This window comes from Pempheris klunzingeri, chromosome 19 (assembly GCF_042242105.1).
Source record: "Pempheris klunzingeri isolate RE-2024b chromosome 19, fPemKlu1.hap1, whole genome shotgun sequence".
NCBI lineage: Eukaryota > Metazoa > Chordata > Actinopteri > Acropomatiformes > Pempheridae > Pempheris > Pempheris klunzingeri.
Genome location: NC_092030.1, coordinates 17862897 through 18007075, shown reverse-complemented (window position 1 = coordinate 18007075; position 144179 = coordinate 17862897). Strand labels below are relative to the sequence as shown.

General features: G+C 41.4%; 1 protein-coding gene across 2 annotated transcripts; it reads left to right on the top strand.

The window, feature by feature from the left end:
• The first annotated feature begins 40883 nt into the window (after positions 1–40883).
• col5a1 (procollagen, type V, alpha 1) lies at positions 40884–113003 on the top strand. Of its 2 annotated transcripts, none has more exons than XM_070851121.1 (66): positions 40884–41251; positions 57460–57627; positions 63478–63691; positions 64163–64325; positions 74413–74544; positions 75338–75445; positions 75559–75961; positions 76605–77116; positions 77231–77287; positions 78829–78870; positions 79479–79541; positions 79648–79722; positions 81578–81670; positions 82079–82135; positions 82301–82354; positions 82591–82644; positions 82817–82870; positions 82984–83037; positions 83150–83203; positions 83697–83741; positions 84458–84511; positions 85056–85100; positions 85857–85910; positions 85998–86042; positions 86920–86973; positions 88088–88132; positions 88348–88401; positions 89177–89221; positions 89594–89647; positions 91426–91533; positions 92852–92905; positions 93346–93399; positions 94173–94217; positions 94411–94464; positions 94549–94593; positions 94696–94749; positions 94861–94914; positions 94998–95051; positions 95670–95777; positions 96000–96089; positions 96615–96668; positions 96970–97077; positions 97187–97294; positions 98449–98502; positions 98675–98728; positions 98844–98951; positions 99044–99097; positions 99194–99301; positions 101558–101611; positions 101803–101910; positions 102049–102102; positions 102219–102272; positions 102398–102451; positions 102578–102631; positions 102745–102852; positions 103035–103088; positions 103199–103252; positions 103479–103586; positions 103868–103921; positions 104027–104062; positions 104178–104231; positions 104364–104631; positions 105440–105552; positions 107379–107447; positions 109938–110171; positions 110368–113003. In XM_070851121.1, the coding sequence occupies exons 1-66, from the start codon at positions 41152–41154 to the stop codon at positions 110512–110514; spliced, it is 5997 nt and encodes a 1998-aa protein (XP_070707222.1). In that variant the 5' UTR covers positions 40884–41151; the 3' UTR covers positions 110515–113003. The 2 variants fall into 2 exon arrangements, with proteins under 2 accessions (XP_070707222.1, XP_070707221.1); XM_070851120.1 differs by lacking the exon at positions 107379–107447 and adding an exon at positions 107246–107314.
• The last annotated feature ends 31176 nt before the right edge of the window (positions 113004–144179 follow it).

Below are 144179 nucleotides of genomic sequence, written 5' to 3'. Positions count from 1 at the left end.
TGATTTGCTTATGGTGGCTAATTGTTAGCTAATGACAGATGGGACTGATGTGTAACTGGCATTAATGAAGTCAGTATAACTCCTCTCAACTTGTGCTACTCTTCCACTACTGTGTGGCATGTCAGAGAAACATTTCAGGTTTTTATCACAAAAGTAAGTAAATGTCACAGACATGTGGTCTTCTTGGGCATCCTGTACAAATATTAATATAACCTGTATATAATAAGCAATAGACTAAAATTCTCTTCCCTGTTGGCTAAATGTTTGCCTATTCTGAGACTTCTCTCTCAAAATTTCATCTCATGAAATATCAATTTATTATCTATAAAGACAGGATTATCCTCCATTGTTATGCAGATGACACACTACTTTACACAGCAATAAAACCTGATAATAAGACAGCTTAACATCTCCAGTCCTTTATTTTGGAATCACAACAAAAATGAAAACTTCCTCATTCTTAACACAGGTGAGCTTTTGCAGGCTTGATCTATATTTCATCTCTGACAGTCACAGAATGGCAAAATCCAAAATAAGCAAATTTCTTTCATCTGGGAAGCATTTTCAGAATTACACGTTTTCTCTTCTTTACTGACCTGAAAAGACTGATTCATGTTTTTGCTTCTTCCAGAATCATCCAGCACAATATCTGGCTGAGCAGTCGTCTGTGTCAGAAATGTCAGATCCAGTCAAGACTTATTAGTACTGGAAGATTATTGAGGAGTGCAGGAAACAGGAACATTTCTCTCCTGTCTGAGCCTCAAGAACTATTTCATCAGTGGGCTACAGCAAACATCCACCTTGTCTTCCACCTCATCCACATCATTCAGCAGTATCCCCGTGTCTGTATCTTTTCTCCTGTCTATTAACAAGTCTTGTGGAGTTGTTGGCGGCTTCATAACGTAGCACCTCAAGTATGGGAGATTCACATATGTATGTGTGTGACTGCACATGCAAGCAAGTTTTTTTGTGGACAGGGTAAAAGGCAAAATTGGACATGATAAAAGGTTTAAAATGATGGTTTGCATTCTTTTTTCATTCATCATTAATTCATGCACACTCAGCGCTTTTCTATTTTTTGAACATCGTGTTGCTGACCCCAAAAAAACCAAAAACATCTCTTTGGGTTTGTGAATGAATGTTTAAAGGCACTCTGTGGAATTTTCTCTGCAACACATTAAGTTATATTTAAATTCACTGTTTCCCAGGAAAACACATTGTTTGTATTCTTGAGGTCTAACAGACATGTTGAATGCATCACTTTCCTCATAAAACATTTGCAAAGCTATTTTGTGGATATTTTGGAATGAGTATTGTTTATGTCCAGTTCTATTAGCCAACAGTATGCTTCCCCTTCAAACACTGCCGTGTTTCTTGGCACATTAATGTCGCATCATACTTGTTGCGTGCAAACATTACTCCATAATACTGCTAGTAAAAAAAAATAGATATATACAGTATATAGCTGGTCGCTTTAACTCAACCATTCTTGTTGGATGTGGTGAAAAAATAAAAGCATGTTAATATGTTATCTAATGTACTGTCTCTGGGTTTGTAAAATGATTTTTTATTACCTGAAAGCACACTGGATGATGAGAAGAGAAGGCTATAAAAAGTTAACCCAAATGGTAAAAGCTATTTCCAGCATAGGAGTGTAACTTTTATGAATGCTGCCATTGTAACACTATAATTAAAATGAGTGGTGAATGTGATTCAAGTTGAAATTCATCAACAATATAACTGACCAGAGTGCAATGTGAGTAAAACAAATGTTTGTGATCGAAACAGATTTTTAGAGAAGTACAAAAAAAATATTCCATCAGGTCCTGGCCTATTGGAAAAAGTTAATATGTGAACTATTGATATTGGCCCACATCTCGAAACTGTCAGACCTAAATGGCTGGCTTCTTATTTTACAAATAGTTTTTTTTTTCTTTTTCCCTCTAAAAATACAGACAAGTGTTATTAAATTGAGAAAAACTGGCTACTTGAGAATGTTGGAAAGATTTCAAATGGCCTCTCAATAGTCTATCACTAATATGGAGCTTGCTGTAACTGTGTTTGTGCAAAGGAAGCGTGGTGAAAGTGCCCCAGTGGTTCTACAGCTCATGTTTGATGCAATCACTAGTGTAATTATGTAATTATTTTCTCAGCCTGACTCCATGAGGTTTGAACTTCTAAGGCTGATTTTGGCCAGTGCTTTAATTCACTATTCACTATGTTTGGAAAGCCAGGTGTGAGATTCTCCCTTTTTTCATCTCTTAACCTTTGGACGATAAAGCATTATCATGTCAAAGGGATTCAGAGAATATATCTAAAATCAATTGAATAGCAAAACTTACATTGATTATGAGAATAACAGAGCACCCAAAGGTGCCACACAGATCAGGACAGATTAGCCTCAGCTGGGAGATCCGTCTCACTGCCTTTGTAGTGAAACCACCCAGCAGAGACAAACAGAGAGGGGATTTGGATTTGGGGGAATAAAGCCAAGATTCAGTCTTATTTTTAATCACTACAGAGACTCAAAAGCAATTGTCTGTGGGCTGGTTGGATCATTTGAGTTTTGTGCCCTCACGAGATCTTTTTACAGAAAAAGTGGAGAGTTTCAGATACAGACCAAGACGGGGTTGTTTGTGGGTGGGCTAGGGCCTGAGCTTTACGGCTAAAGTGAAGTAATCTGATTAAAGTGAGCGATTAGCTGCTAAATTGATCTACTCAGCTGCATTAAACAGATTGGGCTAATACAGAAAAGAGTCATGTGCCAACAGTGTTGGCTGAAAATTAGTTAAATGAGTTAATTGTTCTCCCCAAAAGTCTGAAGATGGGAAAGTGGGAGACACACAGGTGGAACTAATGACATTAATGATCACTTTGGGTCATTTGATGTCCTGTGCCAGTGAGTTATCACCCACAACACCAGAGGTCTGGAACTGGAACACCTAAATAAACTGCAGCCATTGTTACTGTTATTTGCTACACCTGTGGCTGACAGGTTAAACTGGCAACCCAGAGAGGTCTATTTATTTGGTTGTCCCGACTCTGTACTACAGACTACTTGTACAGAGCTTGTACCACATATTAATTGTTATAATAAACCTTTTTTTCTGTTGTAATACCACAACATCAAAATACTTTACAGTATAGTACCAACAGGACATTATACAGTATGAGCACACAGTTGCAAGATAAACTGCAACTTTAAAAAGAGACTGACAGTTAGACTTAATCTTCACAAAGAGGAAGCAACATATTTTCCCATAGATTTAATCCCTGGGGCTGCCTCACTACCATCCACAATTTGTTCTTAACATGTTGCAGCTGTGAGTAGCTCCTCCATCTCCCTGTGGACTGCAACATGGGGCACACACTAAAACCTGCAAAGATGGAGTTTTTGGCCACTTGGGGGCGACACAAAACAGTCCAACACAACATTTACTCATTATTTACCATCATCTTTTAAGTTCATATGGCAAATATGCTAGCAAACAGTTGCCTATTTACACATGCATGTGTCTCCCTAAAGAAAGTCCATTAATTGTTTTTTTTAGTTTTCCTCTCCACAAACTCCTGGCAAAATTAGCAAGTAGATGTTCTTCTGTGTTCACTGTGCCAAATATAAGTAAGATAATAACAGTTAGGCCTACCTGTACAGACAGGAATGATCAATCTAGAGTCATTAATGAAAAACATAAAAAATACAGTGTTAAAATAATTTAGTAACAATTTACAAACTGCATTAGTGGAATTATTGCGCATTAGCCTGGATGAACAAGTAGATTAATTCAACACTATCCAGGCTATTTATTTCCTTGCATGACTCTTTTGCATTTGAGTTCTTGCAAGAGTGTGACAAGGTGGTAGGTGAGTTTCTTCCTTCCAGCTGGTGTCTGAGGCCTAAATTCCGGTCCAGCTGGGGTGTGTAGCAGGGTTAGGGATAGCTCATGTTATCCCTCACAAGTCATCCCCCCTTTCATGATCCCCCGGAGGTCTCACACAGGCCTCACGCTGCCGATCGGAGTTTACATGGCCTTTTTTTTTTCTCCTGCAACTTATTTACGCTGCAGTCGTCTAGCAACCACCACAACACTCACCAACTCCTCCTCCTCTTATACTCTTTGTGTCATTGCTTGTTAACCCCCTTTTGAACAAAGATACATCTGCTGAGGACTGATGTACATGTATTTTGGGATGTTCAGATAGCATTGGTAGTCCAGGGGTGTGCAAAAAGGAGGAAATACTCATGTAGACAGACTTTTCCAGGGGATTTAGGGTCAGATGGTGAATAACTCTGGTGGGAGTTCGATGACAAATAGGCTGTGACTCAGAAAAACCTACCAACTCAACTAATCAGAGGGCGATAGCTCTGCTTTAAAGCAATGTAAACTCACAATGGTGTCTGGGAGCTTTATCAACGCTTTCGCTCTTCCGCCTCGCACTCCCTCGTCTGCGACGAATGTTTTCTGGAGAAAAAGAGAAGGATCAGAGTCCAATGCCTCTGGTCTGCCATGACATCATCCCCGCACACATCTGGAACCGTTAGAGTGTGTGTGTGTATATGTGTGCATGTGTGAGTGCATGTGTATGAGAAGGGGGAGCTGCAGAAGAATAGGGGGGCTGGTGACACATCAGCAGTATGGAGAGAAAGGGGGAAGAGTGGAAGAAAGGAGGGGAAAAAGAGACTGTTTATCTGAGGAACATAGACGAAATGAGACATATAACCAGTTTGTGTGTAAACACATTATTTTCTGCGAGAGCAACAATGAATCAGAAACAATGGCCTTTAACGCCAAACACTTGTTCATGGCGTTGCCAAAAAAATGATGATGTTCTTCCCTCAAGGAAATATTTTGAGGTGTTAATAATTTTTAATTCATTTCCAAGTTGATGCAGTTCTGTTTTTCTTTTTAAGATTTACACTCAAGTTACAAGATGTCTTTATGTTGTTGTTTGTTGAAGCTAAAGCACTTTTCCAGTTGTCTATTTACCTGTTTTCTTCTGTTAGCTTCTGGAAATTCTGGGACAGAAAGATTGAAGATTGAGTTTTTTGGGTCTCATTCTCACCACTAGGGGGGGACTCTTTACTTATTGTGTATTCCAGCCGCCAATCTGAAATCATGTAAGTGACAGTCTGTCAAATTATGACAACTGGAGCCTTTTATGACCGTTATAAAGCAGTTAAGGAAAGAGAGAGATAATCTGAGGCTTTTCAGACTTTCTGATTTATGCTGCTCAAGCTGTGTTTAATGACAGTACATTTACTGGATTGTGCAAATCTGTTAGATATCAGCAAATAAAATGGGGGTAACCTAAAGTAGAGTACACACATTTCAACTTCCACTTCACATTCATATAGAACTGTAGAGGTGCGAAATGCTGAAAGAATAAAATACAAGTAAGAGGAGAGAGAAGTTGGTGGTTGAAGGGATGTGGAAAAAGCTGTTTGCCAGATGTTTGTTCCAATACTGCATCATACTCTGGCAAACACAGTTTGAGCCTAACCTCTCATTTAGCATTTTATGATCAACTTCCCCTCTTCCTTGATGCAAATCACTCAAAGTGACTTGAAACTATCAAATTATCAAGAACCCATTATTTCTTATTCTTCACCCTGCTATTGTCTGGCTTTGTGCTCCATCCTCATAACTAACATGGAACAAGGAGAGACAGTTTACAGTAGGGGGAAAAAGAGAGAAAACTAAGTTAATATGAAGGGGGGCAAAGCAACAAGTTGTAGACGGTCGTCCAAATATGACGCAAGAGAACATGAAATGGTCAGAAAAAGAGAGGAGAAAGAGAAAGGAGGGAGGGAGGGCACGTTGGATATACAGTAGTCTCCAGGAGCCCACGTGTACTGTAAGTTCAGGCAATGATGTAGCCGCTCTGTCTCAAAAACTGAGTGTAGCATGACCCACTAATCCAACCACAAGAGTCTGTGATGTTGTTGTCTCCAGCAGGGCCTGTGGAGCACAGCGGACCGCAGCAGAGCGCCGCTCTCCAGAACCCTGATCCTGAACTCTGCTGATTTAGGATGCACTACCACATGAGCCACAGACACAGCCATGCCACATAACCAGTCTATCTGTCTGTCACTCTCTCCTGCTCCCTCCTCCTCCTCCTCCTCCTCCTCCTCCTTTTCTTCGTCTTTCTCCTCCTCCTCCTTCCTGTCTTGTTTGGGGTACCATTGCATGAGATCACTGCTGACTACTGACCATCATGACAAACATGTCTGGGAGCAGAGGTGCGTTTAACTTATGATTCTCCAGGTTTTTCCGTGATCATCATCTGTCCCACTTGGTCATGAATGTCTCCTGGGTGGATGGGGGGGTGGGGGGTGTAGAGGAAAGAGGCTGAAATAGTTTGTGTGTGGGGGGGTGTTGCGGTGAATAAGCCAACTCCCACCCCCATCCAACAGGCAGAGCAAGGCCTCCACCCCCATGGGGTTATCCTTCCTTCAGTCTGGAAAAGTGGAAAAAGGTCTGACTCACAGGGTGATAAATTCCTTTCCTATGTTGAAGGATTCCCCAAGGAAACCATTAGTAGCGTGCTGCCACAGATTGAAATAAATCTTTAAACAAAAAATAATGCTTTAACGAAATAATCAGCAAACGTCAGCTAATGGTGTCTTTGCTTTGCTTTTGGTGCCCAAGAAGTATTGTTTGACTTGGCACTTAAGCACGTGGAATCATGCTATGTTCTGTATCTCCTGTTTTAAGGCTTTTAAGGCTTTCTCATATTTTCCATGTTATTGGATTTTATTCCTGTTGATTTATTACTTTTCAGTCGCATTTGTAGACTTTAAAACACTTGTGTCAAAGCTTGGCTTCTGTAGAGACTTTACATAGCTGTGTCATAGACTTGGGCAGGATTCTTCATGTTGCTTGGCTTCAATTTTGACTGGCACTGATAGCTACACTTTGCATTATTTACGCAGCAAATTAGTTTCTTTTTGTAAATGTCCTTGTTTTTTAGTGAACAAACAAATAATATCTTGAACATGACTGTGCTTTGTCCATCCAAAAAGAAACATGTCCAATAGTGAGCAAGTTATACACACAGCTGTGACCATATAAATCATCTCAGAGAATATCTGCAAAGCAGAGAAGCAAAAATAATTCCCAGCTGCAGTCTTAAGTCAGCCTTTCCTTCATCTATCCTAAAAACATCATGGTAATGAAGACCAACAAGCTGTTTTCAATCAAACAACACAATCCGCACTTTGCCTCTGCCTTTCTGCCTCTTCCTGCTATTTTCCACTCCTCCATTCATATGGGAGGATTGTGAGTTGTAAAGCTGCATTTTGTTTTCGATGGAGGGAGAAAATGTGCAAAGACCGCCTGGTGCTGAAGGTTGAGTAATGCCCAGATTAGGTACCAGGAGAGGGGGGTCTGCTAAGACTCATGAGGTGACGCAATCAGGTTTGGCAGAAGAGACTTTTGGTGTAAAGGTCCGTCACTGCTGCTCGGACCAATAACAGCACCTCTGAACCACAGAGGGGGATTTCTGAAAACTGGGTACTTATACGTTTTATAGTCTTTGTCTGTGGTGATTAAATGTCATCAGATATTCATGAAATCATGCTGCCATATGTAATTTAGGTTTAAGATATAGTTACAACTGATTATAAAAGAGATAAAGTCATTGATATAGCAAAATTTTGAAAGCAATGTCATGGTCAAATGACTTAGGCCATGTTATCAACAGTTTTTGAATTTGAAGATGAGCTAAAACAGCATGTTGATGACTTTAAAGAAGTCATGTAGAGAGAGGGATCTTTGGATCACCATTAAAGCACTGAGAGGTGAGTGGACTTAGCTTCAGAATTTGAAGTCCAACTTCTCCTCCTTGATTATGGCTTCAGTTCTGCCTCTGAAGCCCCTCCCTGCAGAGGAGGCTGTCATGCTGGCTCGTGCTAACCATGGCTAATGAAGAGGCCAGGTATACAATGGTGTGCACAATGTTATGTGACAGCGACATGGGGCACGACCAGTGATTGACATCCAAAATAGCGTTTTTCCAAAGGGATAATTAAATTTCCCTTTAATCGTCCTATTCATTTAATTCAGACAGCTGCTGTCCTCAATTGTATATTCCACCATCATGTCAATAATATTTTATAATTGGTATCACCCGGCCAGATGTTAACCAGCCACAGGTTTTTTTTACCACTCAACATAGAGTGCTTTGGGAGAAAGAAAATAGTGCAACCATTCAAAATTGTAAACTATACTGTGAAATGCACCAAGATAAACCTCAAGTTTTCTAAAGTGAGTGTTCTGTGAAATACTTGAATGAAGACTCTGAATGAAGAAGACAAAGAAGTGCTCATGATGTGATTTGTAAGACTGTGATTGTTTGTCCCAAATACTGCTCTAAGATCAAGTGGGCTCATAAGTGGAGATAATTGAAAAGAAGCTGAAATGCAGTGGAAAGACTTTGTAGCCAGAGTGCATCAGTTCAAATAGATTATTGTATCTTCAGAATTAAAGGGACAATTTGACATTAGACTTAAATTGTAAAGGATAACAGGATCAAGCTTATTATTTTGCAGAATAACTTAATCAGTATCCCTTTATTTGGAATGCTGGAGGAGAGGAAGTGGGGGTTTACTTTAATTTAACAGAGTACCCTATTGAATTTGGCAGGCAGTATGTGAATTAATCTCATGAGTCCATAATTAAACCCCTGCCACTTTTACTTCATGTCAGCTGCACACTGTTATTGGTGATAACAGATGGTGTTGTGTATTCATCAAGTGGACAGTGTGCATGGGCTTCAAAGTCGCTGTCACAAATACGAATGCTCTTTTAGTGATGAGGTTAATTTGGGGATTAAACAAAATTAAAATGTTGTTTGCGGTAAATGGAAGCAGTGTACAATGGAGGATAGACAATCTCTTCGATGCCCTTTGTGCTTGTGCACAGAGTGCGTTTTGGATACGTGTTCCTCAACCACCAACCTAGTGCTCTCTTTGCCATAAAAATGCAGATGGAAACAATTAGCAATTAACAAATGTGTGGAGGGAACAGAATCCTGTAGGCAGCCAAAGTTATATAAAATCACCCATCTCGTATGTTCCAGCAACTTCTGTTTTTCTTTTCTACCCTCCCCCTTCTCCCCAAAACAAATCTGTGGGACCTCTCTCATCTCTGAGATATCTGAACCAATGTTTTGGGCCTTTCAAGGACCACTTTTCTTTGGGCTTTACTGTTGGATTTGATTTCTTTTGAAAATAAACAAGAGCATGGTATACCTACTCTTAAAGGAGAACTACTGTTATAGCTTTCTCATTGTACCTACAATCACAGGTCACTTGTGCAACTTGAAACAGTTTGGGCCGGCAGCTAGATGCATGTCATTCAACTCTTATGTGTTTTTACAGCAAATGATGAAGTGTGTGTTTATTTGAGTGGGTTTATGTCTGAGTGTAGAGTATAAAGATATAAAAAGCAGGGGACAATATTGAGACAAACGGCAGGCTCGCTTTCTTGTGACTGAGATAAAAGGCAGGGGAAGGAACTCAGCACTTTCTCATTACCTGCTGATTTAGGTAAATGCTTGTCATTCACCCCTTCTTTACCCTCAGCCACCACCATTTGACTTGACAGCGTGTACCCCTGACCCCTCACCATCCAGGACCTCAGGCAAAAACAAATGAGCTCACCTTCTTCAACACTTCAATACTCTCAGATTTAGGCCGTGTGTGTAAAGAGAGGTTTAAGTTACCTCAGCTATCAGCTGAGCCATCTGAGCCACACTACACCTCCAATCCTTGACCCTTTGACCCACAAGAAAACGCATCATCTTCAACCGCTCAAACTGCATTTGCCGCTTCAACAGCTCTTCCTCTTGGCTCCTCGGAGTCTGTTAAACTCACTGTACATCGACTCAGATCATCTTGTTCATGTTCTGAGGTGTGTGCGAGTGTTTGTTCTTCATAAACCTCCCTGGGGATGATAAACTCCGTCCAGGTTGATGTATCAATTTCCTGAAACGATGTGTCATGACCACACTGTGTTGCCACATCACAGATTCATGACCAGCTTGTCCTGTCCAAACCTTAATCCAAACCGTTTCAGTTAAATGTAAAATGGACCACAGAACAAGAGGCTGTTTTTTTCCACTCTCCCACAGTATTTGGGGTCTAGATTTCGTGCTTTCACGCGGCAGCTGTTGGATCGTCTCTCATCAGGATTAGTCAGTGTCTGTGCTTGAGTCCATATTAGTGATTACTGCGGGTGATGGACTGTTAAAACCCACAATGACGGAAATGTTTCCTAAAGTACCCTATGACTCACTCCTGTAGCACTTCACTCAAGTCTTGTTGTACAGTATGTCTCCATTCATGCCTCATAGTTGTTCTAATTCTGCAGTCTCTCCAGTTGTGTGAGTGCGGTAGAGAACTACAAGCAGATATCCTACTTCTAATGAAGTAAACAAAGTGGCTGAGCAGACTCGACAGATGTTTAAAGATGTTAACAACGGAGACGGTCAACACTCTCCAGATCTTGTCCAAATGATTGCTCAGCTGTGAGGGGACTTGCGTGCTCGTTTGCGAGCATGTGTTGCTATTTGTGCATGTCTGAGTGACAGAAAAAGGGAAAGAGACGTGTTTTAGAAAGGCCTGCATTCATTCTAATATAATGCACATTCTCCATCTTCGCCTCCATGCTCAGTGTTTCCATTCTGACCACATCTATCTCGTCCACCCCCTCCTCTTTATCCTGTGTCTTGTGTTCTAGCTGGCAGACATAAATCAAGTGTCTGGAATGGAAACACTCACGTTACTGGTGTGCCACATATGTTTATATTTAAAGCCTTTTCCTCTTTTTTTTTTCAACTCTTTCGCATAGAGAGCACCTGAAAAACACAGGAGGGGGAAACCGCTGGAAAGTGTGATTCAACTGAAAATGTCAGCCCACCCCCCCGCCACATCTGAGGCTCCCACTCTAGCTCAGATCAGTGTATTAACAAGGGGAGAGAGAGAGAGAGAGAGAGAGAGAGAGAAAGGGAGGGAGGGAGAGAGAGAGAGAGGTATGGTTCTGCTTGACCCGCGAGGCCGACAGAGGTGGAAAGAATGTGCTGTCCAGCCGGTGAACACGTTAGCACAGATGGGGGAAAAAACTTCCTACAAGCAGCTTTCCCACCGTCCCAAACCCCCTCACCCACCATTTACACATGGAGAGAAGGAGGAAGGGAGATTGGAGGAGGAGTATAACGGACAGGGAGGAGGGGAATGAAAACGCAAACTGCAGAGAGATGGAAAAGGTATTGAATGGCAAAAAAAAAAAAAAAGACGAAAAGGGAGGAAGACGCTGGGTGGGCAGAAAAACTTTAAAAGGTCCATTTTAACCTTGAATTTTAGACAGAAGAAGCACAAAAAGAGACATGACAAACTGGTTTCTGAGAGTGAAATGCAGCAATATGGGACCCAAGACACAAGGAATTGGGTAACACTTTAAAGGAATAAGTCGGCACTTCGGGAAAGACACATATTCATTCCTTGCCAAGAGTTAGATGAGAACATCAACTTTAACATTTTTTTGCCAGAAGAAACTTAGCTTAGCTTAGTTTAAACACCTCCATGACAAATTAACCACCCGTTTGTGCACTGCTTTCATAGCTGATCTATGGACTCCATTGTTCATGTGTAGAATAATTGATTTGTAGTAAATGGATCAAATCAAGTAAAATCACTGATATTGTGCTTTAAATTAAACAAAGGACTTGTTAAAATGTAGAAATATCTGTAAGTAAGTTCTGCAAACAAATCACATTCTTACTACTTGCATACAAACTAGATGTCCTTTAAGATTGTTATTCTAAGGGATAGGCAGATTTATTGCAAAATCAAACTGAAAAATTGCGTAGGTTGGAGGAAGCCCTTTCCATGGAGAACCTCAGGGGCCTCTTCGAGAGGGAAAAGTGTCTGTCTGCCAATACTGTAAAGAATCACTGAGGCTTTAAAGGGTCAGTTCCAAGAATGACTGTTGCCAGAATGACACGTTGAAATTTTTAAACTCTAAACTATCTGCATAACTGGGTACCACTTGTTTAGTGAGAATAGTTTTTTATGATTTGGGTGTGGTGTCTCTTTTAAAAGCGAAGCTAATGCAAAAAGAACAGAAAGCAGACATGTTGAACCAAACACACAGAAACAAACAATCAGAATGCTGAAAAGTTGACAGCCATGATGTTTCCTGTTGTTTCAGTAAACAGCAGGCCCACCCAGCCAGTCTTAGGTGTGTTGTGTGTGTGTGTGTGTCTGCAATTACACACATGTGTAGGTGTCAGGCCTCCTCTGGGGGTCTGTGGCCCTGCTGGAGGCAGTTTATGGAGAACAGGCCCACACCTGTCTGCTGTTTCCAGCCGCTACCAATGGTCAGCCTCCATCTCCCAGAGAGGAGACCCTCTCGAGTTCCACACGGAGCCAACTTCCTGCTGGGGGGGCAAACCTTCATCATGATTTTGGGATGACCTCCCAGGAGGGGTGGCATCCAGCGTATCAGCTAAAAGACCTTTTTGAAACATGGCGTAAATCAGAGGCAGAGAGGAGGACGCCAGGGGGAGAACCAGGGAGGGGTCAGAGGGGCCCAGCCTGCCCAGGATATGGCTCCTTCTGCCTGGGATGACTCAACTGCAAAGCATCTCTTTCCAGGCAAAACATCCACGTCAGCACTCTCCCACAAGCCCATTGGGTCTTTTAATTACAGTCTGGGCTGCCTTTCCTTATCTGCAAGAATCATCTAAGCCAACGCATATCTAGGAATTTTATTTATAATACTTGAGTGTGAAATACTTGAATATGAATATTCCTTTATATTTGTAAAAGAGGTGTATTAATTCTTCTAATGTGACTTTTTCTTGTTGTTGAGTCTGTGTAAAAGCGTTAATCAGAGTTGGCATGGTGAAGATTAGGCATGGGCATTCCTGGAAGTGTTGATAGCTGAGGGACAAGGGCTCTGATGTCTTTAGCAGACTGTGATTTCTGTAAACAGTGCCTTTCAGCCCCCTGACCCACTCAGCCCTGCACCCCATTACCAGCTTCCTGCTCCCCAGTGGGACCCTCTATCATAACTATCCCCCTTTCTTATTGTCCATCTTCTTTTGACCCCCATGGGCATTTCTTTCTGTATCAAGACTTTCAAAAAACACTCTGTAGAGTGGATACATTTAGAAATACCATCATTTTGTAGTTTGGATGAGCAAAACTGAGCTCTTTGAAAACGTTGCCCTATGAATGTCAAACTTCTGTGATCTCTATGATCACTCATTTTGTTTTCCAATATACTCGATCATAAAAAACAGGAGTTATCATCAACGCATCACTGTCATGCAGTCAGACCACTGACAGAGTTTATGAGAGCAGTTTATGATATTTGGAGACAGGGTTTTGCAACACTGCAACTTATTACTCAATGATTTTATCCTTCATAGTAATGGTTGCGAGCTATACAATGTTCACATTATAAAGTAATCTTCCAGGAATGTTGACTTGCTTTTATTTGATTGGCCAGTGCAGTACATTGCCAGATGAAGTCGCATGGCAGTGCAACACAAGTTGAGCCTCCGGTGTTATCTTGCTGGAGCCCGCTGTGTTTTTTTATGCAGGTCTAGCATCAGTATGTGGTAACAGGGTGTGTAATCAGCAGCAGAATTGTTGGCTGGTGTGATACATTGTTGTCTTATGGAGAGAGATGTCACATCTTGTGGCAATGCCTTGCTGCCACATTCAGTGACCTTTTAAAGGACTTTTCAATACACAACTATATTGATGAGAGCTGCTCACAACTATGAGCGTTGGACAAAAAAGACAAAAAAAAAAGGTTTTGCAACTCTTCTTAATCATTGAGTTCTTGCAGAGGAGCATGATTGCCAGTGCCTTCATTTGTGTGACACTGAAATATGTAATTTACATGCAGTCTCTGCTTGGCTCCTTGTTATATTTCATTCTGTTTTCTGGAGCTTTCATGCTAGCTGGCAACATAAGCTTGACAGCTTACCTCTGCTTCCTACCTTGCAGCGGGCACAGCTCATACCAGCGATCATCTGCAGGGGCACCTTACCATTAGCCTTACTTAACATGTAATTATGACCCTCAATCATATTCCAATAATTTCCATGCAGTCATTTAAACACAAAGCAGAAATGTATGTGAAAGAATACATCTGTATGATGTGAATAGCTATATTGAAACACAGGGTTGAAGCAGAAAAGAAAGAGTCTTATCCTGCAGAGACCAAGCAGAGTATTCAGCCATGTTTGTCCAAAACCAGATGATGCTAATAAGAGAGAATTTTGTTCTGCGCCAACCAAAAGAGGAGAAAGAATCAATGCTATTGTTAGAATTTCATTGTGGGCAGTGAATTTGAACAACTTGAAACAATCAGCATGGAGGAAACCTTGTTTGAAAGGACCTCCTCAAATAATCTACATTATTCTGGACATGCAAAATGCAAATTTCCTTTCTTTTGTAGTATAAATAATAGAGTCCCAGTCCATGTATTTCATGAAAAAAGACACTAATGATGTTTTATTGTTTGGCTTTACAGCTTGCTGTAAAAAGGCAGCTGAAGTTGAGGCTCATTAAGTGGTGCTAAAGACCATGTCCTGGAGCTCTGGAGAGAGGAGGGCAAAACATGCCTGCAACAACCCACATCACTCACTGCAAATATGGAGGCAATGTAACCACAAGATGCCTATCACTTTAAGTCAGAGGTAGCCAGTGGGGTAAATTAGGAACAAAACTGTACTACAGATTTTGAACATTTGCTGGATTTTAAGTGAATAAAGTGACAGCAGAAACGACATATGAGCCGAGTGATATAACTTCCAGTTGACTCATTTATTTGATTGAAAAGTTGCTTATGACCACTGTGAGTGGATTGTTAATGGAAAAGAACCAGCTTGCTGAATCATGGAAGAAACTTTATTGCAGGATAATCATACCCCCTCAAGTTAGTTTTCCACTAAGTATAGGATGGTTTCCCAAGAAAACCTCAGTTTTCAAAAGCTTTAAAACGTAAAGTAATATGTACTTTTGTCAGCAATGTAAGGAAAGAGGGACATTTTTCTGCATCAAGGTAATTTCTGTGGGATTGTGGTATTTTAAGTCGAGGCTAAAAACCTGACCCTTGCAGTCCTGCTGTGCTCTGCCTTGACCTGAGGCTTTGCTGGGGCAGGACAAGATAGAGCAGAGACAAGCTTAGGAATCCAAACATCCACCTCAGCTCAGACGTAACGAAGACAGGGGGAGTCTTATGACACATTTTAATGAAATCCATTCTCATAGCTTTTGCAGCAGGAGTGAAAAGACATTCCCATGATTTTTTTGAAGCTGTGGCCTGACCCACCTAGAAAGAAATGTCCTTGGCTGGCCCAGTGCTTCCATAAGTCAACTTTAATTTGATATCACCTGACACCTAAATTGAGTGTCACCTACCAAAAGCTGTGGCTCAAAACAAAACAGGCAGCATCCTGGCCGCACTGACCACAGCTTTAGAACTGTGTCAAAGCCGAGCATCCACAAGAGCATAATTTAGTGTTTCGCTTGCTTCCAGAAGCTAAAAGTAATGAAGCGTCAACCTCACACGGTTGTGGTGTCTCCCTGTCGTTTGCTAAATTTGAAAACTGTCCCTAAATAGATAGAGTGTGGTTATTCCCTCTGATCAAAGACAGAGAATACTTTCAAATCCCAAACATTTGTCTGTTACATTAACTGATAACAGTCAAAGCAAAGTTTTCAGAAAGAGACTCTCATTTAATATTTATTAGGAATTTAACAGCCAAAAAGCCATCATTTGTGATCTGGACTGTGTGGGTGTGGTTTCCTTTCATTTGATTGACAGTTATTGTAATGTAAACAAACAACCCACCAAAGGTCATCCCATTTTGATTCAGATGTTGCTAAATTGGTGTATGGCAGTACGTGACATCCCACCCACCTCAAACCAGTGAGACGAGCAGAGAAAAAAACACAAATACAGCGAATAGATCGCTCAAGCAAATTATGCGTTCATGTAGGAAAGTATCATTCATGGTAAGAGACTAACTGATAAATAAAGTTGGAACCTGAAGTTAGATTACATGTTTTTTTGTATGTTACGGCATAGATGTCTTTGGTTTCATGGTGACTTCTGATGTGAATACACAAATACATAACAAGATAAGCAGTATCAGTACAGGTGTGCAAAGACTTGAAACAATTAGATTCATATTAATACAGTGGCCATTGACATGTCATCAGAGCAGCACTGCACTGTGACAGACATAAAGAGAGAATAGTGTGACACCAAGCTAGATGCTTATAAACACCATATTAAATCATAGCAGTCTAATATGGGAGTGACGTTACACTGTAAGCTGTTACAATGGAGGATGTTCCCGTGGAAACCTGAATAAAGACCCTGAGGCTGCTGTTGGTACTGCATAAAATGTACAAATGGCTGTGCCGAAATAGGCTAGTCAAAATCCTTATCATGAATCAGTTTAGTTATATGTATGTGCACCTAAGAGACAATTTTGAATACAAGAAAATTGGCAAATGCCAAATATTCTCTTAAATTACTCATATGTGCCACTTAAGAACACATCTGTTTGTATGAGTGATTCTTGTATGAGGGCCATTGTCTGCCAACAGCTTGTAAGCTACGATAGTTTATTTACTTTGTCTCTCATTCCCCTGCTGGGGCTTAGCCTGCCGACTGCTGTCAATCAAACTCGCAGCACAATACACAAACAGAATCTCTACAGCAACTGAGAGGAAAGGGAGTATATCTAATATAAATATTGAATGCTCTTTTAATAATGATAATACTGGCAATAAATAAGAAAAATAACTCTGATATTATTATTTTTATTATAACTGACGGTTACTAAATGTGATTTTAAGTCAGTAATAGATTAACCATCACTTTCATTGTGATATTGTTCTTACCCACAATCCCACTCCATAAAAGAGCTCAAAGCTTCCCTCGAGGACCTCCACACACTGCAGCCAGCTATTCATATAATTCATATAATTTGTTTCAGCTCATCGCTGATGTGGGAATTTTTTCCCATTATTACCACATTTAACTTCAATGAGAGGAAGTCTTGAGAAAATAATGTTATACTCTTGTGAAATGCTGCTGTTTACATTCCCCCCATGAATGAGGCCATGTCTGTTGCTTACCCCAGAGACCAGAGTCATCCTCCCTTTTTTAGTGAACACCCACCCAGCCAAAGTATAAACTCATGAGACAGACCTCAAAGAAAATGAGCAGCAATCGAGCTATGTCAGCTAAGTGATCTTTTGGTCTCTGCATCTGGGTCTGACCCATTTGTCTATTCTGATTGCTGATATCTGTTCCCTCCTTGTTTTTCAGTCACAGTGACACCACACTTTACCCTGATTGGTTTAAATCACACTGACAGTAGGACATTGGATCATGGTCACAGTAAATGACAATTCTGTCGTCCAAGACAGAAATGGAAGCAAAACCAACTTTCAGGATGGGTTACAGAGTGACGAGAGGGAGGGAGAATAAGACCAGAGACATTACAAAAGAGAGGTGACAGAAGTGAGGAGAAGAGATCTGGGAGGAAGGGGTCATAAAGTAGGGGAAAAGAGAGGAGGGGAGGGTTGAGAGAAAGAGAATGGAGGGCGGGATTGGAGGAAGGAGAAAAAAGTGACGGAGAGAGAAAACGTGAGAGCTGTGAGAACGTGAGGCAGAAGGAGCAATGAGTGATGCAAAAGGGTGGGATGGAATTTGCTCAAAAGTAAGAGCCAAGGCAAATGCGCAGCTGTCAAGGACTTCTGTTCTCTTTACAAACATCTCTCTGTCTTTGTGCAACTTGTTTCAACAAGGTAATGGTTGAAAATGTCAGAAAGGAAAAGAAAAATGAGAGGGGAGAGCAAACGGAAGCTGAGATTATTGCTTAATACTAAAAGCAAAAGGGACAGGCCAGTTGAAAGTAGAATCAGAGTTTGGTTACAAATGCAGCAAGCTAGAACTGGGGAGGGGGATGTGGCTAATATTGTGCACCAAGTCATAAGTGAAAAGGACAACACAACACAGAGGACACTTGAGGAAAACAGGAAGAAAAAAGGGAAGGAGGAGTAGAAATAATAGTATTTTTTCAGTGCACCATGTATCCCTCACCCTCCCTGTGGACCCAGGGCCTGCGCACATGTCAGCACACCAGTGCGCATATGTTTCTACTATTACATGATAGGCTGTGGAGAAAATATAGGAAAACCGTATCTGTGTGTGCATTGGGAGGGGGCAGGGAGAGAAGGGGGTGGAGTAATACCGACAAAGCTGCCTTTCCAACAATGAGCTCCACCTTCGTCTAGTCTATCTGTATGCCTGAAGTTTTTCCAGTCATGGCTCGGGGGCCCCGCCCTGTCCCACCTCCTCTCTCCCTATTGCTTTTTCTCTTACTGAACAGTGACAGAATAACCTCAGAGAGAGCCAGACACATCAGCAGCATTATCTTCTTTTCTTTTTTTGATCATGACAGCTGTCTTCCACCTGTCCAGACCTAAAAAAAAAATTCAGTTAAAGGAATATTTTCCTCTTTTGACAACATTTAACATTTGAGCATTTAAGTTGGCTTTAGTGGTAATCTTACATGTCACTGTGCTGAAGTCAAACCTGCATGAGGATCACCATTCACACATCATTACACAATGTCAATATGATCTTTGGGTGAGAACAGCATGGTGATGTTATGGCCACTATGTCGTCTGCATGTTAGTCCCATGATGCTGATGTTTGACAGACCACTGTTACAGCAGGAAGGAGAGGGGCTCACCAAGGTGCTGCTGTGATGTCATCCCATGGGGTCATCTATGAGGATGGCTTAACAGTTGTGTTATGGGGGGGTCCTGGTGGTCCAGTGGTCAAAACGCATTCATATCGTGTACTGCAAGCTCAAACTGAAGAGTTTGATTCCAGCCTGGACCTTGCATGTCATTTCACCTCTTTGACCCCAGATCTCCTGTCACATGTCTGCTGTTATGGGACATTAGGGTATGTTGAGAGTATGTAGCTTTTGCTGAACAGTGGGCACTGTGGCTGCAAGTGGTTATTATGGCAAAGTGGTAAAGTGTGGTTTAAGAGTAGAACAAGCAGAAAAAAGTCACAAAGTCAGTGAATCTATTCAGCAATGTTAGTTAAACAAAAATATCCATCTAAAGCTTGCTAACAGTTGCCACTAAAATTTAGTTTAGTTTAGTTTAGCATGTATTCAGAGTTGTGTTTTTGGCCACCTGGTGAACTGAAATCCAGTCACTGCTTGCTGTCCCATGCTAAGCAGGTAGTATACTATATATTGAGTATTTAAAACTGAAAACAGTTGAAACATCAACAACAGTTGATCCTATGAGAGCGATAAGAGACTAAAATTGTAATTGTATGTTTTGGGCTATAAAACCAAAACATTGAGCTGAAAGATGCTAAAATGTATATATGTATGTACAGCTGAAGGGAATTACAGAGATATGTAATAATTGTCTGAGAGTGACTCCTTCCAAATTACATGTAGTCTTTTTATCCATTGTTGATATAGAAACATTGATTAGGAATATTGAGTCTTATCTTATCAGCTAATCCTTATAGTGGGAAAGCACAGCCTTAGCATCCTTTCATGTCTGAATACCCCAGAGGCATAGGAGAAGAAATGCATTGTTATATCCACTCGTGGCTGATTAGCCTGTCAAACAAACCGTGAACTGTGAGTGAATGTATACAAAAGAGAGAAACAAAAAAGACAGAAAGCAAGAGAGAGAGAAACGGAGAAATTCCACAGCTAATGAGTTTATATTGTCACATTTTAGCATTAGTGCTCAAATGTACATATTTATGTGACTGCATAAGCAAAAGAGCATTTGTCTTTGTGTCTGCACTTTGAAAATTCATGGACTATAAACATACCAAGCATTTCTGTGTGTGTTTGTGTGTGTATATTTGGAGGGGTGTGTAGGTAAGTGACAGATGGACAGTAAAAGGAGAGAGGGGTTATATGTGTCCCATGTCAACAGACCTTAAATTTAGCTGGTGCTCTGTATATATAGATAGACCATTGTAAGTAAATCTCAGCTGACCCCTCTTTCTCTCTTTATCTCTCTCTGTTTTTCATCACAGAACCAGTCGGCACAGGTGACACAACTCATACAGTACACAAGGTTTGTCTGATTTGTGATTGTTACCAGGGATGTTATCAGTAAGATGCAAAAGGGTGTGTGGAAAGTGGTGTGTTTGGCTGTACAAAAATGAGAGCAAAGGTGTTTACGGCATTAAGAATATGTGCAATGCAGAGATAAGCAACAGACAAATTTTGTGGATAAACATTTCCTTAGGAGTTGAGCAGAAGTCAGCTGGACTTGTTGAAGGTACTTGAAGACGTTTCGCCTCCCATCCAAGAGGCTTCTTGGATGCCAAGAGTCCAGTTGACTTTTGCTCAACTCCTAAGGAATAACTATGACCTGAATGAAAACAAAACTATACAGTTCCTGTGGTCTCTCAATTATGGGGGTATTAGAAGTTTGTAGAGACGAACCCATACTTCAACCTTCAGTTGAAAAGCATCCCATGTCTCCCTTACACCCTCATCTTTGACTCTTCCATCTATTTGCATTTTTCAAATGCAAAGCTGAACTGTGCAAAATTAGAGTCAGTCTCTCTAAAGAGAAATTTTGTTTCTTCACTTTTCATTTGGGGCTGCCCATAACACCTTATAAATAGCTTCAGTAAAATGATCAGAAATGAAAGGCAGTAGAGGCAGGTGGGCGCAATCACCAACACAGGAAGACGAAAAATGTTGGTGCTCCAGATCAGTGGTGCCACTGGCGCTCTCTGTCATCTGCGTCATCTGCTGGCTTGTGATAATGTGTACAACTCCCAAGTGTCATACCATTGGACATGGATTCCGACAGCACATTTAAGAAATCAAACCGCAGAACACTTCAAAAGAAAACACCAAGCCCCTCTAGCTAAAGCACCAAGAGTTTTTTTTTCCTGTATTGATATATTGTTATAAGAATTAGATTTATGCCGAGAAACCCTTTCACTGAAAACCAGTCAGACAAAAAAGTCTCAAAAGTGTTTGGTTAAGAGGTTGAGATGCCAAACATATGGTTTTTTTATATAAAAACGTTGGACTAGGTGCAACAGAATGAGCCAGTTGGCCATTGCTTTGAAATAATTCCTTTCAGCTCTTACTAACACTATCTTGATGCCTTTATTGATTTTCAGTTACGCTTGCTCTATCTCCTGCTGTTCCCATCTGCCTCAGCAAGAAATTTTGCCTTTGTCAGTCACATAAGTAGAAACAGTGCTAATGGCTATTTCAGGGCTTTTGTACACGTCTTCAAATCAGCACTATTGGAGTGGTGATTGACCAGTTTGTGTTCCCATCAAAAGAAAACCAAATGGTGCCATATCCTGTGGAAGAATTGGGTTGCATTCCTCCACTACTGGTACAGATGGTCACAGAATCAATGCCAGTAAGTGCTGCAGGTTTCTGGCAGTCATGGTGGCTCACAGTCTTATTAGCATGCTTTTCTTTTTGTGGCTCTATGTCTTTTGATGGCTACCTGCCTGTGCTTGGACAATATGGCTGAGAAACACAGTTCACTGAGTTCAAGCTGAGTTAATATTGCATCACCATTGTCCGGAAAAAAATGTCCATATCATCTCACTGGAATTTCATGGTTTATACGAGTCAGTTCATGAAATAAGTGTCACTGAACCACAAAATAATCTATAACCTTTTCTAATAGTGCAACCAGGATCATTACAGCGCTTATAAGATGTAACTGAAGAACCATAATAAATCCTGTCCAACTAGAACAATGAATTCAAACCTATCACATATTACTTGAATGTATCTAACAATGCATTGAACATCCTTTAGTTGTTGAACAAGTACAAAGGGGACTCTGGGGAGGGAAACAGGAAAATACTCAATCCAATCAGTGCAGGGATCGCCACACCAGCATCGCAGGCTACAGTCCCACCCGCCTAAGTGGGAATGATGATTCTTATTTCTCCAGAAACCTTTAATACCATCCAGCCCACAAACTGATGTGTGATGCAGGCGAATGCCAGCGACGCTTTGAAGCGGATGAAGAAACACTTTGTCCTGTTTATCCTTGAAAGCCTCAATTTTGTCTTACTTGAAAATCACTTACAGAGGTTCTGAATCCTGGGAGGGCAGGTGCAGAGTTCTGTCGTGTTGTGTCAGGACACAGACAATAAGAATAATAACAAACTTTCTGTTCCCCTCCTTTTGATTATTATGGCAGCAGAAGTTTCAGATATATTATCTCAAATAGAAGGGGTACTTATTAATGTTATTACGTTAAATAATTACGTGTGTGTGTGCGTGTCCAACTAACTACAAGTTTATTCATCAAACTGCTAATGTGCTTTCCACCTCCCTACAAACTGTAAAGAAAAACACAGCTTCTTCTTAAGTCTTGGCAGTGGACATAACATCGTGGGCTGTACTTTTTAATACACTGAATGACAATTGAGCTTCTTTCTCTCTAAGACACTTATATCTTCCGATGTGCTCAGTTTTTTTTTATGCTGCTCTAATCTGTGTGTGTGCTGCTGAAAATGTTGGTGAGGAAGGTTCCTTTGGTGGGCTGAGCCTGGACCCGATGGATGTAATGGTGGGGAAAAGGATGTCAGCATAACTACGTGCCACATTAGACTCACTGACCTCCCTTCATGCCATACTGTCAATGTAATGAAGCTCATTCGGTTACCAGCTAATTCCACTGAGGTGTGCCAGGGAGCACTTAAGCACTGATTTCTGCCAGAAACGATAGTCAGTCAGTCAGTCAGTCAGTCAGTCAGTCAGTCAGTCAGTCAGTCAGTCTCTAATGAGGAACTAGTGGCTGTGGTCTCTTTTCACTAAATCGCTCGCATTTATCTTTAATTCTCATACACTACACATGTTTTTATACTTCTGTTTGAGTCATCTGTCATTCATTTTGACAGTATTCTACATGGTATTGTATATTAATTCCTTTAACCTGTCTGCAAAAACCCATCTCTCTACTGTGTTCTTGCATTAAATCACTTCGCCTCAGCTGTGGGACAAAACCCTTGAAAGGCGCCGAACTACAACAAAAGTGACCGCAGAAAATGTTAAGTCATCTTGTTTAATTCACTTAGCTCATTATTCCTTCCCCCTTTTTTCTAAAAGTGCAGAAAGAAAGACACACACTTTGCCTGCCACGGCCTTGTAATGAGTTACTGGGTGTACATTTTTCTCTGTGGATAGTATAGCTTAATAACTGTCAGCAGCTCCCAGTGGAGAGGACAAACCTTCATAGTCCCTTCCCTCCCGCCCTCCCCCCTCCATCCCTCTGGCCTCCCTCCCTTCTTGTAATTTACTGAAGATTCTGGAAAGCGCTACCTCACCCTTTCTATAAACCCCCCTTTAAACAGGGCAACACTTTATGTGTGACTTGCTGAAATGTTTCCACCACCACTAAAACTCGATTGTTAAAGACCCTGTTCATTTGTTCAACTGTACAATACTCAGATTTTCTCTGTGCTTTGGTAGAGTCATTACCACTGTCATGTTTTATTTTCAGAGGAAGTGGCTGACTTTGTAGTTACTGGCCTCAAGGGAGACCAGAGAGGAAATCAATTAGAGCATCCAGGTATGAGTCCTGTCTTTGCATCTGATGAAAAGCACAATCTCTGTCTCTCTTTCACACACACATACACACACACACACACACACACACACACACACATCTAACATCTGCTTGGAATGTGGTGGGGGCCAGCACTGCAAAGAGGATGGAAAATGGCGTGAGGGAAGGCAAGGGAGGGAGAAGGGAAGGGGGGACGCGAAGGGGAAAGAGATCAGTGGAAGGAATATGAATGGAAGGGAAAAAGAGGAGAGAACGCAGCGCGATGGGCACAGAGACTATAAATCCGGAGATGATGGTCTAAAAACGGAAGATCTGGAGTAAGCCTCATCAGAGCCCTGCACACATGCCCTGAGAGTGCAGCACGCATCGCTAGCACACACATCAAAGGGCAGAGCTCAGGCAGGCCAGGAACAGTCTAGACACGCTCTTCCCATCACACCATCCAGTCCCCCTCTGTTCATTCTGGCCTCTCTCCATCTCTCCGAAGTTTACTTTTTCCATCTATGTGTCCCCCTTTGGTCTGTGTCACTGCTTTTTGACAACAGTGACTGATCTTAATTATATTTATGTGCACTACTTGTGCTCACAAGCCTGATGTAGTGTAAAGAACCAAGACTCTAAAGCCACGCTAGCAGCTGTGAAGCTGCCTTCAGGCACACCCGTGCTTTCAACTGGATGTAAGCAGGTATGATATTCACCATGTTCACCATCTTAGTTTAGGCTGTTAACATAATGACATTTGCTAATTCGGACTTAACACAGAGGCTGGTGGGAATGTCATTAGTTATGCAGATACTTGATACTTAAATTTCATGGTAGTTCATCCAGTCATTGTGGAGATATTTCACCAAAACCAGAAATGTCAACCTTCTTTCAGGATAAATAAAAACGTTGACCTGTTTGGAGTTGGTGTCCTCTGGGGACCATGAATGTCCATATATGCCAATCATTGCCAATATATCTTTGTACATGTCGACAAGACACTGCCAACTTCAAAGAAGGGCAATTATTACTCTTTGTATTATGAATTTTCAAACCACGAGGGTTAATATTTGTAAAACCTTTTCAGATCATATTTTATGATGCCATCAGTCATTAGGATGCATGCTCTGGAGAATTTCTGTACAAAATTACCGTCCAATAGTTGTTGAGATACTTAATTCTGGACCAAAGTGGTGGACTGACCAGCCAACAGGCCGACGCTGTCATCCCCAAACTAAACTAAAACAGTTAAAAGTGGGAAAACATTGAAACGAGACAAGATATAGAGGGTAGAATTAGAAAATGAACGAGAGAGAAGGAAAAGAGAATGAAATGTACACAGAGCGGATGAGTAGCTCCCAGTGAGTTGTGGGAAATTCCCCCCCCTCCCTCCCCACATCTCCTCCTCTCTCACTCCCTCAACAGTGGTTCCAGTCCTCAGGGAGAACGTCTGAATGGGAGCACTGGACTGAATCAGGGACAGACACTGAGTAGACAGTAGATAGAATCTTCAAGTGAACATCATAGAAATGCATCAGCATGGTTTTGTCTCCATTATGTTCCCATCAGAAGTTCAACGTCTACAGTTTATGTCTCATTTACGGGGTAGATTGTTCAATTCTGAGCCAGGCTTTTTATAGACTGGAGTTGAATTAGAGGAAAATCTTAACAGACATTTTTTGTTCATTCACAGTTTTGTGGTCTGGACGTGTCAGTGTGTCATCAGCCACATGAAACTCCCAGCACACTGGAATTTCTGACGTACTTTACCCCCTTGTACCACTCTTCCTACAGACATGTGGCTGTCTGCATATTTTATTTTATCTGTGCCCGTCTGTGTTTTAGCAAAGATGCCAAAACAGTTTTAAACCATATGGGTTTCCCTACTGAGCATGGGTCATCTTCACCAAATTTTTCCCATTATAACCCCCCAAACTCTTTACCTTCTTCTCTGTCTCCATTTTTTTCCAACTGTGCATTCACGGTGAGACATCTGGATTTCAACTGTGTATCATTACATGCTTACAGCTTCAGCTTTTATGATGTTACGGAGAGAAGTGGCAAGTAGCAGACAGACATGCAAGGAGTGGCGTTACTGTAACAGGCATGTGGGCAAATGGTGCCCTTATGTTTCTTTCATCTAAGCTTTGATTAAAGAAAAAATGTTGATTTTCAAACATACTACAGCAATAGATTCACAACAAGAAGTCACCACAGTATTGAGTCCCCTTTCCAGACATTGTGTTTATCAAGACCAATGAGCGCTTTGGCAGGGGTTGCAGTGTTAAGATTTTCCAGAGGAGTGCTGCCAAACCTCAATGAGATGTTTGTGATGAATCGCGTTAGATGGAAAGTGTATTAAACAGCGCTGAGCAAGGAGATTACCAGTAAAATGATGGAACAGTTGTTTCATGTGTGCATTGTATACACGTGTGCGATTGTGTGTGTGTGTGCTGCCATGCGCAGAGTTGTGGGGATGCTTGTATAAACATGCGTTATCCCCAGAAATCCATAACTCTGTCTATGTAAAGCAGGAGGAGGGGATGTCTGGTGGATTTAAATCAAGTCTGTGTAGTCCAGCTCCTCCTCCTGCCTGCATGCTTCTCCACCTGGGTGTTAATGCTTCTCTTTAATATGCTCAGCCATGCGTACAATAAACATGGGATTTTCTTAACCAGGAGAAAGGAGGACTAAGGTGAGAGGGATTCATCCCTTAGGCTTAAAACACCACAGGGAAATAGTTTGAATGTCTGAGACGGGTGCTCCTGGAATTCAGAAAGACCCATTAACTTCAGCAGTACATAAGAGTGTTACATAGGGTGGGCCTTTTTTGTGTGTGAGTGTGTGTGAGAACATCTGCTGGGCAGATATGAGATGGGATTAAGATGAGAGGGAGGCTAGGGTCCATCAGTCCTTCATCATTCTGACCTTTATACCTTTGGGATGATTTGTTCCTCAAGTTGAACTTCATGATAGAAGAAAAAAGTCCCACATACTGGAGTAAGTTTCAAAGGCAAGAATTTTCTTCTGGTGGGAAAGAGACAAGATGTCTCTAAATGCCTCTTTTCTAAGAGGGGATTGTTTTGTTTCTGTTTGTTTGAATCCAAACCCTCAGACTGCCCTTCTTAGTTAGAGAGGTAACTGAGCCAGTGGCATCATTGCCAGTTAAGGGAAAAAGAAATTGACCACAGGCCGCTTGACTCAGCACATCTCATTATTTCCAGCATTTCCTAAATATCTCACAATGCCTCATACATAGGAGATGTAACTCTGAGTAAAAGGTGAAACTCCCCATTTACACCTGACAGACGCCAATTCATAACAAACCATCTCTTTCATAAAGAGCAGGTCTGGAAAAATTGATGATTCAAGAATTCAAAATTAAGGATTCAAGAATCTTCACATGAGCAAGCATCAGGCAACAATGGCATAAAAAAACTCCCCTTTAACAGGAAGAAACCTCAGAGAGAACCCGACTCAACTTTCTGTCGGGGGCTGTGTTGGGTAAGGGTGGGAGAGGGGCTGGGGGGTGCACAACTCCCAACATCCATGGTAACAATATTAACTATATGAATAATAATTGGAATATGGCTAATAATGAATAGTATGACAATAATGAATATGTGAGTAATAATGGACTTATAATGGATAATGAATAATAATAGTAATAGTAATAGTAACAGTGGGAGACCCACAGCAACATGACTTGTATCTGGGTAAGTTATCTGGATCAGAGAAAAATACTGTTCAAGCCAGTAAATGCATGCAGATCACACTGGAATCAAAATGCAATCAAGTCAGCCAGACCACATTTGGAGGTGTTCAGGCTTGCATTGTGATTAGATCCCAGCCTGTGACTGTATAAATGCAGTCGCTATTCAAGTAGCTCTATGAGGCTTTACTCAGGCACTGTGGTGCTTTGAGCTAAATGATACAGTCATAACATGCTCAAGATGACAATGCTAACATGTTGATGTAGCGTGTTAATGTTTGCCAATTAGCACTAAACACAAAGTACAGCTGAGAGTGACGGGAATGTCATTAGATTTGCAGATATTTGGTCATAAACCCAAGTATCATACTAATCAAATTTGTCTGCTGGTATCTGATCATGGTGCTACATGAAGTGTTAAGATAACCAAAGTTATTACAAATCTTTGTGAAGGGGAAATTAATGTCTTGGCAATCCATCAAGGCAGAGATATTTCCCCCCAAACCACAAATGTAAACCTCATGGTAGCACTACAAAGAAAAAGTCAGGGGATCACCAAAGTTGATAAGATACATCCTCACATCTGTTGTACCAATCCATCAAGCAAATGTTGGGATATTTCACTATGTGGGTGATAGTAATGATGATGGATAATTTGAGTCTGCCTCATAGCACTAGAGGAAAAGTTAGGATCCATCTTCTGGGGACAAAGAATGTCAGTGCCAAATTTCCTAGCAACAGCTGTCAAGAGATTCACTGTAAAAATGCCAACACATATTCTTTGTCTTAGCACTGACATTTCAGATGTTGCAACAAACCAGACCAAATCCTTTAATTCAACAAAACAAGTGAATTCTGGTATCCTCCAAAGTTACCATACATTTGACAGTGATTATGTCTGTGGCACATGTTGACATCAAACTTGATACTGTTTTAATGTCTGTATAAACTTACATTGCAATCCATCCAATAGCCTTTTAGACACTTAAGTACAGACCAAAGTGGGGGACTGACGACTGACATTACCATCCTTGAGCCACTGGCAAAGCTAAAAAGCTTCAGCTTCAGCATTCAAATAACAAATTCAATGTGGCTTCTACCGCAGACCCTTTCCTTTCAATTTTGTATTCATGAGGGATTCTAACTGCTTCGTCTGGCAGGCCACTGAGGAAGAGGATGTCTCAGAACATCCAAAAATCATCAAAGCCATAACAAATCAACAGAAACTGAGATGTGATAAAAAAAATTTGATCCAGATTTTGGGACAACCCCTTCCTACACCCACTGACATCGCTAATGTTTGAACGACACCACTTCAGACGTGTAATGTGGGCATTTTGCTCTGAACTGAGCCACACCCACGAGACACCAGCTGGCCTGCGCTCTATCTCCACTCTTAATTCACTTCTATCGTGGAGTCTCTGATTAGCATATACTGCTGGTTCTTAATTATTACAGCCTGTATGCAATGTTTAATTTATGACATCAGCCCTCCAAAGAGTACAAAAAAAAATTATAACAAGTGTGGGACAGAGAACAGCAGAACCAATGTGAGCCAAGAACAGGGGCTGGATGCCACATGTGGGAGCAAGGTAGTGTATTTGAAGGGTTGGTTTGCTTGCAGAGTTGAGTGTACAGTCAGCCTAGAGGCAAAGAGAAACCCAAGCTGTTTCTCAGCTGAGTCATCGGGGTCATTCAATTACATGCAAGTGATGCAAAACAGCAAGGCACCGGTGGTCACAAAACATATGACATCAACTCTATTGGTTTGACATCTTGACACCAAACAAGATTTGTCAGACAAGAACACAACTTCTTACATAAAAAAAACTGCAACCAAAGCTTCAAATTAGACTATAAAATAGAAGACTTTCTTAGAACAAAGCTCCTGAAGTGGAAAGGAACAAAGCACAAATACGTTATTACTGTATTTGAGTATTGTTTTTTCTGACAACTTTTTCCTTTTACTAGCTACTATTTGAACACAAATAGTACTTTTCACTCCTCTTTTCAAAACAAGCGTGTACCTTTCAATGCATTTGAGGAGAATCGTCAATTCTTTTTTCATTTTGCATCTTTGTGCTTCCCAACATCAAAACCGATTTCCTGGATGGGACGATAACACATAGAAAAGATGACCCATTGGCGTGTCCATTGGTGCATGTCACACTTGGTAGACACAGCAAGACGTAACAGACAGGAGAAGGAGACCCAACCGTGGAGAACAGGTCTAGTGAATGTGGCATCCATTCAGGGAGAAATAGTAGCAACATGGAGGAAAGGGAAACCAGCCAACACTGCCAACGGAGCAGATTCAGAGCAGCAAGACATTCTCCATTTACTTATTTAAGGGAAATGTACTTTTTACTTTTACGCTTTGAGTCCTTTTCATACTCTGTACCTTTTACTTGAGTCAAGAAGTTGGATCAGTACTTTTTGTAACACAAGCGTCTGTCCCACTACTTCAGAGAAGAATGACTGTGATTTTGCCACAGCTAAACAAGCGGAGGAAATCAGCAAATATGAGGAAGTGAAGTGTTTAGAGCTATTCTTTTTACCAGCATATAAGAAAATGTGATCTTTGGCTATAGTCTTCACATTAGGTTCTCAGCTGATGGTAATGATCAGGGAAGATATTTTATTTGTGTTGCTCACTCATTGAAAGTGCTATTGATCTAATAACTTTAGCTTTGTCATTGTTTTTGGGTTAAATTATGGGCAAAAATCAGATTTTCAAAAAGTCCCATCTGTTGAGCAAACATTCTGCTGTGGTTTAGCTTTTTTTGTTTTTTTTTCAGATGTACTTGAAATCCAAAACCAGCAGCTGATTTGCGTTTTCTCCTCATTTTCCTCTTCACTTTGATTGGAAGCACTTTGTGACACAAGTGGCCTTCATTTACTGTAAACAGTTTACAGTGCCGCCCTTCAGCTTTTTATGGAAATGCAGCCACATCAAATTTTGGTGGAAAATTATTTTAACCAAAGTTAAACAAAATGCAAACAATCAAAATCCAAAACACACAATTGTAAGACATAAAATGGTCTGTCACATGATGACATCAAACATGTTTGAGATAGATATTGAAACACAGTGCATTTTGTAGTAACAGTTGCTGTCATTTGGATAACATCAAGTGTTGCTTACAATGTTGAATGCACCATATCATGGAACTCTGACAAGACATAATAAGTTTCAAGTCCCTGCATTGATTTTAATACATTTGTGAAATCAATGGCAGCCATAAAGATAGTTATACTAGTTATATTATGCTTTGGGAAAATGATCGACAGAAATAAAGAGTATAGATAAATAAATTAAGAGTATAAATTGAGGGCAAGCATATTTTGTAAGGTAAGAATATGCAAATAAATTTATGAGGTAACATTTTATCCAACTGTTTTTATTCTGTAAAAGTTTTATGTGCTGAGAACTTTCTCCACAGGGAATACACTCCAGATTCAAGGGAGAGTTATTCCTCCAGAGTGCAAACATGCAGGCCACGGGACCCCTGCCAATGGGGGATTTGCACTCAATTGATAACTGGCAGCTGGTGCGTTCATGACAACATGTCAAGTGTGTAGAGCAGGAGTATCCAAACTCAAATTCTAAAAATGTATTGTAACGGCCCACACATGGAACCTGTGCTGCACTGTGTTGTACTTCTTAGTCTCACTGCTAGGTGGAGTAACGGTCTTGAACGAGGCAGCTTCTCTAGAAAATGAGTAATAGAAGAAGAAATGTACTACAGGTGACCCAAAATGGCGGAATTAAGGAAACGTAAGCGAGCAAGTGAGTGTAGAAAGTTTCAGACGCGGTGTGCGATGAGAGCACAGCTAATAACTAATGACGATCACTTTTGCATTACGGAGGAGCTGCTTGATGTTAGCAGTCTAAAGAGCACCAGGACGGGTGAGGATGTTTTTGAAGCTGTGCCAGATGCAGTTGGCATGATGGGACTTACATGGGACGAGCTGTGTGGAGGTACGATGGATGGGGCTCCAGCTGGGACAGGTGAGCGCAAAGGAATCTACGGTGTCCGCCGAGGCTCATATTCAGTTATCAAGCAGAATTTACCTACATTTGATTGATTCACCTCTAGTGAATTAAAGTTAGCAATAGCCTATAGCTCACTTCTAGTGAGTGGCCCAGCCCTTTGTATGTTTTTCTGTATGTGGCCCTCAGTGAAAAAAGTTTGGGCAGCCCTGGTGTAGAGTGTATGTGTGGTATGGAGATGTGTTTGTGCTCATCAAACGTGTGTGAGAGTGTGACTGAGCGTGTGCATTTGTGCGCGTCCTTGCTTTTATGGTCTAATCTGATGTATTCCTCTCTTGTGAGCAGCTGCTGAACACTTTCACGTGTGCACCAGTATTATGCACTCATGGTAATATTCATATGAGCTAAAGGCCAATGGAAAGTCTCTGTGTCCTAAGCACTCCAATTGTCATCATCAAAACAAACACCAAAAGAAGGGGATGCACTGTATGAGTTTATTTTTCTCTATGTGGGCGCCTTCGTACTCCTACAATGGATAAGCAGCCATCCAAACTGTTCTGTCTGTATGGAAACAGAAAAAAACAGCTTTAGTGTCATTCCTTGTGCCCTCTTCCTTTATTTAATTACAAAGTAAATATTTTGAAATACAGTAAATGCTCTATAATTACATAGTAACTCTAAGAAGAAGCATTTTTTTAATTCAATTTTACTAGACGGTCTGTTGACTCGACTTGGTTGTGATTGACAGGAGGCGGGTCCCAACATAATCACACACAACAAAGCGATTGTGTGGAAACATTATTTTGCAGAGGCAAGACGCACACTGGTGTCACTTCAGTCCACTGATGTGATGTGCTCTTATTCACAAATAAAGTAGGGCCAAAATACTGAGGCCTGGAAAAGGACATACACAATCATTGCTGCGTTATGTTGTGGACAATGAAAACTTTTTCTCATTTTAAAATTTTTTTTTACTTCCCAGAACAAGCAGCCAAATCACCAACCACAGTGCTGTCTGCATCATGTTTTAGTCTACGTGGTCCAATGCAGACTGTGTAGACCCAACCATGACGTGATGGTTGGGGTGACCGGGCTCTCCACGCTGTCCTCATTTTTGAAGGTTGAATGTCTATGATGTTGACAAAAAACATGAGCATGTTTTTAATTTATTGAGTTGGCCAGTTTGGCTAAATTGTCATTTTCATTTAACAACAAGCTCAAATCACTGTGGAATTGCACTTCTACAGGGAGTAAATCCTGCAACTATGTGTTTCCCACACAATGACTGGTGGCTTGTGTGAGAGGCAGCAGGCTCCATAAAAGATGACCCTGACCCTAAGCTGTTGCTTTTGAATGCAGGAACCATTTCTGTGTCCTGAAAGCAGAGAATGTGGAAGGCTTGTGAACTAATGACATATTGGGATGCCATGTTATGTAATGTCTGACAAGTTGCAAGCAGTACTTTGCAGTCAACACATGCCACTGGAGGGAGGCCCTGGCAGGGGTTATAGGTTGATTTTTTTTTATTAACAGTCTACCAGTGATGTATAAAGATGTTAAAATATGTTGGCACTGCTGCAAAATCACTTTCAAAGACAGGTGTTTTTTATTTCTTGTGTATTAATCTCATTACCGTAGTATTTTGAAGAAATCTGACCAAATCCTGTTCAACTTTGGCTCTAAAGTGAACATTTTGTGTTCATTTGCTATCACAGATATCATGTTTATCATAGTCAGCATCTTAGGTTAGCATGTTAGCAGGCTTTTTAATAGTACTAAACACAAAGTGCAGCTGAGGTTGGTGGAATATCATTAGTTTTACAGGTGTTTCATCATCAACCAAAGTATTGGAGAAATTAGAATTTCTAATATGATGATGGCACTAGATGAAAAGTTGGGTGACCAAAGCTATTACAGTTCATCCTGAGTTCATCATTTCACTTTGGACCAAAAATGTCAACTGCATGGTAGTGCTACGGGAAAAAAAATTATGATCCATCCTTCAGGAGACCATAACTGTCTATACAAAATTTAGTGGCAATCAATCAAGAAGCTGATATTCTCTCTCAGTCTGGCCCGAAGTGGTGGACTGACCGACATGCTGCTAGCATGGCTAAAAATAAAATGATAATGTAATCAAGACAGACGATGTTTTATGGGAATGGGAAGGAAACTGAAGTGGACCTAAATGACAATAATGAGGTCTGGTAGAGCCCTTTTTCATTCATGCTGATAGCAAGTGAGCTGTTACTTTGATTTGAGGTGTTTCAGTGCAGTTCTGAGCTCCAGTGCAAGATTACAGGACGTCAAACACTGTATATAGGTGAGCGTCCAGGCTTTAACCTGTCTGAGTGGAATAGAATGGAAAATAGTCTGAAGAAATGGGTGTAATAAAAACTGGTCTACATTTTTCCCATTCTTCATGGTTGCTTTTGGCCTTCTCTAACAGAAATATGCTTATTTCCACTCTTAAAAAGTAAGCATAAGATTTCAATTTTATGAATACTTCATAGTCTGACTGGAGTCAAATAAATGACTTAAGGATTTCATGCAAAATATCCTCATGATCCTCTTGATAAATCAGCATGGTCATGTCAGTTTTACATTTGTTTTAGATACATTCTAGACTATTGCACCTGTAATGAAGTGAATCCCAGTTCAAACCTCAATGGGCAAAGTCTTGTAACTTGTTTGTGCAGTGCCACTCCTCTGACCTTTGCAGTTATGTGACATGCAGCCTTCAGCAGCAAGAGAAGATCATAACAAATGGGTCTTGTTAAAACACATGGGTACGAACTGCCCGCCATAATTACAGTCACCACAACAAACAGGCGACAGGGCGGAGCTGGGCTCACAGGAGACATGGTTAGTTAATTCTTTAGACGACAGGCGACAACTTTGGCACGTTTATTCTTGTTGCTTTGGTTGACAGATTTAACGTGAGGCAGTTTTAGGTCTCTTCACTGGGGAGGGAAACCGGGTATGAACCCTAATCTAAACGGACTATTTCACCTAGAAAAAGAGTTCTGCCTTTAAAATATATTACAATGGATAGTATATACTGGGGAAACCTCTGCAATTCTATGTGAGACTGCTTTCTTTACATTATTAGAACAAGTGTAACATCGTCAGCCAAGAAATAACGCGTTTTGTAGCAGTACATTCATGGCAAGAGACCACCCTCAGCTAATTAACTTCTAGATCAAGGCAAGCGTAATGACTCAGTGTAATTTGCTCAAGTGTTCCCCTCACCCTTCAAAAGAAAACACGTTCTGTCTTCCTGAATGTTCTGGCAACTCTCGTACTTCTTTTGTTCATCAGTCGTTATGAGCTCCACATGTCGGTGCTTAAGGCTTTATCCATGTAGTTAAACAGTATTTGAACTATTTTTACTTTTTACTGCTAAATAAACATTAAACAAAATCTGGTGGGGCCTGACAAAAGAGTCAAGTCACCTGTCATTTTAGACATAATTCTTAGGAAAACTGTAAAATTAACTTGCAAAAACAGCTAATTTGAGGCCAGTTATGCTTTATAGTGACAGCTTGTTGCATTAGTCACCTGTATATGATCATGATGTGAAACACTTGATTTAAAAACCAGTGAAACTGATTCATGTAATTATTTTATGAAATATGTAATATATAAAACTTGAAATAAACATTTCCTCCTACAGTGGAGTCCTTGTTTCAGTGGTATGTTGAGACATGCAAAGTGTACTCAACAGTGTTCACTCTAAGGTCACTCTAGGACTCATACATTTGCACTCCAAAAGCTGTGCCTGTTCAACAAGTGCAACTCCTAACAGAACATGGACGGTGGGTAACATTTTCAGTGGAGGGAAAACCAGTGGCTGTCTGTGGTGTTTTTCTCCGTCCTGTGGAGACAAATGGACACTGAACAAGTGCACTGAAGATACAATACAATATGGGTGCCAGACTATAATTACAAGTCCCTTCTTTATGACCATCAATGTGCCTAATATTTCAAAACAACATTCAAATGAGCCACAGTTTTACAAAAAGAAAATATGCAAAAGGCATTACCTTAACAATGCAAAATAACTGGCTGCATCGGTGAGTTCTCAGAAGCTAACACTTTCGAAGAGCATAAGCAGATGTTACGCATTTCTTGAATAGCAGAAGTTGGATGAAGCTCAGTATTGTTAAAACAGGAAGAAGGTTGCAGCCCTACTGAACTCAACGATGATGGAGAACACAACAGTTTGCCACATGGGTTTATTAACTGAACTTGCTGTAGTTTCTGGAACATTTTGAGGTTTAGAGCAGCAGTTAAGTGTTAGCGCAAGTGACCAGCTAATGCTTGCTCCATTAATGCAGGACATACAGTACAAGAGCATATATGTGTGGCTGTCTCATTGTGTGTTCAGTTAATACTCAGTGATTGGTTCACGCTTGGCATCAATATTTTTGGCCTGTGTCTGCACTAGATGAAATCGCCGCTTGCGAATCTTTTCCAATACAACATGTCGAAGGAGAGATGGGCTGCAGCTGGGAGCATGAGCAGACAAGTGAGACTGACTCATTTAACACCCGTGTGTTTTTCTTCTCTGATGACAGACAAGTATATATAGCACTCTTTAAGATCTTTCTTTTTCTTAGTGAAGTCTCCTAATGCTGCAAACTTTCCCCTCAGTGTGTTTAGGGAGGTTTGCCATGATACAATCTGGCACAGGATGGGGTCACAGATTGAGGAATGGAAAATATGGTGTCCTGCCATGGCGCATCATGCCAAACAGGCTTTAACAATGCATAACAACACCAGTGTGCATCTAACACAAAATGCGTTGGGTTTGTTTTCTGTCACAAGGTTATCCTGCTTTCTTCAAGATTACAAACACATCCTTACCATTTTTCCATAATTTTGCAACAGCTTGACAGTCGTAATAATAGGATAGAGAATGCAACACTGCAAACTGAAAAAAACATCTGCAACCTGACCTGGTGACGTTGCACATTTGTGTTTCAGATGGCTGTCTACATTAATTACCCTTTGATCGTGATTGGAAAATATAAAAATTGTGTCTCACTCGCTCAGACTGTCTTTTCTTTTCTTTTTTTTCTTAAGGAGAAAGTCAGGTCCTGGATTTCCACCTCTCTGATAGTGCACTTGCTTCCTTTCTATTCAGGACTTGCTTGTGTGCCAGAAAGCACATAAAACAGAGAAGGAAACATGCAAACTCACATTGTGTAACTGTATTTCAAATACACCCTCCCGGATTCTTGATCTGCAGCACAACATCCTAATCTGAGTTTGGAACAGCCAGGAGCTGCTCAGTGCCAGGATCCACGATTTATCTGGTCTTCTGGTGTGCTGTATTTGAGTTTCCACCTTCTGGCTCCTTTAGAGTCTATCATTTAAGTGAAACCACAGAATCAACACCATTCTGTAATTCACCTCCATCACAACACTGAAGAGCAATGTTTTCATTCAATCATTGGGTGTTTGGGAAGTGATTGCAAAGATCTAAAAGGCAGGTTTACATATGTGTAATTCAGCTTGTACAGAGTTTACGAGTTCCTGCCAACTGAAATGTTTTGGTTTACAGGGGACTTGAGGAGGAAGAAGACATGCAGATGCAAGCTCCTGTCTGTATATTCTCTTTTTTACAGTCTTGCCCATAAAGATGTCCCTCTAAAATCCTCCATGTATTTTAAGATGCCCCGGACAGATTAAAACCTTGTGTATTTGCAGAAACACAAAAAAATCCATTCAAACTTTTTTTTTTTTCCAAGTTAAAACTTTAAACAGAAAGTTTAAAGTATCATGCCCTTAAGGTTTTGAAACTACAGCTCCCATAATATGGGGACTTTGGGGAATGTAAACAGGAAGTACAGTGTTGCCATGGTGTCAGTAAGTTGCCTTCAACCTGCTAATTGGCACCGTTAAAAGTGAGCCGAATTAGCTATTTGCAGCTCCTGTTTGCAATGAACCCATGGAAATATAGATACTGAATTACTTTTATACTGAAGAAAACATAAAAACGTGATGATTCTCAGACAAATTCTGAAGTTATAAGGAGCATCTTTTATCTTTGATTTCTAAGTGGATTACTGGATGTTTATTTGTGATGGAGATATGATATCTTCAGATAGTTACACTGAATCTAGAAATGTGTCATGTTAGCTGTGCAACAGTCTCAAATGGCACTTACAGGGTGTAAATATTTATTAACAACTAGTCTCTACAAAAAAAACTGATTCATGTGGTGCAACCAGTTTTAGTAATTGTAGTGATTTAGTGATGTGTGTGTGTGATGTGAATCTCCACTCTGTAAACAGCTAAGTTTGAACTAGTGAAGAGCTGGTGCAACCTGCACACAGTGTGTTTATACTGAGATAAATGTCAAGCTGGAAGATTGGAATCTCTCAGCTGGCTTCAGGGAGTACCTTATCATCTGTGGGTGTTGCTTTAACAGTTAAATCAAAATTAAAACGATGGAATGAATTAACGTGAGTTTCCTTATGGCTTTCATATGCAGTGTGACATTTGGTGAGAGCAGACGTGGAGAGCAGGACAAAGAGAAGCAACTGAGGAAACGGCCCTGAACAGAAAACTGGAACACTAAATCACAATTTACATCTCTGCTTCTTGTGTCTCACAGGGACTTATATTGTGAAATAACATGCTATCTGAGGCACATCCACCAGTGGTCCACCTAAAGATAAATCCTCATGTTTTTTGGTCAGAGGACAGTTTAAGGGAGCAAGTGAAGGTCCTGTACAGGAGTAGTTTGAGAGCTTTGAAATTAGTGTGGTGTAGGTATAACACCACCCTAAATACAGGGCTCAAGCCATAATTTGAACTATATATCTGACCACATAACCATTACATGACCATTATAAGTGGCCAGTTTAGAAGGAGTTGTGTATTCTTGGTGTGTTATAAGTGACTCAGAAAAGTAACACACTTAAACCCAAGAAAGTAGAAACATGGGGTAACATGGGTTACCTGAGGTAAACCTGTTGTGAAGGCTGAAGGATAAAGGCTGATATGCTTAGATATACAGCACACATAGTTACAGTCTGCACATTGATGGCAACTGAAAGGGGATTCCAGGTGTGTACTTTCTGCTAAACGTCTCCGTCTGGCAGCAAATGTATTTGAGTGTTACATAGGGGCATTTAGAAATGTGAATGTGGATCGTCTTTTTTACAACAATGTTTATGTTTATGTTATTTTCAGTTGCAGAATGTAACATATAAAAGGTCTTTTGCGTGTTTTAGAGATGGTCTAACTTTCTGACCACTGAGCATCCGCATTCACACTCATCTTTCACACACACCTCACAATGTCACACAGTGTCAGATGTAGCCATAACCACCGTGATGTTTGTTTACTGTGCTTAAAACTAACTTTTACTGGCCAGTTAATGGAAGCCTGCCCCCCACTGTAGCAGCCATATGACAGCTTATAAAACGCAGCTGCCATTTTTGGCCTTTTTTGAGGCGATGGCAGCAAGCGCTCGTGTTTGAATCTCACTGTGGCTCTAAAATAGTCTTTTTTGTATTAAGTATTGCAAGTATTGCAATATTTAAAGCCCAAATTAGATCTTAGTATAGTACAAAAGAGACAATTCGGGTTTAAAACATTGTGCTTCTTGATGGGAGTATTTCACTGTACTGTAGTAAGTTCTTCTGTGGCAGAAATCCCAGTTACCGTTTTTTGATCTGGACAATAAGTTATGAGCGTGTTTTGCATATTTAACCTGATTAATAAAAAAATGCCAGCTGTTTTTATTTAGTGTTGGGTGTTGTTGTGTGTCATGTCTATAATTGCTGGTGTGCTCCAGTTGTCACAGTTACACGTCCTCCTGCCTGGTCTGTACCTGGTAAAGTAAATACTGTTATATTGTTATATTTCAGTAACACTCCACTATAAGGGCTGTGAATTTAAATATTTTTCTATGCCAGTAAGTGCACCCTCTCTCTTCCAAGTTCCCATTAAGTACAGTGCACAACACCAAATTGAAAGTCCACTTACAGTTACAGCCTCAGCAGAGCTTTTGGAGTTTACATTTTGTCCAGAGGCCCAGAAGCCTTACTGCCGGAAGTGCTGCATAGTTTTTGTGCATCAAACTGAATTTTGGTATAGATTAAATTTCTTTAGACTTAAAAAAGATAATGACAAGGGACCCTTTTATAAGATATGGCCAAAGGTCTGGTAATAATACAGGTAATGTGTTCTGTGGCTGTCTGTAACAAACAATAAAACCTTATTGCTTTTTTCTTTTTTTAAAATCATCAACCTGCTCGTGAGGAATCATGGGTAGAATAACTTATTGTGAGGCCCCAGAGCACAAATTGCTGTTGGTTAAGTCATTCAAATCAATTTTAATAATATAGCCCTAACTCACAAATATGCCTCAAAGGGCATCACAACCTGTACAGCATACAGCACCCTCTATCCTTGGACCCTCATGTTATTAAATACTACCATGAGAGCTCAGAATCAGCAAATATATATAGGCATAATAGGAAATGATTACTCAACACAAGGCCACAAGATTAAATAAGATATAGGACATGTCTTCTTCTTTTTTTTTGATATTGTGCATTCTCAAAGTAAATGTCCAAGTGATGAAATACCAAAAAGTGAAACGTGGGTTTTTGGGGGTCCCTGTGGGTCCCACTTTGGTACTTTATAAAGTACATTAACTTAAATAATGAAGGTAAAGTTCATTATTAAGAAGTAAAAGTGAGTAATCCAGCCATGTGTGGGATAGTGGAAGAGTGTAGTGTTCACTATTGTTGTTGAGAATCAACCTGGCTGACTTCATAAAAGAAATCATTTTAAAATAATACTTAATAGGATATTGTTCAATGAATGATAATTTATATAATACATCTTCTCACTCTGAGTGTACATGTTGTTGGTGGTAGTAGTAGTGGTAGTAGTATTATTGGTATTATGTAGTACAGCACCTTACTATGATTGTGCATGTTGTTATATATTTTTATTAGTAGTGGTATTCTTCTTCTTCTTATTATTATTATTATTATAAGACTCTTTTGGAGCTGTGTGTAACAAAAAGCAATTTCCCCCTAGGGATTATTAAAGTAATTCTGATTCTGATTCTGATTCTGATTCTGAACCTGGAAGTTCACAGACAAACGCGGCTCCCACCTGTTGGTTCACATCCAGCTTGCAGAATTACAACTTCACGCAACAAATTCGTGCGTTTTTAAAAGCTTTAGCTCCTGATTAGTCTCAGAGGCGGTTTGCTTTTCCCGCTCTGCAGGGCTCCTGTGCAAATAGCGGACTCCATGTAAAAGAATTCAGAGCGCAAGAATTGTAGGCGTGAAACTTTCCCCTCAACTTTTTCCTCCCACCCACGGCCAATAACAGGGCTGCGTCTCGTGTGTGAACTCCTCTGATTTGCCCGAGTGTCCTGTCGGCGGAGTGAGTGACAGCCTTTGGGGGGGGAGAGACGTTTCTGTGTGTTGCCCCGTTGGACTTGAAGGGGCTTTACGTGACGCCTGGAAGAGGGGGCGACACTTGTGAACGGAGGCGCAGCGCTGCAGGACAGATCAGTAAAAGCTGAGAGGAGAGGAGCCGTGCGGGAGAGACGGGCGCCCATCCGTCAACTAGCTGGAGGAAGGCACACCAACAAACCCTTATGGCTGCTTGAGACATAACGATACACCCCCCCTCCCCCTTTTTTCTCTTTCTCTGGGACTTTTGGCTTTTAGTATTGTCCTGACCAGAAGTTGTTGCAAGTCTAATTAGTTGCTCCAAGTTGAAAAGTGAATCCACTTGCCGTGGACGTCTCTGGCGGTCATGGATACCCATATAAGATGGAAAGTTAAACGGAGGATAAGGGACGCCCAAATCACTTTAGCGGTGATTCTGCTTTTTGTCACATCACAAGCAACTTCAGGTAAGATGCAGCTGTGAGGTTCCGTGGATACGCGTCTTGGAGCTGCGCAAAAGTTTTTCTCTTTTGTTAAAGTGGATCACTGTGATGCCCCCACCACGACCACCACCACCACCACCCCCCTCCTCCTGCTCCTGAACTCATCTGTCATGCCATTAATTGTGCCTTAATGTATTCAGCTTTGCTCTGCCTGAAAACTAAGGGTCAAGGTATCTTAAGGCTGCAGGTTTTCTTTTGGGAAAGTCTCTCATATGGATGTGGCCGCTTCTTGTGTCTGCGATCTGGAGCTGTCTGCAGGGAGGTTGTGCAAAAGTTTTGCCACTGTAAAACATCCAGTAGCTGATTAATATAGATGTAGGCCTAAATAAGTCATAATAATGGCTTGTTGTGTTAAATGCACAAGATAGTAGAAGGTATATTTTACATTATGTCTCTGAATCACAAATAAAACGTGTTATTCAGATGTCCAATTTTGCATTTTGCAGTGTTATTACTATGTTCATATGGGAACCTTTCTGTGGTGCGGTCAAAGAAGGCCTGTCTATTTCTTTTTTTTTTAACTGATGAGAGGGATGAGCATAATTTTCATAAGAGGGAGGGGCTGTCGCTCATCTGAAGTGGTAGGGTGGAGCCGCCTTAAGGGCTTCTACATCAGGAGTCACAGTTTCTGAAGCCAGGGGCCCTTTGCTGAGGCTCAAAAACTCCTCATATTTCATTAAGTGCATTCTAAAAGTTCTCGTCATGCTCGTTAGCAACAGTTTTACAGCTCAGAAGTCTGAAAATATGAATGTAAATGTTTGGTTTGTCACTTACATATCAGCTACATCCAGTCCATATATAGGCTTAAAGAGAGAGGTGATTTTTATTATCATTGGACACTCTTGTGTGGCACTGTTGTATCCCAGAGGTCATGCAGTGCTGTGGCAGTGGGGCTGGGGCAGTGGGGTCTGGCCCCCATGTATTATTAGCATCGTAAGACTGCCTGGCATGGTTGGTGGTCTGCTGTGAGGCTCTGACACAGGACTTTGAGGTGAACAGGTGGCTTCTTCTGTCTGCTTCACGACAGTCAGAAAGTGTCCAAGATTGTGCTGATGGTATGAATGTGATGTCCCAGACGGAGCCAGACGCTTAATCTAAAGCTCAGTCCGTTGTGGAAAATGGGAAATTATTAGGATAAAAAACTGATGCAGCTGAAGTGGTTTTACAAGCTCAAACAGGCTATACTGTTAAACATGTAAAGGAATTACTGCAGCCTGTTTATTTTCCTGTTTATTTTCATGTTGCCTATAAACACTGGTTGTTAACTGAACACAACTTAGGTCACTGTATAACCGTTGGATCCAGATCTGGGTCATTTTTGATGACAGAGGAGGAGTTGGCGTTGAGTTTTGCTGGGCTGTTAAAGAGCATGGGGCTGAATCCATTTTAATGCAGCAGGCTCGATTTAATCAGCTCTTAATAGTGACTCTCAAAGGTGTTGGTACAATTCCTGAAAGTTGACACTCAACGCATGCCGAATGAGAAATACCCGATGACTGAGTGCGAGCAACATGCTGACTACATGCAAAATTTATGTAGACTAATTGTCTTGTTCGTCAAGTTTAAGATTTTTACTTTTTGTCCAGGATTTTACTGATTTCTGTTCACCTAATTATTACATATAGTATTGGATATGATATGATAAAATGTGAATTTTTAGCATGTATCTCCTCCATCTACATAGAACAGCGATTACAGACTATTAGCTAGTTTATCAGCTGTAAAAGATTCGTCTTGACCCAAACCAGATGACCTCATAGCCTCAGGGAGGAGACTGATCTGAAAGCTTGCAGAGGCCTGCCCAGAAACACCATCACTGGTTAATTTGGAGTTGACAACTCCACACACATCATGCTTCCAATAGAAGTACCAATATGGGGTGAAATAGAATAAAGATATCAATTGTATTATTGCTGGTGTGTGCAGAGTAACTCACAACAGTCTGTCGCTGAGACGTGGCTCAAATTTTGGCTTCACTTTCTCTGAAATTCTTGTGCGACTAGCTCGCTAGATTTAGCAATAAGTCTGCCTAGCCTTGTGGAAGACTCCGGTCGTGTGCAATGAGAGAAATAAAACAAGTGAACAACTCTAATAACACAATTGATTGTAATTTATTGAGCTTATTTAATAATTACTTAGTGGATCTGAGTTCAAATCTCTTATGAAATCTTTGATAATGATTTTTAATATGAATTAAGGTTGTCATTTGGCTGATTAGAATGATGTAAGCTCTACAAAACCCTCTTTTAAATGTAAGAATTACCACCACACACCATAAATTCATTAGGAAAATATTTATATGAGGTAATAAATCAGGGTCGTTTTCTCATAGACTTCCATTCATTCGGACTTCAGTTTGCAACCAGCAGAGTTGCCCCCTGCTGGCCAGTAGAAGGAATGCAGGTTTAAGACACTTGTGCATAGGCTTCACTTTTCAGACCCAGAAAACAGGCCCACTTCTTTAATACGGTCTATGGTAGCCCACAATTGCAGACTGTAAAACCAAAACGAATAGCAAAAAGACACTAAATGCTGAGGGAATTTCAGGTCTAGTGATAATTCTGAGGATCCCTTTCACATTATGGTCATTTGTTAGTATAAGATAAAAGTTAGTGTAGCTTTAAGGTTATACCAGTGCACTGAACCTCGAAAAGACAAGTCTGCAGTCACATGTAGTGTAGCTTGTTAAATGGTTAGCCTGTTAGCCTAACAGTAAAGAGAGAAAAGAGTGAGATGTGCCTCCAGGGTATACACTGATTTTTTTTCCTGCACAGTATTAAATTGTTTGAAGTCAACAGAAGCCTGACATCATAGAGCGTCAGTGCACTGGATGTAAGTCAAGCTTTATTAGAGAGAGTGAAGTCATAGTTCACAGTTCTAAAGACAGGTCATCTTGCCTTGGCATTAATGAGGAAGCCTTGCTTTAAATCCATGTGAAAAGTGGTAATAACAGAAGGCCTAGAAGATATGGAGGTTAAGAATGAGAAGAGGGGTCAGAGTTCAAAGGTGAAGGTCGGGACTTTTGGATTGCCACTGCTGTCAGGTTTACAGTTTCACGGCCTGAAGAAAGGAATTCCTGCTGTTGAGCCTCCACTGCTCCTTGATTCAGTAAATTCTCCTCTGACTCCTGGAGGTCAAAGAGAAAGAGCACGTAGTCATACTATATATTTCAGATCAGGGTTTAATGCTTTCTCTGCAACAATTTACAGTTTTTTTTAGACTCTGTACCCCTAAACAATTCCTTGACATCTTGATCTGATTTAGGTAATAAAGATGGTGTGTTCTAGTTCATGTTTTTAGATGTGTATATCACATCCATTCAAATGTAAAAGAACACCTTGGCCTCCTAGTGTGGGACCTCAGTTGTTTTTTCATTTTATGATCAGCATACCCGCTGTAGACCAAATCTAATCTCTTTTCCAAATGGTTTCCTGTGTGTTTCTGCTGAGTTGCTTTTTCTACTTAGTTCCCTCAATCAATGGACTCTTTTCACAAGTCTTAGAAAATTTGTTTTGACTCTTTTTACCATGGTTTGTTATCATTAATTATCCATTTTTTCCCCGGTGGTGTATGTGTGTAACAAACATTCACACAGGACCAGAACCTACTTGTGCAGAGTACTTCAGTCATCAAAAATACTGAAATAACATTCTTTGAATACCTTGTGAAAATGAAAACAAGAGTGGATTTTGGCCAAACCCACTGATGGTAATAGATGACAGTATTGAAAGGACTAGCGGATATGCTAAGGAATCAGGAAGTGTAGCCGCGATGCCAAGAATTATGCTATATATTAGGCAGCGATGTTTGTTTTATCCTTATGTACGTTTTAAAGGGATAAACAGAAGAAGGCCTCACTGTTTCACTGAGTGCCTTCACATCTGGAATCGATAAGTTCCATTGTGCTGTCTGCTAAGCCCTCCAAAAAGCCAGAAAAAATGTCTTCCAGATGTTTTCTTCCCATTCGTGGTGGAACAGGGGACCATGAAAAAAAATACTGTTGCATTTTTCAAAAGAAAATACACCATTCTGCGCTGGTTTTAGTGAAAATTCCTAATCGAATAACATCTGCAGCCTTAGAGCTGAGTTTGTAAAAATAATACCAGTGTGCCTTGCGTTTCAGCCAGGTTTGCACATCCAGGGTCATTAAAAGGTTCTTTTTGTTTAAGTGAGCCAACTTTATGACAGGGTTAAAGGTCGAATACAGCTGGTCCGCAGCTGTTTTTCATTTATAGTCTCTTTATATCTGCAAAACTCCTCTTCTAAAGGAATTCATATGGAGAAATCCATTTTGCCTTTTTGTCACAGTGTGTAAAGTTCTTCATGAGGCCAATTAAAAAAGCAGAATTGAACAAATTGCATAACTTCCGGTTTGCTGTATTTTTAAATTTTACAAGATGTTAACAGCTGGTTGCCCCAAAGGATGCTATAGCACTACGGCCCTTCTTATTTTCTTAATACCATGTATATGATTGAATGAAAGGACATGTATACCACTGTAGACTTATTTTTCATTTAGAGCAGTTTGTTTTGGAGATCTGTCAGAATCAAATTAGCACAGTTTGTTCAAGGTGAGAGGCAGACACAGATGTGCATTAGCATTATCGCCAAGCTACATGGCAGCCAAAAGACACTGACATCACCGTCTCCCATTAGTAGTCCTCTGTCAGGCAGACATGTAACTCTAGTTTTTACACAGGCTGCTTCTTACTCACCTTTAAGTGGCAATCCTGAGGTCATGTCCAACTCAATCAGATAACTGGCGGTGGAAAAAAGTGGCTTCTTGTGTGTGCCTATTGCCATGGCGCAGAGGAAGGAATCTGAGTTAGTTGGACTGTGGAGAGAAGCAGTGACCCTGCAGTTGCATTCTGTAAATGCAGGCTTTGTGGAAAGGACTCTGTAAATCAGCTCTAATGCCTGATAACAACATTGGAGATAAAACAAAATATGCAGGACAAGTTTTTGACCCCGTGTTGGAGTTTAGTAGATCCTTTGTGCAGCACAAGTAGTGCATTATTTGCCATATTCTGGACAATATATTGTCTGTTCCTTTTCCAGACTAATCAAGGGTCAAATAATTGCTGCTCAATGGTGCTCTGTACTAATGACACAGCGTGCTTGATTTGAAGCCAGAAACACATGGTTTTCTATAAAAAGGTGTTGTGACCAAAGCTCGTAAGAAAATACAGGGCAAAGTTGGATCAGTTCAGTTCAAATTATAACTGAAAGGGATGGTGTTTTCTGTACTCCCTGACAGACAAAAGAGAACAAAATGGAGGCAGTGGTGTTTGAAATGTCAACACGAACACATCAGTGATGTTAAGAGTTGGATGTGCTACCTCATGATGTAACTGCCACTCTTGAATTTGATTTTTGACAGTATGCTTTGTTGCACCGTGTAGTGCACGGCAGAGTGAACAGTTAAGTCTGGTCCAGGCTCACAAGAGGAGTGTTCACCTCAGCTGGGAAACAGTGCTTTTCTCTGTAATGGGGTATTATAATCATTGAGCATGGAAAGCAATGTATGACTCATCCTTTCCAACCCCATTCCCCCTTCCCCAGCCCAAGCTTAGCCACAGCCTGGGCAATAGAAACACTGAGTGTAAGCATTTCTTTCCTACTAGGGGAAATACAATGGTTTCTGGTCACTCCAGAAACTTCACTGTCGACACATGCATTCTATTTTTACTTTATTAGGTGATGAAATTAGTGAGAGCTGGAATGGAAAGGCAGCATTAAAGTTAGACAAGTTTTTTGCCCATTCAGCAGTATTTTATAATTAAGCCTTGGGCTTAATTAATTTTTGTTGCAATGAGGGACCAAGCTAGACTCTGACCGCAAACACTGCTATGTACTGAAGCAAACTCAAGCAGATGTGTTGCACAAAGGAAGGAACCTCTCCTAGACATTACATTCATACAGTACTAATTTGCAGCAGTATATTCATTTTGTCAATTATGTTTTCCACCAACGTATTGAGAAAATGTTGTGAATGTATCTGCCAAGTGAACGTATCGGTAAAATGTTCACTGACAGCATATTTTTGTTGAATATATCCGCACGTCTCACAGCACTTGGTCAACTTTAGAGAAACAGTGTGATGTTTGCTACACATTAGCACGAGGCACAGTGTGTTTATTGTGTTAACATATAACAGAAACCACAATTGTTCCCTAACCTTAGCCAAAATGCATTTGTTGTGCAAATCTTACCACATGCAGGACACAGGATGCGAAGTCCTGCACTTTGTACGTACGAAAAAACTCAAAGAAATGTTACCAGAAAACATAATCTAGGCAGTAATTACAATTTCTCATGAAATTGGGTCTGCAGAAAGTTAGTGTATATGACATGGTTGGTTTGTCAACTCTCATCTCATTTTCTCTTGAAAAAGATTTTGTTAAGAATAATAGCTCACTTGACCTGCGACATGGAGACGGAAGCCAGTTTTGATGATTCATAATTGCTGACTCAGGTAAAGAGGCCTACTGTCAGTCAGTCACTGACTTCTGTTCACCCACAGGGTTGAGGTTGCCCAGGTATGACACTGGTTAAAGTGTCAATGGGAGATGAATTGATGGTTGTCTTGGCTGTCACTGCAACTCCGGCAGATTATCTGGCGCTGAGGATGGAAAGCTTTCCTCACCCTAAGGTGCAATTACAGTGTGTGTTATCACTGTCATAAGAACAATGATTGATAACATTTTGGTTTTCCATTTTCGTGTTTTGTCACTCTTTCCACGCTTCACTGAAGCTGTGCCATTTATTTTTTTAACTTTCCCTTTTGACATTGATGGTTGATTGCTTGTGTATTGTACTGCTTTAAATGGATTACTTACATTTCCTTCCTTTGTCTCAAGTTGTCAGTATTCAGTAATGAAACGTGTAGAAAATAGATAGTTTTTAATGCCATGTTATCTACTCTTATTCCAACATACAGGTGGCCATATACTTATCATCTGGTTAAAGCATTTCTTTGCAAATGTTATTGGGCCATTGAGTTCACTGATGAAGTGAGAAAACATTGCATATATGGACTGATTCCCATCATTAGCTAAGAGGCACAGCACCTCAGTGAAGTGAAAATGTGCCACTTAAGTTTGATAGGCCTCACTATTGTGTGTTCGTAGTGGGGAAAAAGGAAAAAGCTTCACAATTGTGCAGGATTTCATATTTATTAGATTCAGTTTCATTGCTTTGTGTCAGTGTGGTGGTGCTGGAATAATGGTTATCTGTGCGGCTAGGAGAGAGGAAATGGTTCTTAAATGTCACTACTGCCGGGCCGTCTTTTATCATTGATTTCTCAGCCATCGAAACTGCATCTGCTGTGGGAGAGGCAGAATGAGGAAAAGGCTTAATTTCTGGAAAAGATAAAGTGGGGAGAGGGAAATAAAGTGTCTAATGGTGGTTAGAAAATAAAACTGAATGAAACTGCTGGAAAAGGTGAAAAAAAGTACAAAAGTAGAGTAATGATAAGAAGAGATAAAAAAAGGCAGAGACAGTGGCTGTCACACACGTGCCACAAAAGTACCATTCCTGTATTTTCTTGCAGTAAAATGAGCATTTAGAGGTGCACCGTGGAATTTTGACTCAGTTTTTCCATCTTAGTCTGTGGTGGACGGCAGACAGTGATTTATCTCCACCGCTGTGAGCTGCAGCATGGAGACAGTGAAGTAAACCATCTGGTATTCCCCCTGTTAAAGCAATAAGAGTCCGGCTGAAGCAGTGAGCCTCAGAGTACACAAGAGAAGCTCTGGCCAGAAAAACTCTCTGTTCTCTGGATCATCTTTCAGGTCCGTGTGCTCGTGTTTGTGTGGGTGTGTAAGTCAGTATGTCTGTGGGTGTAAGTGTGAATATGCAAGACTATGTTTGCAGATTCTGTGTGAGTCTGTCTATGTATGTGTGTTTCCTGTCGTTTTTAGGCTGGGCTTAGTCTTTGGATATCTCACGATGAACATCCGATGAGCTGATCGTGACCGGCGGAATGAAGCCATTAGGTGTATAAACAGAAAGATCTCACTCTTCTCATTTCCTCTTCCGCCTCTTCCTCCCCGCTGCTGTTTTCACGTGCAGCCCTCGGCCCAGGTCACTGGGTCAGTGTCCTGAAAAGTCTGGACTAAAGCTGGCAGATAAAATCAAACTTAACTGAGATGGGCATGTGAGATCTTACACAGGCTTCATTTTGATCATGTTTTGCTCAGACACTGTCCTCAGATGACTTTGAGACTTGTTAATCAACAAAAAATGCCGTAAATGCATGCTGACATTCATCTTTAGCCAAAACAAAGCGGCTGACAACATGGCGATTGCTGTTGCTAATGCTAATACTTCAGCATCAGAGTCGTAACTTTTACTGAACAGCATCCACTGTGGCAAAAGTAGACACGATATCAGTCGACTGATATGTTGATCTAGAGTTTTCTAACATTAGCTAACATTAGCCAACACAAACTAGTGGTCATACCAGACCAAGTAAGGCAGTACTAGCAGTTTTATTGCTTATAAACTCAACTTTTCTTTTTTAAGTGGAGGTAATCACATAATCTCACTTTACACACTCTCACCACTACTTTTGGACTTCTTTTTGATTTTATTGTTGGTTAACACCAAAACGGAACAGCTGTGCTTGCAATAATTTTATCTTGAGAATCTTGACAATTATTTACCTGGAGATAACATAGCTTGTTTTCGTGTGACAATTGAATTATTGGGTAATTTATCTGGTTATCTCTACGAAACTGATTTCTCAAGATAATGAGGTAATTTATCACGAGAAAACAACTTGTGTCTTCGAGATCACAGGGTTATTATGGAGAACTTCCACATGAGTGTTGGGCTCATTTAACCAGCCTTCAAGATCACTGTCATGACTGTCACAATGCACTTTCTGCCATGTTGAAGTACAAGCCGATGCTCTGATCAATAATGTGTACTCCTACATCTGACATTTTCAGTTTAAGTCAGTTGCTATAGTTGTTAAGAGGCCATGTGTGGCCCACCAGAAAATATTCCCTTTTCATTCTTATTAACATTATTAAAATGAACTGTTTTTCGACTAATGCTCTGTTTGTCCATTTTGGAAGCATGAGCAGTGGATCCTGTCCAAGCCAGGGGGGGGCAGTAACAGAGAGTTTGTGCCTCAGGAAAAACCTTTACCCACAGACTGCTAGCTTCTTGTCCTTCTGCCAAGAGCCATCTGTCGGAACAGTAACTAATGCTTCTCTCTGATCGGGGACCTAAAACGTATGCATGCAGGCATGGCACTCCTGGTCTCTGATCAACATTATGAAGAGATGTCTTGTTTCCGCATGATAAAAGATGGAATATCTCTTTAACACAAGATAACAAATCTTGTATTCTTGAGCACGGTCGTTCTCAGCTTCTGCACATAAATGTATATATTTCTCAATTATAGTAACAACAGATTTTTGTCATATAAACTCGACCTCGTTGGGATTTTACTGTAGCCAAGTATAACATAAACAGGCACCAGCATGTCACGTTGACATTTGTACATTCTAGCTGCGATCTTGTCCTCACAATCGTGTATGTGTGAGCACAGTCTTTTGTACATGCTGGAGCTACTTGAACTTTAGTTTGAACCTCGCCGCAGAGCTTTTGTGTAAAAGAGTAGTGATTGCCAAGAAATCTGTCAGACAGCAGTTTGGTAGGTTTAATTAAGCCGAGGAGCAGAGGTGTGTGTGATTGCTTGCCATCTCGGTAACTGACATTCCATTCAGGTTTGTGTGTTTCTCCCTAGTTTACTTGTGTCCATGCAGTGTATGTATTGCACTCAATCTAGTGAGTGTAATGTCGGCAGTTTGATTACCAGCTCTGGTCACATGAAACCCAGAAGCAACAACTTGTGGTCAGTGCTGATGAAAGTGTGTCAGGAACTGCGCTTAAATCAAGGTCTCATACTGTGTTTTATAGCAGACAGGCTGCCTCTAAGGCTGAAACAAAGACTACTTCTACAAACTAAATAAATGCCAATAAACTTTTGTGAGATAAAGAGATCAAGGTTAATCTTTAAGGGAAAAAAGATCAGAGGCACTATTTCTCAATGCACGTGCTATACAGTATTTAATGAGTGTTTGTATTGATCCTGTGTCAGGATCCAGGTGGCGTACCATCTCAGCTAAATAGTCTCCTAGGGGAACCCCTCCTGATTTTTTTTTTAGACTGTTAAGCAAGCTTTTGGAAATTTTGCTCAATAGCGACTACTGTGTTCACAAATGCTGGGACAATGTTGAATGACTGGTTAACCGGTTATCTTAGACCAAGTGAGGCTGTAGCTGCAAAACGCCTGAATGTTTTTAATTGAGCAAGAGTGTGTTTTATTGCTTGTGAATCCCACTTTTAATTTATAAGAGGAAGAATGTCTTAGCTCGTCTTTTAAAAAGTTACATAGTCTCTCTTAAAGTAATTAAAGCCAGGGCCTTAATTGTAACCTGCTGTATTCACAGTGAGGCTCCAGCTTCACAACAGTTGGCTTCAGTTAAGTTTTATAACAGAATCAGGTGAAATTAGAAAAAAAAAAAAAAGAAAAACCTCTTACACCCTCCCTGTCTGTGATGCGCTCTAGGAGGGGGAAGTTTCTTATTGGGCGTTCTTGTTTTCAGCTGTGCTGTTCTCCAAGAAAAGCAGGGTCCTCTTTATGGCTGCTAATTACTCCTTGTCCTCAGCGCCAGGTCAAGCATGTGCCTGGAGATTCAGGCCTCACTTCAGGAAGGGCTGGAGGAGGAGGATAGGGGGCAGGGAAAGAATGAAGAATGTTAATCTCCCCCCCGTGAAAAACTCCTAATTCACTGGTCCAGCACCCCTTCTACTGTCAAATGAAATGGTGCCGTCTGGAGTCACTAAATGTTGTTACAGAATGTGTGTGTGTGTGTGTGTGTGTATGTATGCATTTGTGGAAATCAAGGATAGATGGATAGTTTAGGGGAATGGGATCCACTGCAGTCTTGGCATTGAGCCGAGAGCAGGATCATGAATCTGGCACTCAAGCTACCGTTCAGAGAAAGAGAGAAAAAAGGTAGAAAGAACGTTAAGTGACTACAAAACGACATCATACCCACTTTTCAATGTAACAGTTGGTGGTACTGTATTAAGTTTTACCACACATTTTAAAATAATTCACACTTAAACCATATACTTTTATGAATTCATTATCCTTTACTATGCTGCAACCTCATCCAAACCATGTCTGACAAACAAACCCATAAAAAGAGTAAAACAAAGTTAACCGCTCCTCTTATAGCACGTCACATCAAAGATACAGCGCTTTGCTTACCAATTTGTATGTTACACTTACAAGTTTCCACTGAACACATGGTTTGGAAAGACCCAACTGTGGGAGTAAAAGTGGATACGTAATACCCCATCCATCTAAAAGTTTATCTTTCAGAAAAAAACCCCAAAAGAACAAGAACACGAGGGCCTCATAACTAGACACAAGTTTGATTTGTGCAGAGTTTTAGGAAGACAGGTTGGACTTTTAACATGTCACGTCCTTGGTTGCACTCTCTTGGATTTATGTTGTAAATGCATTTTCTTGTAGATAGCAGATGCTTTGTGGCTGAAAGGAGCATAACAGACGCCTGGAAAAGTGCCCCAGTGTGTCTGTGGAGGCAATGCACAGACGACACGAGAAGCAAAATAAGAAGCTGCTTATGCTTATGCATGAAGAAGCCTCCAAGGAGCGCTAAGACTTAAAGGATGCACTGTATTTGTAGTATTGCTTTTTTGTGCCGTGCTCCGTTGCATGAAAGTAGTCAAAGCAGCAGAAGAGAGACAGCAGGCTGCCAAAGAGCAAATGTACACAAGACGTATGTGTGTCATATAAACAGTTCCTGTGTATGTGCGGAAAACCTGCCCCTTGGATGTGAGGGGCTGTGGTCAGAGGGAAAAATATTTTTAGCATCAAGTGCCAGAGGTGTTGGTCTCTTGAGGGATCTGCCATGCTAAGTGGGTAAACATCTCAGCTTAACAAGGTGGGACTGAGACCCGTACCTGCGGCTTAGGATGTGGTCAGGACTGCTTCCGCTGGAAGGTCGACTGCCGGTGACAGAAATCCATGAATGAGGGTGTGTGAGAATATGTGAAAGAGGGAGGGAAATGGAGCTGGTACTGTTTGTTGGAACCCTCTGAGGTGCTGATCTGACTGCCTTTTCTTAGTGAGAGAATGGATCAGATATTTCACATGAGGTGAGTCAACGTTTTACTGGAAGAGACATTTGCTGCCTCTCGGATAGGTTTTTGATACGTCTACTATGCTGCAACTGTTGTCTGTACAGGGATATATTGCTATGCTACCCTTCCACCTTCCTCTTCCTTCTCCACCTGGCTCACCTCCAGGTGACCCAGCAGTGGCGTTGTGGTCGCTTTTAGATCCAAACAAACCAATGCAACATATTTTGCATGAGGAAAAGTATATTGGAAAATGGTAATGAGAAGCAGTTTGATAAACAACGGACTGATGGAAGGAAAGTGTGGTTCCCAGGTATGGAACAGGGGCCATCCCAATGACGATTGTTTCCTTCCCAAAAGCCGTTGATCTTCATGGGATTATCTTGTGTCAGTGTGGATTAGCAAAAGCAACACTCCTCAGCAGGGGTCGTGACACAGTTAGCATCGACTGGATGCTCCTCACAGACTTCCCCCACTTTCTTCCTTTCCTGTGGTGCTGAGCTGGCTGGTATATTGATGTTGTTATTTTTATTATGACAGCCATGTTGTTGTAATGCACTGAGTGGAGTCCGCTGCTGCCTAAAGCTAATTCACTGAATCATTTATCACTGCATGTTGCTGTCATCTGTGTGGCTGTGGCTGTGGCTTGTTGGAAACATCAGATAAATAGAGGTAGTTTGCCACCCACTTCTGGTGTTTATCCGTCTGTGTTTAGACAGACTACAAATATGCTTAAAAGCAACAAAAGCATCATGAGCACTGTTTCACAGTGACACTGAAATGATAGCTATATGGCTGCAGCTGTTTTGCCATGTTGACAATAATCTTTGAGTACTCTAACGCCTACATGAGTATTACGAGGAGGAAAATCATTTAGCATGATGATCATATGAGGTGAGTCATGAAGTGAGTGTTTGTACCTGTCACCAGTCTCTGGGTGTACCCAAGGTCGTGTCCATATAAGGAAATGGGGAGACTGCATGGTAGGAAGAGGCTACAGGAAGATGACTCAGATGGAGATGGAAAGGGGAGGCTAGGGCCTTCTGGTTCTAACAGTCTGAGGATCACAGTCTAAGCCCACATGTAGAACCGGTCGTGGATCTTGACACTGTAGCTTGTCGCTGTGTTGAACCATAGAAGAGTTGGGTTATTTCCATGCCTTTTATGGACTCTGTCTGTGCAACCGTCAGTGATCGATTGATTCATCTCCCAAGGGATAATGTGCTGTTGGATGTTGGCACGTTGGAGGGAATTACTGTGGTGCCAAAGCAGACTGTTGTGGCTTTTACAGGGAACATTTGTAGCTGTCTGACAAAAGGGCAAAATTGTGAGCTTTGCCTTTGGTCAACCAAGGCCCTTGTTAAAAACGATATTAAATAAAAGTGCTATATGTCACTTACCTCACTTATATTAGTGGCTGAGAAGCCGCAGATCCCCGTGTCTGTCTCACTGAAGGTGGTTTTGAATTTTAAAAACATTCTGCATCAAGTTTATCTGATAGATGCAACATTTATGCAAATCCTAAGCTGCAAAGCAAAAAAATGCATGGAATGTTTTCTAATAATTGTCTCTCAGCATCAGCCACTAGACCAAATATAAACAGTTTTATAAATTGTTATTGATTTTCTACAATAAACTTCAGAAAAGTCTAGTAGCGTTTATCATTATTTAATATGTTTATTCTGACGTTTTACGTGTGCGTTAAACATTTACAGTGCCAAAATGTAGATGCTGTGATTAAGCAGATGCAAAATCTTCACGCTTTCTTTGGCAGTTTCCCACTGCCAAAACATTTCTTCAGACACCAAGCTGAAACCTTTACTCAACTTTATCAGTTTACTGTAGGCATTCAGGTCCCTGAACGTCTCAGTTGCTAAGCGACCACTGTAACACGCTCTCTAAAGGCAGAGAGAGTTGTATCATCTCCCTCTTACAGACCAATAAGTGATAACGATGTAGAACACAGCTTTTGATTAATGGCAGATCAATCAGAGCATTTGCAACAGAACTACATTTCCCATCACTTTGACATTCTGACATATTTATTACGCTGCTGCAGAGAGCTCAGAGACAAGCTCATTAAATGAACCTCTGTCATCATGTTGAATGATATACATCTTCTGGCTGGTGGGTAGGTTTCTCTCTGTCTCTTCATTATGAGCTGATGACAGACAGAGCTGTCATTTTGTTTAGACCCCTCACCTGCTTAAAGGCTCTGTCAACCTGCGCTATCAGAATATGAATGTAGTTTTCTTTTTGACACAAGTGAATGCTGGCCTAGATGTTCGAACAGATGGGTGTGGTGCTGGGATTTCTATATTTCTTTCAGATGAGCTATTACAGAACTGTGTGCTTCTGCCTAATATGTCCCCCAAAGCAATGTTACTCTACGTTATTGACATGCAGAAATACAATCACAGAGTTTGGGACTTTGAGACCGAGTGGGCTGGCTTAGGAGAGAGGTGAGATGAGATGAGAACATGCGGATTAACAAATCACTGCACATCAAATTCAGCTGACTTAAATCCTGTATCTTTTCCTCACAATAGTGTACACAGAGTTGTTGTGTGCATGTTTGTGTGTAAACAGTATAAACTGTTATAAAGTGGGTTTATGTCATATTTCATTTGTTGAGTAATCGGAAACAAACCAATGTTTTTGTGATCGTGTTTTGTGTTTGTTGTCAGGCGGATGGTTTGTAAATCAAAGAACTTGTTTAGATTTTGTCTAACTCTTGGTCCTGAATACTCTCAGTGAGCTTTCTTTAGTTGTGTCGTTGTCTTGTGGATTATAAGATAATGTGAGGCAATGTGCAATCAGGCTTCAGCTGATGAGGAGGTTTTTTTACAGTCACTATACAGCTGTGCACGAACACGTGCAGCCAAAGTGCTCTTAAATGGAGACCTCTGTTTAAGAATGTCAAGTCTTCTTTTTTTGTTTTAATTGATCTGCGCCATGAGTCATGTGTAATGACATCCAGCTGGAGGTTGTTGCAGGGTAACACAGAATGTACAAACACTCTCGCTCTGCCCATTCGCCTGTCCACTTTTCCCAGCCTCCCTTTCACTCTCAGATGGATGGGGCTATTGAATTTTTTTTTTTCTTTGAAACGGTGTGTGTGGTCTTTGCAGCCTGACAGTAGGACTGCTGTACCTGTGTGTGGGTTGCCTTTGACGCTCCACCTTCACTGAACAAGACAAAAATGCATCTAGCAGAATACCACAGTGTGCTTGCTTTCCTCTTTGTTTAATTTCTTGAACTCGTGTGCCATAAAAATCCCTGTTTCCTCTGTTTAGTTTGCTTCCTCATTTTAGTGTTTGCAGTCTTCTAAAACACCCTGACAGCCCCCGTTCTCATGCGACTGTCCCTATAGACATGACCCAGTGTCCTTTTCTGTCCAGATCTTTGCTAGGACAAGGCTAATAGGGCGTCATTGTGTATCTTGTTGTGTGTGCATCTGGCTGCAGGAACAGCTGTTTGTCCTGGGTGGTTTTGGCATGCAAGGGTGCGGTCCAGGGTCAAACCCCATGTCATATTGTTCTGACCCAGTGTACTTCTGCGGTGGCCTTGGTTACAGCCCGGACGACTGGCCTGAAAGTGTGCTAATTGCATGGTTGTGGCCAAAGGGAGGCAGCTGTAGAGTTAGCATCGCAGGGAAATGAATAGCAGGATGGGTTTTGCTGCAGATGTAACCCATGATCATGGTGATCTATAAATGGGCACATCTCTGTTTAGCGCCTAAATGGATGACAGAAATCCTCTCTGAACCACAACAGTGAACTCTCCTGCTGAGTAACTAGAGTTTCTGAGTCAGCAAAAGATTGAAAATAAAGGGATTGGTCAAAAAAGTTTGTATCTATATATACTTTGTATAGACAATATGATATATGGGTTGTACATTTACAAATCTGTACTATGGAGTTTGGACAAATATTGAGACAATTTCTAACTTTTTTCTTTGTCTTCCTTCTTCCTCTCTGTAGCGGAACCAGAAGACCTCTTGAAGATTTTAGATTTTCACAGTTTACCTGACGGTGTTACGAAAACAACGGGTTTCTGCTCACATAGAAGGTCAACACAAGGACCCGATGTGGCTTACAGAGTATCCAAAGACGCCCAGCTCAGCGCCCCCACCAAACAGCTGTATCCAGGTGAGTATCTGACTGGACACGCACAGTATCTCCCTACCTCTAAGAACAACTCTCTCTCTTTTTAATTTTACTCTCCAGACATCAAACAAACTTTAATGCCATTTAAAACATCACCACAGATGTTGTGGCTTCGAAGATCTTTTACGTATCTTAGAAGCTGTCTCTGCTACAGAGTCTTGACATCTGGTCAGCTTTATGACCTTTTACCCCACGCCACAGTAAACTGGGATTTCAACATTTAGACCTAGCTGGAAAGCAATATGTGTTTGCTCCCACCCAAAGTCTGCTCCTTTTTGTCCCTCGAGGTAGCAGTTTTATTGGTTCCTGTAATTTAATTATTCAGCTCAATCTTTGGCTCATGTGATTTTGCACAGCCTATGCCCACATTTCTACAGCTTTTACTGTAAGCCTTGTTCTTGTAAAGAAATGACAGATGTCTGGACATCTGGACACTTCTGGTAATTAAATTAGTCATGTTGCTTAGTCACACACATTGAAATTTAGGGATGAATAAAGATAATGCATGCTTATTCCCCCTCTTGAAAACACACTCCAGATGCATGAGAAATCCAGCCCTGTAGTATTTGATGTTGTAGGAGGAGCTGGACGATGGAAAAGCAGTGAAAATGAGGGTGGTAAAGGGGAGGGAAGTCTGAGGTTCCACTTTTGCCTTGTTCTATTGTGCTGACGTGGCTTTGGGTTGCTGCTCTATGGTGCGCTGCAGTAGTACTTTACTCTCTCTCCTCCCTCTCTGGCAGTCTTTCCGTGCTTTTCTCTCCCTCCTTCTCTCTTTATTTTCCCTCAAGCGCCATAATTTTCCCCTCTATCATTCCTCCTAGACTGCTGCTGCCTTGTGTTTCATCTAAACTCTGTCTGGTGAGACATGCAAGGCTCCATTTTCTGTATACATTTTTTTTTTACAACACAGAAATTCAAAACCACAGTTCTGAATTATTGTGATTGGTTTCCCTGCAGCTTAAAGATATAAAAAAGCAAAAAAAAATAGCAGTGATGTGGTTTAGATGCAGAATAGAAGGAGAAATAATAACCCTTCCTGTGAGCAAAGCTCCCACAAAGCTTAGATTGGATGACAGCCCCATTCATAGTCCTCTGAGAAGTTGCACTGGCCTTAGAGGACCTTTGATCCATATCGTGGCTCTTCTTTGGAGCTTAACGTAGAGCCACAGGGCTCCTATGGCCTGCATGCCCTATCACGCTCTCCAATCAAACAAATACTGTTCACTTTGAAGCTCTATGGCAGCAGAACCCATAGTCTCTATTTAGATACACATGCTTTAATTACATGCATGCTACTGTGGATCATCCAAAATAACAGTCCACATAAAACAAACCAGCTTAGAGGAGTTCATAACAGGCACCACACAGTCTTTAAGGTGCAAACAGAACTAACTAACTGTCTGTGGCTTAAAATCTAGCAGAAGTGTCTGTAATGTGGTGCCCTGTTGCCTTGACTTTAAGAGAATGTACAGCTAATTTGTTCCAGAAAGCAGCTAAAGTTGTGAGATCATTTTATCCATCTCTTTTTTCCCTTTAACTAAGTTTGTTACTGAGTTATGACTTTGGCCCAAAGCCTGGAGGTACATTTTTTCTAAATAATCAACACAGTTTTCTGCTTTCCAAAAGTAGAACAGTGTCACACATAAAAAAAACAAAAACAAAGGTATGCCGACGTGCCTGTTTTGTTATGACTATAATGTCGGTAATAAATGCGACAGTAGCTCTGAATGAGAGCACACTGGCCCGTGACCCCATAGCCACAGACAGTCTGTGATGATGTGTTGGAAAAGAGCAAGTGCAGACATGCAATCATTAGGCAAACATGTGGAAGGGATGATTCATTTGAAACTACAGAGGCACTGAAAACAGAAGAGTCCTTTCTTACCTTTATTATCTGAGTATGAAGTGAAGAAACAGGGTAATGAAGCCGTCAGCCCTCTTTGACTTTTATACCACACTTCCCATGTCTTAATAGTCTGTCCTTGTCTAGTAACTCTTTAGGTGTCAAGATAAACACATGAGGAAAAGCGTGTATGACTACATATATAAACAAATTAAAATTACCCTGAATCTCTGTTTTAACAATTTGGGAAGTTTGTGCAGTTGGACACCAGCCAGCATTAAGCTACGATCCCAAGCTTTAAAAGCAGTAATGGTGCTGCTGTAGCTAAGATGGCTCAGGAGGGACATACTCTAATAGCGTCTTAAAGCCATGGGCAATTTTGACTGTTAAGCCTGTCCAACATGTATAGCATCATTTCATTTTGCCAGTACTTATGGCCTCTTAGTAATCAATTAAGAGATTTATATATGCACAGCCCCGAAAAATTCAGTAAAATGAAATAGGTGTAATAAGAGATCCATTTCTAATGAAGGATCATTAACAATGATAATATATATCATAATTACATTATAGCTGTTTCATATTACTACCTGTAGTTTGATCCTAATATCCCAGTTACATCAATGAAAAGATTAGAGTCTGCACTTCTGAGTGCCGTCCTCTCATTTCTTTAGGCTTATTGCCTTTGAATCATATCCTTGGCCTCCAGCAATGCGAGGCGAGAGCATTACCCGACACAGAACTAATCAGAGGTGGATCATAGAGAATAAACTGCTCATCTAATTATTAGTTTTTGTACAGAATCTAAGTGAGCTGTTCCCAATCCTAAAGGCACGTAATTACATGTAGCCTTATCTCTCTACTGTAGGTGTCTTAAATTCCTGAGTGTGGTCATGTGATATTTGGACATTGTACTGACACTCCTGAGCCCCACCCCACCTATCCTGAGCCACACCTTTCCATTAGACCCCTGTGCATCCAAGGTCACTTACCTGCATGCATGACACACACATCCATCTTCTTCTCTTTCCCTGTGTGTATTTCTTTGTCCAGGCTTCTCCCTTTTTTTGCACACCAACCAGACAGGTACACTTGTTGTCTCTGCAGCAATGTGCAATACCACTGGAATGCTGCTTGTCTCATAGCGAAGGAGGGATTTGAACACAGTGATGACTGAATGACCAATTACAGGACGCAAGACTTTCTACCTCATTTACCTGCTTGTATGCACGTGACAGATGGTAGAGAGGATCGGTCAAAGTGCTGCCTGGCATAACTCCTGCCCCTCCCTGACTTTTTAGGCATTCTTAGAGATTCTCAAAGAATAATTGAGGTGTATATGTCAAATGCCACCACTGTGAAATTGGAGATGGTGGCAAACCACTCACTTTGTCTTTTTTAACTTGTAAACACCTGCTTTCATTAAATCTAATGATGTGGCTCTCCACCAGAATTGTCCAAGGAAAGACAAGGAAAGCTGTATCATACTTTATCAAAATAGAAGGTGAATTTACTCGGTTATTTAATCTGGAGGAAATTCCTGGGTTGTGCCTGAATGGCAGGTTGAGACGTCTGGGGTCGTCTTTGAGTTTCCCAAACACTTTTAGTGTAACACTGAAGGCGGTGCTGCCAGGGTAAACTCCCAGGACGTCTGGCACCACAGCCTTTCCATTCCCACCGTGTTCACTCACACACAAGCACACTAAATGAGGAATGAGGTATCTCTCATCTGGTCGCCTGAAGTAGCGGTTTGAGAGACACATTCCAGAGAAACCCGAGCTTTTCTGAACGACCCCCCCCTTAGCTACAAGGTCCTGAGGAGAGAGTGAGGACGAAGGGACACCATCACAAAAGAGTGCTCATTTGCTCTTTTCCCTCCTCTGATCCTTAGTTAGATGGATATTCTCTCAGGGCATCTCAGTCCTTGCAGTGATGACAGGGAGGAGAGGGAACATAAACATGAATCCACAAATGAGAAACCTTGCTGTGTAAATGCTGCTTGAATTCTCTTCAGGGACAATTTAATTCTAGTTCCAATTTCTGCCGTCCAAAAAGAGCACCTTGAATTTGAAAAGTCATTCTCATCACTTTTCTGCCCCCCCCACTCCCTCTTGTTCTGCGCCATGGTGTCCCTTTCACCCCTCAGTTGACCCTTGGCCCTCACACAAACAGCCTGTCCTGAGCCAGCGCTGAGTCATTGTCTCTGTGACAGACATGGCTCATGCAACAGGATGCAGTGACAAACTTTCCTTCATCATTTTTCTTTACTGTTTTTTTCCCCAGCTGCTTTTTTTGCGTCGTAACACTTTCATCTCATAAAAGTCTGCACTCTGAAGTCTTTTTGTATCTGTCACCAAACCTGTCCATGTGAAGTTTCTGAAGGGTTGTTTGCCTCTTCTCCTTCTGTCTAATGCTCTCTCTCCTGCTGTCTGCCTTACACCATCCTGTCCAGGCATCAGTCAATTAAAGCAATGTTTCTCATATGATGCCAAGCTGGATTCCTGAGGGAGCACACTGCCAAGGCATGTGCTCTCCGCATGATGTGATTTGATGTCTGGCATTAATGAAGGAATCATAGAAAAAGGCTGGAGGGCAAGACAGGAAGGCAGACACTCAGATGCTGACTGGGTAAAAGACAGTGTGAAAAATAAAGAATAAAGTGAATGGAGTATGGTGGCAAACTTTGGTACTGTCTGGATCTTCTTTTGTCTTTTCTTTCTTCTCTTCTCTTCTCCTTCTCCACTATCTCCTCCTAACCTCAGCTTTCCACACCGCATTCCCTCTGAGGCGTCTTTTTCTCCACAGCCTCTGATTGGCTATTCAAACCGTAGTCACTCCAGTTTAGCATTTTCCAGCCCGTTCCCTATTATTCTGAAAATGGTGGCAGAGTAAGGGGGTTTGATGGCTGCATGAGGTGCTACAAAACCACTGCAGCCACAAACCCTGCCTCTCTTTTCCGGTCGTCTGGAAATTTCTGCTCTGCACATACTGAACAGCACAGATCTGCTACTGGAATCCAAGTGGTTTGTTAAACTTAATCCAGATAGCTGGTTTCTAATAACAATGGAGGCTTCAATATAGTCAGAATGCCCCTGTCTTTTTCCAAACTAAAAGATCAGAAAGCTACATTTGCCTCAAGTGTAGTCTGACCTCTACAGTAGGGAGCAACAGTCTTCTCAGGTGGTTGGAAAGGCAGCCCTCTTCCTTGGGTCCTGAGAACACCCCTTTAAGGGAATCTGTCTGGCAGATGTGTTTCACACTCCACCAAAATGGAGGAAATAGTTGAGGCTACGCAGTCGCACCAGGCAGATGGAGGCAAACACATATTTTTTATGTCTTCTCTGCACCTTTTATGTGTACCTATGTATTATGGTATTTCCATTCACATGCTCATGTGTCTTTAACTTTTGCTCCTGTGCACTTTTTTACTGCTATCTGCTCATCTCCAACTATCTGCTGGAGCGTCTCAGTGTCTGTTGGATCAATCAGCGGTGGGAGAAGAGAGAAGGGGAGAGAAGGGGTTTGAAGGATAGTTCGACAGTCTCCCAGGATCACATGCTTTTGTCATTATTCTTCTCATCCTGTGCTGCGCTGGAAATGCTCTACTTTGCACCTCCGCCTCTAACTTTTGTTTTTTCCTCTGACCGGCCTCTGGTCTGCCAGCCATTCTTTTCAGATTAATGCTATCCTGTTACATTTTGGGCACTCCACAAATGATGTTTCCTTTCGGTGCTCAAAGCCCATCTTTCCAATTTCTTCCAATCTAAATGATCATTGTCTGTTTTTGTACTATTTCTGTCTATTAGGAGTAACAGAAGTAATAACTTTTATACTCATGACACCAAAGTCTGTCTCCTAAAATAATAATACGATTACAACATCCTGAACACAGACATAGTATTTCATTCCTCTTATGATGATGAATGGCTACTGCTACTTATGACTCCAAAACAAATCTCTCCCTCTCTCTCTGTTCTCCGTCCTGCCAGGTGATGTGTTCCCTGAGGACTTTTCCATCTTGGCCACAGTGAAGCCTAAGAAGGGCAGCCAGTCCTTCCTGTTGTCTGTGTACAATGAACAGGGCATCCAGCAGCTCGGACTGGAAGTGGGCCGATCTCCCGTGTTCCTGTACGAGGACCACACAGGCAAACCCAGCCCTGAGGACTACCCCCTCTTCAGAGGAGTCAACATTGCTGATGGAAAGTAGGTGCACTCGTCTGCTTGATGAGCACAATTGCACTGTACACTTATATATTATTGTTTATGTATCTTCCCCTCTAATTAAAGCCAAGGTGGACGTGTTAGACTTTGATGGTGGTTTAGTTTGTGTAGAGGCACCTGGCCCAGGTGTCCCCTTTGCAGCGGATTTGTTAGCGACATGCAACCATGTCAGTGTTCGTTTGTGATACTGTACATTTAATCTCTTACACTTAAAGTGGATTGCAGTGGCCAAACACAGATCATCTGCACGCATGCACAGTGCAGAACTGGAAAAAAATGGGATTCAAGAAAGAGCAAAATGAGATTCTGTTTCACTCCAGAAAACAGAAAGGGATATATTTGAATTTGAACGAGAGGCCAAACACAAAAGGGGCTCTTAGGCGCGTCAGTAGTGTGCAAGTGGGCAGCATGTAACCCAGTAAGTGTGTGAATTAACTTCACCTCCTCTTTTAGGTGGCATCGAGTGGCCATCAGTGTGCACAAGCAGACCATCACCCTCATTCTGGACTGTAAAAAGAAGACCACCCAGAAGCTCCTCCGAAGCCCCCACCCCATCGTCGATACCAAGGGAATTATAGTGTTTGGAACTAGAATACTTGATGAAGAAGTCTTTGAGGTAGGCATTATACTTTCGATACTTTTTCAGGGCATTATTCTAGTTCATTGACTTATTTCACCATTTTGGACCATTCATGTGTTTGCTAAGTGTCATTTTTACCAGATGCACGCTAGTTTTCCACTCAGCTGTGCTCATTTGGTATGCCTGTGACTGATTTATAGGTTTGACAACTGATGCAGTCTTGCATCTACCATTATATGCTATTTTCAAGGCTGTACTAAACAAGTCTGCACACCAGCCCTTATTGTGGATGATACTCAGGCCAACTTGACTTTGATTTAAAGTCCGTAAGAAACTGTGAGAAAAGAACATTAGATTCTTCATCATAACTACAGTACAGACGCATGCAGCTGTGGTGCAAACGACGGTCCTCCCCAGTCCCCAATCTGGTAGCAGCCACTTCCTCTATAGATGTTTGGACACAGCTTGTAGAGCCTCCAACATCTGAACCTCCAGCCAGCTGGGCTGTACACATGTACACATAATTGCAAATCATATTTAATTTAAGGTGCCATATATTCCACATCTTCCACACAAAAGACATAATGTTCCTTAATTTTGCTCTCTTTCCAAGTGTGTCACATCTGTTGTTGCTGTTTTAGAACTTTTGCTTCACTGTGGCCACTAAAGCAGTTATAAATCAAACTGATTTATTTCTGTTTGTGGTTTCATGTCTGTGTTCTATGTCTGAACTGGCTGCAACAGTTGTGTTTGCAGGTTTTTAACAAGTGGCAACAGGTTATCATTATTAGAATTAGGGCTTTCCTTCTTCCTTCCTCTTTTTTTTACAGCATTGTCTGTGTATCAAGGCTTTGTGGCTGGAGATGAAAGATGAATGTCAATCTGAGCAGTGACAAGAACCCTTTTGGAGTTTAAATATCCAGAGATTCCTGATGTGCATCATATTTTAAACACTTTTTTGCTTTTTTCCTTGTGTGAAAAATAGAATTAGTTAGGAAAGTGCCTAAAACAGACTCTTGTGTGGATAGTTGTGTCTCTTAGACATGAACCTTTTGAGGACACACACACACACACACACCAAAACGCACACAGAGAGGCACAAGGAATAGTGTTGTCTTTGTCCCGTCAGAGTTGTGCTTGTTTAAAGGGGGATTAGTCTGTGAGGCTGAGGCCCTCAATAATAATTAGTAACAGAGGCTGACTGATGTGACTGATGCTGAGCCAGCTGACCTTTAACCTCACTGCTGCTCAATGAGAGCAGACAAAAAGAATGAAATATGACATCACCCCCCCACCCCCCCATAGTCCCTAAAGCCATAAGGGAGATAGATATATGATGGGCTATAAAACTTAAACTAAAACCTCAGTTTTTGCCCTTATTCAAAACCATTAATCATAGCCTCACAAAACAAAGCCAGATTTCTGTATTTCAAGTCTGTGAATGAAGTAGGAAAGGTTGTTTTATATTACATGGATTATAGTCACATTTCTAGTGAAGTTGTTGACTTTCACTATCTAATGAGGCATAAATACAGATGTTTTTGGTATATGTTCATGTATTTCCTCTAAGCCTAATGGCCACTAGTAAATTCCTCCAGTTGCCAACATGATGACTGAATTTATCCGGTACAGTTGTAACTCTGCTGTAATTCTATTATTGCCCATAGCATACTCTTCATTAAACTGAAGTGATACAGGAACAGTTTCAGTCCTACCCAGCTATCAGAGCCGCGGTAACAGTCCAATGGTTACCGTGGGAACAGACAGATATTTTGTGAGAGATGTTAAAAGCCCTCCTGCTGTGTGTCTGCCAGTTGGGAGACAGGACAGGCTCCAGTGCGTGCAGAAAATGGAAAATATGCCACATAGTTTCCAAATTATGCTCGGGCCGCGCTCCTTTCCTCCTCTTACTCCCTTTTCCCCTCTGTAGTTTAGTCTGATCCTGTGTTGACTTTTGCCAGAGTCAGTTACCACCAAGAGGTGTTGAGCATGAAAACACAAAAAAACGTATTTGATTTTACCGGCAGGCCAATTAATTAGGTTGACTCAAGAGCCTGCAATTTCCAGTCAATCTCTTTAGAAAAACAGCATGTAAAAGATGAAATGACAAGAAAGAGCAAAAGCACTATTGAGCTCTCAATTTGAGAGAGCTTTTTTTGACAGCAGTGATTTGATTTCTCCAAAGATTTCTGTAAGAGTCACAGTAGATTCCCATGAATCAGAAGAAAGAATTCCATACAAAAAGAAATTATCAATGTTGAGAAGCTTTTGATTAAAAAAAACACTTTTTACTACAGAGCTGAGGTGGAGTTACCATACAGTGAATAGTGTGTTTCTTCACAGGAGCTCGAGCCATTTCTTTACATACAGCAGTCAGAAGGCAAGTAGCACTTATTGTATACTGAGGTGGTTTGTGGTTTGGTTTCTGACATGGATATTGTGGTCACAGCGAGCGCGTCTACCCCGCTATAAGTACCATAATGTTATTTTTTTTTTTTTAGTAGCTTGCACAAGAGCACTGTAGAGTGTGCCAGTAAAGACTGTGAAGGTAATTACGGTGATGATTATACAAAAAGATGGGTATTTTACCTGGCAATCAACTCTCATCTATTGTAAATGAAATAGTAATTACCCCTTCGTAATGACTGTTATGTACATGTTAAAATCAGTCATTTGGAGCCATTATCTTTAGCAAAGTCCAGCTAATGACTTTTTGTGATGGTGTTTTTTTCATGGCTGTAGGTTTATGGATGTGGAAGAGCATGCGTGTACTTTCAGTGTATTTTAGTCTGACATAGTCCATCTGCACAATGTGTTCTCTGATTTCCCCTTTCACTGTTGTCTCCCAGTGAGTGCGCCAAGAAAAGCCAAAGATAATTTAATGCCCATCCCTTGGTTCTAAGTAGCTTACAGTAGAATAAATGACTGCGATTTGAGGGAACACAAACAGGACAGATGCACCACTTGGCCTCACTCAGCGGTAATGCGCAGGGGACCTCGATCGAGTCGACGTAGCCGAGGCCGAGCTGTGCAAACACAGCAGTTCATCTGTCTAGCCTTCGTTGTTGCAGCCCAAAGCATCCTCATATAGTGTAGTTTTTGTCACTGAAAGACATAAATTTGGCATATTGGTGCAGAGTAGATCAGAAAGAGGTTTTGGTGTTGAGAAAACAAGATGTTCAAGAATGACAAAAGTGTGGAGGAGCCGGGGAAGCTGGAGCAGTAGGTTCGGGTAGGGGAGCCAAAACGTTTGGGTCAATACTCTGGAAAGAATGAGGAGCTCTCTCCCCAGTGATGTCAGTGTTGGAAAAGCAGCAATACCACATGACATCATCCAGAGGTTTCCTCAGTATCCGCTGATAGGCTGTCCCAGGCTGATGGTCTGAACACGGGTGCAGGGAGGGTGTTGGTGGCGGGGGTTTATATGTGTGGGTGTGGGTGGGGGTGGGGGGGTCATAAGCTGGGGAGGATAGGTAAGAAAGCATGATGGGTTTGAGAGAAAGAGGAGTGGAGGAGGTAAAGGCAATATGATAAGAGAAGAGAGAAGAGGAGCAGTGCGAAGGGTTGGGAGGCCTTTAATAGGGCTGGGATGAAGCATGTTGTGGGGCTCCCACGGTGCAACCAGAGCCAGGAAAAAGTAGTAAAAAAACATGCAACACATGAGCTTGATGCTCGTTAAGAGCTTTTAATATTGTGATGCCATGATGAGTTTTACACATCCTGTTTCCTCATCTTTACCTCAGGACTTTTCCTCAGTTATCCTTCCATTCACTCAGCGCTCCTTATTTACAGCTCACATGTTTCAGTCATCAGAAGTAAAGATGTATTCACCTGTAGAGGTTATCCTGATTTACAACAATGAGTATGTACTGCAGAGAAGCTGACACCACTTTCCGTATATGCAGTAGATTTTCCAAGTCTCAGAATGTGATTTAAGCCCATTTTGGCGCAGTTACTGAGGTAGTAGTAAAATTGGTTTGACTGACATTGCCAGGCCTCGACTGGGCTTCTGTTTTATTATTTGTTATTCGCTACACTCAGTATTGCTAGTAAAGCTTTTGAATCGTTGGATTCACTGTTGAACGCTTGGAACAAATGTACCTGCACAAAAGGCAGTAACAGGTCGGCCTTGGATGGCAAATGGATGGATAATGGCTTCTCTCATGGAGCCCAATCTGAGAATACATGGAAATTTGATGCCCTGCTTGGGTCTTTATGACTGATCCGTTGCAGGAATATCAGGGGGTATTTAGGCCCTGATTCCCACAAAACACTAAAATGTATCTTGGTACAGTAGATCTGATCTCAAGTGGAGAGTTCTGAAAAGTGTTGTAAGTGGTCTTTTAAATGGAGCTGCAAATTGTTGAGGATGCATTGATATTACATCACTAAAGCCCCATTCAGAAATCAAATCGGGTCAGTGGGGAAGAAATGCACTTGAGATTGATTTGAGAAAGAGGCACTCTGACTCCATGTGCGAACTGCATTTGGTCCCAGCTGGATTTAGACAGACAGTAATCCAGATAAATCTTTTTTGAAGTGTTACTCATCATCATTGAAAATGGATTATCACAGATTTGAGTAGAGGACTTTCCACTGTGTATTTCACTGTTAACTTTAATGTCACTTTTGAACGGTGTATTGTGGTGTAGTGTTGCTTTTCCAAAGCATACAATATTAAATCCTAATGTACATCTTTCCTGTACACTCTTGTGGATTGCTATAGTCACATCTGTCCAAGGTATATGTCATGCTTCACTGTCAGAGCACACTACTGCTATACAATTCAGGCTGAGGAATGGGACGTAGACTTCAGTAGCCCCAGGGAAGATAGAATTTCCACCATGGATAATTAAGAGAATTTCCCTAACTCATGTCAGATGTTTGTCTTTCACCTCTTTATTCCCTCTGTTATTCCTTTACTGTGTCAGCAAGCCCTGAAGTGTGCCCTCAGCACTTTTTTTATGTAGATTTCAGCAAATGGCCAAGCCAAACACTCAGATGCTACGTCTGTTAGATGAGGCGAGCCGCTCTGGTTTCCACTCCCCCAAATGAACGGGAAATGGGAATATGGCTGCCCATAGTCCTTAGAGATGTGGAATTAAAATCTTACACAGAAGGCTGGGAAGCTGAGGGTTAAAACGATGGAGGGGCCTAGATGGGGTCCAAAAACAGGACAACGGCAGAGAGGTGAGGGAATGGTTAAGGTGCTGTGTAGTGGATAAGTGGGGTGGCAGACGGGCCTGTTGCTCTTGGCAGCTGCTCTGAGCATTAGGATTGAGCTACAGTCTGGAGGGGAAAGTGTATGTGGGTGAAAATGCGCTTGCTGTCTGGTAAAGTGGTGTCGGCGTGGAATTTCTCTGTTGGCATACATATATGTGTTTATAAACATGCATGTATATGCTATGTAGACCATGTGTATGTAGTTTGTCTGTGTGTCCACGTGTGTGTGTCCATGCTGATTTATGGCCTCTAAGCGGTTAGCTGACCTCTGCAATGTGTTGTTTGGTTTTCGTGGTCAGGTTGGAGTATGCCCAGGCGCTGGGACTGTGAGTGTGCCGGTGTGGGCTGGCAGTGGGACCAAGGCCTGGATCAGAGCTCGGGGGTGACTGTGTAAATATGTTGTGAAAGTAGCTCGCCTTAAAATACAGCCAGAGCTTCGGACCTCCCAGAGTCTTATCCTGCTCCGTGGGGCCCTCCTACCCATTTTCCTTTGCTGACATATGACCAGTAAAACGATGAGAAACCAGACTTGAGTTTTTCTACTTTAATCTGCTGCCTTAGTGTTGTGTGCAACACAAAAGGTAAACAGATCCATTATCAGGCATCCCTAGAAATAATGAGCTTCAGTTTGTGCTGTTTATTTCATGCTATTTTGCTCTAAGCCAAGAAAATACAAATTCATCCCACCTAAACTGATCAGCAGGGGGTTTCCTGACATCACCTTAGTCTAATCAAAATAAGACTTTGTAGGGCTCCCTTCACCTCATGCCTCAAGTATGTGTGTGTTTAAGAAAGAGAAAGAGAGGATATATGAACACAGTTACATTTCAGCCACTCGTGTAGCAATAATTTACCCTACTCATTAGCTGTCCGTTGGGTTGCACCAATATTGCTTTCCATCCCATGCATCATATACTTTTATTCAGAAGAGGGAACACGATGAACTTGGTCCACTCTGCTCGATTGTGGGTCAGGTTCAGATGGAGACAAATGTTTGGCTCCTTGCTCACTAGAGCACTCTCCTGCCCCCACCTGGATGCAACCAGAACATCCAGCAGGGATTCATGTGTGGGGGCAAAACAGGGTGAGGTTCAGTAATGAACGCCAAAAAGTTGATTGTTGAAGTTGACATTTTAGTAAATGAAATACAGAGAGAATAGATGAATCTGAACGTTTTTACGTGGCATTGCATCAGTCTAGATTTGTTCTGCTTAAGCCCAGTAATCAAGAGTTTCTTTAACACGAAGTATGTGTGACTGTACACGACCGGTGCTCACAGCCACAGGCAATGGCTTTTCCACCAGAGCTCAACATGAGGAGAGCATCGGTCAGGAGGAGAGTCATATTTCAGCTTAGTCCAGGGAGATGCTGACAGCAGCAGCCCTGCTATTGTCTGAAAATTCTGCCTTAAGCACCACTCTGATGTGCCACGTGATGCTCCATGGTGAAAAATGTCACCGTCCTCTCTCAAATACGAAGGATGATTGCATGTCTTTTATGGTTTCCCCAGGGGTTTGGGTGTGATTGCATAATTCCAGGGTTTTTTCGCTTTAGTGTGCTCTGTTTTTGTGTGGAATTGGTGGTGCTTGTGTGTCTGTGTTTGCAAGAGTTACTGTTTTTTAATCATTTTATATATATATGGAACATTTTAGTCTGCTTTTTTGTCATGCATCAGCCTCTGTTGACTTTTGAGGTGAGGAATAAGCTATAATTTCCTGTTCTTTTTAAGTGTTTGGTTAGCCTATCAGATTTATTGAATTCAGAATCCCTGACTCTGCACATACAGTAGTTGCAGTGCAGCTTCCTGTCATCAAAAAATAGAGAGATAGCGCCTGTATACAGTAATGGAGAAAATATCTCATGCTTAAATGTGCTGCTGGACTGAGTTGACCATTCAGCGCCAGAATAGCAAATGAGAAATTTTGCATTAGCATACAGCTGGAGTACAGTATAGGAATATTTACTGCTTTCCTACATCTGTAAAACAGCAGCTTATGTAACGTTTGGCACCAGAATCTGTCAAGCGACGTGTGGTGAAAAGAGCAGCTCTGGCTCAAAGAAAGGAAATCAGAACCAGCTTTAGTGGTTGTCACGGTGGATCAAGACTTTGACAATAGTGTTACTGTGAAGGTGTACAGCTTTCACTGGATCTGGTGCACTGTATGCCTTTTATATCAATGCAGAAATAATTTATGTGCAAAGATAGAGGTTGAAAGCAAACAGGCATGCATCTATTTGTGATGTGTTGTGATGATAGAGACCTTTTGGTTATAGACGCAGTCCCATCATAGTTTATTATTATTATTATTTTTATTATTATTATATATGATCATGTCATGTCATGAGTGAAAAATTGAATGTCCACAGATTTTACATATCAGTCAATTTGCTTGTCACAGAGAGCACTACAAAGGCTTTACAAAAAAAATGTCTTCTGTAGCTCTGGAGAAGTCTAAGTCAAAGAAAATGAAGCCTGATGAAGTCATAATGATGTCATCTTGGGCTCCGCTTAGAGTCTACAATTCTATATCACAAAGTTTGACAAACTGGTGTAAAGGTTGATACAAATCAGCATTCACCAGACAGGTCTAATGCAGAGAAGCCATGATGTTGCATTATGGGAAAGTGCTTTTGGAGCTTCACCCATGCCAAGGCCTAAAAGTGAGATGTAACTGTAGTTTTAAGTTGCAAAACTGCCCCTTTAAGTGAAAAATCTTTCTAACTCTTCTTAGTCTATCCATCTGCTTTTGGTTTACTGCAGTGTCTGGCTTGACTTTTTATGGCCCAGAACTTTTAGCAGAATAAAACTTCAGATGGCTGGAACTGTGTGTGCTGAATGGTGCAACGCGACTGTGCATAGCTCAACTCAGGTCCACATTCCCTACTCAGCCACTTCTCACCCTTTTTTTTTCCCATCTCGTATGCCTTTGGCTGTAGAGTTAGTACAAGCAAATGCTCCCATCAGCTTTTCCAGCCTCAATAAGATCCTTACAACAGCACACTTTTCTTTCGAGGCTTGCACACGGCTCTTTCTTTCTCTGCGCACATGTCACACATCATTAAACACATTCTGCCATGTTGCTCTCTGTGTTGCGAGGATGTTCTCATCGTTGCTTAGGTGTATGATTAATTATCTCATCTTGGTACAATTAGGATCACACCACTTGTAGACAGGATCTACCCTGACATTCCTTTGGCTGCTGTGGGAGATAGAGGTAAAGAGTGTGGGGTTAAAGAAAAAGGAAAGCAGGAGAAAGGCATGTGAATAGGAAAGCAGTTGCAGTCCTCCAGATGGCAGGGCTGTTTTGTTGTACAGAGGGCTTATTCCTTATTGAATGTGACCTCATTTCAAATACTGAATTCCCATCATCCCCCTTCAGTGCAGCTGCGACACACGGTCTTGCCAGGATAAAGGAGAGACAGACTGTCAAACTGATACCAAGTCAAGGCTCCTTACAGATCCCGACTTCAGACAAATGGCTCAGAGGTAGCCATTAGAAAGTTTCCTGGGAGCTCCAAGTGCATTGCTGGGAGATATGTGTAATGGCTACTCCACTCCTCCCGTCTTAGAGGAAGTACTAGGATTTGTTTTCTTGTATCCACCATAAACCCCTTTGCTATCATAAGCCAAGGACGGAGCAGGAAACATCATCTTGTGGGGTGTTTTGCAAGGGTTATTAAAGGATTCGAGACAGGGAGTTCTGTGTGGTATGTTCGAGTGTAGCAGTGGAACTGATGCTTCTCAGTGAACTGTCACTGGTTAGACCACAAATGAAATCCATTTATGTTTGTCAGAAAAGAGAGCTATCCATGGAGAATTTAAGCTGGAAAGCCATGTTGAAGGATTTCAGATTTTTGGCAATGGAAGTAATTAAAAACACTGCATCTTCTGTGATGGTTCATTCCCATAGTTGCGTCGCTTCATGATTCTCATACTCCACGAAAATGTATTTGTTTCAGCTAAATTGACGTTGCATTAAATTGATTTGGAATGACATCACTGGATTTGGAAGCATGATTAGGACATGTTTGGACAGATATAATACAGCCTTTTGGTGCTGTATGCATTCTGTTCAAAAACATGTGGCAAACACACACACCCAGCTCCCTATGCAGCCCGGGGATCCTTCTGAGCCTTTTCTTTTCCCCTCTTGTTCTCGCTTGCTGTCTCCTCTGTTCCTTTTTTGAGTTTTCTCTTTCTGTAAATCTCTCACCTCTGCTACTGTTCCACCCCTTTTACCTCTACTGTATATGCACACACGCTCCTTTAAGTCAAATGGCTCGGGTCAGCTATCGGGAACTGCAGGTCTGCTCTTGTTCTCCATGTCACACATGCTAAGTTGATCCATTTGTCTTACACAATCAGCTCAAAGGCAAAATCACTCATGCCCCATTCAGATCAAGAGCAGGGGCTTATGCTGTTAAAATCTTTCATCTGGTTAAAGACGCACTGTGTGTGTGTGTGTGTGTGTGTGTGTGTGTGTGTGTGTGAGTGAGAGAGCCTGTGGTTGTGTGTGTTTGTTTGTGTCATCGTCCGCAGCTACATGAAGTCAGTTGTTCCATGTTCTCTTGTAACTCCACTCTGTTTGCTGTGAGCTTTTTGTCTCACACACTGCTGCTCGACACTGATGCAAAACGACAATCTTGGAGCCCGGACAAAGTTCTTCATCATTTAGTCACCCTGAGATTCCCCTAGCTTGACCTAGTTTCAGGACCGCCTGTTCTGCATGTGGTAATGCTGCACACAGATGTTCGTCTTTTGTTTATATGCTTTCATTTTTCTCCACAGGTCACAGAGTGTGAGACCGCCGTCTCTGTCACTATTGATTGTTTGCTTGTTTATTTACATACCTGTCTTGTTCAGTGGATCTCATGGCTTCCTGTTTCTTGTGGTTTCCAGGGAGACATCCAGCAGCTAATGATTGTAGCAGACCATCGTGCTGCCTATGACTACTGTGAGCACTACAGCCCTGATTGTGAAGTGCCAGTGCCCGACCAGCCTCAGAACCAGGAACCCAACACAGATGAATATGTGAGTAATGAGACCTTCCGTCTCTTCAGCTTTAGGTTTTTATTATTCTAATATGTTCCTCACAGCTCACAGTGCAGCTTTGTAAACTCAAGGCCATTACATTGCCCATTACTAGAGACAAGAGAACCACCAAGTGTTCTCATGGATGACCTTACTCAAGGAAGTTCATTTCCGTTAATCCATAATTGTCTCTAATACTCAAATCAGATCGCAGTTGGATCCTGTGCTGAAAAGAGCCTCTTGGCTTATGCAAGAGAACTGCACTCTGCCAGAGGAAAGTGCTGACTGGGAAGAATGGGGTTATCAGGCTATGCAGTTAGTTAATAATGTTCAGGAATGATGTGGTGCCTGCCTAAGCCTGCATCCCCGCACCGAGCCGCTTTCCGCTTTGAATACCAATACACTGCGAGCATGCTTAGTAAAAGGTGTGTCGGAGAAGTGTTAAAAGACAGACACAAAGCCCCTCTTCTTGCCCTTTTCCTTAACCCCGCGGCCTGTCAGTATGCCTGCAGGGTGCACAAAAACTTAACCTGTTTTGTTTCTGAAGACGGGTGACAGATTCATTAAGAAAGCAGTGGAAAAGTAATTTGTCATCCAGTCGTAACAAGCTGCAACAGGGAGATGCAGCGTGAGGTTTCCGCACGTAAAAGGCATACCTGTGTGCTTCTGATCGATGGCCAGTCTGTCGATCACAGATCAGCCAGACCCAGCAGCAACGGAGCAGAGGATCATATTTAAAACAGTTGACAGTTGTTCTTTCCCTCTGTTTCAATGTCACATTTTTCTCCTTCAGAACACAGAGGAGGACAACTACTATTATGAATACCCTTTCTATGAGGACATGGGTGCCAAGCCTTATGACTCAACAAGTGAAACTGAGAAAACCACAAAAGAAGTCAAGGTTGTCTAATAATACTACAATGTTTGGCCACAGATGGATTATTGATGTAAATACAATCATGTTGTTCAAGATCTACCAAAGTAACCATTAACAATATCCCCTATGACCTACAGGGAGATGGAGACACTGTGGTGACCACGGTGGAGGAGGTTTCGAGGGGCAGTTCTGATGCCACCGGCAGCTCAACCAGCAGCTCATCCAGCAGCTCCTCAGCAAGCTCTTCAGGAACTGCCACTGCCACTGGAGGAGACGCCTACGGAGAGGAGACCAGCCCTTACGACAACTACGACGGCTACGGTAACTACGAGACCTACTACGACGAGGCAACAGCCTCACCTGACGGGGACATCTCTCGACGTGTCACTATCACCAGCAGCAGCATCGGCACCGGGGGTGAGCTGGATCTGGGAGCAGGGGGAAAAATTGATTTGGGTGCTGGGACCGGAACCGAAAGGAGTGTCATCGCTGGTGGAGGAGGAACATCAATAATCATCTCCAGCAATAAGACATCAGTAGGTTGACATTAATTGCTCTGACATCCTCACTTAATTGCCGTTGGTGTGACCTGTAGGTGTAATAGATTTATTGACAAGCTGTTAAAAACATTTTGAATCCAATTTTTTACTTTGTCACACACCGTGCGAGGCTTGCCTGCCCTCGCGTGTGGGATACATCAGCAGGGGCTTCCTCATGTTGTAATCCACCAATCCACATGGGGGCAGCAAAGCCAAATTAGATATTTTTTAAAATGCTACCATGAAGGTGTAAATACTTTTATAGAAATTTCCAACATTGCATCTTTGGGGAAAAAAAAAAAAAAAATTGACAGAAAGAAATCTCCAACTTCTTTTAGTATCGATTTATAAGTTAAGTAGTTCAGTTCAAATTCCATCATTTAAACTCAACATCTTTGGTTTTTCGCCATCGCACTTGGATGGTAACTAACTTTTTCATTGTGAAACAAGGATAATTTTAACACTTAAACAGTTCTTGTTTTTGAGGAATGCAAGGAGCACCCCTTGGTTTGCCCTTTGTGTTGTTGTGCATGTTCTAACATTTTAACAACCCTTTGAATGATTAATTCTCATCTTACCATCTAACAAGTAATGCTAACTATAACCACATACATTCATAATTGTATTTGTGTTTCTATAGGTAGGAGGTTCCTATGATTATGGCGATGGATATGATTATGGTGTGGACAGCCATTACACCACTGGTGGAGGTGGCGGCAGCAGCAGTACAGTTCACATCGGTGGAGGCGGTGATGGCAGCAGTACAGTCCACATTAGTGGTGGTGGTGGTAGCAGCAGCACCACAGATCATGTCAGTGGTGGAGGAGGCAGCAGCAGCAGTTCTACCATCACCATCGGGGGTGGTTCTGCCGGAGGTGGTTCTGTCTCCGTGGGAGGCGGTTCTGCGTCTGTGGGAGGATCTTCCACCACTGGAGGTGGATCGGCCAGCGCTGGCACCGGAGCAGGGGGGTCCATCGCCACGGGAACGGGCCTGGGCGTGGAAGGCGAGGGTGACTACACGGATCTTGATGGGTTCAAGGAGGAGCACATCACCGATTATGACGATTTAGACGTTTATGACACCTACGGAAACCTGGACTATCGCGACAAGGAGGGCAAAGTGCTGCCTGCTGCGACCGATGAATATTATGAACAGGTGAAAAATAATGGAAGGACATACATGGCAAAGACATGATCTTGAGGAGGATAGCATGATGAGGGTGATGGAGAAGAGGGGGGCTGATTATTTGTTTCTGTGTTTGGTGTGTAGGTCGACGGTGCTCGTGGCGAAAAGGGACAGAAGGGAGAGCCTGCTGTTATTGAGCCTGTGAGTATCACTATTTGAACAACATACTTGAGCAACAGATGTAAGCGGCATGTGCTTGTGTGCACATAGGTGTATGCGAGGGTGTTTATATTTGCGAGTACATATGAATGATCCACATGTAAACACAATCTACCCCTCCCCTCTGAATGAGAATCCCGAGGCCAAACACGCTCATTTGGGCTTACCATTCCTCTCTCATAGTATCCCTGGACTGGACTACAGCATAAACATTTGGAGAACAGCCATGCAGGGATTGTCAATAATCTCTAAACACAGTGTGGGTAGTGTGTAAACATGGGGGAGATGGAGGCAGGGAAGGAATACAAGGAGAACAAAAGGGAGTAAGGCAGACTTTTCCTGCCTCTCTGCCAAAAACCTAAACTTTTTAAAAATATAAACAGGTTGAATACCTCCAACCCTAATTCAGACACTCATATACACTATACAGGTAACATGAAACAACTCCTTTTGCATGTTTGCAGACACAGAAAGAATTTATCTGTCTAATTCAGTTACAGCTGTTTTGTTTCAAACAAATGTCACTGAACTCCACTAAGTATACATGCCTCTGTGACTGAGTGTCTTCATGTTTATATGTGAGCGGAGAAAGGGGTGTTTCCTAAATGACCGTTTGCATGTGTGTGTGCACGCATGATCGAGAACCAGTTTGAGTACGCCAGTGTCTCTCGTAAACACGCAGAAAGATGAGACAGACATTATCACACTCGAACATGCACACTCTTTTCCCCAAGGTTTAGCCCCATTCACACCACACAAACTGCAGGCAAAACAAAGGCATAACCTGGGGAGTGTCAAAGATCAATTGCAGTAATTTTATGGTGGAAATGCTCAGTGGGTACAGCTCGGGGGCTGATGTAAGAAATGCTGAGATCACATAATTCAGATTCAGTTTGGATAATGTCTGCGTTTCTGTCCTCATATCAAACCAGGATGCCAGAACGTTACCAAAAGAGCAAACTAACAAAGCAATATCTCTGTAGCCGCAGAGCTGCAACAATGCATCTGTAGGTGGCATGCTCGTGAGTCCACACCGAGCTGAGATAGCTTGCTGTTTCTGCCTGTGCAGTGTGTGTTAGAAACATTCTTGGATGAGTATGATTCCAAAAGATGCCATCGTTGCATATATTTCAAAGCACAGACACATGCATAAACTGGTTGTATGCTGCATGCATGATCAGAGATCAGGTGTGAACAAGTGAATGATCACTTCAGTTTGATTAGTATTTCCTTCAGCTTGTCCAGATAGATGAGATCACCTGAGGGCGGCTTTGCCTCGGTGTCTCTGCAGGCGTTCACCTTCCTGTTCTCAATGGATTCATTGCGTGAATAACTGAAATGACAGGCAGGAATGTACATTAATTCAACAAAGACTTAGAGATGGAAAGCTGATATGCTTAACTCTGTGTTAACAGATGTCGAATATGCTTGTGAGTGTATGTACATGTACATGTGAATGAGGCTATGAGATAGTTGTGGGGACTCTTGTGGTATCTGATGATTTCTGTGCTTGTGTGTTACAGGGAATGTTAGTGGAGGGTCCTCCTGGGCCTGAAGGGCCAATGGTAAGTCAATCTGTCTCAATTTGTGTCACTCTGGGTCTCTCCCTCTTAACTTCCTATTTTGTTTTTGCTCTTTTTCTTGTCCTTTCTTTCTCTCTGCGCCTCTCGATCATTATTCTTTGTAATCTCTGTTGATAAATAAAATCTGATAACGGTTTATGTCACCCATTCTGCTTGTCTGTTTATACTATGTCCTCTGGATAGGAAAATGCTGTAGGAAAATGTTTTAGTGCTTTGCTGTGAAAATCCCTGGCTGCCTATCGCAAAGGGAGTGGCCAAAACAGTTCCCCTCAGGAGATATGGACTTACCCAGATGTTGAAGAACTTAATTATTTATATAGGAAGGTTTTTCAGGGACAGTTGCTCTTGACACCCTGCAGATGGAGTCCCACAGAGGCCAGCCATTCAAGCGTTGAGCTATAGACAAATAAAGAGCGCCTCACAAAGGATTTACAACTCAACAAGCTGTCCCATATTGCCTCATGCATTCCTTCCTCCCATATGTGACCACTTTCGCGAGATAAAGGCGAGAACTTAAGTGGAGCAAATAGTCTTTGTGTTGCATTATGTATGTACAAGATGTGTAAAATGAGATCTTTTGCTGAAAACAGGGTCTCCCTGGACCTCCAGGCTCTTCTGGCCCACCAGGCAGTGCTGGCGATTCTGGAGAGAGGGTAAATATGGGTTTTTAGATGTCACACTCACAAGCTTTAAAAATACAGAAATTATCCACATTTCTGCCTGCATTTGTTCACTCATGGTTGTCTGTTTCTGTTTAAGGGTCCTCCTGGTCGTCCTGGTCTCCCTGGTGCTGATGGTCTGCCAGGACCCCCTGGAACTGTCCTGATGCTGCCTGTAAGTAAATTACAGTTGTTAAAAAAAGAGTTAAAAATGGCAAAATTGGAAATGCCATCTGGTTTCATGTTAATCCCACGCAAAAACATTTTTCATGTGGCTTTATATTCGTGTTTAGCTTTGTTTAAAGCAGAATATGATGCATCTGTTTGACTTTCTGTTTTATCAATAACTCAAACATGGTTTCCACAGTGTCATGACAGGGGGTTTCTTTTGAAACCATTTTTAATCGACCTGTCTTTCACATTACAATATTTTGCAATATAAATCTGTGCTTTAGCAGCCCCTTGTGGTATGTTTAGTCAATGATGCTCCCTCTTTTGTTACCTGGGGTGCTCACTCTCACTTGTTTTGACCCCTGAACTCAAATCTACATTATATTACTTTCTCTTCCCACATAGCTCTTTCACATTCTTTCGTCAAAATCTAAGCTAAGCCATCTAGCTTTAGACAGAAGTCAGATCTCTCTGTAGCTTCAGCTGCATCCAATGATTCGATTGCGACAGTTACGCAGCCATGCTAATGGCTTCCTGCGCTGTCTACCTTTTTTACTTTCTTTTCCTTGTACTTGGAAGATGTCTGAAACCGCTGCTGTTAGATCTGATTAGTTGTACAGATGTGAAGTTGTGGTTTCAGGGGTCCACAGAGCTGTCTGGGTGAGCCATGTGGCAAGCTCTGTCTGGACAGGAACTTCAGTCGATCTGGTGTATCGACTGGCAGAAAGTATGACTTGAAATCTGATCCTTAAGCTCCAGGCCTAATGAGAAACATGCATTGTTGTTTCACCCTTCTTTCACCAGTGGAAATTATGGAATCAATATGACAGGGTTAATTTGCTTCTTAACTCTATGTTTTTGTCTAAATGGCCCACTTAAATTCATTCACTAGAGATGCATCTTCCTTTTATCCTCTGTGGGTTAATGTTGAGTGAAAAAAGAATCCAACTCCACTGTTTTTCTCTTCCTATGGTCTTGCTAGTCCACAGTTTACTGTAGCAGAACATTTTGTTCAAGGCATGATGTTGCAGAGGAATGTCAGTAAAGAAATGAATATTGGAGAAGGAATGACAAAAGGCACATAAAAGATGAAGAGAGAAAGAATCAAAGACAGACCCGAAGGCTCACAGATTGGCAGGCAGAAAAAAAGAAATAGCTGCATATATTTGATTGTTACTGAGATAGCAGAGGGAAGGGCCAATATTCAATCAAACTTAGCAGAAATGTAGACAGAAGAAGAAATTGCAGCATTTGCACAATCGTTGTGTTGGGATACATTTGGTTTATGGCAGGTGAGCTGCAGTAGATTTTACTCAGCCCTGAATCAACTGTTTGTGTTTTGCTTCTTGGTAACACAGCATCTGTGACTGTGCGATGGTGAAATCCTGCACAGTATTTCACTGGGTTGCTGCACATCTGTAAACCAGCCGACAGTCTGCCTCACAAGGACTGTGCAATATAACCCGACCCAGGATGCCTGGCCCGAACAAACCCTTGGTGCACCACAAGGGTGGATATTCACCTATGGTGCAATGCCGGTTTATCCCCACCAGATGCCAGTAAAATTCAAAGCTCATAGCCTGCAGTTGCTGCCTTTGATGGTGCTGGTTTCGCAGCTGGAAGCTGATGCTTAGTTCAACATCTGTTGCATAGATTTAAGATGTGGACACTATTATAGAAATAATGAAGAAATTGTTGAGAATAGAAGTCAGTATTTTAAATAAAATATTTATTTTGCTGCAAGTACATTAGTCATTCCTGATTTTTCTCAGCTATTACTACTTTTTGCCAGCGCCTACTGTGTGCTGGTATCATCTTCACTGGAGCAAAGACTCATCAATCTGTGATTCTCTCCATAGTTCAGATTCAGCGCTGGAGGTGATTCTGGACAGAAGGGACCTGCTGTATCAGCACAGGAGGCCCAGATGCAAGCCATCATGCAGCAGGCTAGGGTAACAATTCACACATAAACGCATCAGACTGCAGTCAACATCATATGTGTATCACGTGTATATAGTTAGGTACGTTTTCTTCTCCATTGCCAGTCTTTGCTGCAGGAATATTGTGATATAGTATGTCAGAATGGTTTTGAACCTGTCTGTCTATCACTGATACTCCTTTACTATTATCATTGTTACATTTGATTACCCAGCAAGTTGCTCACATGAATGCACAATTCATGTACAAATTGTACAAACATCATGTACAAACACATGAACATACATGAATACACTTTATCACTATACACTAATACACTAATCATACAGCAGCTAAATGTACAGTATCTCTCAATCCTTGAAATATTTTCATTTTATGTTATTTTTTTGTCATTTTGCCAATGTTTTCCTTTCTGTGGCCAGCTGGCTATGCGCGGCCCTTCAGGTCCAATGGGTTTGACTGGCAGACCCGGCCCCTTGGTATGTATTTCAAATCGCCTTACACCAAACGTACAGTCAAGATCAACTGAAATTTTATGTAAAAAATGTGATCGGCAGTTATTGCAGTGCACAGTATACAAAATTAATATACAACAGTTTGTAGCTGAGTTGAAAACTTGCTCTGACAATTCATTTCCTTCTCAGGGTCCTCCTGGTGTAGCAGGTCTGAAGGGAGAGTCTGGAGAGGCAGGTCCTCAGGTATGAGACAGAAACATTCAAAATGGTGTTTTTAAATTTCCAAAAAGCAGAAAAAACTAAATGTGAGCAAACTTCATCTGAATACATATTAAAGTAAGCAAATAATTTTTTTAACGATCAAAAGTTAAGTACAGTAAAGTGGAACTCTCTTTGTTTTTGTTATTTCCAAGATGAAAATATAAAGTAAATAAAGAAATGCCTCTGAGTATAATTTAAGTGCCATTTTTCTTCGTCAGGGACCACGTGGACCTTTGGGATCCTCTGGACCCACTGGAAAGCCTGGCAGAAGGGTAAGCATGAGACAAACCAAGATGAGAACAGCAAAGCATACAACATATTATTTTATATACTCATACGGAATAGTGTATATAGATATTCTAGGCATATTTTAGTCTTGTGTATTTGCAGTGATCCTGCTGATCTGTTAGCCGACATGTTATGGAACTGTCGCTGTTTGTACAGGGTCGCTCTGGATCTGACGGTGCCAGGGGCATGCCAGGACAGTCTGGACCCAAGGTACCATATTCATGATGAACTCCAATATACTGTATTTTACAATGCCAGTTTAAAAGTGTTTCTTTGCAGACTGTACAAGAGGTATGTGACTTCTTTATCTCTTTGCTTTTCAGGGAGAGAGAGGGTTTGATGGTCTGGCTGGACTCCCTGGTGAAAAAGGACACAGAGTAAGTTGTTTTGTGGTGCTATGGAAAGTGTGTCTTTGTATGGTGCAGCGAGTGTGTGTATTTGCTGTATTTGAAGTGTGCTGCTGTTAAATCTAAAGCTTTGTTGTTTTAGGGTGAACCTGGCCCCTCTGGACCTCCTGGTGGTTCTGGAGAGGATGGAGAGAGGGTAACACATGATTTTACTGTTTTCCTCTTCTGTTTTTTGTTTCTCTTTTTTTCTGTTGCCTTCATTTTTTTTGTTATCAGCCTAAGTAAAGGTGTACGCTTGTGTCTGATATATCTCATCATTTAACTGCTGTTGTTGTGCTGCAGAAAGATTTAGATTACTCTGAGTTGAACTTCCTCTCCTCACCTTTGTGACAAGCACTTGAATTTTAACTTCCACCTGCTCTCCCCGTCTCCCCTTTCTCACTCAATACTCCCCTTAATATTTTTTGATCTCTGCACACCTTTATCTGCTTCTAATCTCCCTCTCCATCCTCATTACCCACCGCTGATGCAACCTGATCCCCTCGTCCCCTGCTTTTTCTTTGTGCTTTCCCGTTATCGCTCGATCCACTTAACACACACACACACACACACACACACATCCTCACTTTCCCTTCATTAACATTCACTGTCTATCTTACATTCTGACCCGCTCTCTCTCTCTTTCCCAGGGAGATGATGGAGAGATCGGACCTAGGGGACTTCCTGGTGAACCAGTGAGTGATCACATGTAATAGCATTCAGGCCTCACACTGAGAGATTGCATGATCTGAGCTGAAAGCTGAGAGCCCGCTCTTATCATATCACTGCGGTCCGATGATAATATCATATATCATCTGCAGACTGCGACCACTGTTAACATTCATATGAATGAGGATTTTTTTCTGAATTACACTGCTGGTGATCAGGCTTTGCTAGTGCCTCATCTGCACATGAGAATCTGTCTTTGGCGGTGAGAAATGCAGACGGCTCACATCAAGCTTGTTGTAATAGACTCCTGTTCTCTCAGGCGGGATATTCCCCACAGAGGGAGAGAAAGACAGGGAAGGAGAAACCATCAGAAAGCCCCTGATATCTGTAGTTATGGCTTATTTTGTCCACCAGGGTGTGCTACTTTGGTTTTAATCCACACTGCTCGAACAATGAGTCTCGTTAGGTAACTGTAGCTGTAAGGCAATGCACAGAAATTCAAAGCAAGGTTTGATAGGCATAGCTGTAGGGAATGAATGTGTAGTAAAGGAAAAAAAAGAAGGGGTTTCAGCTTCCCCTCACTATCTGACTCTGTAGAATGTCCTCAAGGACATTTTGCAAGTTGGGTTGTTTCCAGAAGTATAATTTTGAAACTTGATTTAGCTGAACATGTTTAATAATTCATCAGTCCTTTCGCAGGTGTGATATTATTCTAAATCTCATTTCCTTTTCTTTTTCCTAGGGGCCTCGTGGTTTGCTGGGACCAAAAGGACCTCAGGGACCTCCTGGACCCCCTGTGAGTGCCCAAACCCTCCCCTCACCTCTTCATATCCCTGCTGATGCAATAGATTTACTGTTCAGAGAGCAGAACTCATTTTTTGCCACCTCATAGGCAACAAGAACAAAAGACACTGCAAATAACACCCATAGGGAAATCCAAAACTCAATATATTTCAGACAGCATACACAAAGAGTAGCATATGTTATTGAGTTTAACTTCAGCATTTCAGACAAATGTCTACAGCGGAGCCAAGCTTTAACCTAATGTTTATATTGTTTCGACAGATTTAATTTAACATGGACAGTGGCCATCAATCAAGTAGATTATTTTGAACAGAGATCCCAAATAGAATAAATCATGCACTCAAATTCATATGGTAAAGACGCAGTAGGCAAGATATGCTTTACGGACAACCTTTTTTAAATTTGTCTCCTGCTGAGAATGAGATTTAACAGCTAAAATTTCACCCAAAATACAATGTTTTACAGTGTATTACAGATGTGCTGGCCTGCCTTTACTGTATATGAGTTAAATGTTGTGTTCTTCTGATCTGCTGTAGGGCGTTACTGGAATGGATGGCCACCCTGGACCCAAAGGAAACATAGTGAGTGAAGCTGGAGTTGATTTTTAGTATCAGACATTCTCCATTTCCAAGATAAAACCAAGAACCACAATGCGCACAACATAACAATGCTCCATTTTCATCTCTTTCTCTGTATTTTATCCTCAAATCTGCGCCATTGCCGCATAAACGCCACCCCCCCCACCCCCCTCTCTCACACACACACATATATCAGCACAATCTGAGGATACTTAGCAGATAATGAAAAATAGACTGGCTCTGTTTAGATCCATTCAAACAGTCCAACATGGCCAGTTGTATCATTCCAGGTCAATTTCTGGTAGCACCTGGCCATAATGAGAGAATACCTGGCTGGAGCAGCTTGTCTGTTCTGCTGGGAATGATCCAAGTAGGCAAAGATGGAAGATCAACAGCTTTCCCGGACTTTTGGACCAGGGCAACAAATTGATTGCCAGTTATCTGAGAGGGATGGTGTTTTGTGTTTGTGGTTCAGCAGTTTCTTTCAATTGGAAAGCAATTGTGAGACTGTGTGCTGTGTGTTTGTGTCTTCTGCTTTTAGCCAGAGCAAGATGTTTTGCTACCTGTCTAACAGTTATGGCCCATTTAGATATAAGAAGTTAATAATGGAGCTGTTCAGAGCAACATTTTGCTTTTAATGGACCATGTGGAGCAACAAATCACTTTTACCTACACACAAGACATTTTACTCAAGTAAATAAAGTAATCAATCTTTGTATGTATGATCAAATTTCTAAAATTTTCTTCATTTTTCTTCAGGGACCTCAAGGAGAGCCAGGACCTCCTGGTCAGCAAGGCAACCCAGGTGCCCAGGTCAGTGATGAACAGGTGGTATGACATTAGATTTTTATGCCATCCATCAAATGAAAGGTTCTAAAGCATTTTGTATTGCCTCCACAGGGACTTCCAGGGCCCCAAGGAGCCATCGGACCTCCAGGAGAGAAGGTAACACATCACATGATCATTGCATAATATATTGTGAAACATGCCATTTCTGCAACTCCACAGGAAAAAACTGCCAGCCTGATAAAATGTGAATAAACACAGACCCCAAATCTATAAAACTGCAAGAAATTGTCTTATTCATTTGCATGCGCAGAAAGCCAAGTTGCTATCTTATTCAGTTCCAAGTGCTTATCACACTATTATGCAAACGCATCCCCATCCGCAACGCATGCCCAAATAGTGCCTAGTAGACAGTACAGACAGATTTTAATCCTGATACATTTTAATCCAATTTCAGCTAAATCACATTTGCCAGCCCATATGGAGGGTATTCACTTCATTATTGAACAGCTGGAATGGATGAATAATGGAGGTCTTAAGTTTCTCCTCATTGTTTGAGGAAGCAAAACAGAATGGAATCATTTATTTGAAAATGTTGGTTCAAAGATGCAGTCAGTTCATGAATCATAAAAACAGATTTACTAGATGATATAGTGATTTAAAAAAAAAAAAAGGTCCTTGGCAGTGTTCCAATGGAGGGGGTCAGTAAATCTGTTAGATGGACCGTTAACTTTGGTACATTGAACGTTCATGTCCTCCTCGGGGTCGTGATATGATGATCCAGTGACTTTTCATTTAGCATCATTATCAGCTTCATCTTTACTTTGTATTTATTGCTAACTAGCAAATACAGCATGCTCGCACATTAAACAAAAATGTTGATCATGGTTAACATACCTGCTAAACATCAGCATGGTAGCATTGCATTTGCAATCTTAGTTTTGCTTTTACAGACTTTTATGATGTCTATAACCTTCGATTGCAATGTTTTGTGATGTCTTATTTGCTCTAACATCTTATCTTGTCTTCTAACTAGGGTCCCACTGGAAAGCCAGGCTTGCCAGGAATGCCAGGAGCTGATGGTCCACCGGTGAGTTCATGCAGTATACCGCACATTCAAAGAAACTTGTGCAAGTAAAACAGCATTTCCCCATCACTCTCACTGTCTGCTTTTAATAATTTCCCAAGTATAATTGTTATAACAGTGAGAAGCAAGTTTTTCAAAGCTATACATGAAATTTTAATGTTCAAAAACCACTTAACACATTCAATACACACAGAGATAATTGTTTGGCTGAAGCATATGTATGATTCAACACATCACCGCAGCTGTGTAACAGCAGAAGAGCCCACCCACATGCAGACATATACATGCAAACACTCTCTTTCCCATCTTTGCACAGGCAGCGCAGAAGAAACCTGTGTTGATGGCAGATGTGTCTTAGAAGGCACCAGGTGGCCCCTAAGAGTGGCAGAGAGAGAGAGGCTGTGAGATATGAATAACTGTAGTGAAAGAAGAAGACACGGGGAGATGGTGGGGAAAATGAGGGATATGGTGAAAGAGAGAGAGGAGAGCGAACACCGTACAATGTCCTCTGGTCCTTTAGTAGCTTTCAGAGTATTTTGGGGTAGAAATAGCTCTCTGCCACTTACACACTCAGCTTTTTTTTATTCATCCATTTGTTGCACCTTCCCTCAACTGCAGTATTCTCTCTCTCAGTCTCAATACTCCCTCCCTGAACCTCATTTCTGTCCTCTAGTATCTACATCCACCCTCTCTCGCGTCACTAAAAAAACATCAGAGGCTTTTCAGAGCTCCTTCGTCTCACGAGAATGCAATCAATTTCCTTCTTTTTTTATCCTCTACATCCATATTAGTTGTGTGTTTTTGTGTGTCCTGCGTTGTGTGTTCGTGCAGTTGCATGTGCAGTGTGTGTGTGTTTAATGTATTGTGAACTCCCACAACGGCAGTCTTGGCTTTTAGAGCGCTGTAATAGCCGGTAGTGCCTCCATAATACTGTGCATTAAGGATAAAAATCCCCAAATGAGATTGAACTCTAAAGGCCCTTGTTATAATTTTCCAGTTTGATACGTGCTTCCATACTTTTACAACTTAATCCCTCATTTATAGTGGTTGTTGTAGTATTTATGGTGGTAATTATCCCAAAATGAGATGCAATAATATTTCTTTTGATAATTCACAGGGTCACCCTGGAAAGGAAGGGCCTCCTGGAGAGAAAGGACACATGGTACATTTCATTTCTCTTACTTTTGGAGCTTGCATTTGTTCTTTTCTGAATCTTTGCACACTTTTCTAAGTTACTGTCCCCTCCCTTTGTCCTACATAGGATACATTTGCATAAAATGTTTTGCATCGATGTAGATAACATTAGTACTGGGGGTGCATGTATGTGCTGTAATTATATGTATGCGACAAGCTCTCACCAAACATTTGTCTCCCCAGGGCCCTGCTGGCCCTCAAGGACCCATTGGTTATCCTGGGCCCCGAGGCGTGAAGGTGAGATCATTATTAACCAATATGAATTTAATTTGCAATATCAGCAGCTAGTGATACCCTACAATTTACAACTGTTATAGGTTAATAGTTGCCAATTATCTTATTAAAACTATTCTGCAAAAGAGCTGTGTTATTATTTCCACGGTTTGTCCTATAACTGAGTGTGATGTTGTAAAAAGCTGTCGTTTTAAGGTTCAAACGACCTAGTTTCCTGCTAAATTACCTTCCCTTGAAAGAGGAACTGTCTCAATTGGTTCAGTTGCATCTGGTTTTATCCCAGAGACATGAAAAAAATCATAATAATGCAAAGATTAAGACAGGAAAGTCATCGTCTCAGATCTTACATCACATAAGGTTAGTCATGGCAGAGCCCCTCTCGTCTGCTGTCAACAGTAGCTGATAAAACCAAGAGGAAAGAAACCCCATCAAATATAATCTTAGCAAGAGGGTCTGATTGATCTAATCATTAAAGCTTCCTCTGTCACAAGTGGCTTGACTTCTATGTAACACTTACATGGCTGAAGTCTGAAGTGTCTGCTCTCTGGGTAGATGAGATGAGTGGCCAGGAAAAGTAGCAGAGAAGATTTCAAATACTTTTACAGCTACATTCTAAGCTACAGGTGTATCCTCCATATCTCGTTTGACATATTTTGGGGGGGGGGCATCGACAATCCGCCGCAGACAGAAACTGTAATCATCACATCGGTGGTGACAAGCCTCCTGGCTCATGGTGTACCCTGTCGGCCTGTAACGTTTGTCTGTTCTTGCATCCCAGGGAGCCGACGGCGTGCGCGGTCTTAAAGGACACAAGGGCGAAAAGGTAAGAGAGCTCAGACTATTGGCTGAGAGAGTCTAAGAACTTGAGAGAGATTAAAGTATTTGTATGAAATATGCAGAACATTAACAGTGATGATGATGGTGGTGGTGGTCTCGCAAGAACTGTTTCATCTTAATGATAATCTCAATGAAATCCTGCAAAACTGATCTGAATTTGCTGGTAGAGAAGGAAAAAAGAGCAATCAAGAGTTTCTATGGCAACAGGAGACTTTGCCTAGACTCTGTGTGTGTATGTGTGTGCTTGTCTTTTGAGTCTGTGTATGGAAATGGTTTCAACATCTGTATATCCAGCTCTTTCTTTCGAACTTCGCTACATCCTCAACTCTCTGTCTTGCCTCCTTTGTGCTCTTCCTAGGGAGAAGATGGCTTCCCAGGCTTCAAGGGAGATATGGGTATCAAGGGCGACAGGGTAAGGCTCCTTTGCTTGTATTGTACTCAACAGTTTGTGAATCACATTTCGAGTGCTGGATGTTTCATTCCAGCGAATAAAACCAATTGCACATCTGGCCTCAAAGTTGGTTTCAGGGCTTAGTTTTGTTGGGTGTGACCTTTATGTGCACTAAGCCAAAGTACCAACCGCTCCAGACATGTTTGCCCCTTATGGCCTAAGTCTCTGTGACTACTTTAGAATTGTGGGTAATGAGCAAACATAAGGTGTTGTTCCTGTTGCCAGCTGTTAGTGTGTGTGCATGTGTATGTTTTTACAAGAGAAGTTTCCAATTCCTTTTCTACCACTTTTGCCACTTGGCAGTCAGTCTGAACCATGACAACTTTAGGAGAAAAGTACAAGTTTGACAGATGCACCAGGGAACAGCTTCCTTCTCCAAACTGCATTAGGGATTTACAATGTCAAGTAGTAGGATAGCAGCAAGCTTTTTACATTGAGAAACATTACTCGCCCTAGCCTGTACGTCAAACATCAAGCCTCCAATCCCTGACCAGGCTGTCTATAACTGAGTACAGAAAGAAAGGAGAAATCAATGGCACTTTAAACCCCTTCAAACCAGAGAGAGAGGCATGGGGCTCCAGCCTGTTTTCCTCTGGAGATGTAGCAGATCCAGATGAAAGCAAGGATTTGAGGAGGCCCTCTGCTCTGGAGGAGACACACATGGGCTAGAATCTAAATCACTCATTTTTAAGCATGCCCACGAATAGCGTGTGTGTGTGTGTGTGTGAGTGCTCAATTTAAAGTGTTCACTTTGATGAGCTTGCTAGTGGGAGTCAAGTACAGTTTGCTTGATGCCGTTTTATGTGTACTTGAGTGTGGGCGTGTGCGCGCCCTCGCCCGCTTCTGCAGCTCTGCACAAGCCTTTAACTAGATACCTTTCACACACCACTGGGTCTCCGCGGCAACGACTGGTTGTCAGAGTGAGTTTGTAGTCTGTCATTTAATGTGTGTCATGCTAGAAGCGGAGCACGCGCACACAGAGAGGCAATAATAGGATCGCTAACTGCTTTGAGGGGCAGGCAGCAAGGAAAAATAGCTTTACTTGATTCTTTTTAAGCAACGTTACACTCACAATAGTTTTAAAAGTGCAAACCTAATCACCCAAAATGGACAGACTTATTTGCTGAACAAGAGAAGTGTCATTTAGTTGCACTTGTGACATAAATGACAAAGTATAAGAATATTAAGGTGATGCAAAGGAATTTATTACATGATATGAAATAACTGTGGCTATAACTTTGGCAAAAACTGTTGTGCCCATGTAGGACCCCATTTCTCGTAATGAGAGGTTTTGGGGGCCTTGTGGAGTGCCTTGTGGAATTTTTAATCAGTAGTGGCGTTATGGAGGACTGCTCTGATGAGTGCTCCCACTTTGGTTTAGGACACTCATGAGCATGTGGGTGTTGTGATGAACATTCCTGGTGACTGTAGAGGGCAGTATTGAAAATAAGAAATTTATTGTTTCATGCTATTCAAGTAATCAACAGTTGGTGGCAGTAATGTGCACAGAAGCTAAGCAATGCACCCGCAAAAGGCTGGTTTATATATTACGCAAACAAAACATATGCAAATGTATTGTGTTCTATGGTTTGTTTTCTATGTTTTATTTTTTATGAATAACAGACATAACAGAGTGTACAATGTTAGTGAGAAAATTTCACACGGTAGTTGAAGGAAAATGACATTATATGGATGTAAAGAATGTGCTATTTGTGATTTGTGTTTCCTGTGCTTTCCAGGGAGAGCTTGGACCAGCCGGACCCAGAGGAGAAGATGGTCCTGAGGGACCAAAGGGTCGCTCAGGTCTCCCAGGAGATGCTGGTCCCCTTGGCCCGACTGGTGAGAAGGTATGATGTTTTTTTTCCACTTTGGCTTCTACAACCAAAACACTGATATCCCTCAGGGACTGTATCCTCTGCCCAAATTTTACACCGACTGATAAAACGTGTTGAAAAACCAACTTGTTGTTTCGTATCAGTCCTGTTTGATCTAGGATGATAGCTCAGCGGGGTTTAACAAGGCAAATAGTTTTTCCGATCGATCTCTTCTGAACAGCAACAGATTTTTCATTGCTGCTACTTTTGAGCCAGCTGGGAGGCTAAAATGGATTCAGTTCTTCACATTCTTCACTGTAAAACTGAACGCTGCATAAACAGTTGCTTAGAATAATAATAGTAATAGTAGTATAGTAATTTTTCTGGTAAAAAAAACAGCCTTTTAATGGTCTTGAACGGCTTGAACAGATGTTGAGTGTCATTGACACTTTGGCAACAAACTCTTGCGCAATCTGATTTGGCAAGTCTTTAGCCAGAGTTGGAGAGACTGGCTGTGTTCCACAGCATCAACATTGCATGTGCTTATTATCCTTAAAGCTTTCTCCTTGTAGTGACATGTTTGCTCTAAATCTGAATGGTACATATATTTGCATTATGGCGTTAACACTGCATTATAGATGTCTGTCTGTCTCTGGATAACACGAGTTAACAGCCGAGTCATTTTCATATTTAATTAGAGCCTCCAGATGAGCCAACGCTCAGGTGCTGAGCAGGGTCTAATAAATGCTGCTGTGTTTAGCAGGTCCATGTCCGTATTTTACTTTTTTTACAACTAGAGTAAGACTGCTCTTCTATTTGTTTACATTCACAGCTGTACAAATGTAGTATAATATAGGCCCATTGTTTTACTGATAATCCACAAAAACACATTTTATGTAAAAAGTCACATTAAGACTTAATGTCTCATATTTAATGTACGCTGTTGAGTTGCATTATGGGAATTGTAAGATCCAGTGTTTTTGGAGCTTGGCCCATAAGTAATAGGTAGGACACCTCTGTCTCCTCTGAATTAACTTTGACAATTGTGTTCTTTAATTTCTCTAATGAGTCTCCCAATTTAAACTGCTGGAATAGCCTTTCAGATAAATCTAAAGACAACAAGAAAAAAGGAAAACTCCCACACATTTTCCTCTTACTTGCAAAAAGCTTTATTGTAAGTACAATGTTTCCGTCCCTAGACATCAGGTAACCTGATACCTGTTTTTCTTCTGTTGCTTTTGGACATTTTCTCCTATGCACCTGTCCACAGAAAACTTAAAACAAAAAGTTGTTCATGAACCTTTTTGATCAAGATGAATCTAAAGACAAATTTGTCTTTTCTCATTTACAGGGTAAACTTGGAGTACCTGGATTGCCAGGATACCCAGGAAGACAAGGACCGAAGGTAATTATACTGATACATGTATTGCTAAACACCATTGCCACTAGTTCACTGATTTCAGTATAGAGAAACTTAAAACTGTAAACCGTCACTACACAAGCGTGTGTATTTGTAAGAGAATGAAAAATGCATACATGTGTAAGTGAAGGCTTCTTTGCTGAACTTTTGATGGCTCATCCTTTAGCCTCTCCGAGGCAAAGCCACAGTCTGACAACTGGACATGCTTGAAGCTCCCTGATCAAAGAGCTGAGGATTTGAATATGCCTTTTGGTGTCAGCCCTCAGCTCCTAATATGACAACAATGAAACACTGTTTTTATTTATGGTACACTAAATCCTCTATTGCATTTAATATGTAAGGGATATCTTAGAGAATATAACAAGGGATATAATATTTAAGGTTTATCTCTCAAATTAATTAATTGCTCTCTTTCTCTATCACAGGGATCTCAGGGTTTCCAAGGTTTCCCTGGCGCCAATGGAGAGAAAGGAACTCGGGTACGGCAGATAGACTTCTTATTATTCTTCTCATTCCTACAAGGGTTTGATCAATACGGGCGCAGCTTTGGAGACAAGCTCCTATCCCTGCTCCAGATTTATCAACCAAGCGGAACCCGCATGGCTCTAAAGTAGAGATTTTTACTAAGGACAGAGAGACAATTGCATTCCTTCTTTATTAGCACTTACACAACTCATTTCGAAGCACCAAAAGCATGGTTTATCACTTCCTGGTGCCCGAGCAATGTTTCATTTTCTTTGTTTAAGGAATGGGCCATTAGCTTGCCTGCATGAGTGATGGTTTTTTTTCACCACGAGTGGAGCAAGGCACATAAAGCTTTTCATCTTCCCAAAGCATTGGTGAAGTTTATGACCAAGCTCCCAGACCAAAAGTAATAGCAGTGCCATTAACATAGTTTCAAACTTAAAAGCCACTTGAAAGGCATAATTGTTTTTCTCATTAAAGTTGTATGCAGCCGCTGTAATTGTGATATTCCTTTAAAAATATTATATTATTCATTAAGATGTCCAATTCTGTGGTGGTAATGAATCTAATGTAAGTTATGATAAATATTGATGGTAATTTTGAAAACAACTAATTCCTAATTAATGATAAAGGATGATCTCAGAGCTCCTAAATGGCCCAATTCTGTTGAAACGTGTTTGCAAATGTTACTGTCTGCCGGCATCAAACTCATTCTTCTAGAGGATGCAGCCTCTTAATGATGTGAACGTCACTCCTTTGATCATTGTGTGTTCCTTCGTGTCCACAGGGAACAGCAGGAAAGTCTGGCCCACGCGGACAGAGAGGACCAACGGTTAGTCTTACTCAGCAGACCCATGCTTACATACAGATGGCGAGCTTGGCACCTGAGTGAAAATGCATGTTCAAACCTGGGCATGCTTAAGGGGAGCCCACACCCACTGAACCACGACACATAACATTGTCAGGTCACATGTGTGTCTCATGACGCTTTCTAGGATTTTAATAATTTTGTCTTGTTTGTCAAGGGCCCTCGAGGAGAGAGAGGGCCAAGAGGACCAACAGGAAAAGCTGGACCAAAGGTGCATAAAATATCTCATTGCCGCTTTCTTGCATATATTGTGTGAACCACAAGTCCACCACTTACTCCTCATTTTGTCCTTCAGGGTAACTCAGGAAATGATGGCCCACCAGGACCTCCCGGTGAAAGGGTACGTACCTTCACACTGTCCTTGTTGTATCCTCATAGCATGCATCAGTTTCTATAAGAGACAACTGATTGCTGACCAGCAATGTTTTGTTGTTTGTTTCAGGGTCTGCCAGGGCCTCAGGGACCAACAGGTTTCCCAGGACCAAAGGGGCCCCCTGTGAGTCCAAACTCATACACCACACATGACTCTTTGTGCAAATAAACCTATTACGCCTTGTCCTTTGTCACTCTATACACTTACATTCATAGACACGTTTGTATTTCTCAGGGACCTTCAGGGAAAGACGGACTGCCTGGACATCCTGGACAGAGAGGAGAGACTGTGAGTAAACAAGTCTGATTCCTCAGCTCTTCACCTGTACCTCACAGAGTCAGTAGTATGACGTGGCCGTTTCTTCTTCACAGGGATTCCAAGGCAAGACTGGCCCTCCTGGTCCTCCAGGCGTGGTTGGACCTCAGGTGAGTCACAGTCCATCACACTGTCACTATGACCATCTTGCTGTGTTTCTCCCTTATGTGCATTATCACTTGCTGACTGACTCGTTGAATTGGTTGCACAACTTGCATTGGTTATATTCATTTGTGCTGAAAATAACTAATATGTATTTGCATTAACCTCTCAAAGTTTATTGGTGCACATAAGAGTTACCAGAAGAGCATTTTGTCTAGCAGAAACATTTATTTATCCTCATACCTATACCTCACGAGTCATGACTTAGGTGCTGTTTATCCTCTTTCATATTAGCAATGGGCTCTTCATCCATTATGCATAAACGTTTAACAGACTTTCCCTCCCAGCCGCTCTGCTAATGCCAGCTGAGAACATTGATGATAGCGGAGCTGTATGTGGCCTTAATGACTAGTAGGCCTCCCACACAGCAAATGCTCAGCTTCTCCATGCCGTGTTTTGTAATACATGGACAAATTGTAACATCTTTGTTTTAAATCGCTGATTTTGCTCACAGTGTTCCTCTTAATGTACTTTCTCTTCTTCACACCGCCTCTGCAACGCAGTTTTACTCTGTAGTGTGCACGATTTAATTTTGTGTGTGTGTGTGGGGGGGTTCTCACTTGTAGGGACCAACAGGTGAAACTGGACCAATGGGAGATCGGGGCCACCCTGGACCCCCAGGTCCACCTGGTGAGCAGGGTCTACCTGGAGCTGCAGGGAAAGAGGGAGCCAAGGTGAATCCTGAAGCTCTATTCAATATTTATATATTCACATCAATGTTATTTATATTTATTAGCATCCTCTCATGATAATACATGTCTGTAATAATACTGTTATTTGTTTCCCATCCCATCTGAGGTTTCTGTTTTATAGAACGATTTAACTATATTTGTCTTATAGCACAAGTCCCTAACACTGCATTCACAGGATTAATGGTATTATGCTTTGGCCTACAGGGTGACCCTGGCCCTGCTGGCCCAGCAGGTAAGGATGGCCCTCCTGGGCCAAGAGGTTTCCCCGGAGATCGAGGTCTGCCTGGCCCTGTGGTTAGTATTGCCTTCTACTCAGTACAATACATTACACAAATTCAATATCTCTCACAGCTTGGTTATTACATAATAGTTCTGGGCTATTAAATCGCTGTAAGACTGTGGTGAACTTCAGGAATCAGACATGATATCAGAACCCTGAGTGGGCTTCAGAGAGGAACACTGTGCTCAGGGCTGTTAACTTTTTTCATTTTTTATTCTAACTTGACAAAGTCATGTCCTGGTAGTTATGCAATTCACTTTTTTTTCTTACTTGCTAGACAGATCAATGGCAGAAACAGCTTTTTGTTTAATTCTAGGATGCTGACACATGTTCATTTGTAATGTAAAGAATGCTCATAGCAGTTTTAGAAAATAACTGTTCTCCCCGTCTGCTCTCAGCCTCCTCTTTTGGGGCTGTAGGAGGTTTTCCATCTCATGCTGAGCCTGTTTGAAGATAGGGAGTCCAGTGTAAGGCAGGAAGTGTGCTTCCTCAACAGATGTGTTTGTTTTCTGAAGCCATCATTTTATTCTGTTCTGCAGGGGGCTCACGGCCTGAAAGGGAATGAGGGTCCTCACGGGCCACCTGGTCCTGCTGTGAGTAAAATTTACTGCATCCGCATCCTAGTTTGTCACTCTTATTCTCTCACTCTTGCTCCTACCTCCTGTATTCTGTGTCTGGGAATTGTCTTCATAGCAAAGTTCCCACCCTCAGTTGTTCCATACTCTTACATAATATAATGATATGCACAGTTTGTTACTTACATAAGAGAGGTCTGACCTATTTGGGTAGATGCGCCTGATGCTATGATTTTGTTCTAGTCTTCCAACTTTGATGTCTTTGATATTTTCACTCAATTACTCTGATCACTTCCATTGGTGCACCATGGTGCTGTAGGGTTCTCCTGGTGAGCGTGGTCCTGCCGGGCCAGCCGGACCTACTGGTCTCCCTGGACGTCCTGGACCCCAGGGGCCTCCAGGCCCTGCCGGAGAGAAAGGTGGACCGGTAAGAACATCACATTATACAGATTGTTGTTTCATACAGAACAATAGAACATTTCACAGGCTGGGCTGACAACGTAGTGTTGGACTATGACAAAAAAAAAACACTCTAGGGAGAGAAAGGACCTCAAGGCCCAGCTGGAAGAGACGGTATTCAGGGACCTGTGGGTCTGCCAGGACCTGGAGGACCTCCTGGACCACCTGGAGAGGATGGAGACAAGGTGAGTCAATGTTGTTTTCCTGTCCAAGTAAAGAGAAATATAATGAAATTCAGTAAAGCTGCAATGAAGCTTTTCGGGCGCTGCATCACACACACTCCTCTAATATACAGTATATGCACACTTACAAAGACATTAGACTTTGATGAATTAGATGAGATCTAACCCAGATATCATCTTGTCTCTCTCCCTGTGACCTTAAACGCTCTACGGGGAATTTGTCTGACAGAGTTTGCATCGATTAACGGATATTTAAAAGGCAAACCTGCCTTCTTTCAGCTTTGTCCCCTTCTGTGCAAACAGACAGACACGAGGAAGGAATTTTGTGGCAGTGACAGAATGTGTGAAAGTGACCCTTTTGTATTCACAAGCGAGAACAACTCTTCATCCCCTCTAAAAACATTTGCAGGGAGATGAGCCATGGTGATACTCAGAGGATAATCTCTTATCCTTTGAAGAATGCCTTAGTTCTTAACTGGCCTTACGATGGTCCCTGCGGTGTAAATGGACTCAGAGAATACAGAGGGTATTTGCTATGCAGATAAAAAGGATCTCGCAAGCTAATGTTTACACATATTCAGACACTTTCTCATTATTAAGTCCTGTCCACGGGGAACGGACAACTCCAAGGCCTTAATTTTAAGAGACTAATACCGCCTCAGAAGGAGCATTGTCTGACTCCAACCCAAAAGTGAATGCCTTTGGCTTTGGCAGTTATTAACATTATTTCTCGAAACACCCACAGCATGTGGAGGCTTTGAAATAATGGTGCAAGGTTCTTCACTCCGGGAACGCTGGTGCAAACAGTTTGAGATGGGACTTATTAGCTATTCTGTTTTGGCTGCTAGTAGTGCCAGTGAGTCATCAAGATAAGCCCCCCCTCAGATGTGAACTATATTTGTCACCGTTTGTCAGCAAAGGAGAGATGTGATTGAAATATCTAGAGACAAATCTAAAAAAAAAAAGCCTTTTAAAAATGGGATATAGTTCAATGTAGGGTTTGTTGTTCTTTGATATGTCAGTTTCCGTCTGCGGAGTGTTTGATAATAATTTAACATTATTCTTTGTCACATTTTCTCTCCTGCTCGCTCATGTATTACTTTGAATTGAGGGTTTTATCTGTCTTCTTTTCACACTGTGATCATTTCGTTCCACAGGGAGAGATTGGAGAGCCGGGCCAGAAAGGAAGTAAGGGTGACAAAGGAGAACATGTAAGTTTTTTTATTTGCAGCGTTTTTGTGAATACATGAGTTATTTATCATTTTACTGCCAGAGATTGTAAGGCTAATGCCTTTTTACTGTATTTCATGGGTTTTGAAAATGTTGAGAAGTAAAGGATGTGATTGTTGATTGTCCTTTTGATGTGTTCCTTCTCCTCTGCAGGGTCCACCTGGTCCTACTGGCCCTCAAGGACCTGTTGGAGCACCCGGACCTGCTGTAAGTGTCTAGTTTGCATTGGGCGTCCAGATCATTCACCACCTCATCTACTGTATCTGTTAGGCCAACTCTTGTATGTCCTGACTGTGACCCCTTCATCTGTTACATTACGTAGGGTGCCGATGGTGAGCCTGGTCCCAGAGGTCAGCAGGGTCTGTTTGGCCAGAAGGGAGATGAAGGATCACGAGGATTCCCTGGACCTCCAGGCCCAGTTGGGCTGCAGGTGTGGATTGCTATGAAAAATACCAACTTTGGTCAAATGCTATAATAAAGAACACTGAGACAGTGTGATTGAATCCTTTGCTCACTCCTCAGGGCTTGCCTGGGCCACCTGGTGAGAAAGGTGAAACTGGAGACGTTGGTCAAATGGTAAGATTTGGATTGAGAAACAAGTGTATGCATTAAATTACAAGCTTGCAAGAGAAGTGTCTTTACTCTTTTGACTGTATCCTCTCCTCCATATAGGGTCCACCCGGTCCCCCTGGTCCCAGAGGCCCTTCAGGACCGCCCGGGGCTGATGGCCCTCAGGGACCTCCTGGCGGTATTGGAAACCCTGGTGCTGTTGGAGAAAAGGTAAACCTGTCTTCTATTTCTATGGACCAGTTTGCAGCCAAACTGTGCTGCAGCTCAGGTTGTGTCTAAGCACTTCAGATACCATATGGCTGTTTTGATGGCATTTTTTCGGCAGGATGGTGCAGGAAGCGCTTCTTTTATTGGTGTAATAGTAAATGCAGACATCTACCAAGTCACAAACTCCTTTCATTTATGCTGTTTTGTGCCTGTTCATTTGATAGTAATCACGCATCCTGCAGTGAATTAATGTACATCCACTGTAGTAAACTAAAAATAAAACACATTTCATTGTATTCCCAGTCTGCACCCTAACCACACAGACATTGTCTACCAAAATAATCTTCTGCACATAATTACTCACTGAATTTACACAGTTATTTAATTGTCTCCTGAACCATTAATTCATCTGAAAAAGGTAACCATATCAGCTACCTTTTTAAATACTGTATTTGGACTGCTGTTAAAATGTGTGATTGGAGCTGTTCTGACTGTCCATAATGAAAGCCCACTCCATCTGCTGAAATGCATTCCTTTAAATGACATTGTAGTCATTGTCCTACAGCCTTTTTGTCCAACTCTGGCCCCATTCTAGAAAATATCATTGCAATGTCTGTCTAAGTGTGAAATTTTGAAGATCATGCAGTATTTCCAGAGAGGTAGACAACAAAACAAAGGACCCTGAGTTGGCATAATGTTATGTATCATAAACCACTATGGCATCTGAATGTGTGCACAATTTTCATTGTAACCTGACTATGAGATTTGGTTTTCAGATGACTGGTTTGTGTACCACTTTAGAAGAGATGTATTCAGTGTGCCAGCAGTTTGCAGTTTGAGTGCTCTGTGGTAAAGACTCTGAATGATACCTCTTTACAAGGCTTTTGCAGCCATTAATATTTCCCATGCCTTTTTATATGATACCCTTTTAAATGGGACATGATCGTTTCTTACTGCTGCAGAGTGACAGATGCACAGCAAATCTAACGGACAGGCTGTCTTCCCCTACAGTACTGTTGTTGGTTGGAGGGAGTATGAATAGATACTCAAAGGCGCTGTACGTGCAATTCTTGAATCATAAATGCATTATTAAAAGCAGCTCTCATAAAAGCAGCTCCCGCTCTTATTTGTTGCTGCTGTTTCATTATGAAGGGCCCACTTTGGCAGCCGTTGCAGTGCTGTGCAGCTTCTCATCACTTCCTGTCTACAGTGATGGTGTGATTTGTTTTATCTGTTTCAGTCAATAGAATCACCTTTTGCTCCTTTATAATCTCCCTGAGGTTTGCCTGTCCTTCTCTTGTGCAAACAAACACGGCGCTCATTTGGCCTAATCTCTCTTTAGCTGATCTGGCATTTTATTAGCCCAGGGAGCTGGCAAGCAACTGAGGTCAGGCTTTTTTCTGTAAATGCATCCCTCTTATATCTGTGATGAGCAGCTGCCTTTCATGCTCCCGGTTTCTCTGTACTCAGCAGATTTTACCAGAAGCCCTGTGGTGAACAGGTTGCTGTAAGGATGGAGGGCAACCTCAGGGCTCCTCAGACGCAACATTGCATAAAGACCTGAGCACGCTGCTAATACAGGAGGATCAGTCATGCTTTTAAACAGGCGTACCAACTGCTTAGAGTGGATTTCTTGACAGCAACAAGAGAGGCTTTGGAAGACAGCCAGATGCTAATTTAGAGTATCAGTTGATGTTCACCATTCAGAGCTTTTGTTCATGCTAGAGAGAATCTGGATATGCTTATCATGCCACATCACCTCACAGCTTGTCATTGGTTCTGCAGAGCTGTGCTATCGATTGGCTCCCTGTCTCCCAAGCGTGACATGGGCCAATTTTTTCCCCCCTGATACAGGTGTGGCAGACTGCATCTGCAGTAAACCCCAGCAGGGAGGGCTGGTAGCCTTATGTGACAGTGAGTAACGATAGTGCCCATTGTATAGGTGAGTCAACAGGGCAACTATCCAATAAGGCAGGAGCAAGAGGACAAGATATATAGGCAGGGCCCAGGGAGAACAGTGAGGTCAGCAGCCAACCTGTGCTCCAGCCACCCAATCTGCCCACACTTGATGGATTGAAACCTCTTGTGTCATCTCTTTCTATCCCCATTTGGGTGACAAGGGCAGCGGGGCAGCGAGGGCTGCAGTAAATGATGGGATTTTTAGAACGACGTTGGATCAACAAATCACCTTTCTGATAATGTATATGTCTCTCTCGCCCTCTAATATCACCCCCCCTCCCCTTCTCGCTCTCTCATCAGGGAGATGCTGGTGAAACAGGAGAGCCAGGTCTTCAAGGAGAAGTTGGCCCACCAGTGAGTTATCGGAGTCTTTTTCTCTTTTGTCTCAATTTCTGCATGAAAAGTACCAATGAGACATGAAAGGACCAACAATAAATTTACCATTTGTAGCTATGGGTTTGTCCATAGTGACCACAATGCTACATACATGCCATTTTCTACTAGTACTACTACTATGATTATTAACATATTGTATATTATTCCAGGGTCCAAGAGGAGAGCGAGGAGAAAAGGGAGAGTCCGGTCCAGCTGGTGCAGCTGGACCTCCAGGCCCTAAGGGTCCCCCTGGAGATGATGGTCCCAAAGGCAGCCCAGTAAGTTGCTTAGAAAATACATTTTATTTTATTGATCAGTGTCCTCTCACCACTGATTTTACCTCATGCAAAGGATGACCAGCATGACCTTCAACTAAATGTCTCAAAAAAAGTAATGTAAATTTTATTGAATTTCAGGGTCCAAGTGGTTTCCCTGGCGACCCTGGTCCCCCTGGAGAGCCCGGTCCAGCTGTACGTATAACACGAATCCTCAGCTAAGCTATGAATGTTTTGTGCAAACTCTGTTCTTTTCCATGTGTTTTTGCTGCAATGTAACATGACCGAGTCTCTTTTCAATTCTTATGTAGGGGTTAGATGGTCCATCTGGTGACAAGGGAGATGATGGAGAACCCGGTCAGCCTGTGAGTATTGCGTACCAAATAAGTTACTCTGTGTCATTTCCTTAGAAGAATATTTTATGAAAATTGCCATTTCAGTCAAATATATGAAGACCTTTTCCTTTTCATTTAATTAAAATTCAAACTAGGGTTCTCCTGGACCCACTGGAGAGTCAGGTCCCTCTGGACCGCCAGGAAAGAGAGTAAGCATTATCCTGTCCTATCTTGTCCTTGTCATTGCAAAATACTATCAATGTCAAAATGCTAAAGCATTCTGTGTTTGTATTCCATTCAGTATTAATCTCTGTCATCTGTTCTTTTTTAAATAGGGTCCCCCTGGAGCTGCAGGACCTGAGGGAAGACAAGGAGAGAAAGGAGCCAAGGTAACACACCCAACAGTACAGTTTTTCTGTTCACTTCGTACACCAACCACATCAAAAGACAACAAACGATCAAGAATCAAATGGTTTGTCGGCATGCTGTTTTTGTGTGACAGGGAGAGTCTGGCTTGGAAGGTCCCCAAGGAAAGACAGGTCCTGTTGGTCCTCAAGGATCACCTGGCAAGCCTGGTTCTGAAGGCCTCAGGGGTATCCCTGGCCCAGTTGTAAGTAATGTTTCTTACTGTCACACCAATTTATCTGAGTCATACCTGGATGTTGTGTAGTGTTGTACAAACAGCAAATAGAGGAGAGGTATCCATAAATGGTTGTCAAACAGCTGAACATAAAGAAGACACACTATTTATAGAATTGTTAAAATAACTGTGTAACTGGTATTTCTATGCAGGGAGAGCAAGGTCTGCCTGGTGCTCCAGGCCCAGATGGACCCCCTGGACCTATGGTGAGTAGCAGTGACTCCTAGCCTTTGAGCTAAGTTATCTCACATGTGTGCCACTGATTTGAATTCTCTTTCAATCGTGATTTCCCTCCAATGTGTCATCCCTCTTGCAGGGTCCCCCTGGTTTACCTGGCTTGAAAGGAGACTCTGGTGTCAAAGGGGAAAAGGTGAGCTGTTTTGATTCAGAGCATAAGCTTTAAATAAGACTAATGGAACTAACAGTTCCATCTGTTAACTAACAGATTGATTAGACCTGTTGTTTGCCTCCAGCTATCAAATCATTACCCTAATGATTAGAGGGTGTGATGGATATACATTTTACATAGCTAATGTTGTTGATGGTGTATTAGTGACTATTGAATTGATAATATACGTGTTGTTCTCTACCCTCAGGGCCATCCGGGTCTTATTGGACTTATCGGACCCCCAGGTGAACAGGGAGAAAAGGGTGACAGAGGTCTTCCAGGTCCTGCAGGAACACACGGTTCCAAAGGAGATACTGTAAGTAAACAAACCTTCACTGGAGTCGTAGTAAAAAGCTCAGACATTCAAGAGCAGCCATTAATTAATGAAGATTATCAATAAATGTGAGTCAACCCACTCATATTTATTGATAATCTTCGTCTTTATGGTCTTTTTCTTAATTTAGCACAGGCAAAATGTAGTCACCAATAATATCCCTTATGCTAGTCAGAGCGTTTGCATTTAGTATAAACAAACATACTTCCTCAGTTGTCACACAACAGTTAAGGATTCACACTCTCTCCTTTTTCCTTCTTTAGGGTATTTCTGGTCCCTCAGGTCCACTTGGCCCCATCGGTCCTCCTGGATTACCTGTAAGACTACACTCATTATATGTGTTGTACTACAGCTTGTGTGTAACTCAATAGTGTTTAATGTCTGAGCCAATATTGATTATTTGTTCATCCTTGCATCTTTAGGGTCCTCCTGGTCCCAAAGGAGCTAAAGGGTCATCGGTAAGTGTTTTGCTAAAGCGTCATTCTATCAGAAACGGTAGCAAGCGTTTATTATGAGACATATGAGAGCATTTGTCATTTAAGATCAAGCATTGCTTTAATTTGTCCTGTTCAGGGTCAAACTGGACCAAAGGGAGAGAGTGGAGTACCTGGCCCTCCTGGCCCTCCTGTAAGTCAATGCACCAGACTTTTGAATCTTTTTCTGTCTTATCCTTAGTGTAAGTCGTTATCTCCCTAGTTTTATACACATTTACATCATCTTCATTCTTCTCTCTGACTGGCATTTGTCTCTCCATAACAGGGTCCACCCGGCGATGTAATCCACCCACTCCCCATCCAGGCCCCCATTAAAGGCAGAAGTCGTAGGAACATCGATGCCAGCCAGGTGGTGGATGACGCAGCCATGGACGCCAACTACAAGGACTACGACGACGGCATGGAGGAAATCTTTGGCTCGCTCAACTCCCTTAAGCTGGAGATCGAGCAGATGAAGCACCCGCTGGGCACACAGAGTAACCCTGCACGTACCTGCAAAGATCTGCAGCTCTGCCACCCTGATTTCCCCGATGGTTTGTATTACACTCCATCAAAAATGAGGCATATTGTATAATCCTACCTCTCCACAGATTTTAATTTCTGGCAGTTATCACACAGCAGCTTTCTAGAAATGTTGAAGTAAACAAAATGCCACTGGACACTACAGTCCTGTCGGCGTGCTGTGAGAGTTTAAGCTCTGCTGTGTAGCTGCCAGCCTCACTGAGAGCCACGAACCGCCTCCCTTCCCATCCACGCCCATGTGACACACATTCAGTCGTTTGTGAGGATTTGCTGTTCTTCTATCACTTATGTGATAATGAGAGTGATAATGTGTTGGTAGACATCGTTTTGGGCATTAGGTAATCCTTTCTGGCATTTTTATAGACTGAATGATTAATTGAGACAATAATCATCCAATTTATCTATAATGAAATAATCATTAGTTGCAGCCCTAGAATCAACCATCAATCATTACTACATGCTGCATTTTTGGATGTGTCAGTGGTTCATCTGTCATAGTCACATGACACTTGGAACTGTTGACATATGGACTAGTTTAACAGAAGTATTTCTGTATAATGTTCATCAATGATCAAAAAAAAAAAATGTGCTCAAACCAAGGAAATATTGAAAGTTTGATAACTTTTTCCTGGACAACATCTCCACATGATATAGCAACAACACAGACCGATAGTGCGGACATAGAGATGCTCTTAGTACATGCAATATGTTAGACACGGCCTTGACCTGAAGGACTCAAGTATAGGCTTCAAATCATGCATGCCGCTCTATAATTGCTCTCTCTCGCTCCCTATTTTCTCCCTCTCTCCATTTCTCCAGGTGAGTACTGGATTGATCCAAACCAGGGCTGCTCTCGGGACTCCTTCAAGGTTTACTGCAACTTCACAGCAGGTGGAGAGAGCTGCATCTTCCCAGATAAGAAGTCTGAAGGGGTAAGTCTGTCCGCGTGTACACACACACACACACACACACACACACACACAATCGACAGTCAGGTTGAAGACAAATTAAGCAAAAGTGTTAGTTGCTAGTGCTAGCAAGACACTGTGGTATGAACAAGAGAAAACAAACTATTTTAAGCCTGCAGTTTGTGCTTTGATTGACAGTATTGTAAGATGCGCAGAATACTCCAGATAAGTGAATGATTGTGGGGTTTTGTTTTTTTTTCTCACGTCTGGGACCAAGTGCAGAACATGCTGTATAAATAACCCAAGCATCTCAAGACAGTGCTAGCTGCAACAGTAACTCTATTGTACCAACACATGTAGCCACATAATTAGCCTCCATGAGATTAGCTGGGGTGTCGCTACCAATAAAGTGTGGGAGATGACTCAAGAGGACTGCCTGCATTGGCCCATGAGGGCAAAAGTTATTTTACAAACATGCTAAATTTAAGTTTAGTTTTGACAGTCGGCAACTACAGGGAGGCAAGTTATTCAAACACACGCATTCGCTTTAACTTGTCCATACCTTATCGTTTCAGTGCCATTTTTAGATGGAGCGCCATTAAGGAGTTTATCACCTGTAAAGCCTTTGGCAGGTGACAGGCACACTGAGAAGGTTTTTGGTTCATTATGCATGAGTGTGCAGAGGAGAGGAGAGTAGCAGAGTGGTGAAACATTGGGAACACTGTCTTTGACAAGTCAGGGGTTGTGTAATAGCACAGTGCTACAGCCATTTTAATGATCCCACTCACCAAGCCTCAGAGGAGCAGGAGTTTGCTTAAGCTTAGAATAATGAAGTAGACTTTTTATAGCGCTGTGGTGATGGGCTGCTCTCATTTGTGTCTGAGGCGAAAAGAAAATCCTGCGCTGTCAGTCTAGCACAGAGACTGCAAACGGTCCCACGTGTTCAGATTGGCACAGTTAATAAAGGAGCACATAGTTATACTGTCCATGTACTGTACATAATCACAGTCAAAAAGCTGGACATGCTATCTTGGATGCTAGATGAAGAGAAAGTCACAGCAAGAGTGTATATTTCCTCCTCTGCTCAGTCAACTCCAATGAAAACAACTGAAGGTCACCTTCAAGGCAGCGTGGGTTTAATGTATGCCATCTCCCAGCGATAAGTGATCACCGGCTCATCATTCATTAACACATTAAGCTATTGATGACAGTTCCATATCAAACCCTACTATCTAATTATAGAGAAATTCATCATTGTCATAGCTGAGACCATTAGAGTTGTGCCCTGTTGGCTAATTCACAGCTTTTAATGGCATAACAAAGTCAGTGCACCATGGCTGCACAGCACTAACACTGAACAGCAGGGATAGAGGCCGTGGTATACGAGCTCCTTGCAGGCGATCATTTCTTAATTAATCACTGTGTACTCATGAATTTTTCAGCAGCAATTAGCTGCCAGCTACAGTTTATACTGTACAAAATGGCAAAATGGCTTACTAAATTTTTCTGCCCTTGACTGGTTGGTCTGGTCGATCTCACTGAATACTGTTTCAGGTCTGGAAGACTCCTCGGAGGGGGCAAACAGAAGCGGAAAAAAAGGGACAAAGACAAATCTGAGAGGAGATGTGTTTCTGTCAGATCTGTTTCCTTTCTTTAACCCTGCTGTTTTTTCGTCCTCCTCCTCCTCCTCTGCCTCTCTGTCAATCCATGCCCCCAGGCTAGGCTCACATCCTGGGTAAAGGAGAATCCCGGCTCCTGGTTCAGTGAATTCAAACGTGGTAAACTGGTAAGCCAGACTCCCGACTTTCCCAAGTCCTTTTCCCTCCCTGAATGCCTCTTATATTTTACAGAGCAAAATGGCAAAATGGCCCAAAGACTCGCCAGGCACATGGTATAGTCACTACAAGAGAGGTTCTCTGGTAAGTGGCCCTGCCTGCGGCCCCAGAGTCCTGGCTACAGCCTGGACTCTGCGTGCCTGAGGCTCTGCATGGTTCTGGTTCTGCCCTACAGAGTATGTATATGCATGGGCAACTTGCTTGTTGGTTGTTTCATTATTGTGGTGCATGATTCAGCACGAGCTGCACTCACCTTCAGTCCAAGAAAATTGGTGATGCTCTCACAAGTCAATGGAGGAGAGATTTGTGGACCATACAGGCTAGAATTGTCTACAGTGAAGCAATAGATTTGGTATCTAATGGAACTCAAATAATCGAAAACAATATAGTGCTTTTTCACAGTTTAAATTCTCGACTGTATATCTGCTCCTTCTCCATTAAGAGAGCATCTCCTAAGAGTGACTGTGTGCCTGACTCAAGAAGCAACAGCATACCCATACATAGCTGATTTAATAGTGTGGAGAAAACCACCTGAGAGTGAATACATCACTTTACGCTGCTTTTTTTTGTTGTAGATCTCAACAAGTTCCCTCAGCAGATCACCCATCCTTTACAAGGGGGGGGTAAATAAGTGTCTCTGCTGCAGCCATTCAGCTGCACTCACATTCTCAGTGTCTCCCTTAAACACTACTTAGATCTGGCAGATTAGCTCTGAGTCAGACAGGTCAGGCACTCAGTCACCACCCAGGGGCTTCTGGGTACTCAGTCACTGTTGACTTGCGGCTGTGATGATAAAGAGGTAATGTTTCTCTGCCGATGTTGGGCTGAAGCCACACGCTGCGCGGGGCAGGGATGAAGGGGATGTAGAGCGGTGGGGTAAATGGAAAAAAACGTGGAACTACCCAGCCACTCTGAGGATGAAAACATCAGAGCATCACTTTGGGCCACAGCGCCAACACTCATAGACGCAGTGCAAAACAGAGAGTTCGCTATTTATACCGTGGGATGTGATTAAAAACAATCACTGGCACTAAATTGTTGCACAAATAGATGGAGAAGATGATTGGCTCTCTCTATTAACGTCAAGTTTGAGTGTCGGTGCTCTGGGTTTGTATATGCATGTGTGCCTGCATGTGTGAGCATTCGCTTGAGTGCAAGAGCAAGTCGAGAAAGAACACATCCAGACTCACAGACGGGTTCCTGCTCTGGCTCCATGGCACAAATGCTGCATGCGCTCTACTCTCAGAAAGTCTTGTTTGTCTGAAAGACGAAGCGACCATGTGGATCTAATGGATTCCTGATGGTTGGTATGCAGATCGTCACTTATGGACATTAAACTGAACCACGACTGGTTGGGGAAAAAAAAAACGGCTGTCTTATCAGTCAGGATTACAAGATGCTATAATCAGCTTATGGAATGTATCTCAGTCTGCTGTAACATGAGCAGAAAAAGCAGAATTCTAGGTTAATTTTGGGTTAATTACCAGGCAATTAACATATCATTACTGCAACATTTTTCCTATTAGGATAATTACATTTTCATGTACTTACCATAATTTGCTCAGATTGGATATATATTTTACATAATTACATAATCAAGATTCAAATTAGGTGTTTAGTTATGCCTATTTTTTTGTACTTTGAAGGCAGATTTTTCCACATTAAGCCTTTCATATCATTACAGCTTCCAGGCATTAAACCTTGGAAATAATCTTTCCTTCTCATTACTTCCTTTCCATCTATATAGTATCATCACCTGATCCACTTTTTAACACGTGGACTTTATACTGCGGGTTAATATTCCATTTTTTTTTTTTCCTCAAGGAATCCCCAATGAAAAGACCAAAACCAACACTTGCTACACAAGCTAGACTGTGGCAGTGGCTGAGATGTTCTGTCATTACAGTAAACACTGTAGTAAATACTCAGTAGTGTCCTAAATGCGTATCAATCCACAGGTGAAAATAGTCCCCAGCAAATGTGTATTTTCCTCCTGTTTAAGTAACATTTGCTCAAAACTACAGTGCCCAGCTCTTTAAGGTCATTTGTCTTAAAAAGAAAAGAAAAGCATGTATTTTAATATCTACCGTAGGAATGAATTCGCTTGTGTCTGAGTGTAACAAAGAGCAGGTAAGTAAGGAAGTATTTAGAGACAAACCCACACATTGTTTTGGTCTTGTCATGGGATTTGTTGACAAGAAGAAAAATATAGAACTCAACAGCCCCAATCCTTTCATGACCAGAACTGTGTGCTCTCACAGAGCATGGGAGTGTATTAACTCTGAATCCTTGTGTGACACCTCCTTTTTCTAACACTGTTAACAAAACAGATAACAAAGACGTCCTAGAAAACCAAGCACAGCAGGACAACAGGAATACAAAATACTAGTCATAAATTAAACCAAAATGGCTCAAGAGGCAATAACTCTGCACAGTATAGACGATGGCAGTTTGTTCAGTCTTTTTCAGGATCTCCAGGATATTCCTCCTCTCAATCTAATCATTCTTGACACTGGTCCCTTCTCCTGGTGTGATGTTGTTGATGCTCAACTCCATTTGTGTTCCTTTTTGCAGCTCTCCTACGTGGATGCAGAGGGCAACCCCATCGGTGTGGTCCAGATGACTTTCATGAGGTTGCTGAGCGCAGCAGCCAGACAGAACATGACGTACAACTGCTACCATTCGGTGGCCTGGTACAACCAGGATCAGGACAACTATGACAAGGCCATCCGCTTCCTGGGCTCCAACGATGAGGAGATGTCTTATGATAACAACCCCTACATTCGCACCCTGGCCGATGGCTGTGCGGTAAGTCAGAGATGTGTGTTTGTGTAGGCGGTCGGCGGGCTTCCTTTGATGAGCACTGTCAGAGAATTATGTTCTTTTGTCTTTGTAGTGGCTCAGTCGATAAGAGCCTTCCAGAAGTGTGTGATGTTTTTTATTTCTGACGAATAATTCTTCACACACTAACGCTCCCTCCTGCTGTGTCTTTTCTCTCTGACAGTTGAAAAAGGGCTATGAAAAGACAGTACTTGAGATCAACACACCAAAGGTGGAACAGGTGCCATTTGTGGACATCATGTTCAACGACTTTGGCGGTTCCACGCAGAAGTTTGGATTTGAAGTGGGCCCTGTCTGTTTCATCGGCTAAGACTGTTTACTGAGCAAATGGAGAAAAAAAAAGCATATATTTGTTTTCTCAGAAAAAAAAACATTTGAAAAAGAATAGGACAATTCTATTTGTAAAAAAAGTAACTTTTTTTTCCATAAAGCAACAAGTATGAGTAAAATGAAATCAAGTTGAGAATACAGTGAAATTCTATAGGAATAGAGGAAAACGAAATAACCTTGAAACCTCAGTGTGCCTTCTCCATCACATGCAAGTTTTGAAACTGGATGTCAGGTCCTGCCTCACACACACACAACACACTCACACTCACACACACACACACAAACACACACACACACACACACACACGCGCACACACAACCCTAGCCCTACGTCATCACACTTGATTTAGTCTTTTGTGACCCAAACAACGAAGGCGACCCTGAGAGCTGCAGCCGTTCCAGGCGGTTGCAGCGTTTGCCATGGACTCCATCTGATTCGGCTCTTTTCTTTTCTTTAGTTTTCATGTTTTCCTTCATCTCCCTGGCTTTTTCCACTTGTCTTTTGTTGGTTTGTTTGCTCATTCACTACGGGAGCTTTGTTTGTGCATAATTGTCTCCCCATTCTCTTGGAATGGATCTTATATATATAAATATATATAAATAATTTTTATGTTTGTAAGTACATTCTGTATATTTTTCCTGGTAATGTTTATTGCTTCTGGCTTCAAAACATGCATGTGACTATTAATTGTGAGGTAGGAGACAATGGATATGGGGATAACATCTAAATTGTAGAAAAATATCGAAAGTGAGGAAATTAGACTTGTAAATTGAGAAACAAAAAGAAAGATTGGGAAGTCCTGTCTTGTTGCAGTTGTGGAGCACACCTTGTTGTAATTTAAGAACAGAATGGAAATAAAAGACGAAAACAAGCTCTGTGATATTATGTGACAGTTTGATTTGCAGAACAAAAAAATAATACATTCCTCCTTTTGTTCCCTCTGAACAGAACACCTACCTTGGTAGCAAAATCATTAACTTAATAAACGGTTTCTATTTTTTTTCCTCAAATACTCCTCTATCTGACTATGCAATGGGAGATTTTTAATGAAAACACAAAGAAATCAAATCCTAGGTGCTATTTTCTCTCTTCTGTGGTGCTATGTATTTTTCTAGTGTTTGTTGTTTGAATGAAAGGAAATTCTTGGTGATAATATTCCATCACCAGCAGCCCCTTGACTCTCTTACCCACCACGTCTGACACAGGTGGACCTTTTGCTGCATCCATTTTTTATTATTTTCTTCAATGTTCAGCGGTGGTGTTTGCATGCCATTTCTCTACATATTCACTCACAGATCAGAGCAGCATGGCGGCGTATGTTATCTCCTGCTTCAGCGGACCGCACAGATAAGAAACTTGTACCAAATGTTGGAATAACGAGCGGAAACTAAGATGGTGCTGTTGGCTTTGCATATCATTGCTCTAAAGGTGCTGCATTATGGCTCTTGCTGTTGGATCATCTGTGCCACGTCAAACTGATGGAGTTGAGACGTGGACATGTTGTGATTGGGCCAAAGGGATGTGGTCCAAAGTTTTGTTTGGTGTATGAAATCTTAAGCCCTTCCACCAAAGGTTTTCACGTATATATTTAGCTTTAAGCGCCACGGTGGCTTAAAATTAATTTTTTTTTTTTTTTATGGGAAACAACTTGAAAAGTATTTTTTCTTGATTTAACCCCAGTAGAGGCAGGTCACCAAATTAGCAGATGAAAAACCTTGCTCATGCAGCGTCAAAAATTGCTTGTTGGTCTACTTTTTTGCCCTTATTGTAATTATGCTCTTTGTTCAAACTATGCACTCTCTATGCTTATGACCACTAGTATCTACCACAGAATTTTTACAGCCCTTCCTACGTAGGTTTGTTTTGTTCCCTTTTTTTTTTAAATCTTCAAATATGTGACTTGAACCATTTCTGTTAAGATAACTCAATATGCTTGTAGATCTATGGCTTTATTTTTCATTGTGATGCAGTACACCCAAATTTAATACCTTGCTCTCAATAAAAAGGACAAGCTAATTTTTGTAAATTTCCAGAACCAGCAGTGATGCTGCCATTGTTTTGTTTTTTTGTTTTTTTTTGTTTTATTTTGTAGATTTCCATTTGTCTGTCTGTTTGTTTGTTTTCACAGTCTTGTCAAACCTGTGTAAGGATAAGAGGATAGAAGTTATATTGGTTTTTATGTCAATAAATTCAAGTTTACTGTGGCCATCCACTCTTGTATGTCTTTTGAAGCATTAAAACTTATCTGTATGCATGAAATTGTAAAGTTTTTTCTCTTGTTATAATTTTGTAGAGTGACATGATCTCCGGTCCACGTTTTATTCATCAGGATACATCAGTTTTTCAATGGTCATGTCCACAATTGTGAAGTGGAGAGAAAATGATGAACTTGTAACTCTACCAAAGCCAATGTTCGTTTGTAGTATATTTATTGTATTATTTAAAATAAAAAAATAAATGTTAAATGATACCATAGTGTAAGTGTAAGAGGCCCCCTCTTTACATGCACACAGGTAAACAAAAATTATTGTCGAAAGGTTATTAATTTACCACATGCTATTTTACACAACATATGAGCTGGAAATAACTCCTTTTAATGCATTTGGCCACATCCATTTAAATAGATTATTCTGTCTTCATGTTAACAACCTCTGGGCTGTGTTTGTGTGTGTGAGGATGTGAGCTAAAGGTTGCATTTAGACTTTTTAAATGCTAAATCATGACTGGATGTCTGTCTAAGCTGCATAACAGGTAAGGCTACTATTAATTGCAATACAGTGTGTGTTGTAATGGTGTCAAACAATTCTTGCTCCACAGATACTCCACAAGAAAGAAGTTCTCAGGCTGCATCTCGTGATCTGACATTCAAGCAAACACTGATTGTTCACTGCTGAGGCCTCCAACAAAGACTGCTTAAAGAATCTTCCTGGCTAGGCATTTGTGGACAGCTAATGTAAGCTTCAAGCTCATTTTCCTACACTGCCTGTGGTGCATTCTGATAAGCCAGAAAGTATATGTACCATATGTACGATAACTCGTCCACTGTATGTATTTCATGCAAACAGTCCTTGATGATTATTAAAATGAAATTATTTTTAACTCTCCCATGCACCACTAATTTCAATAATTTGTAACCTCCAATCTTTGATCAAATCAATGGTGGTGAAGATGATTTGCTGCGCTTGAAGAACCTCATTAGCAGAAAACCTTGCACGGTTCACATTACGCCTAGCACAGCAAAACAAAAAAATAAAAAAAAAGTTGTTGTGCATGATGATATGATCAATATTTAATGCAGTGTTTACAGGATGGATTTAGGACGATCCAAAAGCGTAGATTCTACTGAGGCAGCATCCTGGGTGAGTAAAGCAGAAGTCAAAGCGAAAAAAGCTAATTCCTCGGCACAGAACTACTTACAATGCAGGCGTGATAACTGGGGCATCAAAGTGGGTTGAGGATGGGGAGGAAGAAAAAAAATTGCAGGTAGGGATTTAGCTCCCTCCAATTATGGCAACAGGTGATGAGTCAAAAGACTACAACAGGACCCAAGCGTAATACGCATGTGAAACATCAGATTCAGGATGTGTGAAGAGGTCACTTTGGGATATGCAAATGTGCTTGGAGCAAAGCAGTATTTTAGGAATTTCATGGAGCAAATGTATCACAAACTCTGACGTGTGCCAGCTAAGACTGAGCTGCTCAAATCGAACAGTAGTAACACTAAGATGTAAAAGCGCTCCTTTATAAGTACAATTCCTGCATTCAAAATCTTATTAAGGTAGCAGTACAAAAGTATTATCAGCATTAAAAGTATGCGTTCTGCAAAAACTTGTGACTGATGTATTACTTACTGTTGTACCCTGTTCAAATGCAGCTAGTTTTAATTACTTGATGAACAGGGTCACCAAAGGGTCACAACATAAACTCGTGGGGCCATGAGATGATTAACTGGAGGGAAAAGATAAGAAGACAATCCTCTGCTACACAAATGTGTATTCATATTTAGATGCGAATATTTGCTTATTAAATATTTTGGATAATTGTGCTTTTTGGGGGCTTCAAACAGCTCATTAAATGAAACCATCCGAGAGGTTTAGAGGGGAAAATCAGTCTTTGGTGGAACTGCTAACAACTCGTAAACATCTGAAAATATGACATGGGGCCCCAAGTAGGACCTTTTAATCAGTTTGAAGCAAAAAAAAAAAAAGGTTGGGAGCCACTGGTTTAATCTTTAATAATTGATGGTATGTAACAAACTTGGGCTTTTTTATGTTAAATTTTAATTTGCATTTTCTTGAAATGCAAACTCAGAGTTCGTTGACTGACCAAACAGTTGTTCGGTTTCAAATAACACTCCATTAAAATTGTGTCTTCCCTGTCAGGTGTCAAATACTCAGCCGCTGAAGGTCTGAAGTTTGATGGCTGTGCTTGTTTGCAGTTTTGTCTTTCACAGCAGCTTTGTGAAGACTCACTCCAGGACAGACATGGACAAAGAAAATGCAGACAGAGCAGCAAATTGAGAGATTTAGAGCACATACATTCTCCGTCAGTCAGCAGTAAACTTTGTGGAGGACAGTGACTTTTTAAAGAAATGATGAATGAACAATATAATAAGGTGACTGGGATAAACTAAAAAAAACAATTAAATCTGAGGCGTTGGGCTGGAACAGTGGGGTTAATGTTGCCACTGGCTCATTCGGGGACTAAGGGAGTCACTGTCTGGGATTTCTTTTCTGGAACACCCCAGAAGAACAGGACACCAATTTAGATCCAAATAAACTGTAAATATCTCTCTGGATGTCAGTGCTATGGCAGCAAGCTGCTCACAGCTGCTATCGTGTATTTCTATTTGATATCTTCTCTTTGCCTCCTCCATTCTCTGACTGCTTGTAAAGTCAGACGCTAAGCATTATATTATATACATTTAAACTGTTCATACAGTGCACAAACGTCTAACTCATAAATGTTAGAGAGTGCTGTTAATGTGTGCTCTAGGCTGGATAGGGGAGGGCTGAGGGGTCAAGCGGCAGAAGCTAAAAAGGAAATTTGGGACAGAGCCCCATGTTAATGTGTAATTGCTTTGAGCCTGTGGATCTTCGGCTAACAGAGCCCATTCATAGCCAGGCCCCGGCACCACTGACCTACTTACATATGAATCAGATAGCGGACAGAGAACGAGATAGTGTTACAACACAGGGACTGTCATATTGGGATATTAATTAACAGGCTTTTCCGCTCTAATGGACTTGCTTGGAGTGGCTATAGTTCAAGATGTTGGTTTTCTAATGTGATTAAGGCTGACCACCCAAGCATTACACATGGCTGCATCTCTCCAGTATCACTGTTGTGTTGGTGCACAGCTGTGTTAAGCTTAGTTTTATAGCCTCATCATCATCGCTTTAAACTATAGATCAAAACCAAAGACTTTTAACAAAACACAGCACACTTTTGTCTCCATTCTTTGACCCAGACAAAAATGGCATTTGATGGTAAGCAGCTATCATGTCTGGCTTCCATTTTAATTTGGATCAAGGAAGGAGTGACAATGCACCTCGTGAAGCTGATTGTAATTTCACACAGATGACGGATGTAAGGATGTCAGCCATCTCCTTTTGTCAGCTATAATTGGCCGGGATGCATCTAATCACACCGACCGAGGACAAATGCGTTTGGTCCAAGAGCCAAGCAGCTCCTTTTGATATTTTTTATTAGCAAAGACCAAATGAAATCAGCAAAAACGTTTCAGCCTCAAGCCATCTTTAGTGTGCTGTACTATCTTAGCAGTTGTATTTGTATGATTGACTCCACTCACCATCTCACAGTACAGCTGCAGGCCGTCAGTGATTAGCTGATCCGATCCGCAACCTCAGACAAAATCCAGAGTCCAAGTCAACACCTCCACCACAACCAAAATCTAAGTCCAATTTAAGTTCATCGTCTTAGTTTAGCATGTTGGCATCCTTACATTTGCTGTTTAGCACTACACACAAAGCACAACTGAGGATGATGGGAATGCCATTTGCTTTGCTGATGCCACATTTCATGGGAATCATTCTAAAAGTTGTTGAGACTCCAAAGCTGCAGTCACCAAATATGAAAATTGTCAGCCTCCTGGTGGTGCCAAAGGAAAAGTCAGAGGTTCACCAAAGCCTTTACGATTGATTCTTTGGCAACCAAAGTTCCTGGTGATTAATAACAGTTGTTGCCATCCTAGAACCATCTCCCTGGGGAATTTCCCTTATTGTTACGTATAAAGTCAGTTTATTCTTTTTTGCTGAAACTTCCAAAAAACGAATGACATGACCTCAGTGTGCTAAATAACTGTGACGGTCGTGAATTATATTGCTATGTGGTCGGCGGTCTTTAGAGCATTGATGCTTCTCTCAGACCTTCTCTAAGTTTTGCCAGAACCCCAACTCTACGTCAGCTAAGTTATTTAGCATGACACTGTCTAAACCTTAATCCGGTCAATTATAAAAAGGTATATACTGTATGTGTAGCAGATGTATGGTTGATGTAGTAGTATGTATTGGTGCATACATCAGATTTCAGCCATATTAATTGCAACTACTCCAAAGTCAATAGTATACTTGTACCAGGAATTAAGGTGAGAATCTGTGGAGTCAAAGGAAATGCTTTTTGCAGCACTGGATTAGGGACGGCTTTTATTATTATAGGTATGTCCTCAAAAGCATAGTAAGTTTTGTCAAAGGCTGCACACCCACACAAGCGTTTCAGTTAATGTGGCTGATTAGACCCTTATTCAGACTGACACTGGGTGAACACATGCCTGGTGTTGATTGAGGACAGAAAACTCCAAGGAGTTAAAGATAAACACATTTTACTGTTATTAAATTAAGGTGCAACTAAACTGCCAGGAGATTTGGTCAGATTTCAATCAAGCGCATGCTCACACACTGCAGAGAGGTCTAATCGGCTCAGTGACAACACCTGTGTGGGTGAGCAGAGGCTTCAAATGAGCCGCCACCGTCTTCAGAATTTTAGTTGTTTTTGTAAATGCTTACTCATTAGCTTCCCTCAAACATCACTGAGTTTCTGTGTCTGTTAAGTCTGTTCTGTCGTTCTACAACCATGCATTTATTCAGCTTTAAGCAGCGGGACATGTTGAACAAATGAAATAAATTGCATGCTATGGTCTGATTTTAACACTATGATTAATAAGATAATGATCATAAGATAAGCCCGTCCTTTGAGAGGCGGTAAAAGCAGAGATAAGAGCAGACGGGAGAGGATTGGAGGGAAACTGGAAGACAAAAAAGGAGAGCAATGATGGGGAAGTGAGGGAGATGTTTGATGTGTAAATACACCACACACAGCCGGTGATGTTTTCCCTGCAGAAATGCAGGTAAATAACGCATGAGTTTGGTCCATATTTAGAATGATATTCAAATAAGTGTCAGCAGATATCATTAGCATCCGGTGAATGAATTAGTCCCGTCGTCCTGCGCATCTCCTTTGTTCCTCTCAGCTATTGTCATGTGGGATGCAAACATCTGGGATGCCGTTATATTCAATTCCTCACAAGATGTGAGGTTTTCATTGCTCAGATGTCTCCAAAATTAAAATAAAAGAATAAAAATAAAGTAAAAAATTAAAAACATTAAAGTTTGCCAGAATGAACATAAACAGCATATTTTAGATTAGACTGTGTCAGTGTAGGTGGATGAGAACTTAAAATGTGCTTTAAGGAATAATTCGTGGCTCTTAATTTACGTGATGAATTCTGTGCCAAAAAGGAATAGCTGGCAATATGACTTTGAACCTTCTCTCAGCAGGGGAAGCTTTGTCCCACTCATGTAAAACTTAGTGCTTGATTTAATTAGATCATCTTGTTTCACGGCCAGAAGGAAGAGCATATGGTCCTGCACTTTTTTTCTCCCCCACTTCAGTCATACAGTAGCTCTGTTCTATTTTCAGGATCCCAGAGTATCAGCTTTGAAGCTGCGGGCCTCTCCTCCACACTTTGGTGGTCTCCTGTAGAGAGACAGGGTCAAAGAGACCTGTGTGGTACAGGACCCATTCAGCAGCCAAGGACGGGCCCAAATTAACAGCATTAATTACTTCTCCTAGACGCAGTGTGAGTGCAGCTTTTTCCTTTGATGTCATTCAAGAGAGACAAACAAGGACGAAGTAAATTATTCACTTGTCGGCTCTGCTATTGTGTGCTAAAATTATTTTGCAGCCTTAAACACCTCTGCCCTAAAACTGTTATTTTTCCATTTGCGTGAGCATTGTGTTGCATTTCTCGGTATAAAAACATTGAGAACAATTGTGCCCAAATACTAAAATTCTGTCTTCTGACTACATGAGAGTGCATGATACAGTCTCATGTGATCATCTGCCAGCAGGCTTTTGCTTTAATTTGAAGCCTGTGAAAAAGTCGGCTTCAAGTCTTTTGTCTTTCTCTCAACATTTATTTAGGAATAAATAAGCAACAGTTGAAGTTAAAGTTTGGGGAAAACCATACCAACTTTTTCCTGCTGAGTCCCACCCACTTTTAACCAGAAAAACAAGAGCAAAGCCACAATTATAAAAATTATAAAAAGAAAAGAATTCACAGAGGACTCCATTGCTCATAGTAAGATAATTTGGAAAATTGGTTTTCAGGATCTTTAAGTTTCCCTCATCCAATAAAACTACTATAAAACTTCACTCAAGCTTTTACACCAGCAAAGCTTAATGTGTATTTATGGCAGATTCTTCGCCGGGATCCACTCTTTAGTGCACAGACAGAAATGCTTGATGGTGAAGTGGCAGGAAAACATGCAGGTCTTTCATGGTTTGACATTTGGAGGTAAAAAAAAGAACAAAAGCAAACTTCATATACTGAAGAAGGCTTACAAGGCTGATGAACACAGAAACCAATATTGTTTTCTGTCAGATTCAATAGGGATTTTTTACATGTGGCTCTGCTAGCTGTAAAAAAAAAAAACAAGTTCTCATGGAGACTGTTGCGTCTTCCTCTCCTCTCATCACAGGTGGAGTAAATCTTTGCTGATGAATGCACTGATTAATCACAGGTGGGGAAGAAAGGGGGAGTTGTTAATGGATTTAGGAGAGGTGCAAAGCAGACCTGGACAGTGTTGACATTGTGGAGTTGTCTAACCTGCAAGTGTGCGCTGGGATGTGAGGTTGTGTTAGTAGCTCAAGGATTCAGCCTGTTGTAGACACCGTTTGAACAAACATTTTAGAGTCATTCTTTCTTTTAGAGGTCCATTATTTTAGCTCATAATTGTATAGAATGACATGCAATGGATGATATTTTCAAATGCGGATATAAAAGGAATTTTTATATTGTTAAGAATATGCATGACTAAGTAACCATTATTCGAAAATATTTACAATATGCATGCTACTTGTTCAGTTTCCTCAAAGGTCTAGACATTCTGTAGGTAGATAAATGTCTAAGTAGCATCTAGTGCATGCCATTTATTAGCCATTTTCAACAATGTGAGGAAAGATATTGTTAGGAATATATCAGTCTGATTCAGTCATCAGTTTTTCCTAATTTCCTTGGGTGGGAGACCACCTTTCTCAGTTCCCCATCCGCATATGTCTAACAGATTCAAATGAATCAGGTGATAAAATTTGAGTGCAGGGCACTCAGCTGAATATTTCATGATGCTGGCAAAAGCTATCGACAGCAAAATCTCACATTCCTCTCCTGTGCTTTTATTTGCTATTAAATCACTTGTGAAATGACAAGATAGAATCCAGGCTTGGTCATTTTCAGATGCAAATTCAGCCACAATAACATATGCATGAATTAGCATAGAGATGCATATATGTACACACTCATTACAAACACTGGCTTTATATGTCATAATACCATTGATGTGTCCTATATATCAGAATACAGGAAGCAGACCAAGGCCCTGCTCTGTGGCTCTCTGCAGTCTGAGACGCTGACCCTAATAGCCACTAAAATAGTAACTGGTTGGTTCCTTGGACTAGCCTTGACCACGTTCAGTGTGTGTGATATTTCAGTCTGTGTCATACAAATGGCCATTTACATGATTTGTAATCCCATCACGACAGCATGGGATTTGTCATTGCACTTGTGTGTGTGTATGTGGCAGTTGAAGTTCCTATGTTAAAAATCACCTCAAGGTGTTATTTTTGCACCAATTCTTGCAGTTTGTACCTCCAAACTGAGTGTGATATCCTCCTCTTTTTTAGGTGTTTAAATTTTGAAAAATGTCAGGGAACCATCTTGCCCAAACTTGATTTTGTATTGATTAGAGTTGCCTGGAATCATCCACCTCAACTGCATCCTGCCAAGTTGAAAAAAGGGAAAATTAAATTATGAAAGTGTGAATGTACCACCTGAGGTCACAGCGCACTGAGGTAATTCATCACTGTCATTTCAACATCAACACCTTTCCAGCAGGTCAAAAAGCTTCCTCTGATTAAACATCAAGTGGAGACAGTGATGCCAAGGAGAATCAAACCAGTGAAGCATCTTTGGCCTGCAGGAGACAGATCTCCGGCTAATCCTATGAGAAACATTTAATTATAATGAGGTTATGCTGCTCACAACATTGCAACATCATTTATCTGAGTGTTTTTTTTCATCAATAATACAATAGTGTAACCTCAAGAGACAGATGTGTTTTTGTCATTGTTTACCTTTTATAATATGATACAGTTCAATACAAAAACGCCACAAACAGTGGACTCAACTGTGACAGTTAAGTTGAATGAGCACCTCTGTCTCAACAAAAATGGATCATTATGCTTTGCAAAGCTAATACTTATTGTGGCCAGGGCTATTACATTGAAGTGTATTTGATAACTGTGTCAATGCCATAACATGCAAATTGAGTTCAGTGTATAACATTACAAAATCCAAATTCTAAGCACAGTAAATTAACGTTTTTTTAAATCCATTTTAATCCATCCATCCATCCATGCATTTGATGACACAGTTTGAATAATAATAATAATAATAATAATGATAATAAGCAGGAAAAAGATTAGTTCCTGTGAATGTACACCAAGACTAGCAGGGCTAAATGAAGGCATGTCATGTTATTTTTTTCCCACCACAATAATTTTGAATGGAATATAAAGTTTTGCAACATGTGTGTTTCCATTCAATGTGACAGAATTCCATTGCCCTGCAATGGACAGATATGTTATGGCAGACATTTTGGCTTTGACTTTGTAACTTTAATAATGGATGTATTGTTTGTTTGTTTTTTAAAGCAAGCGTATTGAGGGCACAAGGGAGAGCTGTTTCAAGTGTGAAGTTGGTTGCTGCAATACTGGAGAAACACCATATTTGGTGACCCATCAGACCTGCAGTGTTGGTTAGGTTGGTTAGGTTTAGGCATAAGCTGATGAGGAGGTCTCGATCGGGTGCTGCACTAGTTATTCTTAAGTGAAATAGATTTTCAACATGCAATCTCTGTTCTTGTGATCCATGTATGGAAATTCTAAATTTCCCCATCGTGGGACTAATAAAGGAATATCTTATTTTATCTTAAATAATATCAGTGAGCCACTGGGCTGATTGGTGAGACTGAACCACGTCAGGCTTGTGCTATTTGCCTTCCAGAGCCAGACTACTTGGGAGAATAATTCATCTAATGATATTAAGATGACACTGCTCGCTGCTGTCATCACTCTTCTCCCCTGGTACCAGCTGAAGCCCAGACCGCTGGTTCTCTCCATAATTACACACACAGTCCATCATCCATGAAGCACATATATACAGTATTTCTTCACAAAGGAGGACAACTGTATGAATTTCTTCCCCTCAACTGTCCTGCATCTCCCAACTGGTTTCCCTCTTTCTCTCACTTACCCTCACTCTGTCCTACAGTGCCTACAAAATCTCAAAATGTCTGCAAAAGAGTGAATTTATTGAACACATTTGGTTTCATATTATTTTGCAAGTAAGAGAGTAAGCATCTAAACGATGTGGCAAATAAGAGAATAAGGCATAAATGGTCCTCAAAATAAAGACAACCTCGTTTTAGTCTCAAACTGTTGTGTGTTGGAGCCTGAGAACGTCTCTACCTGTTGTGCCACAGCAGCACAGCTCTGATCACCCTTGATTCTGTCAAAGATACAGTTTAAGGGCTGACTTCACATTACTTTTGTCTGTGCCAGGTGCCCTTAACTGTTACCTAAAATGACAGCTGGATTAGGAAATGCCAAGCACATGCCGTTAGAAGTACAACAAAGATGTTTCATCATCAAAACCCATCTGGATCAAATAAACTTGGGTAATACATCTTTAATGGCGCCTAGGCAGGCATCAGGAAGCATTAACTTTTTAAGGAATAATCCACCCTCAGGTACTCTTACACTGTTAGTTATCATCAATCTGTGATACCCCTGTGATGAGTGTTTGTCGGGTGCTTCGATGGTGCACCTACTTACTTACCTCCTTTGACTTCTGTTTTAGTTTGTGATTTCCTGTACCCCTGAAAGGCTTTCAACAAACTCCAGAGAAGAAAAAGGTGGGAATAAGAGCATAAAACTATAGAAAGCTTGCCAATTAGCACATGCTCATTGGTGCTTCTCTATCAATGATGTCATTCCTGTCCTGCACATATTCCTATTACATTATGGTCTATTGTGGCTACTGCGAGTGAAGAAATAGTATATTTCCCACTTCTTCTTGTATGGTGTGACGTTCCTCCCACTGTGCTGGAGGCTGTCCTGGCAACTTCAGCAGGCAAACTGGCTGATGTGATCAGTCGTCTCTCCCTTCCTACAGCTGCCATCCACCCTGAATCACTGTTTTTTGGTTTTGTTTGACTTGTTTTAATAAATTACTCCTCTTTTTATGTAAAACCTCTTGCGTGGGCTTCCTACTTGTCACATCCCCTGAGCCAGGCTGTGACATATGGTTATTGAGTATTGCACCCATCCATTTTCAAATGCTTACCAGAGTCCATGTCACAGTGGGAGCAGGCAACGAAGCACAACCCAGACGTCTTTCTCCCTGGCGCCATCCTCCAATTCCCCTGGAGGGTGGCATCAGATGTTACCAAGTCTGGGAAACCTCCTCTAAAGGAAGGCATCCAGGAAGCATCCTCATCAGTTGTCTGAACCACCTCAACTTCACTCTTTTGATGTGAAAGAGTTGCACTCCTACTTCGACAAGACACTCTGCTGAGGAAGCTCATTTCAGTCACTTGTATCCACAATCGCATCCTTTTGTTCCCTACCCAAAGCTCTGCCTATTGATCTCATGCTCTCTTGTAAATAAGACCCTGAGATATTTGAACACCTCCCCCAGGAGCAGCCTACTGCTAACCAAGAGTTAGCAGTTCAGATTTTCAGTATTTTCCGGAGTATTTACAGCGTCAGACTTGGAGTTGTTGACTCTCATCCCAAATGCGTCACAAGCTCTCCCAAAGTGCTGGAGGTCACAGGTCGATGAAGCCAGAAGAACCACATTACCTGGAGAGGATGACGCAATCTCCTCTGATCCCATGCCAGACAGTCCCGCCCCCCAATGTCCTTTGACATTCTGTCCATAAAAATTACAGCTAGGTGGAATAGGTGACAAGGAACAACCCTCGTCAAGCTCAACACCCACTAAGAACATGCTTGAGGATACACACACAACTGTTGATTATTGTAGAGGCTAAATCATGAGCATTCAAACGTTTTCTCGAAAAATCTTAATTTAACACCTTTATCATCTTGGTTTTATGCTTTTATGCTATATTTCTAAAGGTGGTAAAGGTTGTGCATGTACACACTAGACAGAGAGAAGACAGAACGGGGATTATTAGGTGTTCACCGGCGTCTCAATTTTACACCAGGCCCTCTAGCAGGTTAGCTCGTTGTGTGTCATGATGTGATGCCATGTTTTGTACATTCACTCAGTCATCAACGGGAATATGACAAATCTGGTGTCAAACGACAACATGGGCCCAGATATACAAGGCACGTAGTCAACAACAGCACACGTGCCGTTTAACATGATTTGTTATGTTCATCAAGGCAACGGTATGTTGTGACAAGCTGTTCCATGTACTTTTTAAAACAATATGAGCCTATGACAGCAGGTAAGGCCCACCTGCAACACACAATAGCGTTTCATTGTGGTAAATAAAGTATGGGTTTAACATTTTTACAGCTATCAAAAATGATAAGAAACGCCTGTGATATAATTTGAGTTGATTTAAGTTAATTCTTCGTTTAGATGTCAGATGTATTGAGTTTAGAGGGAAATAAGATAAAAGCGCCTCAAAAAAGTCAGATTCTTCAATTCATTTCTTTGCACTAAAGTGATTTAGTTCCATTTTCATTCCTTTTTCAGTTCAATCTCCTGCTCTCATGGTAAATCTACCAGTAGATGCAACCTTCTTAATCTGGCTTTATTAATTAAGGTACAACTCTCTTACAAATGATTACTTTTCTATGTTCTATACTTTTTCCTCTCTCCGACTCACACACATGCGCTTCCACAATTTCCAGTCTCAGTGAATGCATTTATTCCATAAACGATAAATCAAGAAGATAGATTTCTCTCCCTTCCTTTCCTTCTTGTTTTTTTCCTCTTTTTTCTTTTTCTTTTGGGGAACCTGCATTTTGTCCCCAAAAGGTATGTTCCTCTCACAACGTGAGTGTGTAAACACATTCCCCACAATATGAGTAATACCTGCTGCAGACACACACACACAAACATAACTATTCACTTTTCGGAGTGCAACTTCTTTATAAAATGAAAGAGGGAAAGTCTCATGAGCATATGCTTCTCCTTCACTGATTACAGCGGTAAACATTAAATTAGGAATTCAGTCGACCACTCATTTGTCAAAATGGCAGACTGTCACCAAAACCCAGACACTTCTCCATGCATCTCTCTACTCCTGTTTGCCAATTGTTGTTGTCACTAACTGTTCATTTCAGGCGCTTTTCAGAGAAGGGTGCAGCCGTGCCTGTCTGACATGTAGATGCTACTGAGTGCCTGAACAGGTGTGCAGCTGGCAAATGGAGGCTCACACAGAAACAGCTCTGACAGCTGAAAACTGTGTGATATCTTACTAAGCACTTCAAAACACAAACATCATTCTCCTTCATTTTAATAGCAATGATATAAAGTGGAGAAAACATAAAGGGCCATTATGTGAGCTAAAAGGGAGAAGGCAATTTTGTTGAGGATACAGTGTGAATTTGGAGTTTCTAGAACAAGTGAAATGTGATTATGGCCCTGAGGGCCAAAAAAACAAAGCTGATTGTCCACTGTGAATACTAATTACATTGTGGCCCAGTTTGGAGGAAAACTTGGGGACAAAATGTTAACCTACATCCAGATGCCTGGAAAAGAATGACAATGCTCTGCTTCACTATACAAGCTTCTAATACTGATTTGCAGGATTCCACCTGTCTGAGAATTTCTTTTTAGGGTTCACAAACAGTCTGGATATGTAGCTTGGCATCATGTTCATTCACAGCTGTCAGCTCTCCTCTACACCCCGCGTCCATCTTCAGCAAGGGAATTCTGTATTAGGTTTGAGAGCAGAACCCTGCAGCAGTCAGGGAGGATCATTATGGGAGCCACGTCTCCTGCAGTAGCTGGTAGCTACGGCCCTCGCTGTGGTGCAACTGCTGACAGGATGGAATTAAACCCAGTTCGAGCTCTGAGAGTGAAGGCCGTGACCGTGAGAAATTTTTACGGTGGGCTCTCAGACATCACAGTGGTCCATCATGAGGTCTGTCCTCAGCAAAGCGTCCTGCATAGCATAAACTATCAAAGGAGTATGAGACTTGCAAGAATTGGGGGGGAATTGCAGAACATGCAGTGTAAAAATGTGCTCAATAACTGAGAATATGTAATGCCTTTTTGCATGTGTGAGGTGAGTTTCGCAATACCTGTGAGAACTAGTATGACAGCCTGTCTTGTGAGGACATTTAGGAGTGGAGAGGCACTTTTTTGCTAAATATATGCTATTACATTATTACATTACGTACATGTCTTGTGTTTTAAGATGTGCAACTTCACAGTGACAACAAGACTCACTACGTCAGGCCATGAAATAATTCAGCACATAATCCTGTAAAAACCACATTTTTCCCTTTTCACACTTTGGGTTTAGTATGGATTAAACAAACAAGATGTATAATATTACTTGGTAATCTTTAAAGGTGCTGGGGGACAGCAATAAAGGCATTTTCCAGTGAGTCAGAGAGTTTTACATTGTACACAAAATATGATATGTGATCAAATTATGTCTGACGACCACATTTTTGTTTTAGACCATTTCTATGTGAACGTAACAGTATTAGAACATGCATGTACATGCCTTTTCAGTATGTGGAATAGCTTGTGTACAATCACTTGGAAAACAAATGTGTAAAAGATGTCATAGGTGATTAATTCACTACTGTGCTTGGACTGCACAGCAATAATAAATTGCAGAACAAGTCTGTTCTGCAATTCATGCATGACTATGGTTATAGGCATGTCTTCCGGCCATCTGTCTTTGTTGACTCATTTCATTTCTCCCATACATCCACCTCAGACTTTCCCTCTCTATTTTTCACTATGTCTCCTCAATGACATCCAGAGTGCCTGATGCAGTGTCGTGGCACCCAAACATTAACGCCAAAGTCAATGGGAAAATGAAAGGGGCGAAATGATTTGCACAGAGCTGTGGACTGTAAGTTGCACGGCAGTCAGATACCCTGGGGTTACATAGGAAGGAAATTGGATCTAGAGGGAATGAGAGTGGGCGTGTGATGTCATATATTACAATACATCAGGGGAGAGGGGTAGGTTATCACTCATTACAGAGAGCAGTGAACACACTGAGATGCTGTGGAACATGACAACTGGCTGCAGGAGCCATAAAAACTCCAGCTGGGTCTTATATGTAGGTGGCAGTAGCTAACTGGGCAGTATACAGTGTGGGTGTGATTCACTGCCAGAACTATAAATCTGCGTTGAAGATAAGCTTATAAAAAGGTAGGGCAGCCTTCATATTGTTATTTGTAACTATATTATTTCTGCTTTTGTCTTTTAGTTTAGGTTATTTATCATCTCGTGTATCCCTGTGAGAGTGGCAATGGTAGGCAAACAAAAAAAAAAAACAGTGTAGGCTGATAACAACTGTGTGGTCTCTGTTTTTGCTGTAAATAAAAGACAATCAGTGTATTTGCTTTGACACAAAAATAGCTTTTGTACTGAGGCCCACATGGTTCTCTCAGTCAATGCATTATTAATGATGTTGTGCTGCGATAACACTGCAAGTGTCCAGTACATGATGGGCTGGGTAGCAAAGAGAAAAATACTATATCTAGCACCATGATGCTCAGATAATCAGGCTTTATGATTTCAGCTTTATACAGATAATGTTGTGTTAATAATTTAATTGCTGAACAACTGTTTGAGTTCCCACTAAGCACCATTCATTTCTTGAGCTTCAATTCATTTTCTCATTCCAGGAGGGAATTGCATCTTACAAAAGGCAGCAAATGGAATACAAAATAATATTTAATACATTTAGTTCAGTAGTAACAGTAGACGTTTGCAGTATTATCATTCTGACACACTCTTTAGCTCCAGGATGCAAATTGGACCTGAACAGCTCAGTGCCAGTATCCATGTCATTTCAATTGCGCTCATTTAGGCATAAACTGGCCTCAGAGAGAGTAAGAGACTGGGGAACATGGAATTAGCTGGAAGCCAAGTCACAAAGCATTCCGCACCTGATTCTCAGCTAGGACAGATGGCAGGATTGCAGCACGATGGCACAAACATGCACAAAGACGGAGAGGAAGAGGGAGAGGCAGAACACCACACACACACACACACACAGCCGTGTTTCAGTGTTCCCTTAGGCGTGTGGCCAACAAACTCAATGTTTCATCAGGATTAAAGTCTCTGTGTGAAACCTGTGCCTGAACATGAGACATTGGATCTTGAGACATAAACAACTGTCGGGGTCTAGTCACGCTACTGGGAGTGAGTCACAGTTCTTGTCCATGGGCCGTGTATTTTGTAATGATATGTTGATGTGAAAGAGATTTTCAATTCAGCGACCATCACGCTTAGCCCACCATGTTCCAAATCCTCCTCCACCAACATGTCATAGACCTCTGAGGTGTTGGACTTCCTGTGCTGATGTCATGAAGCTGACGTCCAAGAGCTGGATACAGTGGTTTCAGTATCATCACATCACGCCCAAATGTTCACGGCAGTATAAGCCGTACCCTGCCTATGTTCCCTGCTGTCTCGGGGGCAGTGTTAATCCGTCAATACTCAGGTCTGCTTCTCCACTCTTCCATGAGCTGAGATGATGAACAGAGCTAAGAAAAGCATGGACAGACAGAAGCTGGTGATAACACATTATCCCCGCCATCTAATCCCCTAATTAGAGATGCTGACTTAGACCAAGAATACACAACAAAACAAGGAAAAATGAAAAGGCAGTGCTACATACCCACTGGGTTTTTTTGTTGTATGAACTAGTCAATTAAATGAGCATACCTGCAGATTTATGTTTTAAGACCATTAATTACACATCACAGGCTTAACATTACTGTTTTTTTCCAAAGAATACCAGAAGTTTCTAGATTCATTTCATTCCTTCAAGGCAGCCATTTATTCTCAGGCATTGGTTTCATTTCAGTGCTTCATGATACTTCATTGACTTGTAGAGAAAATTAAAGCTTGCAATAGGCAATCCATCACAGTGAATTTAGATTTTAATCCTTTTTTGGTAAGAGGCACTGCATGTTATAACTAAGGACAGCTTTGAAAGGTATCCTTGTTGGAGCATTCATGAACACTGACATGTGAGGCTTAACGCTGCAAACAGCTGACTTTTAAAGTTGCAATTGTCAATTTTTTTTTTTTTTTTTCCAATGGCAGACCCACAAATTATTACCCAACTCCACAGCTCTACATTTAGCCATTTAGCCTCTTTTAGCTCGCTGTTTTGGTATTGTGGCACACAAACTCAAGCTCTCATCAACCCTGTTTCCGCGCTAACTGCCTAGCACCAAACAGCAGACAGATATAGTTAGCATCTAGCTGCTGAATTTTGGATATTTTTCTCATGAATAGAGTGAATAGAATTAAGAGGGAAATCAATGTTAGATTTACTTTTGTCAGATTGCGACAAAACATGACGTTGCTCCACAATTTCTGGACAGTGTTAGGCAAGTTACTTGACAATGATAATCGACTACTCATGAAAAAATTATTACTTTACTTAAACATATTAAAGTAATGATATGTCAGATTTTATGTTATCACCTTCTTCTGCTAAACCCCCCGTAGCTTTTTAGCCTGAGATCAACATTTGAGTTTTTATTAACTTTAACTAGAATGTCACAAGAGAAGTTTTTTTATTTCAATATCGAATGCCTGAGCTTCCTTGGATGCATCACCAGGAAGAGGTTTATCATAGGTTTAGGAATCCTGCTCACGACAGCATAAGAAAAAAACAGTGGTTACCTGGAATATAGCGTGGACTACTATATATAATATACTACTGGTATGGCCCCTTCAGTCATGGGAATTTAGGGAAAAAATGAACAAAAGCAGAAAAGAATGAAACGAAACAGACAGGGAGAACAGCTTCAGTCACCTTTTATTATTATTCTATAGAGCAAGTAATAAAGAGAAGGTTGTTTTTGTTTTTATTCTCACCAGTTCCCTATTGATTTCATCACTGTCTCTATATTGACTTCGGCATGAAGGTGGCATCATCTGTGTATTTGTGTGTGTGTGCTATATCTGTCACTTTTTGTGAAAGAGGAGGGAGAGATAGAGAGATGCTCCCTGTGACACCATCTATTCCCTGTCATTCACCTCTTTTCCCCATTATCTTTGCACACACCACTCCTCCGCCTCTCCTCATTCTCTGGCACCTTCCTATTTTGTCTTTCAGTGAACATTTATTGCTCTGCTGAATTTAAATCCCCCTCTTTCCTATTGCACTGCCTATTCTCCACTTCCCTCTGCCTCTTTGTTTACTTTCCCTATTATATTTTCTTCACCACTCTCCCTCCTCTTGCATCACTCACTGTGATTGTCTGCTGCCTCTGTGTGTGGTTGGACATCATTGTTGTCCTTTCCTCTCTCTTTGTATAGGCAAGCGAGCTGAGGAAGTGTTTTTTTTTTTTTTTAATGTCTCAGGAGACCGAGATGTTAATGATGCTAATGGGTCCTTACTATACAAGGTTAGAGTAATAGAGGTAGAAGAGAAAGATGCACTGCAGGGGAAAAACATTATGTTAAATCTGGTTTTAGCTTTTCCTGAACATTTGAGATTTATAACCTTTTGTATTAGGATGCAAAATACCACATGAACTGAGTGGACAAAATGTAGACATTTTTCAATAAACAGAAAGACAGCTGAGTTCCTTAAAAATACAGTTTTTCGACCTGGAAAAGCATGGCAGGTACATTTTAAAAAAAAAAAAGAGACTACTTTGTGAGTTTCAGAAGTTAACTTGCCCAAGCTGCTGATGTTGTGAAGATACTTTGCTGAGCCCGGAGAATAGATTGGGGATAGTAGATGGCCTAGTGAAAGCTTTTTGAGGTGTTACTTCAGCATCTCTCTCTCCCTCTGAGCATGTGTCCTCTCTCTCTCCACGTACGGGCAAATTGAAGCACATTTACTTGGACAAATCCCTCTCAATCCCTGGCTGATGCCCAGTGTCGAGAGTTATGAAACTTTTAGAGAGCTATGAAGAGAGAGAGATCTCTAATTGGCACAGCATCTTTTGCAGTAAAAGCACTCCAAGTGACTTTTATGACTTATGGACAGTAATAGGAAACACAGATCAGGGATGTCAAAAGGTAAAAGGTATGGCAGGTGAGGAGGTGCTCTCAAGGCTGTATCCAATAAACCAAAATTGGTATTTTTCTATCATCATTGTTTATCTCCTTTCCCATATCCTGGCTGTCACCCCACCTGCCCCCCAAGACTGAGACAGCTCACCATTTGTCTATTATTTTGTTTTCTGTTGATGGAGTCGAGAGTGTGGAAGCCCGGCCGGCCCAAGGGGTGGTGATTTCTAATCTCTTATCCTCTACTGATGCACAGCACTACAACTATACAACTATACTGACTGCCCGTGTTGTTCTTATATATCATGTATCTTCTATATTAAAGTTATATCCCTCCCAGGTAGCATTCTGTGTGAATTCCTTGCCAATGTAATGTAATGTCCTTATATCAGCCAGCTGAGAGCAGCATTAGCAGACAATATAGCTTAATGAAGACAGCGTATCCTCCCATGGGGAGATGTAGCTTCCCTTTCACAGCAGAGGAAAATCTCAAGTTACTCCAAGGAACCTGTCCACTCTCACTCCAGGCAAATTCACATCTTCTCTCTCCTCTCCACCCCTCACCAAGCGCCCAATTGCCTGGCTCAAGAAAAGTGTTGAGGAGCTGTCTTTGAACATGTCTTTTCTCTCTCTGTCAGTGAATGTCAGTTGTAAACCAGGGCGGTGAATGGGAGATACATCTGGATTTCTGTGTTTCTACAATGCATATTAATCACATGCACTGACTATTTCCCAAAACCCTTCGATTGCACATCGACTGTCCAATCACAGCTTCACAACCCTGGGTACAGCGGGCCTGTCAAGCTGTGGATGTCTTGACATGATGCAGTGGTGTGCACACTTAAGATATTGGAGTTTTTTTTTTTTTTATTTAGTTCAGCTTTTCATAAACCAAAAACGTACGCATGCAATTGTGAGGAAGGGCCAAGTGTGAAACAGGTGTATTTACAGTATGTACCAGCTGTGTACGCTCTCTCTTGCATTGTGAAATGAATCAGGCACATACCCTTATGTTTGGCTCCAACCAGTTGTTTATTCTGGCAAGAACTGAATAATATTAGGTCTCCTGCTGCCAACTTCATGGTAACAACCTCCAGAAAATACATGGGCACAGGATACAGTAGACTGATATTAATTATACATGTGAAGACAACAAAAATGTAACATGTCTACCTGATAAACTCAGGATGATTTATGTCCCAAACCAGGATCATGTTAGAACAAAACACATTTTCCTATATCATAATATGAGGGGTAACTAGCTATCCTGCAGTACAAGAACATACTGCTGCTCTATTCCCATGTCTTCTACATAGGTTGTTAGCATGCTGTCTTTTTGTCTGCAACATGTAGCTTTAGTCTTGTATGTAGCAATCAATAGCATATTTACGACCTGTTCAGCGATTTTCTCCATCTCTGTTTGCAATTAGGGAAACACTGTATAAAAATGGTAATGGATTTTGAGTGGTTAATCTGCCGCCGTAAACTACATAGATGTCATGCTAGAGTGGAAAACTCAACAGGCGACAGCAACAATAACTAAGCGGGATGGGGCTGAGCCACTTTAGCATTAGTATTAACTGTACTTACTATAATGAATTATTCACAGACAGAAATTAGATCTCAGAGGAAAACAAAAGCCATCTTGGTTGTCATAGAAGTTATTGCATCGTCCCCTGCCTGCAGATTTTTGAAGGGAAACACACTTTTTGTCTCATCAGAAAAAAAGGAGCAACACTCGCTGTCTAAAGACCCGTAAAGGCTGCTAATGATGCCCAATGTGATGCAAATTACTCATTCATGGCTGCTGCCTGGCTTCGCCTATAAAAGATGAGGGGAAAGCTCAGACCTAATGATGTTTGGATGAAATCTCTGTTCTGCGTTAGGGCTCAAATTCATTTGCAAACACAATATCTTTTCGTACGCCATTGCTACTAAATCAAACACAGAAAAAAATCCCGTCAAAGCCTGCAGATGCTTGTTCAAATTACATTAAAAATTCTATTTCAAAATGAGCAGTCTACAGTGCCCAGCCTGCTCATCATCACACTGATAATTCACCTCCCCTGCCTTTTTGAAGGAGCTGAAGAAGCTGAACGTATGGTGTCAGATTCATTCAGAGAAGTGCTGGCGTAGTTTAATATTACATGCTTTGGGCATCAAGTTAGGGTTGGCCTGTATACGCACATCAGAACTGTGCTATCAAAATCAATTCTGCAATGCCTTGTTCTCACACACATCAAATAAACAACTACACGCAAAAAAGAGAATAGTGAAATTTTTCTGGCGATATAATGTAGGATTCATTCACTCAGTGTCCAGTTGGTGCAATAGATATTAAAAACATCTATCTGTTCCCTGTCAGCTGCACACGAGCGCACTCTTACAAGATGTGGATCTGTCAACACAAATCTGACTCAGGCAGGCACTCAGTTCACAGGCAGCGGCGATAAATGAAGATGTCAGTAAGAGACCCACAACTTCCTCCTGTAAAATCGGGGAAAAGAAATATGGCAGCGCTGTGGGGTTATGTTGATTTACTCTGTTCGCTGTGCTGCCTCCTGAAATAATAGAAAGGCAGTATCTTTATAGAGTATCACAGCAGTATATCTCTTGGAAATGCTGATTAATGCTGAATAAAATACCAATTTACAAAAGTTACAGTGGTTTAAGTACCTTTACTTGTCTAAAGAGGGCTTATTGAGAAAGCATTGTACAATCAACTGATTGAGTTAATCAACTAGTGCCTGGTGAGTAGGTTATGAGAAGAAGCTGCACAAAAAGCATAAAAATGTGATAAGAAATCAATCAATGCTCATTTCTTTGCTCAAAAACATGCAAAAATTTATTTGGACTCTCTTTATGTGGCAAAATACTGCTGTAATTTTCCATTGCTCCTTTGATTACCTAATAACTCTGTCAGTGCCTTTACATCCAATAACTGAAAATTGCACAAGATTGCCTGCACAATGGTATCAACGATATTTGTGAGAGAAAAATAAATTATTCACAGACACACCGACACTGAATCATGTCCCAGCTTGCTGCATGCGTACGTACTGTAAATGAAAACATTGTACTATTGTGCTCTTGTTGTAATGTACAACACTGGCGAACAGCAACATTTGCTGGCTAGCATCTTTGTAACTGTGTAGAGAGGGCAGCTGCCTGTCTCTGGTAGCCTACAGTAATGGGGGAGGGGTGGATGAGACTGATTGTGTCTCAACTATACTGGAGCAATGAGGTCTCTCTCTCTCTCTCTCTCTCTCTCTCTCTCTCTCTCCATCACTGTGTTTGTGTGAGATTTTGTGTGTGGGTTAATGCTCTTGTGTGCATTCCAACCAGCAAGATGGATGCTCACTGCTACACAGGTATAATTGGATCATGCACCTGCCTCTGGTGTGGTCATTGATCTCTTCCCCCATGGGCCCAATATTTAAGGAAGGGGAGCTGGGAGACTGAGTTCTTATTGATTTTACTCTCAAACTAATCATGACTCTTTGGACACATGTGATCAACATTAATCTGTGGCGCTGCATGATGGACTGGATAACAAGGGCTAAGCCATTCTTTTCAATAGGTCTTCACTTAGTGCAGATACAACCCTAAATGAGATGTTCATAACAGCAGTTAAGCTGCTCCACTGTTCATATGAAATCAATAAAATTGTATGTTGACATTTTACTTTATTAGTGTAGCTACGTATTGACATGTCGGGGCTGATGATCGATGATGCAGCACAAAGAGAGAGAAACCCGAATGAGGCTGAATATGGCCTAGAAGCATGAAGAGTTTTTTGGTCTCAACCTTGGATGAATTATGATGAAAAAAATGCTATTCTTGTCTGGGAGGAGATTGCGGGGAGGGTGTTTTGAGAGGCACCAAACCACAGTTTATTTACATTAAATTCAGAATTCATTAAAGTGCCAGCAATTCAAAATGTCACTCTCCATCATTTGACTGCTGAGTGTGCGGTGACTCCGTGCTTAGACTGTCTCACATTCAAAATAATGTGTGCTGAGAGAAGGCAGTCAGCAAAACATTACTTGACAGCCGCACTATACTTACACTCCTGTATTGCACAAATCCAGAATATATATATCATTTGATGTAATGAATGAGTAGCTGCACTAACTCAAACTAAATTATCCCTATGCAAGTGCAAGAATTATAGCATACCCTATTGTATATCTATTTTATCTAATTTTGTTCCAAAATAAGACAAACTACAAACAATATGTAGGAAAATAAGGTCACTGCCAAGGATTTAAATATTGATGTTACATCAGAACCAACAGAATCTTGCACATTTTGACATCTGTTTCATGGTTATATTTCTCATACATTTATAAAGGAAAAACACACAGTCTGGCAGCTATTTGGAACCAAGGGTGATTGGTCCCCCTAGGTGACATTTATTTGGCTTTAATGGCATTCAAACAAACCCAGGGGACCGCAGTGCCTGGGGGGCATCGACAAAGCAAACAGTTGAACAGCATCATTATCATCCAAAGAGCTGGCAAACTCATTTCATTTTTAATGCATAACCGTGTGTCTCTGTTTGTGTGTGGCACAAAGGCGATAAACAAGTCAAAGGAAATTACATTTAGATCAGCAAGCTGCTGGCTTTCTGTGTGACATTGTGAGTGTGTGACCTTAGTCCACATGTGTGTATGTATGCGGTAAAATGAATGAAATGTAGTAAGTGTAATTTTGGTCCACATGGAATTAACATGAACATTTGAATGTATGTGTGTGAAGCACTTGTCATGGTATACTGAAAACATTATCGTTATCGTAAAATTCTGTGACAGTAGCTACATGTACATGCCTGCGTGTGCATACACATCATTTGTGCACATTCTGCTGATAGAAGCTCAACAATACTGGAGTCATTTTCCTGAATGATGATTTACGTGTAATTTATTTATTTATATTTATGTATTATTTATGTGATTTATTAATTTCTTAAAAGCTCACAAAATAGTAAAACATGAATCAAATCAAACAGTGAGTGTGTGTTGGACCAAAATAGTATTCCTGAACAGCCATCTCTTTCATATCTGGGAGTTCCACCAGATACTGCTTGATTTCACTCTTTTCAATGATGCTCTTTGACCGGCTGCAGAAGTTGCCTCAGGGAACCAAAGCAGAAATATTACAACCATGATGAATATCGAAAAAATGCAGTGTGGGGTTTTTAACAAGTGCTTATACACGGTGTATTAGGATGATGAATTCCCCTGCCTGGGCACCCTCCAGATACAGCGCAAAAAGATGAAAACTATGTCACACACAGAGAAAGAGAGAGAGGGAATACATTGATATGAAAAAGGAGGGAAATACCTGGGATTCTGCACAGTGTCTGAACATGATTAAAGATGCACTGTCAGGAGAGGAGGACAAAATATTAGGTGCTGTTTATAATACACTGCAATCCTTTGTAACACTACAAACAGCCTCAGAAACTACAATAGTCACATCAACATCTCTACAAAGTCTCTCAACAATAGCCACACATCATAAACTTCACAGAGGTGCATTAGGATTGTACAGGTGCTCATGAAATTGTAATCACCCCCTGCAGGTTCCACTGACACCAACTGTAAAAAATAGCTTGTAAATAGTAAAAAGCATGCAGATGGATGCCAGGCCTCTTTCAGATGTTAGAAAGATTATCCTCGTGTAACACACGGAGGATGTTCAGCTCCTTCTGATGTATGGGCTGTCTTCATTTCAACAGAGAGGGATTTTTTTTTCTTTTGGTTTCTATGGCACCCCAGTGTTCAAGCCGATGGAACTTGCAGTCGCCACTTTGAAGTTGTAACACTCACACTGTGATGTCTCAGAGTAGCAAATACATCACTATAATCCGAATGCTCTCTTTGATGGGCTTTGAAATACTGTTTAAGTGAGCTCCACAGTGCTAGTGTATAATGTTCATGCAGGAGTCCTGAGCCGCATTCAAATCACTGATAAACTGAGAGGGCAGTTTTTTGCTCTCAAGAACAAATCACACATATTCACCCTCATAAATCACTGCAAGCAGCTTTAGCAAAGTTTCCCTGGACCAACTTTGAATACTAAGTCACTTTTCTTGTCTATTCATCTCAGCGTTCATTTTCACTTTCACTTGTGTGTGTGTGTGTGTGTGTGTGTGTGTGTGTGTGTGTGTTCTGCTCAGCCTATTTTACTTGTGATATATAATTGAACAATTTATGTATGAAACAGTTACATAGTGTCAGACTTACAAATCCAATTTCCATCCAATAATAACTCATGAGATATAATTTGCTGTGAGATCAACACCAAACATTGTGTACTGCTAGGGGTTCTGACACACACACACACACACACACACCTCATGTATCCTATGCTGTATATTACAGTATCTGTCATGAATGAATTTAGAGTTAACAAGCTGTGTTACCTGATTTATTGGACAATAGGGATCAGTAGAAACCCACTACCATCTTACACTTTAGCTAACATGCTAGAAAACAGCGTACTGACACATTCAGCAGATGCAGAGCACACTCACTTGGAGTAATTTTTCTGGCCTTTCAATAAATATATGCCCAATATTCACAATATACACTACTCACAAAAAGTTAGGGATATTCGGCTTTCAGGTGAAATTTCAGGATGAACCTAAAATGCATTCTAACCTTTCCAGGTGAACTTAATGTGACCTTCTCTAAACTTTTGAATGCACATGTCCAACGGTTCAGTGTTTCAGTAATTTTTGCACAAGTTGCTGTTCTCTAACAAGAAGCTTAACAGCAACATTCACAACAGGTTTGATCCATGAATCCACCAATACATTTCCTGCTTCAGTTAGAATTGGTATTTAAACAGTCCTCCTCATCATGCTGTTCACATTCTGACATCATGAGACCAAGACGACACCTAACAGTTGATCAGCAGCACCTCAACACTGGAGGCTTCAAACAGGAAGTCCTCAGACGGAGGTGTTCACTGAGCTTAGAGGGTCACAGAGTGTCATCAGGAGGTTGGAACAGTGATACAGAGACTGGAAGAGTCACAGAAAGGAGAGGAGTGGACGTCCTTTGGCCACATCCCAATTTATTGAGACACTGAAAATGTTTTGTTGTGGTATACCTACCACTGTTGTTAGATTTTCTTTCAATAAATTGTTTAAGATGAATAAAATTACCATTGCATGCTTCTACTTAAATGCCCTACTTTCATGATATAATATCACTGTAGCATTCACTTTTTACATTTTCCATATATTTCACCTGAAAGTCGAATATCCCTAACTTTTTGTGAGTAGTGTATATCCAATTATTACAAGTGACACCTTTCACATATATCTAATCATTTGGTCTATTGTTAATCTTGAAATATTCATTACAACGTTTTTACCTCCACATAATGAGTAATGACATTTAAAGCACCTGGAAAGTACACTGAAAAATCAGTGACAGAAAGTGTTGATTATTCCTCTTTGCTTCATTTTGGAGCACAGTTTTTATTTGGAAAATGGTTCAACTAAACAGTGCACAGCTTTATTCCACACAACTACTACAGTACCAAGCAATAATGAATACTAAAATACACTGCGTTGACCTTCAAGGCAAACATAGTGAAGGAATCTGGAGCCTAGCAACGCTATTATTTGAGGACATGTAAAAGGTACTCAGGCATTGCTGCAAGGGTATATAGCGTAATTAAGACATTCGCAAATCTGGCAACCCAGTAGGGTGGAAAGCACATTGCTGAGATGCAGCTCCATCTTCTAACTACTGATCTGGCAACTGGCAGCATCATCCTGTAATTAGCTCTGACATGAATACAAGAACCATGCCGAGATGCTGTGTGTGATGAGCAAACAAAGGATGGTACCTTATGACAGAAATACTAACATCAAGAATGACTGTGAACTCTCTCTCTGTCCTACTCTACTCTCTCTATTCTATTCGAGTGGACGAGCAAAAATGGACGGTGCCTTTGTTTTGCTTGTCCATTCGTCAGTCTCCTGCTGCATTTCTCCTCACTGTTTTTTGTGTTTTCTGTTTATCCATGATGGCCTCCAGTCTGTCAGCCTCTCCCCGTCTCCCATTGTCTGTCAGCGTCCCTCTGTGTATGTCTGCTGCATCATTCTGGTCTGACCTACATAACCTCTGGTCATCAATTTTGTATATATCTGATGCATTATGATGCATGGACCTCTATGACAGAGCGGTCCCTCCAGGGGCCGAGAGCAGCGTCATGTCACTCAAACACACACACACACACACACACACACACACACACACACACACACATAAATCAGTGCCCTAGCAGTCGTTCGCTGACACAAGCCCCCCAGCAACAACACACACGAACAGCACAGCAGCCTATTCAGGGCAGAGAAACATAGAGAACTGAGTGCACAGTCTGAGTGGGGACAATAATATCTCGGCACAGACAGTGGATGTAGTGAATAAAGAAATAAATGGAATGGGTAATTTAGAGATGAAAAGAGAAATATACAGACTTCAGTTTCAATAGTGGATTGAAGCAGCTCACTGAATGAATACACTAGAAAACAAATAGGCTAATATAGACACACCGAAACCTTCAAAACCAATACAGTCACTCAACTGTAAAGATGTTTGACAGTATGGTTGTGAGCAGCACGTACCATGAGTTTATCAGACTGGAATCAAAAGATAAAAGAGCATCTACAGTAAGCGTGCCGCCACAGTGAACTCGTCTGGATCTTTTTGGAGCGGGTGCGTTGATGGTTGCAGGTTTGTGCATAATATTTGTCAATTTAGGATTTTGTGCCGTTGCTGTAAATGTCTGCATTAGTCAAATCACAGTGCATCAAAGGCAGGGCCTGAGGGCTGGCCTGAGGGCTTCTCAACCCCGGGGCCTCGAGTTGCCTGTGTTTACCGAAGCAAACTGTGTGGGTTCAGCAACACTCACAGCAGCCTCACGTTACATCACCAACAAAACAATCATCACATATGCAGTATACAATTATAAAAGTGGCAGATTTGCCACTGGAAATTGTTCATACTTTTTGAAACAATGGATCCATGATTTCACGCTGAGATAGATGAAAGCAGCATTTTGAGATGAGAATCCAACTAAAAGGTCCTTGATGGCTACATACATGATATCACGGTAAAGGCCTGAGGCTAGAGCTTTAAGTCCCAGGCAAACATTCAGCTGAAGATCCATGTAGGAGGCGTGGAAATAAAAGAGCTGCAATGTTTTTGTACAGCAGGGTAAAGCCAGTTGGCCCTGGCATTACATCAGCACAGTATGATGAGTGACATTTAAGTTATTTTACTCTGCACCCTATTGGATGGTTGGCCCACAGAAAAACACACTTGGACAGCCAAAACAGAGGTTATGATAATTATAAGATTTAGGTTTTATTGTTTGTATTTTCAAATTGCATTATTGGTACAAGTGAAAGGCTTTGAGAATGAGGACTTACCAGGGTGGCCATATTTACAAATGCCCAAACTGGAACCTTTATTACCATCTTTCGAGCACACCTTTGAGCAGTGAATGTTGAAAACCAGGACATTTTAGTGTTTTACAGGTTTTTGTCAGGACAAACGTGGATGTCTGGTCGCCGTAGAACTAACTCGTATATTTAGCTAACGCAGTGCTATCTCAGCTAATGACTGGGCTGTGATTGCTGCAGTGTCAACAGTCCAAATCAGGACAGAGATGGTGTTAGAATTACTTTTTATCCTCAGAGAAATAATGCAGTTAGCTGATGATATGCTGCTTGGTTTGGGTTGTAACCTGAGAGTTATTACTGTAGGTAGTTAACTTAACTAACAATTAGACTTTTCTTTATTGATCCTCCATAGGGGGGAATTCACAAATTGTGGCTTACATTAGAGCAGACAAACTCACTGTTTAATCCATCCCATCTGTATTTTTGGTTTTGGAAAGGCTTTGAAAAAGACATTATTGTTCAAACTCTGTGAAAGAACTCTTTGACGAGCTCTAAGCTAAGCTTTGATTGGTCAGATGCTGTTTAGGGGAGCAGTTTAGCAAATCGTCATTGGCAGAAATATCTAAAAATGCATCAGTGTTCTATAAAGGTCCTCAGCTGCTACTTAGAGAGATATTAATCCATCCTTAAAGGAAGGAAAGTCTCGAGTTCTTTGATGAACGAGGTTAGGTCATGGAGGTTAGATGTTAATGATCTAATTCATCTTTGTGATACCGAACCACCCATAAAGCTTTAATGATTTTTGCAAGTGGTGATTGGAGAGGCCATATAAAGTGTTTGACTTCATCCCGACGTCGATGAAATCACTCTGGAATTGCTCTAGCAGTGTGTCTGGTGACATTATCATCCTGCAGTACAGGAGCAAGAGGGAGGGAAAGGTATTTGCCTCGCTGTGTGCACCTGATGCTGTAAATACAGTCTAATATCCCTCAGCTGCTCATGTAAAACAAACACTGGATCTCATGTTTCACAGGCTGTCAGTATCACTCTGGACCCATGTTTAACATCTGGCATCTGACAGTGTGCGTCAGAGGCCTTTTTCTTCTGGATTTCACGCAAATCTGTCCGGATGGAGATGAATGACTGTTAAATGATTCATGAGACTACACTTTTTTAATTGCAGCAATCTGGAATTTATGCTCCTTATGGCTGAATCTTTAACTTTGTCCAATGGCCTCAGATATTGCCACTTTATGAAAGGCAGCCATGCTATAGATGGCAGCTACATAAAACTCAATTTGTTGTAAAGAGATGTTGGTTCTATTCAGAGGTAATCTTTAAAGTCATATTTGTCAGATCTCTTCTTAAAATGACAAACACTACTACTTATCAGTTGTATAGACAGATTCTTCGAACAGCACTCAACCTCTTTTCCTTTATCCTCCCAAGCTCTGAAGGCTGAATGCTGATTGCTGAGTGATTATCCAATGCATTAAAACTGACTTGGGGATCAACACACAGGGGGCTGTTAAATTCCACTTTTATGGAGCTCTCCCTGTAAGCGCAAAACAGATCAAGGTCCTGGACCCATCCAGACCAGGTCCATGGTGCACTAAATGAAGGGAGCATTACTGAGACCTAATAGAGGCGTGAAACATCTGTAGCAGCTACCCTGCAGAGAGCACGGGGAGAGAAAGTGATGAAAGGGGGAAGTAATGGCTGCGTGCCTGAGAGGAAAGACACAAATTCTATTAGGACCTAAATTTAAACTGGAGCTCTTTTACTCACTTTCTCTCTGTCTCCTGCTTCCACTCTGCTTCACACACACATACTCGCAAAATCTTACTGGGAGGAAGAAAATAAAATCAACTCGTGAAAGAACTGGGCCTTTCTCAAATGAAGACACATTTTGGAAGGTTATTTAATTCTCTATCAAACTTGGATAACTGTGCCAAATCTCAGTTTTTTAGTCAATTCTTTTTCATTTCATTTTACATACTGTATGTCTGCGTGCAAACACAACAATTCAGCAATTTGCATTTTGAGCTCAATGGGCAGGAAATAAATCTTGAGGAGAAATATCCATATGAGCAGCCACATTAAATCAACATCCACCGTTCAGCTTTGCTCTATTTGAACAGTTTTTGTTTTTTTTCTCACCAAATTCTTCCACATCTCAGTGGTGCTCCATCATCTCCCATTTCCTGTGTTGACATCCAGAGAGTTTGATTGTTTTTCCATTCATCATTCATTCACCACTGGCCTCATCCAAATCCTCTTTCTACTAGCATCAGTGAGGAGACACATTATCTTGTCCTTAATTCACACTAACTAGCATGCACAGTATAATCAAACCTGTCGCTGTAATTGGATTCTTATTTTTGCAAAAACTGCAAGGTAAAAATAACCGCTGTGTATTAATTAATCTAACTGGAGCCGGGTGTCTTCTCTCACACACAAGGCTTACAAAAAACATCCAAAGACAAACAAACACATGCACTGTGCCTTTCCTGTTCTCATTTGCAACTCTTAATAGCAGAACATTTCATCAGCCTTGATTAAAGTGTCTGCTGTGCTTACTGGTATCCACTGTGTGCTTCATGCTTCCAAGACAGTCTTAAATATTGGCCAAAGTACCAGTGAGATGTGTCTCCTGCTGTCCAGTGTGTGGGCTGTGCACCACCACGCAGGGAAGGGATCCTGCCGCCAAACAAATGTTCTTCTTTGTGTCTGGAGCATTCCACATTCATTTCTCACCAATCTCATTCCCCCTGCCCCATAATCAAATCCTCATTGAGTGAGTTGAAACCCAGTTACTAGGACTGCAAGTAGCACGGGAAAACACATGTAATAGTGCATGCATGCTTTCAAAGCTGATCATCAATCATGGAAGCTGCAAACACAATCAGAGGCACAAGAATCAAGTGTTGCGCACTTTTAACTCATTATCTGGAAACCTTTATCCCACCTGCTCAGTCTGACCTTGTATTGCTTCATTTGGGTGCACAGGACAGCCAAAATCGGCAAACACGAGTCCGCATTCAAGAATACAGATATGAACTTGCCCTGGTGCCATTACCGAGGTGATTTATGCACCTCAGCGCCACTAAAAGAGAATTCATTTCAGCTCAGAGTCTATCTACAGGCCACTGAGCTATTAGAGTATAATGCGGTTCAGACACTCACAGGCAGGCAGAAGCAGAACAGCTTCAGAACCACATGACCACCCAATTAAGAGGCTATTGTTAACATTGAAAATGGCATACGCGCTGTACTGCCCACACAGACTCAGAATACCGTAGTATCAAAGTAGCACTCTGCATAGCTTTAGGCAGAAAGCATACTGATAAAGTGACACACACACACACACACACACACACACACACTGGATCTTTGAGGGACCAAAAATGGACGTTATTG

Coding starts and splice junctions, on each gene's coding strand:
- col5a1 (XM_070851121.1), top strand. CDS start 41,152: ATGGATACCCATATAAGATGGAAAGTTAAACGGAGGATAAGGGACGCC. Junction 89,648..91,425: donor TGGGTATCAAGGGCGACAGG/GTAAGGCTCCTT, acceptor TGTGCTTTCCAG/GGAGAGCTTGGACCAGCCGG. Junction 107,448..109,937: donor ACTACAAGAGAGGTTCTCTG/GTAAGTGGCCCT, acceptor TCCTTTTTGCAG/CTCTCCTACGTGGATGCAGA.